The sequence below is a fragment of the Nyctereutes procyonoides genome, unplaced genomic scaffold (assembly GCF_905146905.1).
Source record: "Nyctereutes procyonoides isolate TBG_1078 unplaced genomic scaffold, NYPRO_anot_genome, whole genome shotgun sequence".
Classification (NCBI taxonomy): Eukaryota; Metazoa; Chordata; class Mammalia; order Carnivora; family Canidae; genus Nyctereutes; species Nyctereutes procyonoides.
In genome coordinates, this window is record NW_026575025.1 from 11,610,896 (window position 1) to 11,732,791 (window position 121,896).

General features: G+C 54.3%; 7 protein-coding genes across 29 annotated transcripts in view; all 7 read left to right on the plus strand.

The window, feature by feature from the left end:
* Positions 1-6,586, plus strand: part of EHD1 (EH domain containing 1) — a 20,417-nt gene extending 13,831 nt beyond the window's left edge. The window contains exons 3-5 of the mRNA XM_055314995.1: positions 1,199-1,611; positions 4,038-4,202; positions 4,591-6,586. Coding sequence (XP_055170970.1) covers positions 1,199-1,611; positions 4,038-4,202; positions 4,591-5,115 — 1,103 coding nt within the window. The 3' untranslated portion in view covers positions 5,116-6,586. The remainder of the gene's footprint in view (positions 1-1,198; positions 1,612-4,037; positions 4,203-4,590) is intronic.
* Positions 6,587-13,312: 6,726 nt separating this feature from the next.
* CDC42BPG (CDC42 binding protein kinase gamma) lies at positions 13,313-34,591 on the plus strand. Of its 3 annotated transcripts, none has more exons than XM_055311314.1 (37): positions 13,313-13,574; positions 16,139-16,230; positions 16,317-16,400; positions 16,794-16,889; positions 17,205-17,353; positions 17,856-17,949; positions 18,167-18,367; positions 18,487-18,735; positions 19,171-19,250; positions 20,235-20,332; positions 20,426-20,506; positions 20,793-20,881; positions 20,993-21,172; positions 21,462-21,554; positions 21,682-21,803; positions 21,885-21,957; positions 22,190-22,296; positions 22,387-22,501; positions 22,708-22,856; positions 22,934-23,022; positions 23,322-23,374; positions 23,461-23,559; positions 23,649-23,708; positions 23,990-24,095; positions 24,359-24,492; positions 24,578-24,717; positions 24,821-24,902; positions 25,668-25,884; positions 26,823-26,885; positions 27,007-27,606; positions 28,821-28,918; positions 29,003-29,087; positions 29,213-29,333; positions 29,484-29,601; positions 29,774-29,897; positions 30,018-30,103; positions 34,064-34,591. In XM_055311314.1, the coding sequence occupies exons 1-37, from the start codon at positions 13,415-13,417 to the stop codon at positions 34,076-34,078; spliced, it is 4,602 nt and encodes a 1,533-aa protein (XP_055167289.1). In that variant the 5' UTR covers positions 13,313-13,414; the 3' UTR covers positions 34,079-34,591. The 3 variants fall into 3 exon arrangements, with proteins under 3 accessions (XP_055167289.1, XP_055167271.1, XP_055167279.1); XM_055311296.1 differs by lacking the exon at positions 34,064-34,591 and adding an exon at positions 31,180-32,548; XM_055311304.1 differs by lacking the exon at positions 34,064-34,591 and adding an exon at positions 31,180-32,548 and having other exon boundaries at positions 23,464-23,559.
* Positions 34,592-42,025: 7,434 nt separating this feature from the next.
* On the plus strand, positions 42,026-48,336 carry MEN1 (menin 1). Of its 4 annotated transcripts, none has more exons than XM_055315171.1 (10): positions 42,026-42,115; positions 42,474-42,934; positions 43,846-44,054; positions 44,285-44,413; positions 44,702-44,742; positions 44,816-44,903; positions 45,553-45,689; positions 46,062-46,221; positions 46,659-46,823; positions 47,014-48,336. In XM_055315171.1, the coding sequence occupies exons 2-10, from the start codon at positions 42,490-42,492 to the stop codon at positions 47,494-47,496; spliced, it is 1,857 nt and encodes a 618-aa protein (XP_055171146.1). In that variant the 5' UTR covers positions 42,026-42,115; positions 42,474-42,489; the 3' UTR covers positions 47,497-48,336. The 4 variants fall into 4 exon arrangements, with proteins under 4 accessions (XP_055171146.1, XP_055171145.1, XP_055171148.1 ...); XM_055315170.1 differs by having other exon boundaries at positions 42,028-42,103; XM_055315173.1 differs by having other exon boundaries at positions 42,028-42,103; positions 46,062-46,197.
* Positions 48,337-48,651: 315 nt separating this feature from the next.
* Positions 48,652-61,935, plus strand: MAP4K2 (mitogen-activated protein kinase kinase kinase kinase 2). 3 transcript variants are annotated; one of them, XM_055314945.1, is made up of 32 exons: positions 48,652-48,836; positions 48,959-49,016; positions 49,217-49,307; positions 49,399-49,463; positions 49,747-49,802; positions 50,164-50,211; positions 50,298-50,340; positions 50,737-50,809; positions 50,891-51,022; positions 51,103-51,165; positions 51,537-51,618; positions 51,718-51,825; positions 52,817-52,895; positions 53,319-53,377; positions 54,120-54,163; positions 54,290-54,328; positions 54,426-54,459; positions 54,565-54,670; positions 54,751-54,839; positions 54,920-54,961; positions 55,058-55,142; positions 55,253-55,332; positions 55,421-55,481; positions 55,560-55,677; positions 59,413-59,471; positions 59,563-59,666; positions 59,766-59,943; positions 60,593-60,661; positions 60,796-60,882; positions 61,096-61,166; positions 61,266-61,321; positions 61,428-61,935. In XM_055314945.1, the coding sequence occupies exons 1-32, from the start codon at positions 48,741-48,743 to the stop codon at positions 61,513-61,515; spliced, it is 2,463 nt and encodes an 820-aa protein (XP_055170920.1). In that variant the 5' UTR covers positions 48,652-48,740; the 3' UTR covers positions 61,516-61,935. The 3 variants fall into 3 exon arrangements, with proteins under 3 accessions (XP_055170920.1, XP_055170921.1, XP_055170922.1); XM_055314946.1 differs by having other exon boundaries at positions 54,775-54,839; XM_055314947.1 differs by lacking the exon at positions 48,652-48,836 and having other exon boundaries at positions 49,159-49,307.
* A 12,360-nt stretch (positions 61,936-74,295) lies between these two features.
* Positions 74,296-88,308, plus strand: SF1 (splicing factor 1). Of its 12 annotated transcripts, none has more exons than XM_055310234.1 (14): positions 74,296-75,021; positions 76,326-76,454; positions 79,151-79,226; positions 82,271-82,423; positions 82,631-82,720; positions 83,060-83,243; positions 83,337-83,452; positions 83,568-83,675; positions 84,582-84,762; positions 85,025-85,298; positions 85,624-85,683; positions 85,797-85,976; positions 86,735-86,939; positions 87,374-88,308. In XM_055310234.1, the coding sequence occupies exons 1-14, from the start codon at positions 74,631-74,633 to the stop codon at positions 87,501-87,503; spliced, it is 2,277 nt and encodes a 758-aa protein (XP_055166209.1). In that variant the 5' UTR covers positions 74,296-74,630; the 3' UTR covers positions 87,504-88,308. The 12 variants fall into 12 exon arrangements, with proteins under 12 accessions (XP_055166209.1, XP_055166251.1, XP_055166226.1 ...); XM_055310276.1 differs by having other exon boundaries at positions 74,296-74,661; positions 85,025-85,302; XM_055310251.1 differs by having other exon boundaries at positions 74,296-74,661.
* A 4,505-nt stretch (positions 88,309-92,813) lies between these two features.
* On the plus strand, positions 92,814-105,259 carry PYGM (glycogen phosphorylase, muscle associated). Its single transcript, XM_055310315.1, is given in 21 exon segments — positions 92,814-93,177; positions 94,210-94,311; positions 94,420-94,498; positions 94,586-94,689; positions 95,055-95,186; positions 96,638-96,749; positions 96,839-96,921; positions 97,476-97,619; positions 97,959-98,051; positions 98,289-98,435; positions 98,595-98,758; positions 99,080-99,194; positions 99,739-99,840; positions 100,172-100,319; positions 100,626-100,684; positions 100,810-100,951; positions 101,402-101,609; positions 104,303-104,437; positions 104,658-104,724; positions 104,840-104,924; positions 104,927-105,259. Coding segments are annotated over 21 exon segments (2,526 nt in total). The 5' UTR covers positions 92,814-92,934; the 3' UTR covers positions 104,989-105,259.
* A 1,618-nt stretch (positions 105,260-106,877) lies between these two features.
* Positions 106,878-121,338, plus strand: RASGRP2 (RAS guanyl releasing protein 2). Of its 5 annotated transcripts, none has more exons than XM_055315065.1 (17): positions 106,878-106,958; positions 108,788-108,927; positions 109,594-109,696; positions 110,394-110,456; positions 110,783-110,914; positions 111,687-111,837; positions 112,028-112,201; positions 112,375-112,491; positions 113,584-113,865; positions 115,038-115,115; positions 115,346-115,468; positions 115,786-115,901; positions 119,041-119,182; positions 119,430-119,466; positions 119,857-120,027; positions 121,006-121,070; positions 121,246-121,338. In XM_055315065.1, the coding sequence occupies exons 2-16, from the start codon at positions 108,855-108,857 to the stop codon at positions 121,062-121,064; spliced, it is 1,821 nt and encodes a 606-aa protein (XP_055171040.1). In that variant the 5' UTR covers positions 106,878-106,958; positions 108,788-108,854; the 3' UTR covers positions 121,065-121,070; positions 121,246-121,338. The 5 variants fall into 5 exon arrangements, with proteins under 5 accessions (XP_055171040.1, XP_055171043.1, XP_055171042.1 ...); XM_055315068.1 differs by having other exon boundaries at positions 110,783-110,912; positions 112,028-112,119; XM_055315067.1 differs by lacking the exon at positions 106,878-106,958 and adding an exon at positions 108,223-108,571.
* Positions 121,339-121,896: the final 558 nt, after the last annotated feature.

The following is a 121,896-nucleotide window of genomic DNA, read 5'->3' on the forward strand; positions in this document are numbered from 1 at the left end:
TCTGTTATTAAAGGAAGAGCTCCAGTTAGCAGTCTCTGCTATAGTTGGCCACGTCCACTAAAAAGGGCTTCCAGAGGATGGTGGGAAACAGCATAGAAGCATTTAAGACCTAGAGAGGGGAAGTGGTGTGTCACACTTTGTAGGCTTGTCATAGGGCAGGGGCCAGCAAAGTTTCAGAAGGGTCAAAGTTAATATCTTTGGCCTGGGAGGCCTGTGGTGTGTGTCACAACAACTGGACTCTGCTATCGTAGACAAGAGCAGCTGAACAGAGGAGTGTGGCTCTGTTCCAATAAAACTAATTTATGGGGGCACCTGGGTGGCTCAGTGGTTGAGCATCTGCCTTTGGCTCGGGTTGTAGTCCTGGGATCGAGTCCCACATCCAGCTTCCTGCTCAGCAGGGGGCCTGCTTCTCCCTCTGCCTGTGTCTCTCATGAATAAATAAATAAAATCTTTAAAAAAAGAAAAAACACACACACAAAAAAAACAACTTATTTACAGAACAGGTGATGGGCCAGCTGCAGTTGGCCAGCCCCTGTTGTGGAGAATAAATGAGGTTCCTGGAGAATGGGAGCCCAGCACAAGCACCCCACGAGTAGCAGCTGCAGGTGTTATGGCTGTTCCTTACTGTCCTTGTCATGTAAGGACATCCAGCCAGCAGGTGGCAGACCCCAAGTCTCTGTCCTTCTCGCCACACGGTGCCGAGCCTCACTGCTGCGTTCTCCTCTTCACTCTTGACCTGGTCTGAGCTACTTTAGGGCTCAGACTTTGTGACAACTTTTATTTTTTCCTTTCTAAGATTTTATTTATTTGAGAGAGAGTGAGTGAGCACAGCGGGGGCAGGACCAGGGGATGGAACAAGCAGACTCCCCGCTCAGCAGGGAGCCCCATGTGGGGCTCCATCCCAGGACCCTGGGATCATGACCCAAGCCACAAGGCAGACACTCAACTGACTGAGCCACCCAGGTGCCCCTGGGCTTTGTGACTTCTTTTGCATTATTTATCTGTGGCACACCTCTCCTTGCCAGGTGCTGTATGTGCTAGGGTACCGAGTGGGCACAGAAACGGGAGCAGGAGGGTGCTGTGCTGGCCCCTTGAGTATGTGGTGGAAATTTAAATAAATAGCAACTTGAGTCCAGGAAGAGAACCATCAGAGCTGCCTGGCCATGGTGCCCCTGAGCTCACCCTGCTCTTCCCGTAGGTTACGACTTCGCAGCTGTCCTGGAGTGGTTTGCTGAGCGGGTTGACCGCATCATTCTGCTCTTTGACGCCCACAAGCTGGACATCTCTGACGAGTTCTCCGAGGTCATCAAGGCCCTCAAGAACCATGAGGACAAGATCCGCGTGGTGCTGAACAAAGCCGACCAGATTGAGACCCAGCAGCTGATGCGGGTCTACGGGGCTCTCATGTGGTCCCTGGGGAAGATCATCAACACCCCCGAGGTTGTCAGAGTATACATCGGCTCCTTCTGGTCCCACCCACTCCTCATCCCTGACAATCGCAAGCTCTTTGAGGCGGAGGAACAGGACCTCTTTAAAGACATCCAGTCGCTGCCCCGAAATGCTGCCCTCAGGAAGCTCAATGACCTGATCAAGCGGGCACGGCTGGCCAAGGTAGACTAGGAGTGGGGGGCTGGGCCCACTGCTGGGTGGGGCCCAAGGGGATCCAGGACTGGCACTTGGGGCTCTAGGATTGGTCTGCTTTGGCTTTTGGGGTGCCCAAGACCCATTCCCACAGCTACACCTGTGTGTGCTGTGTCTGAACGAGTCCTCTCTGCACCAATGGGTGTAGCCCTTGATTCTCAGCTGAGTCTTCTTGATGCACGCAGACATTCAGCGGGAAGGTAGCGCTGTGCCCAGGGGCAGCCTGAAAAGTGGGGTGCAGGCGGGGGTGCAACTCCAGTCCTCACCTCCCAGGCCTGTTGAGCCCTCAGCCTGTGCTGGGGACACAGTGGGGACTGACACACACAGTCTCTGCCCTTCCAGCACACATTGGTGGCAACGGGAAAGTGAACACGTAAAGAAAAACCAAGCTTGGTTTATTTGTCCTGTCATGGTATGCCATAGAAGCCGGCAACTGGCGGGCCTCAGGTGGGTGACGCTGCATAAGCCAGCACAGGAGGGAGCTAGTGGAGAGATGGGGCACAAGAACCCTGGGTGGCCTGTGCCCCCAAGGGTCTTGTAAACCATCTCCGCCCCTCTGTGAAAGCACAGGACCTGCTGGCACCTGCTGGGTGGCATCTGAATTGCTCAAGAGCTTGGAATCTTAGTGCCTGGCCAAGTACTGCGGTGAGACCCTGGTGTGGCTAGGGCTGGGAAAGAAGGTTGATGGCACCAGTGGGCCCCTCAGACACGAACATGTGCTCTGATCTAGCACCGTAGCACATCATAAGCCCACCTGGATAAGTCTGTAGGCCGCATCAGTGCACACATGAGAATCATGGATCCTTGGGCTCAGAGCTCAGCTTCAGCCCAGGCCCCATCAGTGATGGTTGTTAGCTGGGACCCTGTAACCCTGTGCATCACCACTTCGCTGATGAAATGGCCACAGAGGATGGGGGTATTTACACCTGCCTGTGGCTTGTGGAGGAGTAAGAACATGTTCTCTGGGTGTGAGGGCTTCGGCGAAGGCAGTCCGGGGAGGTCCAAAGAGGAGCCCCACAGGCCATGCTTCTGCTTCCAGGGAAACAGCCCTGGATGTAGCTCACAGCTTTTGAGAGTCTGCTGTAGGCCAGACATAGTGGTTCAGGTTCCCCGCACTATCTTGCGGTGTGAAGTCGAGTAGCATTTTGGTGCTCAGTCTTGAGTAAAAAGAACTGACCTTTCATCTTCTCCACACTGGTTACCCGGAGTGCTCAAGGACCATATTGGAGCATGCTAGAAGTGTAGGTTCCCTGCCCTACCCTCCACTACTAAACCATCTGCATTTGAACACCATCCCCTGGTAATCAGTATGCACAGTTCAGTTGCAGAATCCTGCTCTGGGGGATCCAGGGCTACACGGTTTCCCACATTCTCACTTCTGGAGCCTTCCCAGTGAGTGGAGCTGGTTTTAAGAAAGAAACCCATGAGGAAACCTGCATAACTGGCTCCTGGTCTTTCCCATTTCCAGGCTGCAGGGAAGGGCAGCTCTACTTTCTCTTTGAACAGCCTCCCATTGCCAGGGCCGCCTGTGCTCTCGTACAGCCTCCTTTGAGGACCGAACAAAGGATAGGCTCTTCAGCAACAGAAATGGTGTGTAGTTGCTGGGCCTGCATGCACACTGAGTCACCATGCCTGGAAAACCCCAGGGCCTCCGATCTCATCCCGCACCTGCGGTTTCCAGACTGTTTCCTTTTCCTGGAGTGAGTGGCTCTCTGTGCCAACTTGCACAGGCCCTTGATAGGCAGTGTGGTGACTGCCACTTTCTCACACAGCCCTGCTTACCTCGGGCAGTTCTCAGCCAGGCTCCCAGCCTGTGGCAGACAGGGTCAGGCCGGTGGAGGGGTTTTGATGGGGTAGAGCTTGGCAGCCTGGGAGAGGAGGGTGAGGCTGGCTCAGTGACCTGATCAAGGGCTGGCCGCAGCCCTTCACGCCTGGATGTTTCTCGGAAGGCGGAGGGATCTGAGGGCCCATGCCCTCGGAGGGTTTCCAGCGTCACTGGCCTGCTGTAGGGAAATGAAGGATGTGCCGCCCTCAGTTGGCAAACATCTAAGTAAGGTATTGAGCTTAGATAAACTTCAAAACATCTAGGAAAAGCTTTATGTGGTTTTCCTAATCCTTACTCATTCTGAGCCAGCAGGGTGATAAATGGAGCATAATATGGGCCGTATTGGAGTTTTGTGAACTTGACAGCAGCCACTGCTATGCGTGTGTGGGACATCGGGGCCCTACCTGGCTCTGGACAGTGTGCTCCACATCTCTGCTGCATGGAGGGGGAACTGGGGGTATGCCCAGCACCGCGGAAGACAAGAGCCCTGGATGGCTTCGGGCAGCCCCCAGTTTCTGGAGTGTCCTGGGAGCGCCTGACGACCTGACATCTGCCCTTTCCTGTCTTCTAGGTCCACGCCTACATCATCAGTTCCCTCAAGAAGGAGATGCCCAATGTCTTTGGTAAAGAGAGCAAAAAGAAGGAGCTGGTGAACAACTTGGGAGAGATCTATCAGAAGATAGAGCGGGAGCACCAGATCTCCCCCGGGGACTTCCCAAGCCTCCGCAAGATGCAGGTATGGCCATCCCGCACACCCTCCTTTGGGCGGGGCCTCCCCAATGGGAGCCCCTGAGTTAGTCAGCAGCACCCTACCCGAATGGAAGAAGGTGACACTGCAGAGGGGAATGCAGTGACTCACTCTAAGCAGTGGGGAAGGGGTGGGGCGCCTGGCCTTCCAGCAGATCCACCGCCACCCCCAAGCCCTTCGGGGAAGGTATTCTTGTCACCTCTACTTCACAGACTAGGAAGCCAAGGCCGAGGGAGAAGTTAGGTCACCTGAGTGGTTGGGTGGTTGGGCCTGTGACCTGGCACCAGTTCTTTTGCTTGGGAACCCCAGCTCCACCCACTCAGCCTGGAGTCCCCAAGGGACCTGACCGACCCATCCCCTCCCCTGCCTGCTACAGGAACTCCTGCAGACTCAGGACTTCAGCAAGTTCCAGGCCTTGAAGCCCAAGCTGCTAGACACAGTGGATGACATGCTGGCCAATGACATTGCCCGGCTGATGGTGATGGTTCGCCAGGAGGAGTCCTTGATGCCCTCCCAGGCTGTGAAGGGCGGTGCCTTCGACGGCACCATGAACGGGCCCTTTGGGCACGGCTACGGCGAAGGGGCCGGCGAGGGCATTGATGACGTAGAATGGGTAGTGGGTAAGGACAAGCCCACCTACGACGAGATCTTCTACACACTATCGCCTGTCAATGGTAAGATCACGGGCGCCAATGCCAAAAAGGAGATGGTGAAATCCAAGCTGCCCAACACGGTACTGGGGAAGATCTGGAAGCTGGCCGACGTGGACAAGGATGGGCTGCTGGATGATGAGGAGTTTGCCCTAGCCAACCACCTCATCAAAGTCAAGCTAGAGGGCCATGAGCTGCCTGCCGACCTGCCCCCACACCTGATCCCCCCCTCCAAGCGGAGGCATGAGTGAGCGTAGCACCCCCGCCCAGCAGGGCTGCTGTGGGGAGGGGAAGGGCCATAAAGACTGAGCCATGATTCTGCAGCTCTTGCAAAGAAAAACCACCATCTTTCTTTTCAGGCTGTTCCTGGGCCCAGCAGGGAGGCGGGTAATAGTCGTATGTGAATGATGGAATTTTGTGCACAAGAACTATGGATATTTTTAATATATAACGTTAGAGGCAGTATTCTTTCGTGCCTCCTCCGTCTGACAGCCCCATGCACACGAGCCCCTGTCCTGCCCTGTTCTCCTCTGCTGTACAGCAGCGCCTCCCATGGCTCACTGACCTCCCTATCCTGGCAGCTGCGGGGGCCCCAGGGCCCTGTGTAGACAGGAACCCCAGGATTCCAGTTCATTTCTGAATTTGACTGCTACTTTGCTGGGCCAGTGGCTCCTGCCCTGTCCAGCTCTGCCCTCTCCCCCTGCTCCTGGATTGACTTGGTTCTGGTGCCTTCTTCCCTTGCCCTGCCATGCACAGGCCTTGCTCTTTGTTCCTATCCACCCCCCGCCCCCAGCTTGACTACCCCAACTACCTTTATGAGGTCCAGGGGATGAGCAGGGATGCGAGAACATTTCCCAGAAAAACATAAGCTAGCTGTGTTCTGTAAAGTGACACCTTCCGTACTTGATGGAATTTTCAGTAACTGCCCAACCACTTGTTCAGAAGCTGTGATTTCTGTCTCCTTTCCCACAGTCCAGCTAGGGGCAGCTCCACCCAGGGGCCATTGGATGTGCAGAGTACACCATTGGGAACCCCAGAGTTTGTGTTTCCTGGTTTTCCCTTTCACTTTCCCGGAACATTCTGGTTTGCCTCCTCCCCCCACCTTGGCTGGGTGGTGGGCCCTCACGGACCTGGCAGGCTCGGTGCTCCAACCTAGGCCTAGTGTCCAGACAGCAGAGACCAGGGACAGCCCAACCCCTTCCCCCCTCCTGTGACCATTCATTTCCCATGGAAGCTCTGTCCTCCCTCCTCCCATCAAGCAAAGGAGGGCAGCGTATGTCTTGGATCTCCTGAAAATGACCTCCTTCCAGGCTGAGCATCCAGGCTGCCTCGTCAGCTTTGCTGTGGCCAGGTTGTCCCAGCACACCCAGAGGGCCTGGATGCACTTGCTGGTTCCTCCCGGGCCCCTGGTGGGGGAGCAAGCTTCGCACCAGGCACTCCCAGGGTAGGTCTCAGGGACTTCTCCATCTGACCCCTTCTGGCCCCCACCGAGCCCTTCAGTGCTGCTCTCTGGGCCTCCACTGGGTCTGACTCCCTGGCACTGGCCTCTGTACCTGCAGCTGGCTTTGGCCCACCACTGTGCAGCGTTAGGCGAGGATGGAGGCAGCCTCCTGGTCGGGAAGTCACTGCAAGGTGCTGTGGCTCATCTGCACTTGGCTTTGGGAAGAAAGGGCAACTGAAGACAACTTTCTTTCTTGCATTAAAAAAAAAAAGTTTAATTGTGCCAAAGCTGGCTTTTGGTGCTTAGTTGTGTCTTCCAGGGCCTGCACCACACAGTGCCTACTGGGACGCTGGCGGAGCATCTGGAGTGCCAAGATGCCAGCAGAGACAGATTGGCAGGCCCGCAGGGGGGTGAGGGCTAGTCCTTACCCGCCATGCTCAGCCCAGCAGCAGCTGCTGCCTCCTATTAAAGTGAGGCCTGCGGTGGGGCTGACACACACACACTCCCATCCCCCACCCCGTCTTTGCTTAGGAGCGGGCTGAGCGGGAGTATTTTATTTGTGGGGGGAGATTGAGGTAGAGAAATCAGGAGAACTTCTGGTGACTGAGGATGAGGCTGGTCCCCCAGGGTCTTGGGAAGAAGGTACTCTCTGCCTTCTGTGACCTTCACAGCTTCTCCAACCTGGGCCCCTCCCCGGCCTCAGACATGGGGACGTCATGGGGCCCTCGGCACTGGGAGGGGTCCAGTAGACAAGGGTTTATTGTGTGTGTTCCCTGCTAGCCCCAGGGTGGCTTGGAGACAGTGCGGCAGGCCCTCTGAAGACAGACCAAGCGGACATACCAGCGACAACAATTATGAAAATTATGAAGGGTGGGGCCAGCCGGTGCCAGATAGGGGGCCTGTTGGTACCAGCGGAGGGAGGGGTGAACACTTGAGGTGCAGTCAGGGTAGAGACTGTTCCAGGCCGGCACATTTGTGATGGTAGGCAGGACGCACACAAGTGCCCACAGGTTTTCAGGGCCAGGTCATGTGCCACAGCTCATGTGACAAGCGTCCGGTCTGCTGGCCAGTAGCTGAGCTAGTGGGGGGTTCACCAGCCTTCCCGTTACCACTCAGAAGGTTTGTCTTGACCATTGAGACCTAGAGGTCACTTTTTCCCCATTTCACAGCTGGGAACCAGAGACTCCACAGAACTGGGAAAGCCAGTGAGACGTGACACTCAAACCCAATCCACCTGACTCAAGCATGAGCTCTTGCAAGTAGCCTTATTTTATTTTACGATTTCTTTGAAAGAGAGAACGAGAGAGAGAGAGCATGCACATGAGCCAGGGAGAGAAGCAGAGGGAGAGGAAGAAGGAGAAGCAGATTCCCCACTGAGCAGGGAGCCCACTGGGCTCAATCCCAGGACCCTGGGATCATGATCTGAGCTGACTGAGCCACCCAGGCACCCCTGCAAGTAGCCTTTAAAAAGGAAAAGCGAGGGATCCCTGGGTGGCTCAGTGGTTTAGCGCCTGCCTTTGGCCCAGGGCGCAATCCTGGAGTCCCAGGATCGAGTCCCACATTGGGCTCCCGGCATGGAGCCTGCTTCTCCCTCCTCCTGTGTCTCTGCCTCTTTCTCTCTTTCTCATAAATAAATAAATAAATAGATAAATAAATCTTTAAAAAAGAAAAGAAAAGCTTGCAGCTCTCTGTGCCCCAAAGTCTGCTCTGAAGACTCAGATTTGAGAACCCCACACTGAAGGTCCAGTGCAGTCACTCCAGCCGAGGGCCTTCAAGACATGGGGCAGCCCTCCGTTTCCAGGGGTCACCCAAGAGGTGGAGTGCACTTGTTTCAAGCTGTTAGGGAATAAACAGAACTTTATTTATTTATTTTTTTTATGATAGTCACACAGAGAGAGAGAGAGAGAGAGAGAGAGGCAGAGACACACAGGCAGAGAGAGAAGCAGGCTCCATGCACTGGGAGCCCGACGTGGGATTTGATCCCGGGTCTCCAGGATCGCGCGCCCTGGGCCAAAGGCAGGCGCCAAACCGCTGCGCCACCCAGGGATCCCTAAACAGAACTTTAAAACAGTTCTTCCAGAATGTGGGTGAGAGGCGCTGCTGGCTGGCTCTGCCCTTTGCAGGCTCTCCAAGGGCCTGCATTCAGCACGGGGTGCTTCCCCAGGAATTGGCTGTGCCTCTAAAGCTTGAGGGAGAGGCCCTCAGCAGGTGTCTGCCCCCTGCTGCTTCAGAGCTCAGGTCCCCGGTCTGGGTCTGTGTTTTACAGTTGGGGGCGGTGAGGGGCTGCTCTTCTCCCAGGCTGAGGTTTAGGCATGGCCACTCTCCTGAGGACCAGTCCCTCATCCCTTCCCCCTCCCCCACTCCAGGATCCTGGGCAGAAGACCTCCCCTTTAGAGATTAGTCTGCAACACAGGGGGGCTGTTGCCACCCAGTCCCCACAGCTCCTGGAATAAGATGCATCTGGGGTCGTCATCTACCCACATGGCACCTCAGAGTCCAGCACCCAGGAGGCACTGGGGCCTACCCACTGACTAGGCCCCACTCAGCAGTTCTGTTTTATATATTGACATCCTGTGAGAACACCTCAGAATGAACATTCCTCCTAGGCTTAGTAAACAAAAAAGTAAACCATGAATCCAACCCAGTGTCCTGTTCTTATCTCAAGTGGGCTGGTCTTAGGATTTGCCCAAAGCCACCAGGTTGTGATAGGATTAGGACACCAAGCCACCACTCCTGCCCCTCCTCATTCAAAACACCACAGCTGAGAAAGTGCACAGAAGGCAGGCCTTAGGCCAGACAGGCAGGAGTTAGAATCCCAGCTCTGCCACTTGCTGGGACTCTGCCCCTCCCTCCTGGAGACTGTTTCCTCATGCATTAGATGCAGTGACCCCAGCTTCACAGAGGCTGGGCCCCTGGGGTGCCCAGCTTGAGTGGCCCATGTGGTGGGCCAGAGGGGCTGGTAAGTCTTGGCGCAGGAAGCCCAGCACCCCACCCCACCCAGAACAAAGCAGGCAGGACCCACCCTTCCCTGAAGCAGCTCGCAGACTGGGTGGCGCCCATGGGCCAGAGGGGTGGTGGCCAAGGGGGGGCTTAGAGCCTGGCTTCCTGTGCACCCAGAGGGATTGATAATTATAAAACCATGTGGAGTTGCAGCCGCTGTGGAGTGTGGGAGCCCCTATAGTGTTTTGGAGCAGCCCAGAGAAGGTTTTTGGAAGAAAAACCAGGATGATGAAATCACCATATGTCCGTCCATTTGGAGCTTTGGACTTTTCAAAGGACACACCCCTGGTGTGCTAGGGAGGGCGGAGGATTGAGTATGTGGGGCTGCCAAGACTAGCTTGGGGAGTGGGGACCCTTAACCCCACCATCTCTACCAGCACTTCCCCAAAAAGCCATCCCAGTGGACACTGAAATAAACTCGAGTGCCTGAGCAGCACGACATAGCTTTTATGTGAGCTCTGTACCACCCCCACCTGCCCCCCTCAACCACACACTCTTCTAGGCAGATGGGCTCCAGCAGCCATTGGTGGCCATTCTGGGTTCCATTTGCCTCTCACACCTGAGCTGGATATTTCTCCCTTGTGCACAAAGACTGGCCCAGAGAGAGGAAGTGACTTGCCCAAGGCCACATGTGTGCGTGGTTAAGAGTAGGCAGGGCTGGATGACGCCGCAGCCAGCCTCATCTTTCCCTGGCTCTCTGGGGCAGGAGTAGGTTACGACTTATGGTGTGGCCAAGGGCAAGGGCAGTCTGCCACTCTAGTTAGCCTGCAAGACCATCTGCTGAGAGCAGCTTCCAGGGCAGCTCCAGGAGGGGTCATCCTCAGTCACTGGAGCTGAATCTTACTTTTGCTTCACTGGGGTGGGGGGTGGGGGCACAGACCAGGCTGGGGAGGCAGGAGACCCTGGAGACTGTCTTGCTTCTGGTCCCCTCGCAGACCCGGAGGACTATGTTCAGGGGTGGGAGAAGCTGGGTTCCCTATCACTTACTTGGGGCCCCCTTATCTGGGCTAGCTTCTCCCTCACCCCCCCCCCCCACCGCTAGGCCTGGGTCTCACCATCTAAAGGCCCTTGGCAGAAGGTCTATGTCAAGTCCACCGCAGTTTGGCCTTTCCTCGCCCCTGTCCTCAGCATCTGAGCACAACACGCTGCCCTCCTGAGCTGCCAAGCACTGGCCGAAGCCCGCAGCCTAGGTTAGGAGGCAAAGCTGGCACCACTCACCTCCCATCTCCTCTGCCTCAAGGTATTAATCCTTTTTGTTGTTGTTGTTAAAGATTTTATTTATTCATGAGAGACATAGAGACAGAGTCAGAGACACAGGCAGAGGGAGAAGCAGGCTCCATGCAGGGAGCCCGACATAGGACTCGAGTCTGGGACTCCAGGATCAGGTCCTGGGCTGCAGGCAGCGCTAAACCGCTGAGCCACCCGGGGCTGCCCTCAAGGTATTAATCTGTCAAGGGAGGGTAATAATACGTCCTGAAAATAACATATCCGCAGTCACTTTGAAATGCCAAGAAGCATCATAGGAATATTTGTAAGGTGTTATCCAGGTGATCTGCTCCCTGCAAGGCTGGGTGAGAGATAGTGCCGGGCACCTCAATACCAAAGGGACTCAGAGGGGGAGGGAGAGGTTATGAGCAGAGAAGCTGCCCCTGCACCCAGGAGGGCCTCCTACAAGCAGTGACTGAGAAGGTAGTGGGGGTCTCCTGCTCAGACTCACCTGCTGAGCACCCACTGAGCTGGGCCAAGATCCTCGCCCCACACAGGGCTCTGTGGGGCAAGGACTCTGTGGCCCTGGCAGTCTGGCTCATACAAGCTCAGAGAACAGATCTACTGCGGTGAAGCAGCACCACATGCAAGAACTTTCTGCTGCCAGGGCTGGAGGACAGGCTGCTTGTGAAGGCTGGAGCAGTTCAGGCACAGATGGAGTCCCGAGAGGCTTTCTGACCTTGGAGCCACAGTGGAGTGGGCAGGGTGCCCAACCGCCTTTTACAGGCAAGGAAACTGAGGCTTGGAACAAGAATGTGACAAAAACGAACACAGGACCAAACAGAATCAAGTATGGGATGGGATGGGGAGTGCTGTGCACCAGTCCCAGCTCTGTGCAAGCAGACCTCGGCGGCGGGACTCAATCCTTGTTGCCTGTGACTCAGTTTCCTCTCTGCTGTCCTATGTGGGGTTGGAGTCTTTTTTTTTTTTTTTTTAAGATTTTTAATTGTTTAAAGTGATTTCTATACCCTGGGGCTTGAACTTAAAACACTAAGATCGAAAGTCCCATGCTCTAGGATTGAGCCAGCTAGGTGCCCCTATTGTGACAGCTTTTATAGGGAGCCCCAGTAAAAGGCAGGAATTCCAGGCATTCAGGTCCAGGCGCCCCCGTGGGCATGGTCTTCAGGGCTAGAGGACAGCCTTGTCTGAGAACAGCACTCAGAGAGGCTAGGGACTTGCCAGAGGCTGCACCTGCAGTGATCCAGGACCCAGGGGCCTCACTGGTTGGCCCGTGACTGCTGACCCCTGGGGGCCGTGGTGGGCCGGGCGGGGAATCAGGCTGTCCAAGAGGGGCCGCGGGGAATAGAATAGTCCATCTCCCCATCCAGGACACCTTCCCTCCGTTCCTTAGGAGATGGCACTTGGGCTCCTCCGGGGCACCTGGCCCTCCTCTGGTCTCTGGCGCCCCCCTGTGGCCGTTGGTGGGGGGCTCTCCCTGCGGGGTCCACCCGGCCCTGCCCCAGGAGCAGGACCTAGAATGCTTCAGGTAAGAGTGCACCAACCGGCCGGACTCCTGCCCCCACGCCTGGCCAGCAGTGAGTGAGCCGGCCTGACTCCGTTTCCCCATTTCGCAGACGGCGGGCACAGGGAAGCCACAGGGCATGTCTCAGAGGACGGCAAACGGGAAACCTGATAGAAGGCCCCCTGTGTGCTGCCAGGGAGGCTCAGCCCAGCTCCAGACACCCAGAGCGCCTCCTCCCTGAACGCTGGCAACGACCCTGTCTGGGCTCAAGGAGGTCCCCGTCAGAGCGGGCAGGCAAATCCTCAAAGAGATCTTTTAATGGAAGAATTTGTTGTCTAAAGCCACTAAAATGCCCCACCCTTCGTTCCCTCCTCTTGGACCGACGCACGGCCCCATGGCGTCCGGGCCAGCCCAGCTGCAGACAGCTGGGCAGAAATCAGAAATGCCACTGGACAGACTCAGTCCCTCCCCGCTCCTACCTCGTCCAGCCCAGCTCCCACCTCTCTCTGGCCCTCCTGTTCCAGGCCGGCCGCAGGCCTTGCTCCCGCCTAGGCTTGAGGAGCCTGTGGGGAGTTCCAGCCGGCCCCACTCCGAGTGGGGCTAGTTGCGGGGCCTCCTCAGCCTCAGCCTCCCCATTCCCCTTCGTCCTCCTCAAGCCTCGGTGTGTCCATCTGCCAAATGGGTGAAATCATCCCTGCCTCACCTACCTGTCTCCCAGGTCGGCAGTAACGATACAAACAAAATGAAATCAGAAACTAGCGAGTTACCCCCCGCCCCGCCCCCGCTCAGGGGTGGGAGGTTTGCCAAGCGCTGCGGGATCCCGGGGAGGGGACTACAACTCCCATCCGGCTCCGGGGCCGCGGGCGTCTCCAGGCCCCTCTCCCAGAGCGGAGGGAGAGGCTGTCGCTGTCCCAGGGGGCGAGGGAAGCGCTCCTGCCGCCGGCATCCCCTACCTAGCTTCGGGGCCGGCGACGGGCCCGGTGAGGCTGGCCCTGGGGCCGCGCGGGGATCTAGGCAGCCTTCCCGGCCCCCACGGGAGACCCCCTAGCCCAGCCCCGCCGAGAGCTTACTCTTTGGGGTCCGCCCTCCCCACTTCCTGGCCGAGGGTTGGCCGGGTTCCCGCGCGCCTCCGCCCTCCCACCTTCACCTCCAGTCCATTGGCCAGCGCTCACCTGCCCGTCCGTCGAGGGGCGGGGCAGAGGGCGGGGCGCGGCGCCCAGGTGTGGGCGCGCAGGCTGCGAGGGAGGAAGGTGACAGCGGGGAGGGCGGGAGGGGCGGGGGGAGGACTCGCGGACGACCCGCGGACAGACGGACGGACGGACGGGCCGACGGGCGGGCATGCGGACGGCGCGGCTCTAGCCCGGGCGCTCCGGCCTCAGCCATGGAGCGGCGGCTGCGCGCACTGGAGCGGCTGGCGCGGGGCGAGGCCGGCGGTGGCCCCGGGCTCGACGGCCTCCTGGATCTGCTGCTGGGGCTGCACCACGAGCTCAGCAGCGCCCCCCTCCGGCGGGAGCGCAACGTGGCGCAGTTCCTGAGCTGGGGTGAGTGGCCTGGGCGGGACCGAGGTGGGGTGGCCCCGGGGGACCCTGTGCCGGGACTCTCCCCGCACACCCCGCGCCCTCAGATTCTCCCGCCGGGAGCGGCACCCCCGCGGGCTGGCCTGACACGTTACTGGACCCCTTGGGCCCTCTCAGCTGCACACCTTACCCTCCCTTAGACTCACAACACGCTCCTTACTACTCAGACCCTGGCGCGTGTGCGTCGCTCACAACTTACACAGACACACACAAACTTGGCCCCAAGTATAGACCTCGGACTCAGGTACGTAATGCGTGTGCTACGGGGTCACGTCAGAGAGTCCTCACTCACACTCATACCTCCTGACCCTGGAGAACAGTCACACATGCAGACCTCCATGTGTCTCATGCACTGACACACATGCTTTCTCTGGCTCCCACATACCACACGGACACACTGAGGTACTCACAGCTCAAGGAGAGACCCAGGGAGCCCCACACTTCACCCCAAACACCATCCGGACCACCTTGGCTATTACATGCTTGCCTACTTCTACTCACAGATCCATAGGGATTGCACACCTACACACATTCCCACATGCACACTTCCATCTCTCGGCATCTCTCACACCCCAAACTGGACACAGAAACCAACCTCAGCCCCTTTCCCTCTGCAAGTCACCGGCCAGGCTTCCTGAGGTCTATTCCCCAGCGACAGGGAGGGGGGCCTGGCTGGAGGAGGGTCTGTACCCCTTCCTGGTTGACTCATCTGAGTCACCGGAAGTGGCTGACCTGGAGTAACCCTCCACCCAGTGTGGGCACCGGCACCAGCCCCAGGCCTCCCTGGTTATGCCTGGCCAGGCCAAGGGGGAGGGCTGAGGGGCCTGGCCAGGAGGAAGGGGTGAGGCTGGTGTTTGCCCGGTGGGTGACCAGCGTTCCCGGCACACCTTAGCTCTGAGCAGGCCCAAGGCCTGGCCTGGCATGGTTGGGGGCCTGTAAGACATTCTAGTGAGCTGGCCCCCAGCCCAGGCCCGTCCTCCAGAGTGAGTGCAGCTAGGAAGCCCCTACCTCTGGTGCCTGCCACTCTCCCTGGGACTTCACCTTATTCATGTGTATCTGATTGTGTTGTCATCACCTGCTGTGATGCCTACGCACCTGTGTGTGTGTGTGTGTGTGTGTGTGTCTGTGTGCGCACACACATGTGCTTCTCCCTGCCTGCCTCTGGCGTCTCTGCCTGAGACCCCGGCATGGGGGCTTGTCTGTTGACATCTCCCAAGGTAACTGGCAGGGTGGTGACTCACTCTGCTCCCGCTCCGACTTGTCCCTGCTCCTGCCCAGAGCCCCCATCCCCTGCGGCAAGGCAAGAGGACTGGGCAGCCTGTCCTGGGGACCTTGATCCTCCTGAACATGGACTCCAGGTTTTGGCTCCTGTCTGGCTGATAGGTAGCCACCCTGGCCTCAGTTCCCCCTTGGAGGCCTGTGGCTCCTCCTCTCCAGCTGCACACACAGACCTGGGAAAGAGACAATTAATTTCTGTAATGAGGTTTCCACACCACCCCTGCTGCAGGGGTTCTCCCTGATAAACCTGTGGAGCAGCTCCCTGTCCTGCCCACAGACCCGCCCAGCTGGCAGGGAGTTACCTGGGGGAAACTGAGGCAGGGGGCCAAACTGCAGCTGCCCCCAGCCCCCACCAGGCACTCTTGCCTCCCTAAGCCTCCAGACCCCACTTCCCTCTCCGGGCCTGGAAAGGGTCCGAGAGTGGCTGGAGATGCCCCTCAAGGGAGTCTCAGGACTGGGAGAGGAGGAAGTTCTTGCCCAGATAAAGGCCAAGTCCGGATGGGAGGCAGTGCCTAGAGTTGTAGGGTTGGTCAGGCCTGCAGGACATCTTGAGCGCTCACTCCCTCAGGTGCCAGCGTCAGGGGCCAAGGAAAGGTTTTTTGGCTCTGTTTTTGAGTCTTGTGAGAACATGGGCAGAGCTATTTATGCCTCCAGACCCAGAAGGCCCCACACGGGAAAAGCCTATCCTCCCAGAGCAAGCCCTGCAGAACCATCTGACCTCTCCTCCAGGGCTGCCCCAGGCCTCACTCCCAGCCAGATACCTCTGGGCCTGCAGGCTCCGGAGAGGAGGGCTCACAGCTCCCAGTGGCAGGGAAGCCTCTCTGGGGACAAGGAATGTTGCCCGTCCAGTTTCCCAAGACAGGCCCAGGCCTGGTCCTGCCAGGCGCCAAGAACTGTGAGCTGAGGGTGGGAACGGTATCCCCTTCCTCCCCAGGGTGACCTGGTCAGCCAGGTTCAACCCCACCCAGGCTGGGAAGGACTACAAGTTCCATCAGCTCCTGGGATGGAGACTGCCTACCTAGCATCTGTGGACAGGGGTCCAGGGAACCATGGATTCCAGGAGGTCTCGGGGCCAGGTGGTCAGCAAAGCCTGGACCCCACCTTCCATGCTTCCTACTCACAACTGAGGGGGTTGTGGCCCCTCCCAGTCCTGGCCTCATGGGGGTCGCAGCTCCTGCTTTCCCCAGGTAAGAGAGAGAGCTGGGACCCTCCCTGCAGGTGCCCTGAGCCCCACTCTGTGTTCCCCTCAGCTAGCCCCTTCATAGCGAAGGTCAAAGAGCTGAGGCTACAGAGAGAGGACTTCGAGATCTTGAAGGTGATCGGCCGAGGGGCATTTGGGGAGGTGAGCAAAAGGCAAAGGCCTGGGGTAGATGGGAAAGGGGGTTCGCACCCAGGCAGAGCTGACCCCTATGCTCCCCATGGCCTCAGGTTGCCGTGGTGAGGCAAAGGGACAGTGGGCAGATTTTTGCCATGAAGATGCTGCACAAGTGGGAGATGCTGAAGAGGGCCGAGGTCAGTTTGGGGTCGGCTGGGACTTTGGCAACCTACGAATGGGTGGGGGTGTGGGGCAGGGTGAGGGTGCTGCCTGTGGGGAAATCAGGGCATGCTGGGGAAGGGGCAGGCATGGCTGCTGAGCCGGCAACCATGTTCAGTTCAGGTTGGCTGAACTGCCAACCTCCCCCATTGCTTTCCCACGATAGGCCTTTCTTAGAAGCTAGCCTAGTTCCCATTTTCCTTAGAACTCTGAGGCCTGGAGCCATAAAGCACAGGCCCACCTGTGCCTGGCCCACACAGGCAACCTTGACCAGAGCTTCTAGACTTATTCTTCCTCTGTCCCCTGAGCTAGCAAGGAGAGTTTCCAGGGCTCTGATCCCATCCTTCCCCCTGCTCCCCAACCTGCTGCAGACTGCCTGTTTCCGGGAGGAGCGGGATGTTCTGGTGAAGGGGGACAGCCGCTGGGTGACTGCTCTGCATTATGCCTTCCAAGACGAGGAGTTCCTGGTGAGGATACTCAGCAAAGCTGGAGGGTGTACCCTAGGGACAAAGGAGAAGGCCCTTGGGGGCCAGAGGTGCTGGGTCCAAGGAGAGAGAGACCCCCACTCTGGGCACCGAGAGGCACCAGCTGCTGGGCCTGGAGGCCCTGCCTGAACTCTGGCTGGTGGCTGGCTACCCTAGAGCTGCTGGGAGACACTCTTGCCTTCCCAGAACCCCTCAGGACCATGGGGAGGCAGGCAGGAGGCAGGGCCCCAGGACAGGTGCCCCTCACCCTCCCCATCTGATCTTTGCCCCACCTCTCCCCCATCCACCACCACCCAGTACCTGGTGATGGACTACTATGCCGGTGGGGACCTCCTCACTCTGTTGAGCCGCTTTGAGGACCGCCTCCCACCGGAGCTGGCCCAGTTCTACCTGGCTGAGATGGTGCTGGCCATCCACTCTTTGCACCAGCTGGGTTACGTCCACAGGTAGGGCCCCCAAGGCCCCTGCTGCCCTGTCTAGCCCCTGCTAACTGCTCTGGGACAGCTGGCAGTTGCTGAGTGCTTACCACATGCCAAGCCCTAGACCGGGTGCTTTGTACACACAGTGTCTTTGAATTCTCACACCAAAACCTTTATGTGATGGGGGCTGCTCTTGTGCCCACTTTACAGGTGAGAGAGTCAGAGTTTAGCATAGGTAAGCACCTGGCTCAAGGTGACTCAGCTAGTGGTTTGCACCGGGTTAGTCTAACTCCTGCATCCCTCACTGCGTGCCCTGCTGCCTCCAGGGGTCATCCTTATGGGTCGCTTTTCTCAATCTAACCACCTTCCTTCTCAGGAGCCAGGAGGCCTCGCCACCAGCCTCCCTCCTGCATGCATGCACACACACACTGTATCTTGTGAACAGATAGTGAACGCTAGTGTGCATGTGTGCCTGAACTCACACCTACACATGCAGGTCAAGCCCCTCTCTTTCCCTGCGCTCCCTCAGGGACGTCAAGCCAGACAATGTCCTGCTGGACATGAATGGTCACATCCGCTTGGCTGACTTTGGTTCCTGCCTCCGTCTCAACAATAGTGGTATGGTAAGGCCCCAGGGTGAGGGCAGGGGACACCTGGCCTGGAGAGCTCCCAGGGGAAGGAAAGACTGGGTCTAGGCCCCAAGTGGGGTCACCAGGCCAGTTAAGCCTTAGGGAATGGGGGTGTCAGGGCCAGAGCCGGGGCTTTGGTGAAGGGGCATCAGGCCGAGCCAAGTCCAAGGCTGTCTTCATGGCATCTTCACCGCCAACACCACACCCCTAGGTGGATTCGTCAGTGGCAGTAGGGACACCAGACTACATCTCTCCGGAGATCCTGCAGGCCATGGAGGAGGGCAAGGGCCACTATGGTCCACAGTGTGACTGGTGGTCACTGGGAGTCTGTGCCTATGAGCTGCTCTTTGGGGAGACGCCCTTCTATGCTGAATCCTTGGTGGAAACCTACGGCAAGATCATGAACCATGAGGTCAGGCCACCAGCTCTGGGGTTCTGGGAGGACGGCAGGAGGCCTGACCCCATATGGTTGGTATACCCAAGGGGGTAAGATCCTGGACAGCCACCTGCACCCCTTCCCCTGGCCTACAGGACCACCTACAGTTTCCCTCGGATGTGCCTGACGTGCCAGCCACTGCCCAAGACCTGATCCGCCGGCTGCTGTGTCGCCAGGAGGAGCGTCTGGGCCGTGGAGGGCTGGACGACTTCCGGAACCACCCCTTCTTTGAAGGTGTGGACTGGGAGCGGCTGGCAACCAGCACGGCCCCCTACATCCCTGAGCTGCGCGGGCCCATGGACACTTCCAACTTCGATGTGGACGATGACACTCTCAACCAGCCGGTGAGCAGTGGGTTCCACTGCACTAGGAAAACTGCCTTGACCCTTGCTGGCCAAGGGAAACCAGAAGTTCTCCAGAGCAGTTGGTGGGTGGAGGATGAGGCCCTTGCTTTCCAGAAGCTCACGGGAATCATGGTTCACCTGGGCTGGTTCACCTCTACCGAGGTGGGTTGTAACAGGTGAAGGTCCTTGGACCCCAAGTGTTATCCTAGTAACCAGAAGTCTTATCAAGAGGAAGGCTCTCAGCGGCACCTGGAAGGCCATGACCATAAGGGCTCATGGGGACTGTGGTCCGTTTAGGTGGGGGCCGTGGCACCCTCCTAGGTTCCATCTGAGCAGGAGGTCAGCACTCCCAGTCCCAGGGATGTCTCCTGGGTCTTGAGCCTCAGCCTAGAGCCATGCCTGGGAGTCTTGACACTCCTTCCCCTCCTTCTGCAGGGGACCCTCCCACCACCTTCCCATGGGGCCTTCTCTGGCCACCACTTGCCATTCGTGGGCTTTACCTATACCTCCAGCAGGTGAGTCTAGTCATCACATACCTAGTGGGAGGCCAGGGGCTGCCTGGTCTGGTGGACACTGGGAATGCAGCCCACTGGGACCGTGGGAAAGGGGCTAAATGGCCATAAATGGCTAAATGACAGGGAGTGTGCTCTGAGCCCTCAGGAAGACAACTCTCACGTCCTCAAATTCTAGTGGAGCCATGCCTATGCCTCCTATGAGTCCCGTCCCAGCCTCTGGCCCTCAGAGTACCCTCCATAGCAGGCTCAGAGTGTTTTAGCCTCAGAACGAGAGGCCTACAGTTGGAAGGACCCCTCCAAGTCCTGGAGACGCACTTTATGCCTCTTTATGCCCATTTTACACTGGGTCAGATGATCTAGTTCATTCAAGGGGCTGGCCTGAGATCACGGTGAAGAGGTACTCTGTGGTACAAACAAATGTGTCTGACCTGCACTCTGAGTGCCACTGGGTGCCAGACATGGGGCCAGCTGGCCTAAATCACCATTTCCTCGTGGCAGTCCTTGAAAGAGGCCCTGTGAGGAAACTGAGGATCAGATATATTAGGTGACTATTCAAGGTCACACAGCCTATAAGGGCCAGGGTTGGGGCTTGAGCCTGGGTCTGGGATCTTGTGGGCAGTGCCTGGTCTGGTCTCTTTCTTCCGGCACAGAGCCCAGGGATGGACACAGAGCTGAGCTGGCTCACAGAGGGTGTTTCTTGGATGAATAAACGACTGGATGAAGGAAGATGGAAGGGCTCTGGGTGGGGTGGGTTTTTGTTTTTTTTTTTTTTAAGATTTATTTATTTACGATAGACACAGAGAGAGAGGGGCAGAGACACAGGAGGAGGGAGAAGCAGGCTCCACGCCTGGAGCCTGATGTGGGACTCGATCCCGGGTCTCCAGGATTGTGCCCTGGGGCAAAGGCAGGCACTAAACCGCTGAGCCACCCAGGGATCCCCGGGGTGGGTTTTTCTGCCAACCCATGTCACCCTGCTCTCCCCAGTCCAGGCCCTGAGAGCAGCTCTGACCAGTTGGCTGCCCTAGAGCAGAAGCTCCATTGTCTGGAACAGGAGAAGATGGAGCTGAGCCGGAAGCTCCAAGGTACAGGGGGACCCGCTGGGCTAGGGCAAGGGTGGGTCTGACTCAGGAGCTACTGCTGGACTGGCTACTCACCTACGAGTGCCCCCTCTGCAGAGGCCCTGCAGGTCTCCTCAGACTACTGGGAGCTGGAACGGCTACGGAAGGAAGTACAGACTCTACAGGGCAGGCTGTCAGGTACTCCGCCCCCCAACGCCACCCCATCTCTTTCCCCCATCCTCACCCTGGAGGTTGAGGTGCTTTCCTAGTACACACTGGAGTCCAGCCTGGATTCCAATCCTGCCCTTACTGTATACAAGGTGTGATCTTGGGGAAGTATTTTAAATTCTCTGAGCCTAAATGTAGAAAATAAGCCAAGGAGACCCACTTCCCAGGGTGTGGTGAGAGTTCTGTGAGATGCTGCATGTGGAATGTCAGGCTGAGGCTGTCAGTACATGTGGGCCTCAGTGACAATTCTTGGCAGAGACACCAAGGGATGGTGAGGCTGAGATGGACGGCAGCAGCCCAGGCCAGGACTGCAACCTATGGCAAGAGAGAGACCGACTTGTCCAGGTGAGAGCTCAGTGAGGTGGGTGAGTGGCCTGGGGCTCCATGCTAAGGAGGTCAATACCCTGACCCCAGGCCTTGCCCTCCACACCCCCTCGCTGACCCTCTCCCTGCCAGGAGCTGGCCGAGGCTCAGGCAGGGCTGCGGGCGCAGTCACAGGATCTGTGCAGAGCCCAGGAGCGGCAGGAGGAGCTGCTTCAGAGGCTGCAGGAGGCCCAGGAGAGAGAGGCAGCCACAGCCAGCCAGACCCAGGCCCTGAGCTCACAGCTGGAGGAAGCCCAGGATACCAGCAGAAAGGTGAGCGATGGGGGCGGGTAGGGCAGCAGCAGAACCCTGCCCCCTGTGAACCCCAGTGTGGCTGGAGGGAGCCCAAGGAGCTCAGGGCTGGGTGCTGGCAGCACCATGTGCCTTTGCACCCCCAATGGGGCTGGCTGAGGCCCAAGTGAGGGGATGTGTTTAGAGTGGGGCCAGCTGGAGGTTCACTGCCTACCTTCCTGCTAGGGCTGACAAGGCCCAACAGTCTGCAGCGGGGGAGCAGGTTGGGGTGGACAGGGTCAGCAGCGGCTGCCTCTGAACCTTGTTACAGTTGCAGGCCCAGGTGACCACACTTTGCCGGGAGGTGACACAGCTCCAGAGACAGTGGGAGCGAAGTCTTGAGAAGGAATCTTTCCGAGTCAAGGTAGCAAGGTCTTAACCCTCTTCCGAATAGCACTCCCTTTGGCCTGACCTACTCAGGCCTGGTCCCTAGGGTGGGGTGGGCCATGGCCTCTCAGGCCCCTGCCCTGACCCCTCTCCATGTCCTCAAGACCATCCACATGGCCTCTGAGACCAATGGCACGGGGTTGCCTGAGGGTGGGCCGCAGGAAGCACAGCTGAGGAAGGAGGTAGCTGCCCTTCGCATGCAGCTGGAGGCAGCCCACAGCCATGGGTGAGTCGGGCAGCCCGGGTAGGTAGGGGACGGGAGGGGGGGTCTGAGCTGGGAGTCATTGAGTCATCCGCTCTTCCCCAGGCTGAGTGGGAAGGAGGAGGCTCTCTGCTGGCTCCAGGAAGAGAACCGACGGCTGAGCCTGGAGCAGGAGCGGGTGAGCATGGCAGATGGAGGGCACAGAACCGGTGGGGGCGGTGGGGACAGAGGAGGGGAGCTGGCAGGGTGAGTGGTCCATGCTGCTGGGGTCCCAGAGCAGGCTGTCTCCCAGCCCTGTAGGACCCACAGCCGGCAGGCAAGTGATGGTGAGTAAACAAGGGTGGATGTGGATTGGGCTCGGGGGTGCTGGGGTCCCTGAGGCCTGACCCATCTTCCTCCCTGGCCCCCAGCTGGTGGAAGAGCTGGAGCGGGAGCAGCAGAGCAAGCAGCAGCTGGAGGGCGAGCGGCGAGAGACGGAGAGCAACTGGGAAGCCCAGATCGCTGACATCCTTACCTGGTGGGGGCCGAGGGGCTAGTGGGGAGGGGCTGGCCCCAGGCAAGGTGGCTGAAAGCCCAGGCCATGACCCTGAGCCCCCTTCCCAATCAGGGTGAACGATGAGAAGGTCTCAAGAGGCTACCTGCAGGCCCTGGCCACCAAGATGGCCGAGGAGCTGGAGTCTATACGGAACGTGGGCACCCAGACACTCCCTGCCCGACCACTTGTGAGCCCCAGAAATACCCTGGGGGGAAGGGGTAACACTCAGCAGGTGGGGACACTGAGCTCTGGGAAGATCAGGGACTTGCTTGAGCTCACAACACATCAGTGGTCTATCTAGGGCTTTGAGTCCGGCAGTACACTCTGGTGGGCAGGACCTCTGAAGCAGCCAGGCCCAGGGATGTCTTACGTGGGTATCCCCCTGGCCACCAGGACCACCAGTGGAAGGCCCGGCGGCTGCAGAAGATGGAGGCCTCAGCCAGGCTGGAGTTGCAATCGGCCTTAGAGGCCGAGATCCGGGCCAAGCAGAGCCTGCAGGAGCAGCTGACACACATGCAAGAGGCCCAGCTGCAGGCCGAGAGGTGAGAGTGGAGGAGGCCCTGCATGGGGGCTCGGGACCCACGCAGTGGCCTCTGACAAGCCCTCACCCCACTCTTAGCCGTTTGCAGGAGGCCCAGAAGCAGAGCCAGGGCCTGCAGCAGGAGCTGGCTGCATTGCGGGAGGAGCTGGCGGCCCGTGGGCCAGGGGGTAGGTGCTCGTTGGCGTGCCTGTCCCTGAGCAAGGCCCCCACTTGAGCCTCACGGGGACTGGGCCGGGGAGGGGCATGACAGCCCTGCAGTGCTCTGGAGACAAGATCTGGTTCCAGACTCGGCTGCTTTACCCCACCATCCGTTACCCAACACTTACCGAGCACCTGCTGTATGTGTACCCACCACAGCCTGCAGTCACTGCTCCATTTTCCTGCTGGCCCCAGTTCCTCAGGAATGAGTGTTGGGGCTGGGCTAGGGCCACCCCCACCCCGAGTGACCTTTGCTTTCTGTCTGCAGACGCTAAGTCCTCAAACTCCCTGATTCCCTTCCGGTCCCTCTGGAGCTCAGAGGTGAGAACTGTGCGCAGGAGCTGGTTGGGAGGCATCCTCCGGTGAAGCTCAGGGGCCTTGATTCCCCCCCTCATCTCACTCCCCAGAAGGATTCCAGCAAAGACCCTGGCATCTCAGGAGAGGACCTGAGGCCCAGTGTGGAGCCAGAGCTGAGGCCAGAGGGCCGCCGCAGCCTGCGCCTGGGGGTGAGGAGGCGGGAGTCCCGCTTTTGGAGGGCTGGGCCACCCACCACCCGCCGGGCCCTCCTCACCTGTTTGCTTGCCTTCCCCTGCAGGCTGTGTTCCCCAGAGTGCCTGCGGCTCCCACCGCCCCAGCAGAAGGACCCCCTGCAAAGGTCAGCACCCAGAGGGCTGGAGCGGGGTAGGGGCACCAGGCCATCTTGCCGGGTCTCCAAGGACCTGCTTGGGTCCCTCCGCGAGCATCATGGCTGGCCGACTACACTGGGGACGGCGGCAGTGAGTTTGAGTGCTGTGACAGACTCATTGCGGCTGGGTTCACACTGCCCCAGGCTCATTCCCTGATCCCATCAGACATCTCAGGGTGGCCTCGGGGGTGGGACACAGGGCCCCAGGAGGCCGTGGTCAGGCGTGGGTAATGCGTGTCCTGCCTCCCCAGCCTGGCTCACACGCGCTGCGGCCCCGGAGCTTCCCGTCCCCTACCAAGTGCCTCCTCTGCACCTCGCTGATGCTGGGCCTGGGCCGCCAGGGCCTGGGCTGTGATGGTGAGACCCCACACCCCACCCCCGACACCCGCATGCCCACCTCCTGTCCCCAGGTAGAGAGAATGAGACTGCTCTGATCCTGACCCATCCTGGTTTTCCCCTTAGTCCACCCCTCATTCCCGATGCTCCATTTAGTTTGTTTTTTTTCTCACTTGACTGGGGAATTGGTGACAGCTGGAGGTGCCACCACAGCCTCAAGAGTCCTGGTTCTGGGCTGTCCCCACCCAGCCTCACACCGCCTGCTTCTCCTGCTTCCCCCACAGCCTGTGGCTACTTCTGTCACTCCGCCTGCGTCCCCCAAGCCCCGCCCTGTCCCGTGCCCCCTGACCACCTCCGCACTGCCCTGGGTGTACACCCCGAAACAGGCACAGGCACTGCCTACGAGGGCTTCCTGTCGGTGAGCTGGGGCTGGCTGGGGAGGGGGAGGCAGCGGGGGCCATCTCAGAGCCTGGCGGGCCCTCCCATGCCTGCCTTCCCCCCAGGTGCCCCGGCCCTCAGGCGTGCGGCGCGGCTGGCAGCGGGTGTTTGCTGCCCTCAGCGACTCTCGCCTGCTGCTGTTTGACGCCCCAGACCCACGACTCAGCCCAGCCAGTGGGGCATTCCTGCAGGCACTGGATCTAAGGTGGGTGCCAGGGAGGGGCAGGGGCAAAGGGGTGCGGCAGTGGGGGGGTGAGGGGGCGGCCAGAGGCAATGTGGTCTCTGACCAGCCCCATGGACCTCCCCAGGGACCCCCAATTCTCAGCCACCCCTGTCCTGGCCTCAGATGTTATTCACGCCCAGACCAGGGACCTGCCACGCATCTTTAGGGTGAGCACCAGGGCAGGTGGGCTGGGCCACCGTCGGCCTCCATGTGGCCCTGCTCCAGCCACTCTTCTCTGTCTCCTTTCCCATGGCTGCCCTCCTTACCCGCACCCTGGCCCCCCTGTCCCCCATTGCCTCCACAGGGACGGCTTCGGTAGCCTCCACTCCACAGCCGCGGTACACTTTCTGTTTGTGAAGCTGTGTCCTGCTAGTCTTGGGGCCTCCTGTGGCTTCCCATCACCCTCGGGGCGCTCCTGCCCATGGCCTTGAGGCCTCACATGTCTGACCCTGCCAGCCTCCCCAGAATTCCTCTGGAGCCTCTCCCTGCTATGAACATACGTCCCCTTTCCCAGCTCTGAAAGTGCCCTGTAACCATGGATCCTGCACATCCTGTTTCCTCTGCTGGGCCCAGACCACACCCCAAGCGTTTCCCCACCCTGGACCATTCCTGGTTCTTCCACTCATCCCCTGGGCTCCAGCAGAAATGTCTCTTCTCCTGAGAGGTCATCTTTCATTCCTGGCCTGGGTTAGGGGCCCTGCTGCATGTGCCCACGATGCCCTGTCCCTCCCCTACTCAAGCACCGGTTCAGGGCTCTAGACTTACTGGTGTGCTCGTCTAACCACCCTGCCTGGTGAACCACCTGCTGCTGTAAGACAGCTTCTAGCACTGCACCTGGCCACTCACGTTGGTGCTAAGAGGCATCAGTGGGTGGGGAGAGGGGATGGCCAGCCCTCAACCCACAGCCCTCTCACCTGGGTCCCTGCCCACAGGTGACAGCCTCCCAGCTGATGGTCCCCCCCGCTGTGTGCACTGTGCTGCTGCTGGCAGAGAGCGAGGCCGAGCGGGAGCGCTGGCTGCAGGTGCTGGGCGAGCTGCAGAGGCTGCTGCTGGACTCACGGCCAAGGCCCCGTCCTGTGTACACCCTGAAGGAAGCCTATGACAACGGGCTGCCCCTGCTGCCCCACGCGCTCTGCGCTGCCATCATCGGTGAGCTACATGTTGAGGGGCATTGCCCCAGGCAGGCTCTGGGGAGGACTGCCCAGTGACCACTGCCCAGTCTCTATAGCCATGAGCTGTGGTCTCCACATTACATATGTGACCCTACCCTGGGTATGGGTGTGCGGCAGCCTTTGCTGGGGGGGCGGGGGCTTGGCTTCTGCCACTCCATTTCTCTGTGCCCCGGTTTCTGCTTTTGCTCAAATAATCTTAAGTGAGTGAAAAGAGCAAAGGCTTTAGGAAGAGACAAATGAGGGTTCCAGGCCTGGCTCTCTTACCAGCAGCAGGGTGATCACGGGGGAGCCTGGACGCAGCTGAGCCTCACATGACCTCCTGTGGGGCAACTGTGTTCATCCTAGAGCCTGGAGCTCGGCGGGACCTTCATGACAGCTGGGGGAGAAGTGAGGGAGTGGTGCTTCCTGGCTTCTCCGGGCAGCTGCCGGGGCCTTGAGCCAGCCCCTGCCCTGGAGAGCTGGGACTTCCCCTGGCATGCAGAGTGGGAGCTCCTGGAGAGCCTATGTGGCTCCTCCAAGTCCCCTGTGTCAGTCAGGAGCTGGGGGGGACAAGGGCATTGAGCAGGGACTGCTGTGAATGTACTCTCAGCCTGCACAGCAGCAAGCAGCGCTGTGAAAAGGACCCATTGTCCCCACTTTGCATAAAGAAAACCAAGGCTCTGAGAGGTGACAGGTCTTACCCCAAACCCCACAACTTGGGGTAGGGGCTCTCACCCAGCCCCCTGCCCTTGTGGGCCTTCCCTCCAGTACAGTCAGCCCAGACTTTGAGAGAGAAGGGTCCAGTGATGCAGGGACAGTGGGATTGCCATCCCCACATCCTCAGGAGAAACTGAAGCTCAGGAAGGACAGGCAGGCTGTCTCATCTCCGGCTGTCAGATGGGCTGTCTGACCCAATCCTCTCCCTCCCTCTACTAGACCAGGAACGGCTTGCTCTGGGCACCGAGGAGGGGCTATTTGTGATCCACCTGCATAGCAATGGTATGTGCCAGGCTGGGCCGCCAGGGTGGATCCAGGTGGGGGTCAGCCCCAGAGGACAGAGGATGGGCATGGGGCTGTTCTTCACCCACCTACTGGTGACTCTTCTTTGCCAACCCCGAAGACATCTTCCAGGTCGGCGAGTGCCGGCGGGTACAGCGGCTGGCTGTGAGCCCCATGGCAGGCCTTCTGGTCGTACTGTGTGGCCGTGGCCCCAGCGTGCGCCTCTTCGCCCTGGCCAAGCTGGAGAGTGCGGAGGTGGTGGGTGCCAAGATCCCCGAGTCTCGAGGCTGCCAGGCGCTGGCAGCCGGGCGCATCCTGCAGGCCCGCACCCCTGTGCTCTGTGTAGCTGTCAAGCGCCAGGTGCTCTGCTACCAGCTTGGCCCAGGCCCAGGGCCCTGGCAGCGCCGCATCCGTGAGCTACAGGCACCCGCACCTGTGCAGAGCCTGGGGCTGCTGGGGGACCGGCTGTGCGTGGGAGCCGCCGGTGCCTTTGCCCTCTACCCACTGCTCAATGAGGCTGCGCCCTTACCGCTGGGGGCCAGTCTGGTGCCTGAGGAGCTGCCACCATCCCGTGGGGGCCTGGGCGAGGCTCTGGGCGCTGTGGAGCTCAGCCTCAGTGAGTTCTTGCTACTCTTCACCACTGCGGGGGTCTATGTGGACAGCGCCGGCCGCAAGTCTCGAGTCCATGAGTTGCTGTGGCCAGCAGTGCCCACAGGCTGGGGTAAGGCCTGTGGAGGGTCCTCCTGCCTGACCATACCCTGCTTTGCCCTAGGTGGGGTGCACCAGATTTTCCTCTCCCATGCCTCTGCTTATGCTCTTCCCCCTGCCTAAACTCTTCTTGTACCTGGCAAACTCTTAAACAGGTCCTGCCCCAATGCCAGGGCAGGGCCTGGAGCTGGTAGGCTCTCCATAAATGACCACCATGATTTCTGTCATAGTCATTACTGCTTTCATGCTCCCTGCCCTGCCTTCCCCCATCACTGGCCCTTTGTTCCTTTTTGCTCCCCATCTCTGTGTGCAGACCTCTGCCCTACTGCTCTTCGCACTTTCTTGTAATGACTGGTTTGGTACACCGGGGGCCTATGAGGGGCTGGAGCTGGGTGCAGGATGTGATGGTTTCTTTATCACATCCTGCACCCAGTCCAGGGAAGCACACCTTCAGGGCTATGAATGTTTGGAGGAATGAATGAGTGAGTCAATGAATGAATTAATGAATCAATGAACGAGCAAACAAGGCAGTGGAAGCATCCAGCACATTCACATGTAACTGTGAGATGGTGCTCGGGCTAGAAGACGGGGACAGACTCCCTTCATAAGCAGTGGCTCTTCTGGGTTTGGGCCTGGGAGTTGGGTGTAGCGTAGCACAGGCTTAGCCTGTAGGAGTTGGAATCAGACTGCCCTGGGCTAATTCCCAGCTCTCTCCCACCACTGCGTGACCTTGGCCATTACTTAGTTCTGGGGTTCCATTCTGTCATCTATAAGTTAGGGATCATAATAATACTACCTGCCCAGAGCTGTTTGAGAAGTCAAGGAGAGGGCAGCCCTGGTGGCTCAGCGGCTTAGCGCCGCCTTCAGCCCAGGGCTGATCCTGTAGTGCCGGATGGAGTCCCAGCCCGCTTCTCCCACTGCTTGTGTCTCTGCCTCTCTCTCTCTATGTCTCTTGTGAATAAATAAATAAATACAATCTTAAAAAAAGAGAGAGAGAGAAGTCAAGGAGAAAAAAGTTAGCCAAGTGGTTGGAACTATGCCTGGCATGCCACTGAGTGAGTGCTCCATGGACTGTAATCTCTGATTGGTTTGGACGGTGGGTGGGACAACCTGAAGTCTTCAGAAGGACCTTGGGTTGGGCAGGAAGTCACTGTGCCACAGCCGAGGACAAGCCCACAGAGGTGCGGGTCTTGCCAGGGCAGCACAGCACAGTCTCCTGCCCTGCAGGTTATGCAGCCCCCTACCTGACAGTATTCAGCGAGAATTCTATCGATGTGTTTGACGTAAGGAAAACAGAATGGGTCCAGACGGTGCCACTCAAGAAGGTGAGGGTCGTCCCCCGCCAGGCCCCTGGCCCTGGCCTCGGTGCAGTTGGGTAGCACGGCTGACCTCTGTGCCTGCTGCCTCAGGTGCGACCCCTAAACCCGGAGGGCTCCCTGTTCCTCTTTGGCACGGAGAAGGTCCGCCTGACCTACCTCAGGAACCGGCTGGCAGGTGAGGAAGCGCGTGTGCATGAGAGTACGGAGAGTGTGCGGTCACGTGTGGCTGTGACCCTGAGCTCCAGCGGACGGGGGCACTGGGGCTTGTGAGCACCGTCCGGCTCTCTGCTTCTTCCACAGAGAAGGACGAGTTCGACATCCCCGACCTCACTGACAACAGCCGGCGCCAGCTGTTCCGCACCAAGAGCAAGCGCCACTTCTCCTTCCGCGTGTCGGAGGAGCAGCGGCAACAGCGGCGCAGGTGCGCGTGCGCGATGCGGCCGCTGGGCGGGGCCTCCCACGCTTGGGGGCGGGGCGACGTGCAGGCCAGTCCGGGGGGCGGGCCCGTTTCGGGGGAGGGCCGGGGAAGCGTCCCTTTCGCCGCCGCCCCCAGTACTCCCTCTGCCCGCAGGGAGATGCTGAAGGACCCCTTTGTGCGCTCCAAGCTCATCTCACCGCCCACCAACTTCAACCACTTGGTGCACGTGGGCCCCACGGACGGGAAGCCCGGCGCCAGGACCCAGCCCCCGGTGAGTTCCCGAAGCCAATCACAAGCCTCCCTGGTGGGGCTCAGCCAATCACCGGCCCCTCCGACGCGCTGGAGCCAATTGCAGCCCTCTGCTTACCTCGGGGCCTGGGGCCTCAGCACCCCAGGCTGGCGCGCCCCCTGGTCCCAGCCCTGCCGCACTGTCCCCCCAACAGGCTCCGGAAGGGAAGGGCCGAGGTAGCCGCGGCTCTGGCCCTCAGCGTCCCCACAGCTTCTCGGAGGCCTCGCGGCGCCCAGCCTCCGTGGGCAGCGACGGGCTCGCTGGTGACGCGGACGCCAGTAAGGACAACCCCTCCGCTTCCCCTGCCTCCACAGCCCTCCCCCAAATTTCCACCCCTTTGGACACCTGATTTGTGACCTTGGGTTTCTGTTCCCTCTCTCATCCTGCCCCTGGCTCAGGGAAGAGGAAGCCTTGGACATCTCTGTCCAGCGAGTCTGTGTCTTGCCCCCAGGGATCTCTGAGCCCGGCAGACTCCCTGATACAGGTGAGCTGGTGGGGCTGTTCCCCCTCCTATAAAAGGACAGGTAGTTCTGTTCTTGCTAGGCCTTGTGCTGGGACCTGAGGCTAGAGAACAAGCTGAGCCCATCCCTCCCGGGATCCTAAGAGAAAGACTCGCCCCACAGTGGGCCCCAACAGAGGCCTGGAGGCAGGTTGGCCCAGGTGGGCATTTTGGCTCGGACTGCTCCAGGATTGTGGCCCTGGTTGAGATGTCGAGCCCCTCTGAGCTTATTTCACCTATAAAATGAGGTTACTGTTTGATATTATTATTATGTAAGTGATAACCAGATGAGGTGATGATTGCTTCAGCAGGGTACCTGGCACATGGGGAGAATGCCACAGAAGGGGAACTCTTTAGAGGCCCGGCCTGAGGTGGAAGGATCAGGGGAGGGAGCAGTCCACTCTGGGAGGGGACCTAAGAGGAGCTGGGAAGGCTCCCATTCACCCTCTGGCCACTTCTCCACTGCCACCCCCACTTTAGCCACATCAGGCTGCTGGGAGCCCTGGAACTTGCCATTTTCTTTCACACCTTCAGGTTCTTGCGCCTGCCCTCCGTCCTCCGTCCCGTGTCCCCCACCCCCACCCCCACCCCGTGTCGTCCCCCACCCCTGCTTGGAATCCTCTCCTTAACATCCAGGCCACCTTCAAGGCTTTGCGCTAATAGCACTTTTTCCAAAGATCACCTAAGTGCCTGGCAGCCACCAGCTTCTTTAGGGCCCACGCCCTGCTCCCTCCACCCCTCCTTGTCAGTCCTTATGTGCTAGGGTTTTCCTTGGATACCAGTCCTCCTCCCTCAACTCTGGGCTCCCTTATAGTGAAGGTCAAGTTTGTTTTCTGCCTGGAGTAAACCATGTTTGTTGATAGATGAAGAATAGAGTAAATGAACAAACGGATTTTGATTTGGGCTCCAGAGTTAATTAAAGTTGGAGTTGCCAGGGTTCTTCTGTAGGCCCACCCCCACTTCACATCTGGCCCCCTCTGAGGGCCCGGATGCAGCAGGTGATGGGTCCTGGGGAGGCCTCTGGGAGGCACTGGGAGTCTTTCCTTCTGTTTCCCCTCCAGGTGTCAGAACGGCCCCGGAGCCTCCCTCCAGCCCCTGAATCAGAGGGCTCCCTTTGACACTCTTTGGCAGGGGCCACCCTGATCCCAGGACCAAGAGACAGGAATGAACAAAGAGCTTGAGGAATGCCATGCTCCGGCTGGCCCGGGATGTGTGGAAATTTGGACTCAGGGAGGCCCTGTGTTGGAGGCGACTCAGAAGCTGGTCTGGGTACCCAGGCCCTGGGGGACCTTGACTCCCAGCCCTCATCCTGCCTTTGTTCTCTGCTTTCACCCCCTATCTGTGCTAGCTACTGGGAACACAGTGGCCCCCTTTCTGCTCTGGGGGCCCATCTGCCCTGGAGTCCAGGGGCAATCGTGCCAAAGCTCTCCTTTCCAGTGCCAAGCTTCAGAAAGCCTGCAAGCAAGAGTTAGGCTGAGGGATAGAGAAGGACGGAGGCCCTGGGAGCAACCTGGGGTCTTGGCCATGGACTGTCTAGCTCTTAGGTGGGGCCAAGTTGGGGCATATCGCTGTCTCTGCTTGGGGTCAAGGTAGGAAAGACAGTCTGATCCAAAGGAAAGGAGGGTGGGGCTTCTGGCTGGTTCAGTCACTAGAGCATGTGACTCTTGAGTTCAAGCCCCATGTTGGGTGTAGAAATTACTTTAAAAATTAGAAGGATTTTTAAAAAAATAGATGAATTTTTTATTTTTTTTTAAAGAGGAGAGACAAGGAGCAGGGAGGATGTAGGTGAAGGAGGGTGTAGGTGAAGGAAGTGAGGGGGGAAGGGAAAGGAAAGGAAGTGGAAGAGGCAGTGTTAGTGACTGGCAGGAAGGGAGAGGCACCCAGAGGAGGAGACAGATAAAGGAGGAGCTCTGAAGAGGAGCCAAGAGGAGCCAAGGAGCAGAGAGCTGAGGGGAGCCAGAGGAGCACACTACTGAGAGGGGCCTTTCTCTGTGATCAGGAACAGAGAGGGGCCCTGTGAACCAACTGACATTGCATCTAATCCACCCAGGGGGGAGGTAATTCCTGGACAGGGACAGGATGGGGAGGGTATTTATAAAGGCTACTTGGTAGGAGATGGACCCTGATGGGGGCCTGCTGGAGGGTCTCCAGGCACACCCTGGCCCTTGCCAGAAAAGGGGTGGTCCTTTCTCTCAAACCTTCAACCATCTGTGTATTAGGGAGCAATAGGGGGCATTTTATTATTGATCATAGTCATAATAATGACTAATATAATAATTGTTATTATATTGCTATTTTTATTAAACTTCCCTCTACTGATAAGTTGGGGGCAAAATAAGTATTTATCTCTTCAAACACCATATTCCCGGGAGGGATTGACCTGATGCTCTGTGAGGCAGTGAGAAACCAATAAAGACAACTTTTTCAGCTGCTGGCCTCCCTGCTTGGATCTGTCCTCCTGGGGTTCAGAAAACTGGAGTAACAGAGATGGAGGGGGAATGGATGTCTGGGACAATTGTCTTCCCTGCACTTTCGGGAATCAGAGTACACACACAAATGGGGGTAGCAAGGACAGTTCGATAGCAAAAGGACAGTTTACAGAAGTATGGGCAGTGTTCATGGTGGCTACCAAGGAGTGGCAGCACTTTTGAGCCCCAGCAGTGTGGGAAGCTGTTACCACCACCAGGCCACACAGCAGGAAGATACCAGGGTGTCACCTGACAGGAGCTGTGTCTCTCCATAGAACTTGGCTGTGGTTGAGCAGAAAGGTGGCAGCCAGCCCAGGGAATAAATTCCTCATACCTCACTCTACTCCCTCCCTCCATCTCCTGCCTCCCAAGCAGCAGCCAGAGGACTTTAGAGCTTGGTTACTGCAGCTAGTGGAGCGCAGCCTTGGGGGTACTGAGCTGCGGGGAGAGGGGCAGAGGGAGAGAGTTGGAGCTCCAGGTTAGAGCAAGGTGGGAGGGGAAGGGCAGGGCAGGGCATGCCAAGGGTAGCCAGCCCACTCTTGCCCCACCCAGGCTGGGAGGTGTGGGAGGCCAGAGGAGGCCTGGGAAGGCTTCTGTTCTGAGCTCAAGGGTCCCCGACTGAGGGACACCTGGGTGGCTCAGTGGTTGAGTGTCTGCCTTTGGCTCAGGGCGTGATCCCGGGGTCCTGGGCTTGAATTCCACATCAGGCTCCCCACAGGGAGCCTGCTTCTCTCTCTGCCTGTGTCTCTGCCTCTCTCTGTGTGTCTCATGAATAAATAAATAAAATCTTAAAAAAAAGGGTCCCTGACTGAGCAGGACACAGGCCTGATGTGCATGAAGAAGAAGGGTACAGCCTATGCATGCCCTGGGATCAAGGCAGGCCTGGGGAACTGATGGCTATGCTCTGAGACTAGAGCCAGCCCTAAACTGAGGAAAGTACCAAGACAAGGCCGTAGTGTCACATCTGGTTGGGGATGGAAGGGTGTCCAGGGAATTCCAGCCCTAAGAGCCCAACAAATTCAGAGGCATCTCTTAAGAATAAGAAGTCCTGGGCAGCCCAGGTGGCTCAGCGGTTAGCGCTGCCTTCAGCCCAGGGTTCCTGGAGTCCCGGGATTGAGTTCCGCATCGGGCCCCCTGCATGAGCCTGCTTCTATCTCTGCCTCTCTCTGTGTGTCTCTCATGAATAAATAAATAAAACCTTTAAAAAAAAAAAGATTCTGTCTCTCTCCCTCTGCCCCTCTCCCCCACTCATATTCTCTCTATATATTAAATAAATAAATAAATAAATAAATAAATCTTTTAAAAAAGAAAAAGGAGCCACCAGAAGTCACTTTTAGTGTCTCAGATTTAACATTGATAGAAGAATACCATCTAATGACAATCTGTTATTGGGTATACTGTGATCCCCCAAATTCATATGTTTAAGTCCTAACCCAGCCCTCTCCCACAATACCTCACACCCTTCCTTTCCAACTAGGGCCCAGCAGAATGACTCCCACAAAGAAGGGTGGTGAGAAGAAGAAGGGCCGTTCTGCCATCAACAAGGTAGTGAGTGACCAGAGAATACACCATCAACATTCACAAGCGTATCCATGGAGTGGGTTTCAAGAAGTGTGCCCCTTAGGCACGCAAAGAGATTCGGAAATTTGCCATGAAGGACACAGGAACTCCAGATGTGTGCATCGACACCAGGCTCTACAAAGCTGTCTGGGCCAAAGAAATACGGAATGTTCCATACCATATCCGTGTGCGGTTGTCCAGAAAATGTAACAAGGATGAAGATTCACCAAACTCTACACACTGGTTACTTACATACCTGTCACCACTTTAAAAAATCTACAGACTGTTAATGTGGATGAGAACTAATCGCTGACTGTCAAATCAAGGTATAAAACTGCAAAAAAAAAAAAAAAAAAAAGTCCTAACCCCAAATACCTCAGTAAGTGACCTTACTAGGAAAGAGCCATTGCAGATGTAGTTCATTAAAATGAGTTCATTAAGGGGAGCCCTAGTCCAATATGACTGGTTCCTTTAAAAAGGAGGAAACTTGGGGCGCCTGGGTGGCTCAGCAGTTGAACATCTGCCTTTGGAACCAGGGCATAATCCTGGAGTCCCAGAATTGAGTCCCGAGTCGGGCTCCCTGCATGGAGCCTGCTTCTCCCTCTGCCTGTGTTTCTGCCTCTCTCTATCTCTCATGAATAAATAAATAAAATATTTTTTAAAATAAAAATAAATAAGTAAAAAGGGGAAACTTGGGGACACCTGGCTGGTTCAGTCAGTAGAACAGGTGATTCTTGATCTTGGGGTAATGACTTCAAGCCCCACGCTGGTGTTAGAGTTTACTTAAAAACAATTTTATCTTTTTTTTTTTAAGATTCTATTTATTTATTTGAGAGAGTATGAGCAGGGGGAGGGGCAGAGGGCCAAGTAGACTCCATGTTGAGCTTGGAACTCAATGCAGGGCTGGATCCCAGGACCCTGAGATTACAACATGAGCCGAAGTCAGATGGTTAACCAACTGAGCCACCCAGCCACCCCATCCCCCAATATTTTTTAAATTAAAAACGGGGAAACTTGGACACAGACACACATACAGGGAGGAGGCCATGTGAAGGTGAAGCTGCAGGCAGAAATCAGGGTGATGCTTCTACAAACCAGGACCACCACCGATTGCCAGCAAACCCCCTGCAGTTGAGGAAAGGTCTGGACCAGATTCTACCTCATGGCCTCGGAGGGAATCAGCCCTGCCAACACTCTGACCTCAGCCTTCCAAACTCCAGATGGGGAGACAAGGCATTTCTGTGCTTTCAGTTGTTTAAGTTGCCCAGTTGATGATACAGCTGTGTCAAAAATGCTCTTTATAGGGCAGCCCGGGTGGCTCAGTGGTTTAGCGCCACCTTTGGCCCTTCTGCCCAGGGCCTGATTCTGGAGACCCAGGATCGAGTCCCACGTCAGGCTCCCTGCATGGAGCCTGCTTTTCCCTCTGCCTGTGTCTCTGCCTCTCTCTCTCTCTCTCTGTTTCTCATGAATAAATAAATAAAAATATTAAAATTTTTAAAAAATGCTCTTTATAGCATTAAAAAAATAATCAAGTATCTAATTCTGGATCACATGTTGCATTTGGTGGTCCAGGCTCTCTCTAGTCTCCATTAACCCAGAACAATTTTCTTGGTCTTCCATTTTTTTGTTGCCTCCATGATATTAACATTTTTTTTAAGATTTTCTTTATTTATTCATGAGAGAGACAGACAGAGAGAGAGAGAGAGAGAGAGAGGCACAGACACAGGCAGAGGGAGAAGCAGGCTCCACGCAGGGAGCCCGATGTGGGACTCCATCTGGATCCAGGATCCAAGATCACACCCTGGGCCGAAGGCAGGCGCCAAACCGCTGAGCCACCCGGGCTGCCCTTAACATTTGTTTAAAAGTCCAGGCCAGTTATTTTGTAGAATGGCCTGCCATTTACATTTGTTCTGATGGTTTCCCCATTAAATTCATATTCAACTTTTTTGGTTTTGTTTGTTTGTTTAAGATTTTATTTATTTATTTGTTCATGAGAGACACAGAGAGGGAGAGGCAGAAACATAGGCAGAGGGAGAGGGAGAAGCAGGCACCATGTGGGGAGCCTGATGCGGACTCGATCCCGGGACCCCAGGATCATGCCCTGGGCCAAAGGCAGGTGCTAAACTGCTGAGCCACCCAGGGATCCCCTGCATTCAACTTTTTTGTCAAGAATATTATGTAGCGGGGATCCCTGGGTAGTGCAGCGGTTTGGCGCCTGCCTTTGGCTCAGGGCACGATCCTGGAGACCCGGGATCGAATCCCACGTTGGGCTCCCGGTGCATGGAGCCTGCTTCTCCCTCTGCCGGTGTCTCTGCCCCCCCCCTCTCTGTGTGACTATAATAAATAAATAAAAATTAAAAAAAAAAGAATATTATGTAGCTGGGGCACCTGGGGGGGGCTCAGTCGGTTAAGCATCTGCCTTCCGCCCAGGTCAGGATCCTGGGGTCCTGGGATGGAGCCCCTGCTTAGCAGGGAGTCTTCTTTCCCCCCTCCCTTTGCAACTCCCCCTCCCCTCCTCAAGCTCTTTCTTTCAAATAAATAAAGTCTTAAAAAAAAACAAAACAAAAACAAAACTATGTAGCTGATGCTATTTTAAATTAATTTTAATTACACATTTTTTTTTTTAAATTAGAGGGTGAATTCCGTGACTCTCTCTGCCCCGCCCCCCCCCAAGGTTAGTTCATGTCAATGTGTCGCCATATATGTCCATACATAGATACTGGTAGACATCAAGAGGGTCCACCTTACCCCAACCTCCTTGCTTCCATTAGTGGAAATCAAGTCAGAGCCTCAGGGCGCTTCCTACTCTCAGCAGGAAACCCTGCCTTTGGTATAGTCACATCACACTTGCCCCCCTCCCCACCTCACTCCTGCCTTAGGACCATCAGAACAAGTTCTGAGAGACTCAGGCCTCCTAGGTTCTCCAGAGCTCTGACCATCCCCTTTTCTGACCCCCATCTCCAAAATTAGCTCTTAATAGCTGTCTGGGTGCCCTCTGGGCTCATCTCATGGTCCATCTTCAGCAAACCACCCCCCCCTTCTGCAAATGGTCCTCAGCCCACTGCTCTGGCAGAAACCCTGAGGTCACTACTGCCCTCTGCCTTCTGTCACTAGGTCTGGAGGTCCGGTAGGCACTCTCCATGATTCTCATTGCTGCTTACAGACCCCTTCCTCCCTCCTTGCAAACACTCAAGTTGGCATGCACTCAAGTTATCAGGGTATGCTGCCCACTTTGTTTCTGACATCTCCCAACCCATGGATCGCTCCTTTCTTGACTATTCCAGCTCCTGGCTTGCTGTCACTCTTTTCCCTCCTACTCTGGTTTTAATTCTTAGAGACTTTGGTATAACATATAGATGATCCAGCATTGAGTCTCTCAGTTCCTTGGAACCACCCCTCCCTGACCGTGACCGTGTGTCTTCCATCCTGCCCGAGCCACACGTTCCTGTAGCCATACTGGGAAGAAGCTCCAGCCTACATGAGAGCCACCAAGTAGGCTATAAAGCCGTTGACAAGTGATTAGCCTGAAACAAGATGTGCTGTGAGTATAAAACACATAGCAGATTCTAAAAACTTATGTGGAAATATAAATTTTCATTAATAATTTTTATATTGATGACAAGTTGAAATAACCTCTTGAATGTTATTAAAATTAATTTCAATTAAGTCTTCTACTTTTTTTAAAGATTTTATTTATTTATTCATGAGAGACACACACACACACACACACACAGAGAGAGAGAGAGAGAGAGAGAGGTGCAGAGACACAGGCAGAGGGGGAAGCAGGCTCCATGCAGGGAGCCCGACACGGGACTCAATCCCAGGTCTCCAGGATCATGCCCTGGGCCAAAGGCGGCGTTAAACCCCTGAGCCACTGGGGCTGCCCTCTACTTTTTTTTAGATTTATTTATTTATTCATTCATGTGAGACAGAGAGAGAGGCAGAGACATAGGCAGAGAGAGGCAGGCTCCCTATGGGGAGCCTGATGCTGGACTTGATCCTAGGACCCAGGATCACAACCCAAGGAAGGCAGATGCTCAACCACTGAGCCAGCCAGGCGTCCCAAGTCTTTTACTTTTTAATGTAGTTACTAGGGATTTTTAAATTATATATATAGCTCCTGTTACATTTCTACTGGAAGCACTGTGCTAGGTCTTTTCATTGCCAATAATGACAGGTCTCTCCCCACAACCTCAGTCCCAAGCATCCCTAACTGCAAGCATCTCTAACCAACACCCATATCTTTCCAGCTCTCTCTACCCCTTCAACTCCAATAAACTTTTGACTCCACTGGAACCAGAATCCATGGATTTTGCCACACTTTTGCTGTCCCTCATCCCTCATGTGTTCTTAATGTCCCTCCTCACACAGCATAAATTCCAGGTCAATCATTATAGTTACTCTTTTGCATAATGCATTTATTCATTCAGCACGTTTTTGCTGAACACCAGTTATATGCCAGACTCTATTCTAGGCACATGGGACACATCAATAAAACAGACACATATCCTGTCCTTGTGGAGCTTATATTTTGGTGGTAGGAGACAAACAATTAATAAATAAGTAAGTTATATTATATACTGGAATGGTGTTCTCAATTGGGGGTAATTTTGCCCCTCCCCCTGAGGGGGACATTTGGCAATGTCTAGAAACATTACTAGCTGTCACAATGAGGGAAGAAGTACTACTGGCACCTAGTGGGTAGAAGCCAGAGATGCTGCTAAACATCCTGCAATGCAGAGGGCAGTACCCAAATACAAAGAATTATTCAGCCCCAAATGCCAATGGCGCCATGGTTGAGAAACTCTGTTCTAGAAGGTGTTAGTAATTTGGTGTGTGTGTGGGGGGGTGGGGTGGAGTAGAGCAGAGTGGAGGGATTGAAGAGAAATTTGGTTGGAGAGTATGATATATATATGTTTTTAAGATTGTATTTATTTGAGAGAGAAAGAAAGAGAGCATGAGGTGGGAGGGGGGCAGAGGGACAAGCAGACTCCCTGCTGAGCACAGAGCTTAATTGCAGCAAGGGAGGGAGCTCAAGCCCAGGAACCTGAGATCAATCAAGAGCTGAGCCCAAATCAAGAGTCTAGATGTTTAACTGACTGAACCACCCAGACGCCCCAGAGAGTGTAATTTTAAGTAGGCAGTCAGGTCTGGGTCAGCCTCATTAAGAAGCTAACATTTGAGCAAAGGTGTGGAGGGAAAGAGACCACCAACTGGGTTTCCGGTTTCACTGAGAAAATTAAAGTACCCAGGGCAGGAGCCCACACATTCTTCCTTCTCTCCAATTACTTAGATGAACTGTTAGTGCTTCTAGTAAAGGCCACACCTGCCCCTCGGAACTCTCATTCCCTCCCCCCATTCAAGGCCATCCATGTGCAATCCTCTCCTCTGAAACACCACCACCACAGTCTCCTTTGACCCTCTCCTCACTCCCCAGCCACCATCTTATTTTTCCCCTGTCTTTGCTGCAAAGGTTCCTGAAAGAGCTCAGTATTAGCACTGTCTCCAATATCTTTCCTCTCATTTTTTTAAACTTTTATTTTTATTTTTTTAATTTTTATTTATTTATGATAGGCACACAGTGAGAGAGAGAGAGGCAGAGACACAGGCAGAGGGAGAAGCAGGCTCCATGCACCGGGAGCCTGACGTGGGATTCGATCCCGGGTCTCCAGGATCGCGCCCTGGGCCAAAGGCAGGCGCTAAACCGCTGCGCCACCCAGGGATCCCTCCTCTCATTTTTCTTAAGCCCGGGAACTTTAGGCTTTTGCTCCCAAACTGCTCTTAATGTGGTCACCAGGAATACCCACCGAAGCAAATCCAGTCTGTCCTTCGTGCTCAGTTTGCTGATCTATGAACAGCATCTGACATTCTCCGTCACACCTCTGCCTTGGTGCTGCATCATCTTCTGCACGAACGCTTGTCTGGTTTTCTTCCTATCTCTATAGCCAATCTCCTTTGCTGGTTCCTCCTGGCCTCCTTTTTTTTTTTTTTTTTTTTTAAGATGTTATTCATTTATTTGACAGAGAGAGCACACAAGCCAAGCAGGGAGAGCAGGAGAGGTAGAAGCAGGCTCCCTGCCAAGTGGGGAGCTGGATACAAGGTTTGATCCCCGGACCCCGGGATTGTGACCTGAGCTAAAGGCAGATGCTCAACCAACAGAGCCACCCAAGTGCCCCTGGTCTCCTGATCTCTACATGAAGTAGTATCCCAGGACTTTGTCATTGCTGATCTCATCCCCATGTACTCTTCACCCAGCTTCCCCTAATGTTAAATCTGACATAACCATGATATATTTATCAAACCTAACTGATGAAAACTATGAACAAAGCTACAGACTTTATTTGAATTTCACAAGTACGGTTCCCAGGTGCCCTGTTTTTTTTTTTTTTTTTTTAAGATTTTATTTACTTATTCATGAGAGACACACACACAGAGAAAGAGAGGCAGACGGAGAAGCAGGCTCCATGCAGGGAGCCTGACGTGGGACTCCATCTCGGGTCTCCAGGATCACGCCCTGGGCTGAAGGCGGCACTAAACCACTGAGCCACCTGGGCTGCCCTGACTGGTTTGGTTTTAAGACTAAAAGTCCTGTGACTCCTGGGTGGCTCAGCGGTTGAGTGTCTGCCTTTGGCTCTGGTCATAATCCCAGGGTCCTGGGGATGGAGTCCTGCATCAGGCTCCCTGTGGGGAGCCTAACGTCTCCCTCTGCCTATGTCTTTGCTTCTGTGTGTCTTTTATGAATAAATGAATAAAATCTTAAAAAAAAAAAAGACTAAAAGTACCCGTGCTTCTGGAGTCCCCTCAGTCCTGGGCAAACTAGGATGGTCAGTCACCCTATTGACCAGTGTTTCTATTAATCTTTTTCTGTCACAGGATTCAACCCAGAACACCATGTTGCATTTAGTTGCCCTGTCTTCTTACTCTTTTCTAATCTGCAACAGCTTCTGTCTTTCCTCCTCTTTTATGACCTTGACACTTTTGAAGAGTGCTGGTCAGGTATTTTGTAGAATGTCCCTTAGTTTCGGCTTGCCAGATCCTTCCTTTCTCATGATTAGACTAGGCTTATGGATTTTGGGGGAAAATACTCACAGAGGTGAAGAAGGGCAGAAATTTGATATGTTTTACTCACTGCTATATATCCAGTGCCTTAGGACTGAGTGCCTGGCTCACAGGCACCAAAAATCTGTTTGTTGAATGAATAAAGAAGGTGAATGGATGATTCTGTTGAAATTATTTATTATTGTTTTGAAGTTTTAAAATGTTCTTACTAAAAATACTATCTTATACATATTATTTGGAAGCTTTTTTCCCTCAACAATATGCTCTGAAGATCTACTTTAGGATGCATGGAACTGGCTACTTTACCCTTCATTTACGTGATTATAAATAACTATAATGGTTCTTTAGATTTTCCTCTTTACACAAATATTAAATTTTCTCAAGAGCGGAACTAGGGAAGAATTGCTAGATATACAGCAGACATATTTACATGTTGACGGATACTGATAAACATTCAGCTAACGTGGCTGAACGCACCCACAGTGCTCTGGCAGTGTTTGAAAGTACTCATTTTCCTCACATCTTGCTGACACACGTGACAACCGACGCGCAGTGACCGCCTTAGGAATGCCTGGTCACTCCTCGGACTACATCTCCCAGAATACACCGCGGTTCCACGGCCTACCTGGAGGGCGTGAAATGGAGTGACCAATCCCTGAGGATTCCAGGAAGGTGGTGCAGCCTCCACTCCTCACCTACCTCTGGAGAGCCCAGAGCAGCGAGACTACCATTCCCATCAGCTACCGCGGACTGTCCGGCCCAGCCACCATTTCAAGACTCGGCAGGGACTGTAGAGGGCCTGGGACTGCACTTCCCGGCAGGCCGTGCGGCCCAAGGGGCGGAACTCCATTTCCCAGCAGGCTGCAGGCGGCGGGCGCCGTGGTGCCTTGTGTGGGATGTAAGCGCGGAGGTGGGCGCGGGGGACCCAGGCCAGGAGTCTCCTTGGGATTTGGGGGGCTTGGCTTAGGGGCGCCTTCTGGACGGATTCCAGGTGCCCGGGGGTACGGTCGTAGAGGGGGGCGGGGCGGCCATGGAGGGTCCTCAGCCGGGCGCACCCCCTTCGGGGCCGCGGCTTCTGCGGTTGTGGGAAGCGAGGAGGCCCTTTACAGCTTCGGTTGAGGGGTCTCCTACAGAAGAGGGGGAACAGATGAGCGGAGGGTGGGCGGGGAAGCAAGAGAGTGTAGGGAATGGGGGTGAAGGACGTTAGCCGAGCCTGGGAGGGGGTCCCTGGTCGTGCCCGCCCGACCCTCCCTCCGGCTCCTCCGCAGGCCGAGGCCCGCCGCCATGGGGCTGAAGGCCGCCCAGAAGACGCTGTTCCCGCTGCGCTCTATCGACGACGTGGTGCGCCTGTTCGCTGCGGAGCTGGGCCGAGAGGAACCGGACCTGGTGCTTCTATCCTTGGTACTGGGCTTCGTGGAGCACTTCCTAGCTGTCAACCGCGTCATCCCCACCAATGTGCCCGAGCTCACCTTCCAGCCCAGCCCCGCGCCCGACCCACCTGGCGGGCTTACCTACTTCCCTGTGGCGGACCTATCCATCATTGCCGCGTTGTATGCTCGCTTCACCGCCCAGATCCGTGGCGCCGTGGACCTGTCTCTCTACCCGCGAGAGGGAGGTGTCTCCAGCCGAGAACTGGTGAAGAAGGTCTCCGATGTCATCTGGAACAGCCTCAGCCGTTCCTACTTCAAGGACCGGGCCCATATCCAATCCCTCTTCAGCTTCATCACAGGTTGGAGCCCGACAGGTGGCAAAGGGCGAGAATTCTGTTTCATCTGGGAACCTCGGCCCACCTTTTCACAACACTATATAGTTTGCAGAGCCCTTTAAGACCTGTAGGCCTTGCAAAGTGGGGGAGGTGTTACAACCCTATTTGCAGCTAGAGAAACTGAAGCTCAGAGAAGGGAAATGATGTGCCAAAGGCACAAAATGGCAGGGCTGGGACTGGACCCCAGTCACTTGGCTCTGCCTCCTCAGCATACCCATCTCTGCCATTGAACAGCTACAGGAGTCCCTCAGCCCAGTATGAGGCACAAAAGGCAGATGCAGATTTGGGGAACAAAGAGCCAAAATCTGGTGACATCTGAGACACTTAAAGTGAACAGATGAGGAAGGAGCCTCATGTCAAGGAGCTTAAGACTCAGGACTTGCAAAGAATGTTCTTCTTTGCTTCAAGCTCAGTTGATTGTCAGATCCTGGAGTGCCATGTTGAGAAGGAATCTGAGGCTGCTTCTGAACCTAGCAGGAAAAGAGTACAGAGATAAATTAGAAGTATCTACCAGTGGGTGTGTGAAGAAAGAGTGTTGGCCAGAGGGTCCTGTTTTTGCTGTCCCTGTTAAAACCTAATGGGCACCTTAAATCGTTGAATTCTAATATGGTTGCAGAGAAAGAGAAGGGATAGAGTCAAAGGCTGGGTGGAGTTGTAGAAGAGCCAAGAAGGTCTTTTGCTGGGGCACCTAAAGTGGGAGGGAGAGGCTTCGAACACATAGGAGGAAATGGCTTGAGAGTTGATGGGCTGGAGCATCTAAGGTTTGGGCACAGGCTCAGAGGCGAGGATGGAAGGGAGCATGACCCATCACCACCTGGCCCTTTCCCCCAGCTCGGAGCTCAGAGGACTCTCTTTCATTACCTTCCCTTCTGCAGGCACTAAACTGGACAGCTCTGGTGTGGCCTTTGCCGTGGTGGGGGCCTGCCAGGCTCTGGGCCTCCGAGATGTCCACCTGGCCCTGTCTGAGGACCATGCCTGGGTAGTGTTTGGGCCCAACGGAGAACAGACAGCTGAGGTCACTTGGCATGGCAAGGGCAACGAAGATCGCAGGGGCCAGACAGTCAACGCGGGTGTGGCTGAGCGGGTACTGCCCCCCCCCCTTGTCCACTTCACATTCTGCTTTCCTAGCCCAAGCCACCTCCCTTCTTCCTATCACCACCTCCAAGAAGAGGGAGTGTCCACTCCTATCTCCTATCCCTCCCCTCTTCCTATCACCATATTCCAAGAAGAGGGAGTATCCCTTTCCTGCCTGTCATTCCCTGGAGCAGGCACAGGTGAGCCATCATGAGACATCTGGTCTTGTCCTCTCCCAAGAGCTGGCTGTACCTGAAAGGATCATACATGCGCTGTGACCGAAAGATGGAGGTGGCATTTATGGTGTGTGCCATCAACCCTTCCATTGACCTGCACACTGACTCCCTGGAGCTGTTGCAGCTGCAGCAGGTGAGGAGACCTGTGGGACCCTGGGGGAGGGTGCTCACCCTTCCTGTGTTTCAGCTTCCCTTTTGGTACCATGGGTTAATCATTCTTGGCCTGGCCTTTCCCAGGTCTCTTGGGGGACTAGAACTAGGATGTGAAAGCACTTTGGGTCCCATAAGGGGCTGGTTCCCGAATTCTGGCCCCACCTACCTGGTGGGAGGTCCCTGCTGGTGCTGGACCTCACATCTACCTGGTAGGCTGAGCCCCTCCTCACTTTCCCCCAGCTTATATCTCTCTCCTTCCGCCCCCTAGAAGCTGCTCTGGCTGCTCTATGACCTGGGACATCTGGAAAGGTCAGTAGGGGGAAGTGACCAGGCTGGGCCTCAGGGGGCCAGTTGGCAGCCTGGACTCATGACCCTTTTGTAGGTACCCCATGGCACTGGGGAACCTGGCAGATCTGGAGGAACTGGAGCCCACCCCTAGCCGGCCAGACCCACTCACTCTCTACCACAAGGTGGGGACATCTCAGGAAGGTACAGAAGGGAGGCCTAACAGTGGCTGGGGTCCCCTTCTACCTGGGGACTGGGAGGGGGCAGGTGAGGAGAGAGGAACTTTATGTGTATTGGGGGTATTGCCCATCCATTTCCCATTTTGTATTTACTATGTGCATATTCAGTGCAGTCTGGGCTGTTTGGGGTGGTGTTCTGGGTTCCCTGGACTGAATTTGTCCCCTTCGCCTTGCTTTTTGTGCTGCCTCTTTATTGTCCTAGAGTATAACAGAGGTCAAATGTGGCTGGAGCACTGAGAAGGGGTTGTTAACTTCTTGGAGGTGGAAGGGGGTAGGAGGGACATTGGGCTGGGTTTAGAAGGCTTTGGTGTTTGTGTAGGAGTGTTTTGGAAAGCCTGGGAAATGGATGTACCCTGAGCTTGGAGGATGGCTCCCTTCCCTTTCATAGCCCTTGTTCTGTGGGAGTCCTTGCACTGTGGCCAGGCCTCAGCAGGCAGTCCTGTAGATTCTGGGGAGTGAGGCTAAAAGTGGTGGAGGTGAGATTGGAGGTGGGCTTTCTGGGATATTGCTGTGCCTTATGGGTGTGACCCAATGGGATTTGTGCCATCCACGGCAACTGGGGCTGCTCCCTGAGGTCCCTCTGCTCTATCCCCAGGGCATTGCCTCAGCCAAGACCTACTACCGGGATGAGCACATCTACCCCTACATGTACCTGGCTGGCTACCACTGTCGCAATCGCAATGTTCGAGAAGCCCTGCAGGCCTGGGCTGATACAGCTACTGTTATCCAGGAGTGAGGATCCCCCCGCTAGGGCCTTAGCCCGTCCTCTCTCCCCCACCCTATCTAATTTCCAACCACCCTCATCCAGGCATGAGGCCTGGGTCCCAAGCCCTATCCCCTTTCCATCCAGTCCAGGCAGCCAAGGCCACCATCACCCAGGAGGTTGGGACCCCTGATGAGGGCCTTGCACCTTTTCTGGCTCCCCTGTCCTCCCAGTTTCTAACCAACGACATCCAGCTGTAGAACCTGCACCCCCCACCCTGTGCCCTTCCTTTTCACCCTTGCTCAGACCCATCATTTCCAAGTGAAGAACCCAACCACTCACCAGGTCCCTGGGGGTCCCTGCCACAGCCAAGACCCCACAGTGCCCTACTGCTCTCACAGCTACAACTACTGCCGTGAAGATGAGGAGATCTACAAGGAGTTCTTTGAAGTAGCCAATGATGTCATCCCCAACTTGCTGAAGGAGGCAGCTAGCCTGCTGGAGGCTGGCGAGGAGCGGCCAGGGGAGCAGACCCAGGTGAACCCAGGTTCACCTTCCCCTGTGAGCAGAGCTCCCCGTCATTGGGCATAGAGACTGTTCCATGGGACTGGGACCTGCCCTGGGGAAGTTGTCCATGTGCAGAGAGCTACATTCTCTGCTGCAGTGGCTGGGGCTCTGGGCTGCCTTTGAAGGAGCTGAGGGTATTTCCAGGGTTTCTAGCCTATGCCTTCAAGTAAAGGGGGGAAGCCCACCTCTCTCATGGTCAGTGCTCCTCATTCAGTTGAAGGGTGGGATGTAGATAAGGGATGGGTTCTCCCTCCCCCAAGTCCTGGCTAAGGACTGGTTTTATAAAAGGGAAGAGGTTCTAAGAGATCTTTTCTCCTATGTTCATCTCTTTTGAAGCCAGGGCTCTTGCCTAGCCAAGAGGCCTGGCCTGTGCCCTGTGACAGGGGGTGCCTCAGAGGGTCTAACCTGTACTTTCCTTTCCCCATGCCCAGGGGGTGCAGAGCCAGGGTTCTGCCCTACAGGACCCAGAGTGCTTCGCCCACCTGCTGCGGTTCTATGATGGCATCTGCAAGTGGGAAGAAGGCAGCCCCACACCGGTGCTGCACGTGGGCTGGGCCACCTTCCTAGTGCAGTCCCTAGGCCGGTTTGAGGGACAGGTGAGGGGAAGCAGTGCAGGGCGGGTGGGGAGGTCAGAACCTTTGTGATCCTGAAGAGATTGGCTTGTCCCCTTTGGGTGCAGTTGAGACTGCGGCCCTGGGCCTCGATGGCCAAGGCTGTCCTGGGGTTCTAGCCCCCGGTCCTGCAGCCTCGGTCCTGCAGCCTCGTCCGTTTTTCCTCCCTGCCCAGGTACGGCAGAAGGTGCGCATCGTGAGCCGCGAGGCCGAGGCGGCCGAGGCCGAGGAGCTTTGGGGCGAGGAAGCCCGGGAAGGACGGCGGCGAGGCCCGCGGCGTGAGTCCAAGCCTGAGGAGCCGCCGCCACCTAAGAAGCCGGCGCTGGACAAAGGCCCTGGTGGAGGCCAAGGGACGATGTCGGGACCCCCTCGGAAGCCCCCAGGGACAGGCCCTGGCACTGCCCGAGGCCCTGAAGGAGGCAGCACAGCTCCGGCGCCAGCGCCCGCAGCGTCGCCACCACCAGAGGGTCCGGTGCTCACTTTCCAGAGCGAGAAGATGAAGGGCATGAAAGAGCTGCTGGTGGCCACCAAGATCAACTCGAGCGCCATCAAGCTGCAGCTCACCGCACAGTCGCAAGTGCAGATGAAGAAGCAGAAGGTGTCTACACCTAGCGACTACACGCTTTCCTTCCTCAAGCGCCAGCGCAAGGGCCTCTGAACTGCCTGTCAGCCCTTGCGGTGGGAGGAGGAGGGCACTCAATCGGATGGAGGCGCCACCCCAGTCACCCCAACTCCCCCACCCGCCCCTCTGAGCCCAAGCCCCGCCCCCGGGCCCAGGGCCCTACACCCCTCCTTCAGGCCCCACCCCCACCCGGAACCCTGGCTGCAAGTTGCTGGAGTACTTACTACTCCAGGGCTCTGCGGTTCCTTGAGATTTAGAGCCCATCCCCCAGAATCCCAGCTGGCCAATGGAAACCTCACTTTGAGCTCCATCATTAATCTTTAAAGGTCCAAGCACTGGAAACGCCCCACTTCAGAACCGAGGCTCTAACCTTGGGCCAGACCAGGTCTGCTCACCGTTGCTCCCGGCCCGCGGGTCTCAGGTTTTGCCCTACACCCAAAAAGCACAGGTCCTGCCTTCAACCCGGGAACCTGGGACTCCGCTCAGCCTCTAGGAGTACATTTCCACATTTAAGAATTCCATCCCTTGGGAACCCAAGCTCCCAAACCCCAAAGAACATAAGAAACTTTCAGAGTTTGGAAATCCTAGCTTCTTCCCCTCTCTGTCCCGCGAGTCTGGGACACGAAACGCAGTCTCTGGCCTGTGAATCCTGAGCCCTGCCCCCTTCCTGACCAAACTGGCCCCAGATCAGAGCAGACCTCTTTCCGACCCTCTGGGAACCTCCCCGAGGTCCAGCCCGTCTCAGGGGACTCTGGAGGAAATCTGCAGGGGTTTACGAGTGGGTGAGGGGAGCCTGATCTCTTCCTGTTTTGTACATAGATTTATTTTTCAGTTCCAAGGAAGATGAATACATTTTGTAAAAAAAAAAAAAAAAGCACACGTCCGTGTTTCATCGGGGAAATGGCGGGCGGGACGGAGGGGGTCGGCCCTCTGCCTCCTGGCCTTCGGGCTTCCCACCTGTAGGGCGCGGGGAACGGGTGTCTGGCTGAAGGGCCGCGGTCGGCTCGGCTCGGCTCGGCTCGGCCCCGCCGGGCCTCGGGGCTTCCCCTCCCCGCAGAGGGCCGGTCCCGCCGGCGCCTCCTCCCGGCCGGGCGGCGGGGCATCTCCTCCCGGCCCCGGCCCCGCCCCCGCGGCCTCCGCGCCACCCTCGCCGGCCCCCGCGGTCCTGCCCCGCCCCGCCCCGCCCCGCGCCGTCCCGCGCCGGCTCCGCGGCTCCGCGGCTCCGCGGCTCCGCAGCTCACGACCGCCCGCCCTCCCGCCGGCCCGCCCGGCGCCGGGCAATGGCGCTGCTGCGGGACGTGTCGCTGCAGGATCCGCGGGACCGCTTCGAGCTGCTGCAGCGCGTGGGGGCCGGGACCTATGGCGACGTCTACAAGGTGCGCCAGGCAGCCGCACGGGCGGGAGAGCGGCGGGGAGGGTACCGGCTCTGCGCCCTACGGCGGATCCAGCCCCAGCCCCGCCCCCTCCTCATCCCGCTTCACCTCCTCCGCCCCTGCAGGCCCGCGACACGGTCACTTCCGAACTGGCCGCGGTCAAGATAGTCAAGCTAGACCCAGGTGAGGGCCCGGGGCCAGGGCCGCTGCACTGGAGGGAGGGCAGAGCGCCAGGCGGGCGCTGAGAGTTGGCCCCCTGAGAGGCAGGCCCCAGGAGGTACTGCCACTTGGGAATATGTCTGGCCCAGATGTGCCCATTTTGCAGATGGGGGCACTGAGAGCAATCCTATGCGCCCCCCCCCATGATGCCCTGTGCTCCCCAGGGGACGACATCAGCTCCCTCCAGCAGGAAATCACCATACTGCGTGAGTGCCGTCACCCCAATGTGGTGGCCTACATTGGCAGCTACCTCAGGTGAGGCTGCTTTATCCCCTTGCCTACCCCCAGGCAGTCCCCTTGTGGCTCTGCCATGTGCCCACCCCAGTTCTGTGCCCCCCTCCCCCAGGAATGACCGCTTGTGGATCTGCATGGAGTTCTGCGGAGGGGGGTCCCTGCAGGAGATTTACCACGGTGAGGGCCAGAACTCCAGGCACCAGAGGGCCACAGCCTTTTTCCCAACCAGCCTTTCCCCAGCATGGGGCAGGAGAGGAGAGCTGGGGTCCTGGACTTGGGCCCTTTACTCCTTACTGGCTGTGTGACCTTGAAGAAATGGTGTCCTCCTCTGGGCCCTATCCCGGACTGTGCAGGGAGGGGATGTGGCCAACACCTCTTTCACATAGTAATGCCTGGGTGGCCTGGGAAGATCAGCATATCCTCCAGACTTCTGTGCCAGCCTTCACCCCTTCCATTACAGCCACTGGGCCCCTGGAGGAACGGCAGATCGCCTATGTCTGCCGAGAGGCACTGAAGGTAGCTGGGCCCTTGAGGTTGTTCATACCTGAAGTCCCCAGGAGCTGTGGGCAGGGAGCCCAGCTAGCCTGGCCAGTGTGCATGCGTGTGTGTGTGTGTGTGTGTGTGTGTGTGTGTGTGTGTTGGGGGGTGGGTGGAGTGCCTCAGGCAGAGCTGGCCTGAGGGGCTGTGGGTCCTAGGGGGGAAGGGGCCCCAGCCCTGTTGCCGGAAGCAGCACATTTCCCTCTTGGCTCAGTCACTTCCTGTTTGGGGAGAGGGGAGGAGGAAGCTGCTTGGGTGGGGGGCCCAGTGGCGAGAGGGGACTCAGGAAAGGGGGGATAGTCCTGGGTGGTTGCTTGCAGGAGCTCCTCTTTGTCTCCAGGGGCTGCACCACTTGCATTCTCAGGGGAAGATCCACAGAGACATCAAGGTAGGGGTCTGGCCAGGGGCATCACAGGAGGGAGGAGGAAGCTCTTGGGGGCACCAGACGGGATTCTCTTTCCTCCATTCCCACAGGGAGCCAATCTTCTCCTCACTCTCCAGGGAGATGTCAAGCTGGGTCAGTACCCCGGGAACACAATCAGGGTGAGGGTTCTGTGGGAGCTCTTGGAGTCTTAGAGTCTATATTCAAGTGTGGGGTGTCCTTGGGCAAGTCACTTTACCACTTAACCCTCAGTTTCCCCACTGAGAAAGTGGATCCTTCCCTGCTAGAAGTTTGACATGGTTGGGTCTGTATGGAGTCTAACGTGGCACTGTGCACTTGGTCAGGGATAGAAGGTGGTTGACCCCTCTCAGAGGGGAACCTTGCCTTGCCTTAGCTTGGACCTGTGGCAGTTGTGGCTGAACCTGGGCTGCCTACTCTCTCAACCCTACAGGTGCATTCTGAGCCTCAGCTCTGAGGTGATTGGGGAGTGGTAGCCAGAGGGCGGGTGGGAATAGCTCTTTCTCCCCACAGCTGACTTTGGGGTGTCAGGCGAGCTGACGGCGTCCGTGGCTAAGAGGAGGTCTTTCATTGGGACTCCATACTGGTGAGGCTGTACAGGCCTTGGGCTCAGGGGGGGCAGCACAGGTAGGGCATCTGGCCATCCCATCTGTGACCCTGCCTCTAGGATGGCCCCAGAGGTGGCTGCTGTGGAGCGCAAAGGAGGCTACAATGAATTGTGTGACGTCTGGGCCCTGGGCATCACCGCCATCGAGCTGGGCGAGCTGCAGCCCCCTCTATTCCATCTGCACCCCATGAGGTCTGCCCAACACTTCTTTGCCCCTTGCCTGACCTCCAGGGCCCTGCTGACCTTCTCCCCTGACCTCATGCTCTCCACAGGGCCCTGATGCTCATGTCGAAGAGTAGCTTCCAGCCGCCCAGGCTGAGAGACAAGACTCGTTGGTGAGGGCCTACATCCCCTGCTGGGGCCTCCTTCCCAGCAGTCTCTGCGGGGGCGGAGAACCTTCTGCCAATTCCCAGGGCGCGCCTGAGGAGCCCTGCTCGTTCAGTTTTTGCGAACCATCTGTGGGAGGGGCCCAAGCCCTGCTCCTGGGCCTGGGGATTCAGGGTAGGCCGGGAGGAAGGGCTGATGGTTAATGATGGAGGTGCTGCCCTGTCACCACAATATTGCTTTCACCAGCTGCCCTTGGCCTCAGTCTGGTTCCTGGGAGCAGACTCCCTCCTCTGGAATGGGGTAGGGGACAGCTGGCAGGATGCCCTACATGTATTCTAACCTGGGTCTGGGGGGCGGGGGGGCTTTTTATACCCACTAGGACCCAGAATTTCCACCATTTCCTCAAGCTAGCCTTGACCAAGAACCCCAAGAAGAGGCCCACAGCAGAGAAGCTTCTGCAGGTGGGAGATGGGAGCAGGGCAGGAGCCTAAATTCTTGAAGTTAGAGGCCTGGGGGCCAGGAGGCCAGGAAGCAACCTGTGCACCCCCTCAATTCTCTAGCACCCGTTCACAACCCAGCACCTCCCTCGGGCTCTTCTCACACAGCTGTTAGACAAAGCCAATGACCCCCACCTGGGAACCCTCTCCCCAGAGGACTGTGACCTAGAGGTAAGTGAGGGGAGCTAAGGAATGGATCTTGACCTCACCAGGTGGTAAGGAATGCAGAAGTGATACAGGTTAGATTCCTTTATTTTTTTTTAAGATTTTTTTTTAAGACTTTATTTATTTATTCATGAAAGACACAGACAGAGGCAGAGATACAGGCAGAGAGAGAAGCAGGCTCCCTGTTGGGGAACCTGATGTGGGCCTTGATCCCAGGAACCTGGGATCACGCTGAGCCAAAGGCAGATGCTCAACCACTGAGCCACCTAGGCACTCCTTTTTTAAAAGGCTTGCTTTATTTATTTATTTATTTATTTATTTATTTATTTATTTATTTATTTATTTTTGAGGCAGAGAGAGAGCATAAGTGGGGAGGAGGGGCAGAGAGAGAGGGAGTAGCAGGCAGATGCTCAACCGCTGAGCCACCTAGGCACTCCTTTTTTAAAAGGCTTGCTTTATTTATTTATTTATTTATTTATTTATTTATTTATTTATTTTGAGGCAGAGAGAGCATAAGTGGGGAGGAGGGGCAGAGAGAGAGGGAGTAGCAGGTACCCTGCTGAGTAGGGAGTCTGATGTGGGGCTGGATCCCAGGACCCGGAGATTGTGATCTGAGCCAAAGGCAGACACTTAACCTACTGAGCCACCCAGGTGCCCCCAGATCAGGTTCCTTAGTAACTTGAATATTTCCAGCACTGGGAGTTTTTCTCCAGACAAGCCCACCCATTAGAAATCTTCCCTGGGCCCATCTTGCCCTCAGTACCCCCCGCTTGATAAACTGCCCTTAGCTCAGGCTGCCCTAACCCTAGCTTAGCTATCTTTTGGTTTCTGTGTGATCTTTGGCTGGTTTTCTCATCTTCTAAAGGAGGGTGCCGCTTAATCTTATAATCTCGGAGGGTTGTGAAAACAAAACACATCCGTGTGTATAAAGCACTTCTGTCATACCTGGCTGGCAGTGAGTGCTGGATGTGTGTCAACCATTTGTGTTCCTTCCTAGACTTACGACATATTTCCAGACACCATTCACTCCCGGGGTCAGCACGGCCCAGCCGAAAGGACCCCCTCGGAGATCCAGTGTGAGTCGGCTTGGGAGTCTACATGTGTGTTTATGTATTTGGTGTGTGTGTGGGTTGTGTGTGTGTGGATTTAGTGTGGGAACTGTGTGTAGATTTGGTTGAGAGTTGTGTGTGTGGATTTGGGGGCTGTGTGTCTGAATCTAGTGGAGGGCTATGTGTATGGGTCTGGTAGGGGAGCCGTGTATAGATCCGGTGGGGCTTGCTGTGGTGGGGATCTGGTGGGAGCCTGTGTGGGGATCTGGTGGGTGGCTGTGGTGGAGGCTGTGTGTGTCTGAATCTGGTGGGGGAGTTGTGTGTGGGGATCTGGTGGGAAGCTGTATGTGTGTGCATGAATCTGGTGGAGCACTGTGTGGAGGCATTTGTGTGAGTATGAGGGTCAATCAGGAGCCCACCTTGCTAACTCGCGTACCCCGGGCCCCTCAGTTCACCAGGTGAAATTTGGTGCCCCACGCAGGAAGGAAACAGACCCACTAAATGAGCCGGTGAGGGGGCTGGTGGTGTGGGAGGATGGTGTGTGGGGGCAGCCGAGGGAGCTGTTTTGGAGGTCGAGTGCCTCAGATCGCTGAAGCTGCAGCAGCTGGGCCCTGAGGCCTAGGAAAGCCATGTGGGTGGGCTTGTCCCCCACCCCCCCCCCGGAACATGGGGCGGGAGGCTCCTTCCTAGGCACAGTGACCACACCTTTCTAGAAAGTAGGCCTGTACAGGCACGAGCCCACCCCCACCCTAGCATGGTTCTCTGCCCATTCTGCGTCTGCACCCAGCCGTCGCACCCACCAGCTCTGGCTCTGGCTGCTACTCTGTCCTCTTCTCTCACCGATCTCCTGTCCTCCTCTTTCATAGTTTCCTTGCCTCTCCTTGTTTCTCGCTCACAATTTTCTTGGCTCTTACCACGTCATTTTCCATCTGTCTGTCTTCTCTCCCACAGTCTCTTTTTTAAAGATTTTATTTTAAAAATAAATAGTAAATAAAATAAAGATTTTATTTATTTATTCATGAGAGATACACAGAGAGAGGCAGAGACACAGGCAGAGAGAGAAGCAGGCTCCATGCAGGGAGCCCAACGCAGGACTCAATCCCGGGTCTCCAGGATCACACCCTGGGCTGAAGGCGGTACTAATCCGCTGAGCCACCAGGGCTGCTCTCCCACAGTTTCTTGATCACCCTCTCATGTTGCTTCTCTTCCCTCTGCTTCTCTTTTGGTTGTTCTGACTTGGTTTCCCCTCAGTGGGAGGAGGAGTGGACACTGCTGGGAAAGGAGGAGCTGAGTGGGTGAGCAAGAGAGAGGGAGGCTCCAGGGGAGGTGTGAGGAGGAGGGAGGCTTCAGGGAAGGGGCGGAGGAGGGAGAGGGAGGCTCCAGGGGAGGGGTGGGGGCTTATCTCATCCCCTCCTGCCCAGGAGCCTGCTACAGTCGGTTGAGGAGGCCCTAGAGGAAAGGTGAGAAGCTGGGCCTGAAACAGGGGTGGGGAGATAGCTGGACCTGGGGCCTGGTCAAATTTCACAGCTCATGTCCCTCTGGTTTGTCCCCCCTCAGGAGCCTGACCATCCGGCCAGCCTTGGAACTCCAGGTATGGAGTGGGGAAGCAGGGCCCCTGTAGAGGTGCAGCTGGGAGTGGGGCCAGGTCACGGAGCCTTGCTGACAGTGGGGCTCAGTCCCCTGACTTTCCTGCCAGGAGCTGGACTCCCCAGGCGACACCACAGGAACCATCAAGCGGACCCCATTCTTGGGGCCAGCCCCCCCTGAGCCTCCAGTGGAAGACCCTCTATCCAGCCCCCTGGGTGAGCCCAGGCTTAGGGGAGTGGGAGGCAGGCTCGGGGTGGGGCTAGAGCTGGAACTCATAGCGGGTCTGTGCCTGCAGAAACCTCACCTCCACCTCTCCCAGGCCCTGCCAACCCCCCTCTGCTCCCCACTGCCTGGGCTACCATGAAGCACAAAGAGGATCCAGAGGTGAGGGGAGACCACAGAGGGGCTGGGACGATGGGACACTGGGGGTGCTACCTTGGCCCTGACTTCTCCCTCCCTTGCAGAGATCATCCTGCCACGGGCTCCCCCCAACCCCCAAGGTGCACGTAAGTGTTTCTTCTGCAGCCCTGCCACTCTGCTGCCTCATCGCCTGCCACCCTCTGGTGCCTGCCTTCTTCACTGGCCTCTTGCCTTCTCCTCAGATGGGTGCCTGCTTCTCCAAGGTCTTCAATGGTTGCCCCCTGCGGATCCATGCTGCTGTCACCTGGATTCACCCTGTCACCCGGGGTAGGCCGGGGCAGGGAAGAAGCAGGAGCCTGGGAATCCACAGCTTGGGCTGGGGATGGGGTGGGATGGGGGGGTATGACTGACCTCTGACCCTGTACCCACACCCCCAGACCAGTTCCTGGTGGTGGGGGCCGAGGAAGGCATCTACACCCTCAACCTGCATGAACTGCATGAGGATACACTGGAGAAGGTGAGGCCTGGCAGGCGTTGCAGGGCAGAGGGCCCAGGGGGGCATGGAGTGCTGACTCCCTGTCCATCTATCATTCCATGGCCTCTAGCTGATTTCACCCCGCTGCACCTGGCTCTACTGTGTGAATAATGTGCTGCTGTCACTCTCAGGTATGGGTCCGGGCAGGCGGGAGGCCAGGGCCACACCCTCCGACCATCACTCTCTGAGCCCCTCTCCCTCCCTGGCAGGGAAATCCACACACATCTGGGCCCATGACCTTCCAGGCCTGTTTGAGCAGCGAAGACTTCAGCAACAGGTTCCCCTCTCCATCCCCACCAACCGCCTCACGCAGCGCATCATTCCCAGGTCAGGGACCCAGGGGAGCCTGGCCAGGCCCCCGGGCAGCGGGTGGGAAGGGGGGAGGCAGAGGAGCAGGGCCAGGGTTGGACTATGGCCTCCGTGTGCCTGGGCTTGGATCTCGGATGTCCCTTGGCCTCTCTGAGTCCAGTCTCCTCATCTGTGAGTCATGTTGGCAGTACCCGCCCCCGGCCCATTGCGAACCGAAGGGACCGAGTGAGGCAGTTGTGGTTATTGGGGGACGGGGCACACATTTACTGAGCATTTGCTGTAGGCCTGGTCATAAGCTAGGCTTGTAGACAGCAGATCAAATGTGTCCTTGACAGTCAGTACCTGGCCCCAAAGTGAGCCAGAGGGAGAGCTGAGAGGGGTGCAGAGGCCTCTGGGAGGCTGGCTGCATAACTGCATGGAGCTGGAAAGTGCATGGTGGGCTTCCAGGCAGGTGAATTTGGGAACAGCATTCCAGGCAGGGGAAGAGCACCAGTGAATTCTTGTGGGTGATCTGAGGAGTTGGAAGGCTGTTTGGCCTGAGGGAGGAGGGTGGAGAAGCCTGAGGGAAAGATGCATGACTGGCAGAGCCCTTCCTTTGATGCCAGGTCCAGGACCTGGGTTTTTGTTCAACTGGCAGCAGCACCGTGAGCATTTTAGGAGGATCACTCTATATGTCACTCGGGACTCTCCTTGTTGCAGGTGAAGCAAGTCATTGACTTAAGTACAAAAGGGAATTTAGTGGTTCATGTAACTGTGAGTTCAGGGGTAGAGTTAGCTTCCGGCCAAGCTGGATCCAGGCTTAAATGGCTTCATCAGGACTCTCCTGCAGTTCTTGGCTCTGCTTTCCTCTATCACTTTCATTCTCAGGTAGGCTTTCCTGTCCAGTGATGGATGCCCATAGTTCCAGGCCAGCATTCCATTAGCTAACAGCCCTGCAGTACTAGAACTTCCATGTCTGAGTAATTCCCACAGAGTCTGGGGGCCAGTTGTCATCGATATAGCTTAGGTCCCTGCCCACTTCTGAGCCTGTCCCTGTGGCCACAGCATGAAGAGCTTGGGCTGGGGGGCATGGGGGCCAGGCCTGGGTTACATGCCTTTTCTTAGAGCTGGGGGTCGAGAAAGTGGGGCTTGTCTCGTCTAGACAGATAAAGACTAGAGGCTGGCTGTGCTGAGAGTGGTAGCAATGACAGGGAGGCTGGTGAGAGGGCACCCAGGAAAGAGGTCGGTGGAGTGACCTGAGGCTGTGGGGGTCAGGCTCCCAGGTGGTGAAAGCTGGATGGCCTTGGGCCAGATTCAGGAAGCAGGGTTGACAGGGTCTGGGGCCCCGACTAGAGTGAGCAGGAGGGAGGATGAAGGGACTAGGAGGCCTCAGGGATGTAGATTATGTCGTGTGTTTGATGAGATGTCCAGGAAGATGTCCGAGGTAGAGTCCCTTGTTCAGTCATCTAGAGAGTATCTACTCAGTACTTAGTACATGTCTGGGGGCTCTGTGAACTAAAAAAGTCCTCGTGTTCTCCAGACATTCTTGTCACAAGAGGCAGGCAACAACCAACCAACATAGAAAAGGTATTCCGTGGTGATGCACCCAGGGGAAAGTGATACAGGAAGAATCAGGAAGGATCTTGCTGAGACCATGCCATTTGAGTTAAGAGTTAGAGCAGGCCTTGTTGATATCTGGGGGGAAAGCATCCCAGGGGGTGGGGGCAGGCAGCTAGTGCAAAGGCCCTGGGGCAGGAAAAGGCTTGGCCTATTTGAGGAACAGCAGGAAGACTGGTGCAGCCAAATGGATGGAGTACAGGGAAGATGATCTGGGGGGCCTTGTAGCCACAGTGAGGCCTTTGGCTTTGACTCAGAGCCGCCTGAGGGCCACTGCAGAAGAGTGACGTGGACTGAGGTCTTCATGGGATCCCTCCAGCTGCTGTGTTGAGAATAGACTGAAGGAGTGAGGGGAAAGCAGGAAAGCCTGTTAGGAGGCTCTTGTAATCATCAGGTGGGAGGTGACTGGCATGGGCCAGAGTAGCAGTGAAGGAACTGAAAAGCAGCTGAATTCAGATTTTCTTTTGCAAGTTGAGTCAGCAGGATTTCCTGATAGTTGGTGGATGGAAGAGAAGGAGGAGTGAAGGATGACTCCGGGGTTTTTGGCTGGGGAAGCAGGAAGGATAGGGCTGTCATTAGGTGTGGGTGGAGCAGAATTCAGTGTTGTCACATTGAGTTTGAGATCTGTCTGCTGTGAGCTGGAGGAGGCTGAATTCGAGGAGAGGTCTGGGCTGTGGGCCTAAAGGTTGCCCTGTCCAGGTGGCTGGTGGGAGCTGGTAGGGATGGTGGAGAGGTCAGGCTATGTGGCTACCCTGGCGGTGGGGGGCGGGGGGCTGGGGGTTCAGTCCCTTCCTGCAGTGGGCTCACTTCACCTACCACATCTGGAGCCCTGTGGCCCTGGGGCTTCTTCCTGAGCTCAATCCCCAAGCAAACCTCTGCTCTGTCCCAGGACCTGCAGGAAACAGGCCCGCCTGAGCCCCAGCGAGTCACTGGGAGCTTTGGGTGTGTGTTTGGAAAACCACAGAGTCACGATGTCCACTTCAGACATAAAAAGTAGAGAGCCAGAATTGTTTGGAATAAAAAAAAAAAAGCAGATACAAAAATATCTGCCTCTGTCCCATTCAAAGGCCAGTTGGGAAAGAGAATGGCCAAAGCAAAGGGAGAGAGAAGAAAAGAGAAGACGGGGTAAAGAAAAAGGGGCACAGGCTGCCTCGGTGGGGCCCACATCCCAGCAGAGGGCCCACACAGCCAAGGGTGCTGGGAGGAGGTGGCAGGCCTTCAGACGTGTAACCCTGTTCCCCAGAGGAAGAAACAGGCTCAGAGGGTCCCCTGAGGGCTTGGGGACAGCTAGTAACCAAAGCAAGGACTCCACTTTTCCCCTGCCACCAAGGCAAAGCCAGCCATCCGCCAGCCCCCTGTGGTGTCGCTGTAGCCCAGGCAGTAGAGGGCAGGCCTTTCGTTCATTTGTGGTTTTCTTGCAAGTCTTTTTTTTTTTTTTTAAAGATTTATTATTTATTTATGATAGAGAGAAAGAGAGGCAGAGATACAGGAGGAGGGAGAAGCAGGCTCCATGCCAGGAGCCTGACACGGGACTCGATCCCGGGACTCCAGGATCGCGCCCTGGGTCAAAGGCAGGCGCCAAACCGCTGAGCCACCCAGGGATCCCCTTCTTGCAAGTCTTAATCTTTTTGGGCCTACCCGGCAGGGCTGGCCCTCAGCTCCTGCACCTTCTATGCTCTTGTTTCCTCATTCATGTCTGCTTTTATACCTTGCCTCTGCCTTTTTAAAGAGGATTTTCACTGACCAGAAGTAGGTGGGGAGGTAATAATTCAGAATGGGAAAAGCCAGTCCTTCATGAGTGGATGCAGCGTGCCAGGCTCTGTGCAAGGCCTTCTCACTACGAGTTCGGTGCCATCGTTACCCCCATTCTACAGATGAGGAAGTTGAGGCAGGAGGTGATTAAGTGAATTGCTCAAAGTTGCACAGTTAAAGGTGCTTCTGCGACCAAAGCCCTGGACTGTAGGCGGCAGATGTGGGTGCTGGTGTTGTGAGACCTGCATCGGATCTCGTGCCATGCACAGCTAAGCTGCTCGGCCTCTCGGAGCCTCAGTTTCTCCCCTATGAGGCAGGGAAGGTGATAGTGCCTATCTCAGGGCTCTGTGGGGCCTTGACCGTGGCTGGCACCCATGACACATACCCCGGTCGTCACCTCCACAGGCGCTTTGCCTTGTCCACCAAGATTCCAGACACCAAAGGCTGCCTGCAGTGTCGTGTGGGTAAGAGCCGGGCTGGGGCGGGAGTGGCAGGGGAGGGCTTGGGTCAAAGGGTCACAGGGTCACAAGCATGACCCGCCTGCCTCTGTTGCAGTGCGGAACCCCTACACTGGCAGCACCTTCCTACTGGCCGCCCTGCCTGCCAGCCTGCTCCTGCTACAGTGGTACGAGCCTCTCCAGAAGTTCCTGCTGCTGAAGGTGCGGGGCAGGCAGGGAGGGGGTACAGGCTGAGGCCTGGGTGGTGGCAATGGGCCCGCAGGGGAGAGATGGAGACCTGAGCACCCCTGCTGCCCCCAGAATTTCTCCAGCCCCTTGCCCAGCCCAGCAGGGATGCTGGAGCCACTGGTGCTGGATGGGAAGGAGTTACCGCAGGTGTGTGTGGGGGCTGAGGGCCCCGAGGGGCCTGGCTGCCGAGTTCTCTTCCACATCCTGCCCCTGGAGGCCGGTTTGACGCCTGATGTCCTCATACCACCTGGTGAGCTAGAGGGGTGTGTGTGTGTGTGTGTGTGTCAGAGAGTAGCTCTGGTGGCTAGGGATTGTGTTCCCCACAGCTTGGAGCTCCCAGCCTCCCCTCTGCCAGGCTTCTGTAAAAGGTTTCATTAGACCACAGGGCTCAGCAGCTAAGAAAAACCTAACTGACGCCGTAGGGGGCCACAGGGACAGAACCAAATGGGCAAGGTGGAAGCGAGAAACCTTCATTCTGAGCAAGCAAGCAGGACACTGGGTTGGGACAGCTCAGGGGAGCACAGTGAGTGGCCAGGGGCCTCAATGCAGGCTTTCATTCTTAATACGACAGCCCTGCAAGGTCGGCATTGTCATGCCTGTGTTACAAACGAGGGAACTAAGGCTCAGAGATTTGTGGTTATGCTGTGATGGAGTCACACAGGGTACTTCTCCAGGCTCCAGAGACCCCGCCCTCCCACAGTTCCCTGGGTCTCACCTTGCCACCCTGAGCCTCAGGCCCCAGCTGGGTGGGGGTGGGGGTGGGGATGACTTCAGTCCGACTGCTGTGGGGTTGAAATGTGCTTGTGGGGACAGCTGACTATAGCCATATCCCGTGTCTTTGTGGGGCCAGAGTGGGGCTGGTGACTCAGCCAAGCCATGTCCCCCTTGTCTGCCTGCAGAGGGGCTCCCGGGCACAGCCCACCAGGTGATCCAGGTGGACAGGGACACAGTCCTGGTCTGCTTTGACCGTGAGTGTCCCTGAGGTCATGGCTGGGGGCGGTAGAAGGGGTGAGGGGAAGGTGAGGGAAGCCATGTGAATGTGGGTCTGCCTCCCCAGAAGGGAAGGACCCCATTCCCACCCACCAGCCCTCTCCCTGTACAGGCTGCGTGAGGATCGTCAACCTGCTGGGCGAGCCCACGGCCATTCTAGCACCCCTGCTGACTTTTGACTTCCCCATCGAGACTGTGGGTGAGTGAGCCAGATGGTGATGGGGTGGGAACATCCCCAGGCTAGAGCATGTGATATTGCCTAGGGGCCTAGGGCTGCACTGGGACAAGGAGGCAGGTGCCACAGCTGTGGTCTATGAGGACCTTGGTGGCCCAGACCTGGGCCCAGGGGGTGGCAGGGGAGCCAGCATCCTCAGGGCAGGTGTAGGGCTCATGGCAGCCTGATTGCTCCTAGTGTGTCTGCAAGACAGCGTGCTGGCCTTCTGGAGCCATGGAATGCAAGGCCGTAGCCTGGACACCAACGAGGTAAGTGGAACCCAGGAACCTGGCTGCCCCTGACCTGGTTGTCTCCACCTCTTAGGGGAGGGCCCATTGGGGTGACCTCAGTACCCCTTTTATTCCCAGGTGACCCAGGAGATCACAGATGAGACAAGGATCTTCCGAGTGCTTGGGGCCCACAGGTAGGATGGGGTGGCCCAGCCTCCCTTTCAGATGCCCCTGAGGCTATACAGATGTGCCCACAGGCCTTCCCTGCCTTACTCACCTCTGGTTCTCTCTCCTCTCCAGAGATATCATCCTTGAGAGCATTCCCACTGACAACCCTGGGGCTCACAGCAACCTGTACATTCTAACAGGCCACCAGAGCAGTTACTGAGAGGGCCAGGTCTGGCCAGTGGCATCCCCTCACCCTGCCCCCAGGCCTTAGCTGCCTTCTCTTTTAGGCAAAAGGGCCCCTCCCAGGTCAGAGGAGCCCAGGCTCTGCTGGTCTGAAGGGCAGAAATAATCCTGAGAAGAGTTTTGGGGCTGCAGAGGAGAGGAGAGCCGACCCCAGACCTCCCAGGCCCCGCAAAACTGGACCAGAGGAAGCTGCTGTCACCTCCCCCTCCCCTGTGGGCAGCCCAGGCCCTGTGGCAAGCGCCCCGGGCAGGGTGGGAGCAGGCCCAGGCAATCCATTCCATTTTGTTCCACATGTCCTTTCCATTCTTCCAGCCAAGAGCCTGCCCCTGCACCCTGCCCTGGGGAACATGGTATTTAAGAGAGAAACTATATTGGTATTAAAGCTGGTTTGATTTTACTCCACTGATCCCTCTTTGTTGGGGATGGGGGGTTGTGGAGCTGAGCCCACTGTCTCGTCTCCCTCCTCCTTCCCTCCCTCCCTCCTGCACATCTTAATGTGGCACCAGGTGCTCTGCATGCCCTGTGGAAGGGTGGGTGGGCCATCAGTGTTCTGGTGGCTCTAATGGGGGAGCCAGCTGGAGGTGAGGGGGAGGCTTGTCGGGGGCACTGTCTACCGGGCATCCAGGGCCCAGGAAGGGCCAGCCACTGGCTGCTCTACCTTGTGCCAGCGAGGCTTCGGTCTCGGGACACAGCCTGCTATGACCTGTATTCCCTGCCCAAGCCTGGGGCTGCCTCCCTGCCTCCCAGCTGCTGTCTAGGTATCCATGTGCTCCATCAGGCCAAGACCACAGATTATGGGCCCCATCATCAGGCTAGAGTCTGGGAAGATTAGTCTGTGTCCATTTAGCAGGTATTCCAGATAGGCTCCTCAGTGCCAGACCCTGGGCTCACAAAGGGGTCAGTACCAGATGTGGACCAGCCCTCAGTGAAGGGAGCATCTTTGCTAGAGCCTGCATCTCAAAGGGGCTGCCTGTCTGCCCATGGCTGACCTTGTGCTTTGCATGGTCATTCTTGCACTTTTCCCTTGGTGGTCTCCGTATCCTCAGGCCAGGGTGCCCCCTTCCATCCCCTGCATGGCTCCAGGCACTGACCAGCCTGCTCTTGACCAGAGTCTTTGGGCAGGTGAGGCCAAAGAGGCAGGATGGCCTTAAATGAGAGGTCAGGTGCACACACAGGACCACGACTGCATAGGGTGGGAAGGCCCTGCCTGGGTCTGGGGGAAGAGCTTAATTAAGCAAAGGCCCACTGGTCAGTTCTCTAATGCAGCCTAATTATCTTTCTTCTGATCTTCAAGGCAAGTGTTTGAATTAAGAATTTCTTTCCACCAGATGGGGAGCTGGTATTTGATAAATGGATGCAAATGGGTGGGTGGGTGGTGGGTAATGGAAGCCTATGTTAAAAGCCTGCAGCAGCCCAGTCCCTAGCACCTGCCAGGGGCCCCAGGCCTCCGCAGGTTGTTATATTGTCCTCTGCCCTCCCACAGAACCCTGACTGCTCTGACTTCTAGGGTTTTTTGGCTGAAATAGATTGCCAGACAGGGAAGGAGACAGAGCTTCTGTGCATCAGCACTCATGCTTGAGTTCTCTTTGAGACCTGAAGGAGGGTGACCTGCACCTCCCAAGATCTGAAAGTCTGCATGTGCCCAGAGAACAGGTGATGGACCAAATGGTGGCATGATGGGGATGTTTGTTCCCTAACTTCCCGTTTTCCAGATTTCTGGTGGAGATGGAGGACTAAGTTGAAGAGTGCTGGAGCTGGGGAGGTAAGCTCCCACTCTACAGAGGCCCCTGACACTGGCCCTAGGTGCCTGGGGAGAGTGGCCCTTCCACTCTCAGAGCAGCGAGAGAGCAGCCGGTGGCAAAGAGCGCCACCTTGTGGCCTATTTGCCACAAGGAGGCTTTGGGGAGTGAAGAGGGTAACAAGCTAATAAAGTCGGGGGTCAGGGCAAAGCAAGGGCTTCTTTTTTTTAAAAGATTTTATTTATTTATGCATGAGAGACACAGAGAGAGAGAGAGAGAGGCAGAGACACAGGTAGAGGGAGAAGCAGGTTCCATGCAGGGAGCCTGACGTGGGACTCAATCCCAGGTCTCCAGGATCACACCCCCGGCTGCAGGCGGTGCTAAACCGCTGTGCCACCTGGGCTGCCCAAAGCAAGGGCTTCTGATAAAATATTCACTGGCATCGCAGGCTGGCCATAAGCCAAAGAAAGGCCAGGCTGCTGGCAGTTTGTGCTGAAAAGACAAAGTGTTACTTTATTTATGTACTTTTAAATACGTGTTCAGTGTCCCTGGCATGCCATTAAAAAAAAAAAAATAGATACAATGAAAAGTCTCCTACCTAGTTCTCAGTTACTGAACCCTTCTGAAAGTATCTAAGCAGTTCCATATGATTTATTCTTCTTTTTATATGAATAGTAACATATTCCATACACTGTTCTCCTCTTTGCATCTTTCAGAGCTAGTGGTGTTCTGTTGTATGGCTTTCCCACAACTCCTGTCCATTCACAGTAATTAGTTCCCTACTGATGTAAATTAGTTTCTATTGCTTTAATACTAAGAGCGACACTGCAATAAATATCCTTGTGCAATAATTATACCAATGGCACTATACACATTCTAGTGTCCTGCAGGATGAACTCCTGGTAGTGGCATTGCTGGGTCAGAGTGGCCTGTGTTTGTTCTTGCAATAGCTGCTGTCAAATGGCCCTCCCTGTGTGTAACCTCTGAGGGCAGCTCAGCCTCTTTAAGCCATTCTGTGGGTAAGTGGAAGAGGCATGGGTGCCTCAGGACGTTTGGGTAACTGGCTTGTAGCCCAAGAGAGAGTCATGGGCCAAGATGACAACCAAAGTGTGGACTTCAGCATGGCGAGGGCCTGGCCATCTGTGGCAGGGCCAGTGCCTGGTCACTGCCTGGTGCACAACAGGCCCTCAGTCATGCTTTCAGAATGAAGGAATGGGCACAAGGTGGTTCTGGGGTGGGCCAGCTTGCTCATTTGTGTTTTCCCGATAGAGCAAATCCTAAATTGGCCAGCAGGGCCTTTGGGAGAATTGAAAATACCATAATACACAAAATGCAACAACAGAGATGAACCTCCGAGATAGAGCACTAAACTAAAACAGCAAATCACATGAAACTACACAGATGTCAAAACCTCAGAAACGAGCAAAATCTAAAAATAATCTCTCAAAAAATAAAACCCTATAATGACTTAGAAAACAAAAGGCCAAGGTAATTTTTCCTAGATTATGAAATCAGTGTTGTGAGTAGGACAATGGGTGAATCCCTCTCTATTGTGTTTTTTTTTTTTAAGATTTATTTATTCATGAGAGACACACAGAGAGAGAGGCAGAAATACAGGCCGAGGGAGAAGCAGGCCCCATGCAGGGAGCCTGATGTGGGATGATCCGGAGTTTCCAGGATCATGCCCCTGGCCTAAGGCGGCGCTAAATCGCTCAGCCACCGGGGCTGCCCATCTCTATTGTTTCTTAAAACAGTTCTGTTGAGGGGCATCTGCCTGGCTCAGTCTGAAAAGCACACAACTCTTGATCTTGGGGTCATGAGTTCAAGCTTCATATTGGGTATAAAGCTTACTTAAACTTCAAAAAAAAAATAACAGCCTGGGGCACCTGGCTGGCTCAGTCAGAAGGATATGCAACTCTTGATTTCAGGGTTGTGAGTTTGGGTGTAGAGACTACTTAAAATCTTAAAGGGGCACCTGGGTGGCACAGTCAGTTAAGCATCTGACCCTTGGTTTTGGCTCAGGTTGTGATCTCCAAGTTGTGACATCAAGCTCTGCAAACAGCAGAGAGTCACCTTGAGATTCTCTCTCTCCTTCTGCCCCTCCCCACTGTGCTCTCTCTCTCTCTCATTGAAATAAATCTTTAAAAAAATAAAATCTGAAAAAAACAGAGGGAAAAAAAAAAAAACAAGGGAAACTGGCATCCAATATACCACATATATTGAAAATGTACTATCTGGTGATGACAGATGTATGCACCTGGGAAACCACCACCACCCCTGTTTCCCTTTCCCCTTTGTAATCATACCCTCCTCCTCGTAGTAACCACTGAGCTGCTTTTTTTTTTTTTAAGATTTTTTTTATTTATTCATGAAAGACACACAGAGAAAGAGAGAGGGAGGGACACAGGCAGAGGGAGAAGCAGGCTCCATGCAGGGAACCCGACGTGGGACTCGACCCCTGGTCTCCAGGATCACGCCCTGGGCCAAAGGCAGGCGCCAAACTGCTGAACCACCCAGGGATCCCCACTGAGTTGCTTTCCATCACTACAGATGAATTTGCATTTTTCAGAATTTATATGAATAGAATCGTATAGTACGCACTCCTTTTTTCTCTGCCTCTTTCACTAAGCAGATGATGAGATTCACCTGTTGTTACATGTGTTCATAGCTATTCTTTTTCATTGCCAAGTACTACTGGATTTTATAGATGTACCATAGTTATTTGAGTGGCTAAAATTATTTTTTTAAACATTTTATTTATTCATGAGATACAGAGGGAGAGACATAGGCAGTTTGGCTAGTCACCTGTTGGACATTGGGCTATTTCCAGTTTTGGACTATTACAAATAAAACTGCTATAAACATTCATGTTTATGTCTGTGTACATATAGCTTTCATTTTTCTTGGATAAATATTTTGGAGTACAAGGGCTGGATCATGTGGTGAGTATTGAACTTTTTAAGAAACTGCCAAATTGTTTTCCAAAGTGGTTGTACCATTTGACATACCCACCATCCAGGTAGGAGAGTTCTAACTCCACTTCCTCAGCAACACCAGGTATGGTCAGTCTTGGTTAATTTTAGCCACTCAGGGACACCTGGGTGGCTCAGTGGTTAAGCGTCTGCCTTCGACTCAGGTTGTGATCCTGGGGTCCTAGGATTGAGCCATGTATCAGGCTCCCCACAGGGAGTCTGCTTCTTCCTCTGCCTATGTCTCTGCCTCTCTCTCTAATGAATAAATAAATTCTTAAAAAAATAATTTTAGCCACTCAGATGTATAATCTCATGGTGGTTTTAATCTGCATTTCATTCATGACTGATGTTAAGTTCCTGTGCTTATTTACCATCTACACAACTTCTTTGGAAGAGAGTCTGTTCAGGGGCATCTGGCTAGCTCCGTCAGTGGAGCATGTGACTCTTGATCTTAGGTTTCAGTTTGAGTTTGAGCCCCACGTTGGGTGTAGAGGTTAAAATCTTTTTAAAAAAAGAAAATAAATACTCTGTTCAAATCTTTGGCTCCTTTTTAAAAAATAAGATGGCCTTCTTGTTGAGTTTTGAGAGTTTGGATACAAGTCTTTTATTAGATATATGATTTGCACATAACTCTTTATACTATGATTTCTAATCTGTCCCTAAGTTACAAATTCCACTATTTCCCTGCTAGTTCAAATTACCTTTGGGACTCCTGGGTGGCTCAGCAGTTTAGTGCCTGCCTTTGGCCTGGGGTGTGATCCTGGAGTCCCGGGATCGAGTCCCATGTTGGGCTCCCCGCATGGAGCCTGCTTCTCCCTCTGCCTGTCTCTGCCTCTCACTGTGACACTCACAGATGTGTCTCTCATGGATAAATAAATAAAATCTTAAAAACAAAAAACAAATTACTTAAAATAATGGGAGGTGGTAGGGATGCCTGGGTGGCTCAGAAGTTGAACATCTGCCTTTGGCTCAAGGGCATGATCCCAAGGTCCCAGGATTGAGTTCTGCATTGGGCTTCCTGCATGGAGTCTGCTTCTCCCTCTGCCTACGTCTCTGCCTATGTCTCTGCCTCTCACTGTGTCTTTCATGAATAAATAAATAATATATTTTTAAAAAGATAACGGGAGGTGGTAAATAAGCAATTTTTCAGGAAAAACAAAATTATGAAAAGTTCTTGATGCACAACAGATGCCTCATTCCATGGTAGATACTATTCCTAATTCAAGTAATGGAATCACAGGGGGAGCTCTCCAAAGGGCAGACACAGGTAAACAGCCATGGACTAGCCCTTCTACAGTGTCAGCTAGTGACATACTACCGATCAATCTTGCCAGGGGTTGGGGTTTCTGAACCACCAGATGTAGAGGGTTTTGTTGTTGTTGTTGTTGTTGTTTTAAAGATCTTATTTGTTCATGAGAGACACACAGAGAGAGGCAGAGACACAGGCAGAGGGAAAAGCAGGCTCCCTGTGGGGAGCCCGATGTGGGACTCAATCCCAGGACCCTGGGATCATGAGATGCTCAACCACTGAGCCACCCAGGCATCCCCAGATATAGAGTTAAAACACGGAAAATGCCAAAGATTAGTAAGAAGGGCTGGAACTTCCTACTGTTTACATTCCAACACCAATTCTCTGACACCAACTGGGTGTCCTACAATCTGATTCAATTCTGACATGAACTACCCTGAGTTGGTGAAGACCTTGCAGGTTAAGGAATTCAGCCAGAAGTCCTGGGTCTCCAGGTAACCCACACCTCTGTCAAACCCAGCTGCAAATTCAGGATTTCCACAACTCCCTTCAAGTTCATTAATTTGCCAGAATGACACACAGAACTCAGGAAAGCACTAAATTAATGATTACTGTTTTCTTATAGAGAATTCAAATGAATCACTAGATGATGAAATGCAGGAAGGTCTGGAAGGGTCCTGAGCCCAGGAGCTTATGTCCCTGTGGAGTCCGGGTGTGTACCACCCTCCTGTCACATCAATATGCTCACCAACCCAGCACCTCTCCAAACTTCATTGTTCATAGTTTTATTATAGGTTTTTAAAGACTTTATTTAGTTATGGGAGGCACAGAGAGAGAGAGAGACAGACAGACAGACAAGAGACTTAGAGGGAGAAGCAGGCTCCCTGCGGAAAATCTGACATGGGACTTGATCCCAGGACCTCAGGATAACATCCTGAGCCAAAGGCAAATGCTCAACCACTAAGCCACCCAGGCGTCCCTGTTTAGAGTTTTTCCTTCTTTTCTTAATAAAGAACTACAGGGGACAGCCCCGGTGGCCCAGCGATTTAGCATCACCTTCAGCCCCGGGTGTGATCCTGGAGACCCAGGATCGAGTCCCACGTCAGGCTCCCTGCATGAAGCCTGCTTCTCCTTCTGCCTGTGTCTCTGCCTCTCTCTGTGAGTCTGTCATGAATAAATAAATAAAATCTTTTTAAAAAACTACATTTTATTTATTCATGAGAGACACACAGAAAGAGAGGAAGAGACATAGGCAGTGGGAGGAGAAGCAGGCTCCATGCAAGGAGCCCGATGCAGGACTCGATCCTGGGACTCTGGGATCACGCCAGATGATCTGGGATCAAGGCAGATGCTCAACCACTGAGCCACCCAAACATCCCATTTAGAGATTTATTTTTTTTTCAAAAGATTATTTATTTATTCATGAGAGACACAGAGAGAGAGAGGCAGAGACAGAAGCAGGCTCCATGCAGGGAGCCTGATGTGGGACTCGATCCTGGGTCTCCAGGACCACACCCAGGGCCGAAGGCAGCGCTAAACTGCTGAGCCACCCGGGCTGCCCCCGTTTAGAGTTTCTTTTTTTTTTTTAAAGATCTTATTTATTCGGGATCCCTGGATGGTGCAGCGGTTTAGCGCCTGCCTTTGGCCCAGGGCACGATCCTGGAGACCCCGGATCGAATGCCATGTCGGGCTCCTGGTGCATGGAGTCTGCTTCTCTCTCTGCCTGTGTCTCTGCCTCTCTCTCTCTCTCTGTGTGTGTGTGTGACTATCATAAAATAAATAAAAATTTAAAAAAAGATTTATTTATTCATGAGAGACACAGAGAGAGAGAGGCAGAGACACAGGCAGAGGGAGAAGCAGGCTCCATGCGGGGAGCCCGATGCAGGACTCGATCCTGGGACTCCAGGATCACACCCTGGGCCGAAGGCAGGCACTCAACCACTGAGCTACCCAGGGATCCCCCCGTTTAGAGTTTTAAATTGAGGTTTTATTAATAGTATGATTGATTAAATCATTGACCACGTGATTGAATGCAATCTCCAGCACCTTTCCCCCTTCTCAGAGGTGAGGATGAAAGTTGGATGGTTTTTCTGATCAGTGAGCATCCTGAAGTGATCCCAGGGCTCTCACAGCTGGAAATAAGTCACCTGGTAGTTTAAACTCAGGTATGGTCCAAAGGGGCTTGTTATGAATAAGGAAGGACACTCTTTATCACTCAGGAAAGCCCAAGGGGTTTTGAAGCTCTGTGCCAGGATCTTGGGACAAAGACAAGATACGTGATTTTTTATTGTGCTGCAACCTTATAGAAAGTGAAGAGGCATCTGTGTCTGAAATCTGTGTAGTTCTTGCCACTGCAGCTCAAGAGGTATCCTATTCAAATCAGAAGTGCTCTCTGATCTCATTCAATCAGCACAGTACCCTGTAGGAGTAGCATCAATGTCTGTACTCTGCAGACAAACTGAGGCATGGAGAAATTAAATTACTTCCCTAGTTGCCAACTGGTGGATGGCTGGCCTGGGTCTGTAAGGCTCTAACTTGCCTCAAAACTTGTAAGAATTAGCCTGATGGTCCTCAACCAGAAAGTGGCATGAACTGCATTCCAACCCATGCCAGGAGTCTTAGACCAGTAGACTATAGTGGTAGACTGTGTGACCTTGGGGTAGTTGATTTAACTTCTCTGTGCCTCTGTATTCTCATCCATAAATTCAAGATAGTAACCATCTCTGAAGGTGGTTGTGAAGGTGAAATGAACTACTCTATGTAAAAAGCCCAGAACAGAGCCTGGAGTGGCAAATACCCAAACTCCTAGCTCTTAAGTTTGTCCTTGAAACACTTTTAAATATTGATTACAGGGGTGCCTGGGTGGCTCAGTCAGTTAAGTGTCTGCCTTTGGCTCAGGTCATGATCCCAGGGTCCTGGGACAGAGCCCCCACATTGGGCTCCCTGCTCAGCAGGGAGTCTGCTTCTTCCTCACCCTCTGCCCTTCTCACCCCTGCTCATGATCTCTCTCTCTCTCTCTCTCAAATGAATAAAATATATTTTTTAAAGATTTTATTTATTCGTGAGAGACACTGATAGAGAGGCAGAGACACAGGCAGAGGGAGAAGCAGGCTTCATGTGGGGAGCCCGATGTGGGACTCGATCCCGGGTCTCCAGGATCAAGCCTGGGCTGAAGGCAGGCACCCAACTGCTGAGCCACCCTCAAATGAATAAAATCTTAAAAATAAGTTGATCACATACTTGACCATAAATAAAATTATACTTTTAAAAAAGGGGATTTTCTTTATTTGAGGGGAGCAGGGGCAAAAGGAGAGGGAAAATCTCCAGCAGACTCCCTGCTGAATGCAGAGCCTAATGTGGGGCTCAATCCCACCACTTGAGCCAAAATCCATAGTTGGCCACTTAACTGACTGGGCCACCCAGGCACCTCCCAAATTATACTTTTTTGAAGAGTAGAGATGTTAAAGGCCATTATTCTATTCTTTTTTTTTTAAAGGATTTTAAAATTTATTTATTCATGAAAGACACAGAGAGGCAAAGACATAGGCAGAGGGAGAAGAAGGTTTCCTGTGGGGAGCCCAAAGCCGGACTCAATCCCAGGACCTGGGGACCACGCTCTGAGCCAAAGGCAGATGCTCAACCACTGACCACTCAGGCATCCCTAAAAGGCCATATTCTGCAAAAATAGAAATTAATAAAGACAACCAAAATATTTTAACTTGCAATTAAAAAATACTCTCCTAAAAATCCCGGATAAAAGAAGAAATGCATCTGAAATGACTAGAAAGTGGTGAGAAGGACTGTTCCATCAGAGGGCAGACAGAGCTGTAGACTTGACTGGGGTCAGTACAGTAGTACCATTATTATGTTAATAGTACATCCCTAAGTATCCAGCTAGCTGAGCCAGTACAGCATGTTAGTTGTAGTTTCAAGCCTCAAGATGGGCATGGAGATTGCTTTAAAAAATACAATCTTGGGATCCCTGGGTGGCGCAGCGGTTTAGTGCCTGCCTTTGGCCCAGGGCACGATCCTGGAGACCTGAGATCAAATCCCATGTCGGGCTCCCGGTGCATGGAGCCTGCTTCTCCCTCTGCCTATGTCTCTGCCTCTCTCTCTGTGTGTGACTATCATAAATAAAAATAAAAATTAAAAAAATACAATCTTTTAAAATATAATACATAATGGGACGCCTGGGTGGCTCAGTGGTTGAGCATCTAACTTTGGCTCAGGTCATGATCCTGGGATTGAGTCCTGTGTTGGGATTCCCTGCGGGTAGCCTGCTTCTCCCTCTGCCTATGTCTCTGCCTCTCTCTGTGTCTCTCATGTATAAATAAATGAAGTCTTTTAAAATAAAATACAAATTTTAAAGATTTTATTTATTGGTGGGAGAGGGAGAGGGAGCATGTGTGCAGGAGTGGAGGGAGGGGCAGAGGGAGAGGGATGCCCCGGCTGAGAAGGGAGCCTGACAAGGGGATCCAATCTCAGGATCCTGGGATCATGACCTGAGCTGAAGGCAGATGCTTAACTGACTCAGCACCCAGGTGCCCCAAAGCACATTTTAAAAATATGTTGAGTTCTTAAAATGTATGGAACAATTTCCAGGTAACCTGTTTCCCTTTCCAATGTCTTCACTAAAAACATGTAGTGAATACCCTTCAGTAGCTTTCTCTATCCTTCAAATGCAGGCATGAACATGCACAGATATATAGAGAGTTTTACAAAAACAATTATCACATAATATGTATTTCTAGGCTTTTCGTATTAAATAACAGCACAGAAGCCCCTCTAAATCATTTGGTATGGATTTTTAAATTTTTATTATTTTTTTAATATTTATTTATTTATTCATGATAGACATAGACACAGGCAGAGGGAGAAGCAGGCTCCATGCCGGGAGCCTGAGATGGGACTCCATCCCAGGACTCCAGGATTGTGCCCTGGGCCAAAGGCAGGTGCTAAACTGCTGAGCCACCCGGGGATCCCGATATGGATTTTTTTAAAAAAGATCTTATTTATTTACTCATGAGAGACAGAGAGAGGCACAGACACAGGGATAAACAGGTGCCAGAGAGCCCGACGTGGGACTCGATCCTGGGTCTCCAGGATCACACCCTAGGCTGAAAGCAGTGCTACACCGCTGAGCCACCCGGGCTGCCCTGCCCTGGTATGGATTAACTGACTTTCAGGTCTGCCTAAAAAAAAAAAAAAAAAAAAAAAAAGCTGCCTAATAATCTAGGTTAGGGATTCCAGTTTGTTGAACCCTTTGCTTATTAATGGAAACTCACTGTTTCCAGACTCTTCACTCTTACAGTACTGTGGTAAATGAAGTAGAAGACTATGAACACATTACATTATATAATCACATGCTGTGCTGTGGGGCAGATTCCCAGATGTGGGACTGATACTTTGAAAGTGCTTATTTTTAATTTTTCTTGAAAGGGGTACAATTTTAATAGACAACAGAACGGTTTCCAAAAAAAAAAAAAAAAAAAAGAAATTGAGTAATGTTAGCACATTTGTTGTTTGCTATTTTGATGGTTAGATTCCTCATCACCTTAATTTGCATTTTCCTGCAGGGGGGCAGTGGTGCCTTTTCATGTTTTTTTTGCGGTTTGAATTTGCTCTTCTGAAATTTGTCTATTCACAGTCTTTGCTCATTTTCTATTGTTTTTGTCTTTTTTTCTAATTATTTTTTAAGATTTCTTTGCATATTAGCCCTTTATCATGTGTGGCAAGTATATCTTCCTAATGTTTTATTATCTGTTGGCTTTTATCCTACAGTTTTAATTTCTTTAGTGATCAAGTATATATTTACTAGACTGAGTTTCTTGTTTTCCTTAAGTCTCCACCTCTAGATAACCCTGTTGGTCTCCTATATTGTATTTTAGGTCTGTTTTATTGTTTAAGATCCTGTACCATTTGTTAGCTGAATCTTTACTGAATCTATTTACACATGGGGAATCTATTTCTAGTCTATTTTGTCGCGCTCATGTCTTTCCTTCAACAAATCACATTGTTTCATTACAGTGTCTTGCACACTATTCCGAAAAGCGAGTTCCTCCTCAACCTCGTTTACAGGTTTTCCCACTATTCTCATAATTATAGGACTTTAAGATGATGTAATCGACCCCCAACCTAGTTGATTCTATGGAAATACAATGTATTTGCAAATTAATTTTGAAATTGAATTATTGTTTTCTGCCTAAGATGATGTGTTCTTCCATAGGCTCAGTATCGCTTTGATCCTTCAAATAGACTATTTTATAGTAGTTTTTTTTTTTTTTTTTAAAGAAAACAGGAAGTCCCTTTTTACCTGCGGCGCGTCAACGGTTCCGGTTTACGGTCGCGCGCCAGCCCCTCCCCCGTCCCTCGGTTCCGGGTTACTATGGGAATCGAGAATTAACGTCACTAAGGGCTTCCGCGCCGGACCAAGGAGTCGACCATGAAGCGAAGGTCGGAGAGGCAGCCTTGCCCCATCTACGCATGCGCTCTCCTGCTCCACTCCTCCCCGGCCGTAAATCTCGTTCTGCCGGGGTACCGCCGCGACCTCTCGCTTAATCCCAGAGAAACTGCTCCCCGGGGGAGGAGTAGAAAAAGAACCGGACAAGCGACAGCCAATCCCATGACACTACGACGCAACCGAGAATTGACTCAATCAACTTCAACCAATGAGGAAGACCCTGCCCCCTACGTCACAGAGTTTGCCCCACCCTATTCCCCTCCTTTCTGGACTCCGAGCTCAGTTCGCGCAGTAACAAATGAAGTGCGCGCTGCGACACCTCCCAGCTCGCCAGACTCGGCCGCCATTTCTTCCCCCTGGCCTAACGGTCCGGCCAATCCCAGCGTGCATCGAGAGGGGCTAAGGCTCCGCCAATCGGAGGCCGCCGATTCGACCCCTTGCCTGGGCTCGGCCCAATCCAGGACTCGGACCCGTCGCCCCCGGACCGCCCCCGCGGCGCCCTCTCTCCTCCCTCTTTGTGCGTCTCGCGCCGCCGCCGCCCGCCGCGTGAGAGGACGGGCTCCGCGCGCTCCGCGGCAGCGCAGTCGGGTCCCCTCCCCCCGGAAGGTTCGCGAAGAAGCCGCCGCCACCACCGCCTAAAAGGAGCCGCCGGTGCCGGTCCCCGGGGGCGCCATGGCGACCGGAGCGAACGCCACGCCGCTGGGTAAGCTGGGCCCCCCCGGCCTCCCCCCCGTTTCCGGGCCCAAAGGGGGCTTCGAGCCGGGGCCACCGCCTGCTCCCGGGCCTGGGGCGGGGCTGCTGGTGCCCGGGCAGCCGCCGCCCCCGCCCGTGGGCTCGGTGGGAGCCCTGACCGCGGCCTTCCCCTTCGCGGCGCTGCCGCCGCCGCCACCGCCGCCGCCCCCGCCTCCCCAGCAGCCGCCGCCGCCGCCGCCCTCCCCGGGCTCCTCGTACCCGCCGCCGCAGCCTCCCCCTCCGCCGGCGCTCTACCAGCGCGTGTCGCCGCCGCAGCCACCCCAGCCGCCCCATCAGGACCAGCAGCCGGGCCCGGCCGGCGGCGGAGGAGGTGAGTCGGGCCGAGAGAGCGCGAGAGGCGTCGCGCGGACGGGCCCGGCCGCCTGAGGGGCGCGCGGCGGCGGCGACGGCGGCTGCACGCGGCAGGGGCGCGCGCGCGCACGGGGAGGCCCCGGGCGGAGGCGCCAAGGGGCGCGCGGCCCGGTTCTCGGGCCCCGAGTGCGCACGCGCACTGGAAGGGGTGGGGGGTGGAGCGCGGAGGTGTTGTGCGCAGGCGCAGTATGGCTGCCGGGCTTTGTGGCCCGATAATAAATGGAAAGGGGGGGGGGGAGTCTGTGTTGCTCTCTACACCCTGGTAGAGGAGAGGGGTGTCGAGAGTGGGTTGAATTGGTGGACGGGTTGAGGGATGTGCGTGTCGGGAGGGCGTGAAAGGGTCAATTGATGACGTGGAGCACCTTCCTGATTCTAGAGAAGTCCAAAAGGTAGGAAAGCGAGAGTAATTTATCTTTCTGTGCAAAGTTTTTACTGCAGTGAAAGGAAGAGCTCGAAAATCCTCAGTGGTGTGGTTGACCCGGTGCACTTTTGGAGGAAGGAATATTTTCCTAATCTCCATTCATTTATCTTAGAGAAGTCTGATATGTCTCCCCTTAGTTGTTGGGGCTTTCCAAGTAGAAGTAGAACTGACTTGTGTGTACCAGATGTGTAGAAAGTTTATGCTTCTGTTTTGGAGGAGGAGTATTTGGCTGCTGTTGGATAGCTTGTATTTTGTTGAACTTTTGATACCTCTTAGGAGTTCTGATGTTAAGTGTCTAAATTAGCCAGGAAAACTGAATGCTTATCTTGACTAAACTTCTGAAGAAAAAAGTGAGCTTTTTGAAGAATTGGGCTTTTTCACTTAGTAAATTGTAAGTTTGGTTGTGTTCTGGTTCCTTTAGAAAGGTGGCTGGTGGGGTTTGGAGGTGGGAAGAACCAACAGTTTTCTCAGCATACTTTACCACATCTGATTATTCAGTATATTTTGTCTCCCCTGGGGTTTTTAAAACATTTGTGGTTGATGTTGCATATCTAAAACTGTAGGGATTAAGATTTGTTAGCTTGTTTACATACTAAACGTTTTTTTGACACGTTATAAATATGAAATATGTTTTTGGACCCAGAGCCAGGTATCTTTGTGGCGGCTGTGTGTATCTGATTTCTTGGGTGTGTCTTCCATTTTTTGCCATTTACGTTTTAGGTCAAGTTCTCAGTTTCCCAGTCTGCCAAGGTTGTATGTAGTATTATAAGTATCGTGAACTGCCTGTTGGTAGTTAGTTTGTTGGTTTATATTTGTATTTGATGGGTTTTCTCTGCCTTTAGACTTCCCAAGTAAGAAGCGGAAGAGGAGCCGCTGGAACCAAGATACAATGGAACAGAAGACAGTGATTCCAGGAATGCCTACAGTCATCCCCCCTGGACTTACTCGGGAACAAGAAAGAGCTTATATAGGTAAATACACGTTCTGCACCCAAATATGTTTTCAGATTGTTATGACTTATTCTGAGCAGCGTTTTATGTGTCCTAAATTTGAGACCTCTTAAAGTCTTGTTCTTTTGAGATGAGGTATGGTCAGGTGTACTTTTATGACTTTGACATAATCCATCAGTTTTTGCTCTGTAAGTCCTGCATTTGAAGCTCCTTGTTTCGGTCTGTTTGTAATAGCAGTGTTCTCCATGAGTGCCAGGAAGGTAGAGGGACCCATTTAGGAGTGAGGGTAGTCCCCAGTCCAGTACCCCACCCTACCCTTTTCAGCTGCTGTTCATTGCCCGTTGGTGAGGTGAGTGTCTTCTGCCTCTCTGGACACGGCCCCAAGTGGAGAACACTGCAGGTATTATAAACTAAGTACCTTTTTCACAGCATGGCCTTTCACCATTTCATATTCTTCCCTCCCCTTCAAATGTGGTCTTTTACTTTTTATAGGTACTTTCTGAAAAACTCAGTTTAATCAAAGAGTGGTCCTGAAAGTGTTGGCAGTATACATCCCTTTTTACGATTTTGTTGAATTTAACCTTTCCTTCAGCATCTTTTCTGGTTTGGTCTTTGGAGAGCTGCCTTAAAACGAGGGCTCTTTTACTATTTATTATCAAAGAATTCTGCTGGGAAAGGGGTACTACTTGGATATGGCACGAGGTGATAGGGTAAAAAAGATCTTAACTGTTGGGAAATTTCAAGACAATAATTACAGTAATTGTCCACAATGTAAATGAAGTTAACCTCAAAATTACCTTTTTTTTAAATGCAAGGTTTTTCATGCGAGTTTCACCTTTATTCATGTATCTGCAGCTGTCTCCAAAAAGTTCACTTGATAAGCATTTCCTACTAACCAAATAAACATCCTCTTTGGAGTAAATTAGGGCAAAGGCCGCCTAGGCCTGGGAGGCTGTAGCCTTCACAGATAAAAAGCTTCAAGGCTGGCATGTGTTATTCTTGAGGATCATAATCTCTTACATTTTTTAACTGCTGAGAGTTTTGAGGTGTTGGAATTGTTTATCTGGTTTTCACAATACTAATATTTCTTCTTTCCCCACTGTTCCAATTTACTCCTATCCACCTCCTTGTCTCATTAGATTGGCCTGGGTCTTTACAACCTTTTGGAAATGTCCCTAGTGGAATGGCATCCTAAGAACACAAGCAGGCTTAGAAAATGGGAAAAACAAACTTACTCTCTACATCTCCAATTATCTTCCTGTGCAGGGAGTTAATGCACTGAGCCCTACAGGCTGTTTAGAGCTATAATCAAAAGTGGATAGAGCCAAAACAGAGGCAAGTATAGATCTCAGCTGTTTCTCACATCAGACCCCACACACCCTTATAGTTAGGAGGGCTGCCTGCTCCTGTGAAGGTGACTTTCACCTTGAGTTCTTTAGCTTAATACTTGAGTCACAAATTTTCTGGCGTAGAAGAGCTTAGGGATCCACGTATCTTAATTCATCTTCTGTTTGTCATGGTACACATTGCTTTGTACAATGACCCCAATATCTTCTCTTGATATGAATGTGGATTTTTAGTTCTTTGGAGTTGGAATGGATATGTGGTATAGCCTATGGGATGTATTTAAAATTAAAAGGATATCTTGGGTTAGACATGCATTAATCCTGTTGTGGAGCCAACTCAACTTCAACACAACCCAATAAGACTTGTCCTTATTAGGGATGCTTGCTCACAACTCTCAGATGCTGCAAAGGTAAGAAACAGAAACAGGTGGTTCTTCAGCACGCTGAAGACCGTGATCTGGCTCTACAGTTCCCATTATCTTGAGAAATCACCCGGGTAACATTTCCCTGAAATCATTGAACTTTTGTGAAACCCTCCTCTCTTTTTCACATACAGCCTCATTTTGTCAAGCTTGGTCTGAGGGCCACACACATCTCCTTGATCCACATTTTCTATTTCTACACCCCTACTTTGACTCCCCTCATGAGGAGCAAGTCTGAGCACAGACTTTAACATCTCATGGTTACTGGTTTATTAAGGTATATGGATTGTCACATAAGATTTGAATAAAAGCAACAGATATTGGGAGTCCTTCTTAGTATGGATCTGGTTGTACAGAAAAAGTATGTATAATAAACTTTACGAGGTGTTGAATTGTTGTTAAATGTCATGTGTTTAAGAAATTTGAACCTGGTATCAGTGAAAATGATCTATGTTCAACTGGTATTTTTCCTTGTCCCATGTTAATTGGGTTTCATTTTGGGCTATGCTTAACATTTAATGAAGAAAAATAAACTCTCAAGAGTCTTGCCCTCAAAGTAATTTGGTTGGGAACAGGGTATTGGTGATAACATATATGGTTTGTGCGGGTGCCAATTGTTTAGCAAGCCTTGGAGGGGAAGGGAGAGGTGAAAGACCTAATAATTGCTTTGATGTTAGCCTTAGTGAACAGTCTATACCGCTAACCCCTCTTCCAACAAACTGTTTGCTTCCTTAAGTGATAACCATTTTGAAGTGAAAAATACCTATAGATGTAAATGGACTCCTGCCGATAGGTGGTTGGGGGTTTTTGCCTCAATGTGTTCACTGATCAGTCGTCCCTTTCAAAGTCTCCGAGTTCTTCATGCTTGTTATTGAGATTTGAGATGTTTTTTGGTAACATTGTCTTTTTTCCATCCTTTTTTTTTCTTTCCTAACCTGGTTTCTTCCAGTGCAACTGCAGATAGAAGACCTGACTCGTAAACTGCGCACAGGAGACCTGGGCATCCCCCCTAACCCTGAGGACAGGTTGGGAAACAGTTTTAACCAGCTGACAGTAACGCTTTTTACCTTTTTCTCAATACGTTTTACTGGTGGCAACATATTGTGTCATTTCAATGAAATCCTAGTAAGACGACTGATAAATACTCTGACCATTCTGGGGCATAGGGTTTAATTAGCAATCTATATGGTCAGTCGTCAGTTAGAAAATTGGAATGGAACTTAATTACTAGCAGAATAAAAAGTTACAGGAAAATGGACACCTGGTTTTCAATTGGTAAGCATGTAGATTTTAACCTGATTTACCCACCCGTAGGGACAGTGAAGTGGCCCGTTAACCACCCTTTTCAGTAACTGCTTTGGTTGAAAGCTGAGGGTGTAGAGCTTTTCTCACAGGTACACGGTGCAGGGATTCAGAATATTTTTGAGCATCACTGAATTTGAGCAGACCAGAAACTGAATCTGGTTAGCTCATTGCTCCAGTCTTCCTGCTCATGGTTTTGAGATGGTTTTAAAATAGATGAGATTTCTAACCAGCTTCCTTCACTGCCAGTGAATTTTCCACCTTGGCCATTGCCTTGGGGGTATTGGGAGGGGCCAGAATATTCTCACCTGTTTTGGGAAGGCTAGTAACCAACTCTAAATCACCTTTATTTTTTAAAGAGTGTGGTCTTCAAACAGCTGTGGTCACGTCCTTTCCGTTTATAATTTCTCTCACCTTTGAAAAGTAAAAAGTGAGAGAAATGAACTTTTTAATCAGGAATTTTATTGGCTGGTTGAACTTGAACAGCTAAAATCCAGTCCATTTAATAGGAGGGCAACATGCTTCCCTCGCATAGAATTGCTCGTAGTGCATGCAGCATTGTTGAAAACACTTCACTTTAAAAAGTAGTGTTTTGGGCTTTTATTACCCAATTAATGGCTCGTTAAATCAGGAAGATGATATAATGGTTTTAGAAGCCACTCACATCTTTCTGCTATCTTTTGCCAGGGAACAAATTTCTCCAAATGGGTTTTTTAATTTTAATGAATTTATCATTTTTTTATCCTGTAGTTTTTGTTTGGAGGGGTTGTGTTGTGTTTTATTTATTTATTTATTTATTTATTTATTTATTTATTTATTTATTTATTTATTTTTAAAAGATTTGCATTATAGGTTGTAGACCACAACTGTTTAGTACTTTTTTGGCCTTTTTCCCTTTAATAATATGTCTAACAGGTTACCAGGCAATTCCTCAAAAGGTTGAATTTTTAACAAACCTTTGCATCCTGGAAAAATGGGATTAGAGTTTAGTTGATTTATATGATGCCTATTCGGAGTGAAGAAGTTGGGCCAGTCTAACCTCTAGAATAGTAGCTTTTGCCTTCCACATCCACAATTTGGGAAGAGGTTAAACGGTTGTGAGGCTTTTAAATGACCAATTTGGTACTGGTAAACCTTGTTTTGTTGATCAGTCAGAAATGCTAATTCTAGATAGCTATGGGTGGGAGTTAGAAATGTCAAGTACATTAGAAGTAAAACCAGAGCAGTTTTTTTTCCTCCCTTGTATTCAGTTTGAAAGAGGGCCTAATGCCTGATTGGTCTTGCTTTTGAGCCCAGGTTGGAGGGAACTGCATGAGTTTCTTACCTTATTTAAGGTTATTTCCTAAGAAGGTGTATTCTTAATATTAAGCCACTATGTTATTTTGATGTTAAGTTGCACAGTAAAAAATGTTTTTTAAAATCTTTGTAGAGTTAAATGTATAAAATGATAGTCTAATGAGCTGGGGTATGTTGCTTTTGTTCACTATTACTGGATTGTTTTAACAGTTTATATATAAATGCTAGAAACGGAGGTGTCATTTAGCCGTCATTAGCCATGAACAAAGCTGACCTTTTATTCCATCGTGTGTGTAACGTGGTATGACATGGTTCCCTTTAGGCTGAAGACAGTGGGAGCAGCCGAGTTCAGTCCTTGCTCTCCAACTAGGCAAGGTTCTCTCAACTAAACCAAGGGTATAGGAGTCTTGACTACTTTCAGGATGTTTTTTTAATAACCTGATCCACATGGTCTCTTCCCTTCTTGCAGCTGCTACTAAATTTTCATTCAGAATATCAAGCTATGGTCCTTTTTGTAATCTCAACTCAGAATTCTAGGAGTGTAACTTCTCTTTTTTTTTTTTTTTTTTTTTTTATTACCGCAAATCCAGCTGTGGTAAACTGACCATTTTATCATTACTATTTTTTTACTTGTAGCAACAGCATTTTACTCCTTAAAAAAAATGAGAGAGAGAAAATCTGCTTTCTGGACTTGTAAACTCTGGTGGAGAATCCTAGGTTTTCCCCTTGCCGTTTGCAGGTCCAGACCCTAGACAAGTACTTGACCAAATCTGCATTTGCAGCCTCTAGCAGAAGCTGCTTTAGCACGTTAACGTTTTTCTCTACCCAGACTCCCCAACCTCGAACAGCCAGAAAACAGGTTGACTCCTGGGCCTTGGACACAGCCAGCCAGGCCATTGAAGGAAAAGCAGAGACGAAGCCTTGAACCATCTCTCTCCATTGTGGGGCCAAGTAGCTGCAGCAGCCTTGAGTCCCAGTTGCATTGGGTTAAAAGAGCTTATACTTACTATGTGGCAGGGGTCCAGACACTCTTCCTGATAGGGCACGAGCTCTGCAAGAGTTCACATTTTACCTAAACTTGGGGTTTCCGTGGTTTATAAAGTTGGAATACTGTACGGTTTTTTAAAATGAAAAATCCGTATCTGGCAAGAAGACTCCAGAGGATGATACTGTCCTTGCCATTTACAACCCAAAGATTTTCCCCAGAAGGACAGACTTTTTTTCTTCTCGACACTTAGAAGCAAAACCTTTTTTTTTTCTCCCTTTCTCACACACACCCCAGTCCCCCTAATGCTAAGCCAGCTTTCATCTCCCTATTCCACACGATCTTGAATAGCACACGTTACGGTCGGTTCCTCCGAAGAGTGTTGTGTTAGGGTCTGAGAGGCAGAGGGGCTGGGAAGACTAATTTTAGCCCGTGTGGGATGAGAAAAGTGAAGGCAAAGCATTAACGGTGATCTGTTTCCCACAGGTCCCCTTCCCCTGAGCCCATCTACAATAGCGAGGGGAAGCGGCTTAACACCCGCGAGTTCCGCACCCGCAAAAAGCTTGAAGAGGAGCGGCACAACCTCATCACGGAAATGGTTGCCCTCAACCCTGATTTTAAGCCACCTGCAGATTACAAGTAAGCAGAGGGACTGGGTTGTCCAGGGCATGGACATGTGCAGATCACATGTGATTTGGGAGAACTATCTTGGTACTAATGTCACACCTCTTATCCTCAGATCATGTATAATTAATACATGGTACCTAGGTTCATTCTAGAAGAGCTGTGGGTTATTTGTGTCCTCTCTCAGAAACATGCAGAGTCTAGGAGTCTTTTCTTTTTTAGACCTCCAGCAACACGGGTGAGCGATAAAGTCATGATTCCACAAGATGAGTATCCTGAAATCAACTTTGTGGGGCTGCTGATTGGGCCCAGGTGAGTAACTGCTCCCCACTTGGGATAATTTCTAAGAACCTATGAGACGTATCTGCCTTAGGCCCAGTTGGGTGCTGGTGGCATTGATGGCTTACCTTCCTGGTCTTTGGTGGGAGTTCATGCCTTTCTGTGAGAAAATCTCTTCAACCACATTTTACTGCAGAGAATCAGATCTTGAGGATTGGTGTGGCTGACCTTAACTTAGAGATCATGGAGCTCTTGGTGGAAAAATCCCAACTCTGTGCACTCAGGTTTCCAGCCAGCGTGCTCAGCCCACTCTGTCCCCTGTGGCCTGTGAACTTGCCTGTCTAGTACAACTCTGTTTTCTGCCTCTGACAGAGGGAACACCTTGAAGAACATAGAGAAAGAGTGTAATGCCAAGATCATGATCCGAGGAAAGGGGTCTGTCAAAGAAGGGAAAGTTGGCCGCAAAGATGGCCAGATGCTGCCTGGAGAAGATGAGCCGCTTCATGCCCTGGTTACTGCTAACACCATGGAGAATGTGAAGAAAGCTGTGGAACAGGTAAGGCAGCCAGAAAGGAAGCCTCTTGCCAGAAAATCTAGTGGTGGCTCCAGCGCTTTATGTAACTGTAATTGCCTATTGCATCTCCACCAGATAAGAAACATTCTGAAGCAGGGTATTGAGACCCCTGAGGACCAAAATGATCTACGGAAGATGCAGCTTCGGGAGTTGGCTCGTTTAAATGGGACCCTTCGGGAAGATGATAACAGGTGTGTGATCAGTTTAGAGGGGAAAGTATGTACAAATCTGAAGAACCTATGGAAGTAGGGAATTTGGTTATAACTCTTGAGATGACCTTGCCTCCTCCCTCTCCGCCCCCCACAGGATCTTGAGACCCTGGCAGAGCTCAGAGACACGCAGCATTACCAATACCACAGTGTGTACCAAGTGTGGAGGGGCTGGCCACATTGCATCTGATTGCAAATTCCAAAGGTGAGGGGGCTGGGGTTGTGTTTTCTTTGTAGCTCATAGTGTTTGAGATATTTCTTGAGCACCTGGTTGGTTGCTGTTAAGCTTTGGACCTGAGAGAGCCTTCATTTCTGTGAATGTGGTCTATAATGGTGTGATGTTAAAACTCAGGATGATGAGAAGCAGCTTATGTAGAACACCTGACCTGTATTTTGCAAGTCCTTTTGAGTTCAGAAAAATTAGAAATTTCCATTCTAGGTATAAATGTTTTTACTATAGCTTAGTATTAACTGCCTTTTGCTGCTTAGGATTGGTTTCAAAAGACTAAGCCATCTGGATTTTTGACCAGTTTTGAACCAGCACTTGATAGCAACATTTTTCTGCTTTTTTTTCCTTCCCCCAAACTGGGAATGTAGGATTTGATGAAAGTTTGTTCTTTGGAAGAGCCTGTGCTTCCTGGCCCATGTGGCTGGCTGGTTGCTCAGAGTCTTCTCTGTTGTGGCAGAAATCCACATGGCATCCCAGATGCAGAGCTGGGCACAGAACTGAGGACTTGAGACTATTTCGAGGAATGGGTAGAAAGGATGATGGAATTCCTCAAAATTCTGTCAGTTCCTTAGGATAAAACTTTTTCTTGGGATGCCTGGGTGGCTCAGCAGTTTAGTGCCTGCCTTCGGCCCAGGACATGATTCTGGAGTCCTGGGATCGGGTCCCATATTGGGCTCCCTGCATGGAGCGTGCTTCTCCCTCTGCCTGTGTCCCTCCCTCTCTCTTTTTCTGTGTGTCTTTCATGAATAAATAAGTAGAATCTTTTAAAAGAAAAAAAACTTTTTCTTAATGAGAGGTGGTTTTTTTTTTTTCCCTTCTCTTTTTCTCCCTCCCCCTCCCTCTCTCCCATTCTCCCCCCCCCCCTTCCCATCCCACCTTCAGGCCTGGTGACCCCCAGTCAGCTCAGGATAAAGCACGGATGGATAAAGAATATCTGTCCCTTATGGCTGAACTGGGCGAAGCGCCGGTGCCAGCATCTGTGGGTTCCACATCTGGGCCCGCCACCACACCCCTGGCCAGTGCACCTCGGCCTGCTGCTCCTGCCAACAACCCACCTCCACCGGTGAGTTTCAGTTGCTTATTCTTGTGGTCTGGCTCCCCATCCTCTTCCTCAGAGATAGGGGGCTCTGGCCAGGTGGTTTGGGAAGAGCGCATTGACAGACATGGCTGGCAACATTGTTCTTCCGGATGCCAGGATGTTTGGGGATCTTTCCCTTTGGGAAGATCCTGTTCTTATGTGTGTTTTGGTCTTGGCATAGCCGAAAGAACAGTGTTGCCACCAGGGGGCGTGGGCAGGGACATTGACGGGAAATGCTCTCACATAGTCTCTCATGTCCACTACCCAGAGCCGCCCACCGTGGATGAATTCTGGCCCTTCAGAGAGTCGGCCCTACCATGGCATGCATGGAGGTGGTCCTGGTGGGCCTGGAGGTGGCCCCCACAGCTTCCCACACCCATTACCCAGCCTGACAGGTGGGCATGGTGGACATCCCATGCAGCACAACCCTAACGGACCCCCACCCCCTTGGATGCAGCCACCACCACCACCGATGAACCAGGGCCCACACCCACCTGGGCATCATGGCCCTCCTCCAATGGGTAAGTAAGTGTCAGACCAGAAACCTTTGGGCTTTGGGATAAGCACGGGTGACATCAGGTTCCTGCGAACCAGAGGCAGCTCCCAAAGTGGCTGGGTATTTCACCAGGTCTCGTGCCATGGCTAGGGCTCTAGAAGGAGCAAGACTTCATCCTGGTTCAGGAAGTGGCTACTGTGTGGGGTAGAAACAGGCTTGCTTCTTAAAGGCAAGGTTCCAGAATAAGGGTAGTGGTTACAAGCTGTGTGACCGAATAAACTATCGGTGGGGGCATCTTCCTCTGCCAGTTCAAATGTCCTGCTAAGTCCCTGCTCTTTCCTTCCATCAAGATCAGTACCTGGGAAGTACGCCTGTGGGCTCTGGGGTCTATCGCCTGCATCAAGGAAAAGGTAATGCAGCCTGTCATCTGCTCACTCTCGGGTATGCCCTGGGTCTGGGAGTGGGGTCTCTGTCCCAGGTCCATCTCCTTTGAGACCTCACCCTTGCCTCTACCCACCTGCAGGTATGATGCCACCGCCGCCTATGGGCATGATGCCGCCGCCGCCGCCGCCTCCCAGTGGGCAGCCCCCGCCCCCTCCCTCTGGTCCTCTTCCCCCATGGCAGCAGCAGCAGCAGCAGCCTCCGCCACCCCCTCCGCCCAGCAGCAGTATGGCTTCCAGTACCCCCTTGCCATGGCAGCAAAGTGAGTGGAATATTTTGGGCTTGTGGGGGTGGGTGGGATGAAGAGGTGGGGCTGAGAGGAGCAAGAGAACCTCACAGCTCACAGAAGCAGGCAGACACCCAGGGAGGAGACTCTGCTCTCTGTTGGGGGTGTAAGTGGAAAAAGGGCCTCATGGCCCCTGGGGGTCTTGAGGAAGAGAGCTGATGTTTGGCGTGGTTGTGTCTGGGGAGTGGTTTTGGGGGACCTGGAGGGAACATGCCATTGTGGGTAGGGTGCCAGAAATCCAGGCTCGCGCAGGCTGGGCACTTTGAGCTGCCGGCTGCCCCGCGCCTGTGTGGAAGGCCAGGTGGGGAGGGTGCTTGCATGCTGTGGAGAGGGGATGTGACTGGGGCCTGAGAGACTGCAGGCATGGGACCGGGGTGCGGGCAGAGTAGCTGTGGCCTTGAGGTTGAATGTGCCGTTCGGTGGTGGCGGCGGATGGGCGGAGGGATGTCAGAGCCGGTTCTTGTGTCTGGTACCTTCCCCTCAGCCCTTCTAGGGGCATTGGTGACAAAGGGCTTACTCTGTTAAGCCCAGAGACCTCGAGGCTGACCCCAGGGTAGTCCTGCCCACCCCTCCACTCCCCATCACCAGGACAGCCCCGCCCGCCCGCCCCCCACCACCGTACCGCATGCCAAGCAAGGAGCAGGCGCCCCTCGCCCCCCCATCCCAAGGCAGCAGCCGCAGAGAGCCGCGGTGTGCCCCCGCGCGTGTGACCTTGGGCTTCTTTACCACCCCAGATACGACGACTACCACCACGAGCGCTGGCACAGGGTCCATCCCGCCATGGCAACAGCAGCAGGCGGCTGCCGCAGCTTCTCCAGGAGCCCCTCAGATGCAAGGCAACCCCACTATGGTGCCCCTGCCCCCCGGGGTCCAGCCGCCTCTGCCGCCCGGGGCCCCTCCCCCTCCGCCGCCTCCGCCGCCTGGTTCCGCCGGCATGATGTATGCCCCGCCCCCTCCTCCTCCGCCTCCCATGGACCCTTCTAACTTTGTCACCATGATGGGCATGGGGGTGGCGGGCATGCCGCCCTTCGGGATGCCTCCAGCTCCCCCACCGCCTCCACCACAGAACTAGACTCGTTTTTTTAAGAAAATATATATTATATAGAGAGAGCATTGGTCTCGTTTAAACACACGCCGAACCTCACCATATGGAGCCAGACATTGGGATGCACGCATGTGATTTGTGTGCACGCATGTGTGTGTGTGCACGCACCGGGCTGGGCCAAGCGACTGAGGACTCGCTTGGGAATGGGCAGGTGGTAGTAGGGGCGCCAGCTTGGGCTCTCCTGGCGCCCCGTAGCATCGAGTGTCTTCTTTGTCTTCTTTCTCTCCTCACCCAACTCCCTTTGCCTCTCCCCAAACCGGGCCGCCAGGATCCCTCCCCGCGGCGGCGATGGCCCGAGCCATGAGAGTGAGGACTTTCCGCGCCCATTGGTGACCCTTCCAGGCAGACAGCCTCAGCAGCGCCCCTGGTGGACAGGATGGTTCGGCAAAGCAGCCTGAGTTATTTTTGTGGACGGAATCGGAACACGCTGGCTCCATATCGTGAAATTTTTATTAATTTTTTCTTTTTCTTTGTTATTTCCTTATCTCTTCCTTTCTTCAGACTCCGTCCAAGGAGATGCTCTTCCCCGATCTTCTGCTGCAATTAGATTCCTTTCCTTTTTCTCCATTCCTTGTTCTTCTTTTCCCAAGGAAAGGAGGGAGCAAATGGTTTTAGGTGCAAGCTTTGGCCATTAATGTCAGGCTATGTGGGAGGGGGATTCCTAAGATATTCAAGGTTGCCATGAACACCCCAGAGGATTTATTTTATTTTATTTTATTTTTTTTTTTGGTAGTGTGACATTTTGTCTTTGCCACCTGTAGAGTAGTGGGTTAATTTCCAGGTCCAGGGCCATCACCCATCCTGACACTCCTGCTAGCAGTAGGTGGGCCCACCTGAGCCACCTTGGCCTTGTCTGCTACCCTGGTGAGTCCTTTCCATGCTCCCTGAGCACCTGAGCTGCCTCAGATTCCATTTGTTCCTCTCCTTCCTGGAAGGTTTCTTTTTAAATTTTATTTTAATCCCAAACATCTCAATGTTTTGCAGTGTCTAGGGGTTTGAGCCCCTTGTTTTTCATTCTACTTCTTTTTTTCTCTCCTTTCCTCTTCATGGAGTGATTATGTTGACAATAATGTATAATGCGCGTTCTCTTCACTGGTTTATCTGCAGAAATTTCTCTGGGCTTTTTTTTTTTTCGGTGTATGATTCAACACTGCGTTAAAGGGGGATGTTCCATTGAATAAAAGAGCAGTGTGGTTTTCTGGGTCTGTTTCTTCATTTTCTTTTCTCATCAAATCCCCTGTACCCCTAGCAGCTCCAAAGTTACCTCACTTGCCTGCATTCAGCACCTGGCCCCAGTCATCCTGTTCTCTCTGGGGAACCCCTGGGACAGGTTAAGGAGCCTCCTGTCTGCGTCCCTGTGTGTGGCAGCTGAGTGTGTGGGTGGTCCCATGTCTCCCCCTTGTTTACTGGTTATAGTGGAGAACCAGGTTCTTCACCACTCTCACCCCTGCCTCCATCACCCCTTGATCCTTGGTCCCCATTATTTTGAAGGCCTTTCCCTGGGGCTTGGACCTCCACATTTGCTGAGCTCCAGTTGTGCTCTGCCTGGAAACTGCCACCTGTCTAAGGCTCTGGGCCTAGGGAGGCATCGGCACTAAAGGTCAAGCCAACTAATCCTGCCTGTGAGGCACAGAGCAGCTAAAATTAAAACCGCCAAGTGGCTTTTTCTTTCTCTGTTGGTGACTTGCAGCCTGCCAGCACCGCAGGCTTGGGGGGGGGGGGGGGCAAAAAAGTGCCCTGTCTTGTGCTTTGTAAGCACTTCTTTGCTAAGGGTCTCAGGCCATTTTGTTCTATCACCTCTGGGGCAGTGGAGAGGCCTTTTGTGGCACCAGGAATTTCCATGTCAGGGCTCCACAAAGTATGAGGTCCTTACCCAGCTGTTGCTGTCCTGCTCCGTCCCTGGGGGGGAGCTGCATCAAGCCTGCTCTTTCCTGACCGCCTCTGCTTTTTTGGGGGAGGTTCAAGGGGACAGCAAGCGCCTGCCACCCCGAGCACCTGGCAAGTGGGGACAACTCGAGCCTGGGCTGCTTTCCACCGTCAAGTTGGGTCTGACCACCACTTTCTCTGGAGCAGACCCCAGTTGTGTGGGCCCTGCCGGGTTGTCAATACATTTCTGCTACAGGCAGGTGGGTTAATGGAGCCTCAGAAGCAAGGCAAGTTCAGTGGGTTTTCCTAACCAAGCCCCAAACTTCAGTTGACTAAAAAGAATGATCTTTTTCTCTTTGTCCTTAACTGACAGAATGGGAGCAGGGCCCAGGGCCTAGCAACCCTCTGACCTTGGCTTCACCTCATTGCTTCCCCCACAAGCTTGGTTTCCCTGGTGGGCTCATTGGGCGGTTAATTAGCTCTTTGAAGCTCTGGAAGAGGCAAAGTGGCGCTATGTGGGTTTTAGAAATAAAATCAATAAATGACTTAACCACAGCCCAGCTATCTCCTGCCTCTCTCCCCTGGGGCCAGCTCCATTCCTATGCAAGCTCTCTCCCTGCTCCCTGCCATCAGCTTTTGTTAAAGGTTTTGGAGGGTAACAAAGTGGCTAACTAAGGCAACCTTCTCAGGCCTTTCTCTAAGGAGCTTCAGACCCTGAAATGGAAGAGAGAGGAAGGTTTGGCCCTCAAGTGCAGGGAGCACCTGCCTTTGTGGCAAAGTGGGGGAGAGATGAGAAAGACTTCCCCAGCCACCTTGAGACTGTGGAGGAAGAGACCTTTGCTCAACTCTATCTGTCCATCTTCTGCTGTAGCACTGGCTCCCTCCCTGCCCCAGCTTGGTGAAAGGAATACCAGCTGGGAAAGGTCAGTGTTAGGGCTTCGGAGAAACCCAAGATTGGTCCAGAGAAGAAGGCAGAATTTCTGGTTAGAAACCCAGTCAGACATAAACAACCTTGAGTCGCTCAAGTTAGTCAAGTGCTTCCAGGGTTCAAGATTGATCTGCATACGCAGCACGGGGGAGTGAGGGCTTGGAGAGGACATGAGAACACAAGGAGTGAGTCATTTTGAACCTTTAGGGTCTCATCCTGGGCTCAGGCTTGCAAAATAAAAGGAGGGGGCCCAGGGTGGTGTCACCCCCAGAAAAAGCCTAGAAACTTCTAGTTGGGGGGCACACAACAAAACCAACGAGACCCATAAGAAAGATCGTGGGAGAAATCTGAAGTAATTCTGGGCACCTGGTGGGCTCAGTAGGGAAAGAGACGACCTCAGGGTCGTGAGTTCAAGCACCGTGTTGGGCATGGAACCTATTTTTTAAAAAGTAATTTTTTGGGACGCCTGGGTGGCTCAGTGGTTGAGCGTCTGCCTTCGGCTCAGGGTGTGATCTTCGGATCCCGGATTAGGTCCTGCATCGGGCTCCCTGCATGGAGCTTGCTTCTCCCTCTGCCTATGTCTCTGCCTGTCTCTCGTGAATAAATAAATAAATCTTTAAGAAAAAAAAAGTGATTTCTCTTTCCTAGTAGAAACGGGACAAGTCCCAGCTGAGCAGGTGTCTGGAGCACAGAAGAAGGGCAGGCACCATCGCTGAGGCACAGGAAGAGGGCTGTCAGAGCGGGCCAGCTGGAAGAGGATCAGATGATTTGGGGAGCAGGTTGGATAATTTGGGAATGATTTGGGAACAGGTTCTTAGTGCCAGGAAAATAAACTTACAAGCAATTAGGGGTCAGTGCAGAGAAGGTTTGTGTAGCCAGAGTGCTGCCACAACTGGGGTGTGAGGTGACAGCACAGAAATGGGCCACTTTGTCCAGAGATCACTGCACCAAGGAGCCTTCTGAGCTCTACTCAGCAGCCCCAGATGCTAGCCGAGCCCAGAGACCCGGTTCTTGGAGGGTGGGTGACCCTTGTAGGCCTGTGGGGGGAGCCTGGGGATGGGAGCTCCGGAGAGACTAGGGAGCCACCAGGCACTCTATTGAAATAGAGCACGTAGAAGACTAAAAGAAACTGGAAAATACAGAGAAATTTAAGAAAGTTTCTGTATGCTCACTGCATCCGTGCAGGCACATTTGGGTGTTTTCCTGATCTTTGTTCTCACTTGGAAGCATGGCAGCTGTGGGAGATAACAGTAATGCGGGGGTGGGGTGGGGTGGGGCAGGGGGCAGGCAGGAGAGAGCAGCCCTCTGGAAGACTCAGAGTTTAGACCCTACATTAAACTCGTAACTCCAGGGCTGGGTCTACTGTGGCTCAGAATGTCCTCGAAGACAGCTAGGCCTTCCCCAAACCAGGCTCTCGGTAGCATCCTGCGGCTGTCCAGGCCTCTCTGACCTGCTTCCTTGGCCCTCAGACCAGAACACCCAGTTCTCTCCACCAGCCCACTGCCCTGGGAAGCCCAGGCACCCTTTGAAATAGCATAAAGCCCTGGGCCCCCTTTGCTCAAAGAACAAAGCAGGATCCAAAGTCGGCCTCCCTAAGAGTAGGAGGCAGCAGCTGGAGGAGGAAGGAATTTATATTCTATGAGAGTGTAAATTGGAGGAAGGAATTCACAGCTCAGAAAAGTAAACCAACCAGCTGAAGGTCACACAGCAAATCAGTGCTGGGGGCCAGGGCACGAGCAGTGGATTGGTGACAGAGCCTCTAAAGGGAGGTCCCGTAGTTGCTAGGCCACGAAGACTGAGTGGTGTCAGGTTCCGGCTGCAGAGGCTCCCATTTTCTAGGTGAGGTCACGCTGTGGACCCAGGCCCACTGAATCTCTGTCTGGTATGTGGGCCTGGGTGGGAGGAGCGAGTGGAAGGAGGTCTCTAGTCACCTGGCAGCTGTGTCAAAGGGAGATCTCACGCCACTGACAAATATGAGTTGGTGGGGGATGCTTCAGTTTATTCTGCCACCGTGGGCACAGTACTACAGTTCCCAGAGGCCCCTGCTCTAGGCTAGCAGCCCCTAGCCAAAGCTGGCCCGTAATCTGACTACCATCCCTCTCAAAGGTCACTTCAGAACTCCCTGAAGGACAACAACAGAGGGGACCAGAGTGGCTCAGCTTGGGTGGAGGTGGGGTGGGAGCAGCGACCTGCCTCAAGCGACCTCCTCCATCCCACCCCCTGGAACCCAGAGTCCTGGTCCCCCTTCTCTGACATCAGGGTCCTTTGCTAGCTACATCTGTTCAGGGCACCCTCACAGCTCCTGGCCCTTCAGCCTGCATGGGGGTGTCCTGACCCCTGTTGCCACCACATAAGCCTGTGACCTCCAGACCTGGGCACAGACACCCCTCCCTCCCCACCCCCATGTCAGGCTCTACCACGGAAGCCTGACCAGAGGTCTTCCAGCTTGTGGGCAAATGTCTAAAACAGAAGCCAAGCTGCTCTGACGAAGGCTGAGCCTCCGGACACCTGTCCTCCCGACAGCCCTCCCTAGCTTCTGCAGGAGCGCTGACCGGCCCAAAATCTGGCCCCACCCCTTCATCCTTGAGCCAGGAGAAGGGCCCAGATCAGAGCAAGGGCTCAGCCAAGGCCCAGCCCGCCAGCTCCAGTCCAGCCCTAGGCCTCTCAGGCAGCGCTGCTGTGTTTCATCTCTGACTCTGCGAAAGGCCGAGGCGGGCACAGAAGACCCCAGCATGCGGGTGATGGAAGTGGGTCAGCGCAGGGCTGTGAATGAGCCAGGCCAGGCCTGCTCTCCCTGCCCCTCTCCCCTCTCCTCCCCTGGCCACTAAAATAGCTCACTAAGCAGCCAGGCCAAGACCCTCCCCTTGCAGGGGGGAGGCGGAGCAAGCTGCCCAGAGCCAGGCTTTAAAACCCCCAGGGCTGCCGGGGAGCTCCACTCCCTGGCAGGAGGCACTGCCTTGGGCACCCCGTCCACCCATCCATCCACCCATCTGTCCGTCTGTCTGTCCGTGCCTCCAGCCTGCCCTCCTGCAGCCATGTCCCGGCCACTGTCAGACCAGGAGAAGAGAAAGCAGATCAGTGTGCGTGGCCTAGCAGGTGTGGAGAATGTGACGGAGCTCAAGAAGAACTTCAACCGACACCTGCATTTCACACTCGTCAAAGACCGCAATGTGGCCACACCAAGAGACTACTACTTTGCTCTGGCCCACACTGTTCGTGACCACCTCGTGGGCCGCTGGATCCGCACGCAGCAGCACTACTACGAAAAGGACCCCAAGGTGCTGCTTGGAGTGTCCTGGGTGGGAAAGGGGTCAGGATAGGGGGGTCCCCAAGAGGCCCAGATTGTAAGTGGCAGCCCTTTGTAGGGTCAGGGTTTTCTGCGGGCAAAATCAAGGGTTCCTTCCAGGGACGGAGGTTGGAGGAACAAGGGCACCAAGTGTTGTTGGTGCCAAGACGACCCAGGTAGAGAAACCTGGGGTGGGGGCAGGTGTGTGTGTTGGGGGCTCAGATCAGGTGGGCTGGTTGCAAAGGCTTGGTGCCCATTCAGGAAGTGGAGGGGCTTCTGGTGGTTGGGAAGACCCCCGGGCCTGGGTTGGACCTGAAGTGGAAGGACGGGTCATCAAATGTGCATGCGGTGTGTCTGTGCCACCAGTGGTGCTGGACAGCTGGGGTAGGGGTATCAAGTGTCTGTTGGGGTCATGGTAAATGTCAGCAACCTGACACTCTCGGGCAGGGGGGAGGGGCCAGCAAGTGGGCCAGGGAGGGGACCTGGGAAATGGGGAGACCAGGTACCTTCAGCATCCCGGATTCTGGTATCTCTCTGCCCCTTCTTGGGGCTGAGGCTGGAGGACCAAGGGGAACTAACTGGGCACTGCAAGAACAGGAGGTGGCCAACTCTCCCCGTGACTCATGGTGACCTTGAGCAAATGACTGATTCCCCTGCACCTCAGGCTTTGCCCTCTGGGGGAGTACTTGGAGGTGCTTCTCTGGGTCCTGACTCCCCCATGGACTGCCGGGAGGCTTATGTGCAATGGCAGGGGTTTTCAACTCTCCTAAGCACCCCAGTCCCCAAGGTAGATATGGGAGCCCCATTTTGCAAATGAGGACATTGAGGCTCAGAGAAGAAAAGCGATGTATCTAAAGTCAGAGGCAATGCTAGACCAGAACCTTCCCGATGGTTCCAGAAGCCTGTGATGAGGAGAAAACAAATGGAGACAGGGCTGGCAGGAGTGGGACAGGAGGTGTGAGAGGCCTGGCTAAATGCTGCTAGGCAGCCCTGACTCCTGCCCTGCACCTGTCTCTCTGGGCAGAGAATCTACTATCTGTCTCTGGAGTTCTACATGGGACGGACACTACAAAACACTATGGTGAACCTGGCCTTGGAGAATGCCTGTGACGAGGCCACCTACCAGGTGCGGAGGGGGACGGGAGTGGGGGTGAGAGCGGGGTGAGCCTGAGTAATTGGGGGATACACCTGCTGGCCTTTGGCCTTGACCACTGCCACCCCCTGCCCCCTCCAGCTGGGCCTGGACATGGAGGAGCTGGAGGAGATTGAGGAGGATGCAGGGCTGGGCAACGGGGGCCTGGGTCGGCTGGCCGGTAAGTGTGCAGGGTGGCAGGGGTGGGGTGGGCAGAAGGGTTCCTTCTTGCCAGGCTCCTGACACCCACCTCTCTGGAAACCCCTAGCATGCTTTCTGGACTCCATGGCAACACTGGGCCTGGCTGCCTATGGCTACGGGATCCGCTATGAGTTTGGGATTTTTAACCAGAAGATCTGCGGGGGCTGGCAGGTGAGCAGCCTTGGGCCCTGGTCTGGTGGGGACCCAGGCCTGATGGAGAGAAAACCCATTGGATCATCCATCTATGGATAGATCCAGAACCAGCCTCAGCTTTGACAGAAAGCATCTTTGTCCCTTCCCCCTGACCCCAAAGACTTCTGGTCACTCTTGGAATGGGTGGTCCATGCCTGAGGAACTTCTCAGGCTCCCATGACACACACCCTGTCCCATCAGATATCCCACCAGGCCAGGGGCCCACCCCAGGGCTCTAATTTGCACTCTATAGAGGGCACACTAGGGCTACTGCTCCTGCCCTACCCATTGCCCCTCTGGATCTGACGTTGCCTTCCTTTCTCCCCAACCTGCTTTGGGCTCAGATGGAGGAGGCTGATGACTGGCTTCGCTACGGAAACCCCTGGGAGAAGGCCCGACCTGAGTTCATGCTGCCTGTGCACTTCTATGGCCGAGTAGAACACACCAGCCAGGGGGCCAAGTGGGTGGACACACAGGTGAGGGAGTGGGGGCAGCTCCCAGTGAAAGGGTAGTGGGGAGGAGACTCTGGAAGAAAACAAGGAGATACAGAGAAAGAGCCTGGGGGCTACTGGACCCGGTGCTCTTTCCAATGGAGGACACTGAGGCTCAGAGAGGTTAAGTGATCTACTCGAGGTCAAACAGCTGGAGCTAGGAGAGGCTGGAGACAGGGTCATAGAGGACCCAGGCCAAGCACAGAGCCCAGGAGGAGGAGAGAGTCTCTAGCCTGCCCCCAGTGCCCTTCCCCTGGCCTGGCTCCTTTCCACCTCACAAGACTCTTCCAAGAATAATCACAGTGACTAGACTCCCCAGCACATCTAAACTGGCAGCTCGATGGGAAACAAAGCAACAGCCCAGAAAGATGGACAGGGAGAAAATGAGCACCATGAGAGAGGAATTGACTTGTTCAAGGTCACACAAGTTAGAGGGAGCCTAAAGCCAAACCAGGTGTCTGAATCCCAGCTCCATGAGTTATTTCAGCTGTGGCTGGAGGTCATGAACCTCCAGGTGACTGCACAGAAATCTCTTGGCTTTCAGACTCGGGCATTTGTTCTGCTATCTTCCGTGATAAGATTCAGCAGGGGCTCTGGCGGCCCACCTAGCTCTCTGCTCTTGGGCCAGTCCCTTCCCTCCTTGAACTGCAGCTTCCACTCTGTTCCAAGTACAGGCTCAGTTACTTAGTGCTGGGAAGGAAGGGTGCTGCCCCTGGGGGGCATGGATGTGCCCCCTGCCCTGTAGTGACAGGAACTGTCGGCAGCAGTTATTGAAGTTTGCCAATTGCGGGAGGTGGGGCCAGCATTAGTCATTGCTAATTAACCCCCTGGTCAACCAGGCAGAAGAAGCCCTTCGGACAAACTTGACATCTGTGTCCCCTTTAGCTGGGCCCCAGGCTCCCCCCAGCCCTCTCAGGAGCCCACAGCGTCCTCTATGTTGTGCCCAGGCCAGGTGGGCCTGCTCATCACCATCACTACAGGGTGACCACCAGCAGAGCTCCCCCTCTGTTCCTCACAAGCAGCCAGGCAAGGTGGGGTGGGCGGTGTGGGGAGTTCTGGTGGGGGATCCTCTCTATGATGAGGTCCAGAGACGTTGAGAGGTTTGCTCATGGTCACCCAGAGTTGGCACTAAAAGCTGAGGCAGGAGGATGCCTGGGTAGCTCAGCAGTTTAGAGCCTGCCTTCTGCCCAGAGCGTAATCCCAGGGTCCTGGGATCAAGTCCCATGTCAGACTCCCTGCGTGGGAGGCTCTCTGCCTGTGTCTCTGCCTCTCTCTGTATGTCTTTCATGAATAAATAAATAAAATCTTAAAAAAAAAATACGGGGCAGGGAGTTGGCAGGGCACAGGGACAAAGGCTGGGATTCAGCTCTCAGGGTGCCACGGGGTCATGGGGCAGACACCCAGCTCCTAACAGCACACTGGACGTCCCCCCACAGGTGGTGCTGGCCATGCCTTATGATACCCCTGTGCCTGGCTATCGCAACAACGTCGTCAACACCATGCGCCTGTGGTCGGCCAAGGCCCCCAATGACTTCAACCTCAAGGACTGTGAGTCCAGCCCTGGCCACTGGCAGCCCCACACTCCCTGGCCTGCACTCAAGTCCAAGCCTGACACTGGCCCCACTTTCCCCCCTTAGTCAATGTCGGTGGCTACATCCAAGCTGTGCTGGACCGGAACCTGGCTGAGAACATCTCGCGTGTCCTGTACCCCAATGACAACGTATGTTGTCACCTCCTGGGCTGGGAACAGGAAGCCTGAGAGCCTGGGAGAGGGCAGAGGACCGGGAGGGATGGTCTCTGGTACCTAGTCACACCATGTGCACTAAGATGCACTAAGTCACACCACAGTTTTTTTTTTTTTTAAGTTTGTTTATTTATTTATTTTGGTAATCTCTACACCCAGAGTGGGGCTCGAACTCATGACCCAGAGATTAAGAGTCATGTGCTTTTCCAACTGAGCCAGTCAGGTGCCCCGCACCCAGGATATATGGTTGGCTCCTTTGTGTCCTGTTTTTCCTCTGAGTTCTTTAAGAGGATGCCTAAGTCCTGGGGACAGCAAGTTAGGGCAGGGCGCTTTGGAGGAGCTGTTGTTCCCTGGCAGTGCTGACAGTACCCCTGGTCCTTGTATGCCCCCTTCCTAACACTATCCCCCGCTGCTACTTCTTGGTGGGGGAAAGACCCTGGGCAAAAGTCTCCTGGCCATACCCGCAGCAGCATTAGGCCACCCCTACCACCACCTTGACTTGCTCAGCCTTGCGTTGAACTATTTCCCAGTTCTTTGAGGGGAAAGAGCTGCGTCTGAAGCAGGAGTACTTTGTGGTGGCCGCCACCCTCCAAGACATCATCCGCCGCTTCAAGTCTTCCAAGTTTGGCTGCCGTGACCCTGTGCGCACAAGCTTTGATGCCTTTCCAGATAAGGTACCAAGGTCCTGGGAGGGTCCCTCTCTACACCTCCCAGGATGTGTGGCATCGCCTCTCCCCTCCAGTCTCAGCTCACCCCACTCACTCTATAAATGAGGAGGTAGAGGCTGGAGGCTGGTGGTGTGTGAGGGTGACCTGCTCAGAAGCCTCAATCAATGGGCACATACCCTGGGAACGTCACCCTCGTCCTGTCCACAACTCCTCCAATGAGGCCTACTACCCTTGGCTGAGCCCTAGAACCACATGGGCCCTTGGAGGGGGCTCCAAAGGGTCAGAGGACAGTGATCACAGCCGTAGTTTGGATCCCAGACTGATTCCCAGCCCCACTCTCCACAGGTGGCCATCCAGCTCAATGATACCCACCCGTCCTTGGCCATCCCTGAGCTGATGAGGATCTTGGTCGACCTGGAGCGGCTGGACTGGGACAAGGTGGGCTTCAGGACCCCTCCACCCCCACTTGACCCTCTCTGTCTCAGGGTTCCCTTCCTAGTCTGGGAAGCAGAAGTATGTGAGTGCAGCCGCCATGGAACAGACAGCAGTGCGAGGCCCAGGGGGCGAGTGTCCTAGAACCCAGGGATGGGGCCCAGGCTCTGGGCTACACACCATGTATGGAGAGCCATCTGAGTTAGGCCTGGGGGTTCCTGACTCCCCAACCCTGCCTATCAGGCCTGGGATGTGACGGTCAGGACCTGCGCCTACACCAACCACACCGTCCTGCCCGAGGCCCTAGAGCGCTGGCCGGTGCATCTTATTGAGACGCTGCTGCCCCGACACCTCCAGATCATCTATGAGATCAACCAGCGCTTCCTTAACGTGAGTGAGGGAGGCAGGCCTGGGCTGGGGGCTGGGGGAGTGCTGCGGAAGGCAGGTGCAGCACGCATCCTGGGACTCAATGGGCAGGGCTCTGGGGGCATGGGGCTGGGGACCTGGGTTCCTGAGTCCGCGCCTGAGCTCTGGGCTCTCCCTACACAGCGGGTGGCAGCTGCTTTCCCAGGGGATGTAGACCGGCTGCGGCGCATGTCGCTGGTGGAAGAGGGCGCGGTGAAGCGCATCAACATGGCTCACCTGTGCATTGCGGGCTCACATGCTGTCAACGGCGTGGCTCGAATCCACTCAGAGATCCTCAAGAAAACCACGTGAGCCCTCTCCCTCCCGCTGGCTCCTCCCCTGATGACCCCGCTCCTCCCGCTGGCCCCGCCCCCGCCCTGCCTCCGCTACCAGCCGGCGGAGGGTCCTCACTACCTGGCCCCCAGCTGGCCCTTCCTACAGGTAGGACAGCATTTATAAGTGTCATGGCCCAGATGTCCAGGACAGTCTTGTCCCCAGATGACCCCTTCTCACCTACAGCCACCCCCTCACCTCCGGGGCCCCTCTCTGCAAGAAACCAGAGCGGGGCCTCCGGGACTAGGTGTTCCTTCCGCAGGGATGAGTAGTGACTCTCCAACCTAATCCTGCAGCTTTAAGGACTTCTACGAGCTGGAGCCTCATAAATTCCAGAATAAGACCAACGGCATCACCCCTCGTCGCTGGCTAGTTCTGTGTAACCCTGGACTGGCAGAAGTCATTGCTGAGGTGAGAGGTCACTCACTGTATGGCCAGTAGGTGTCAACATGGGTCACTAGTGAGATCAGCAGTGTAAGGACATATAGGTGGGTTATTGTAGGGGGCCCCCCCAGGAGGGCTGAAATCCATCCTGCACTGCATTCCCCAAGCCTTGCATGTGCCTGGAGGAGGGGAACCATTTTCTCGTATGCATGAGGATGCTCTGTGGGCTTGTGGAGGCCAACCAGGTGGGAATTCACAGTCCAATGGAGAGGGTCACCAACAGGTCACATCTGAAGTGAGACTGGCAAGGGGCACGGATTGTGAGCAGGGCCTCAAGGTCATTGCATGTCTGAGGAGAAGGCCAGGAGAAAGGCCCCTGGGGTCAGGGAGGGCCAGCCATCAGAGTCCCAGGTCTGAAGGGAAAATGCAGTGCCCTGCACACACTGCATCCCTGCTTGGAGGCTGGAAAAGGAGCGGCTGTCTGCAGGGACTGGGCTTGGCTGAGATGGAAAGGGACCCCTCCAGGAGGGAGAACCAAAGCACAGGCTTGACTGTGAGCCATCTCCCACAGCGCATTGGGGAGGACTATATCTCAGACCTGGACCAGCTGCGCAAACTACTCTCCTTCGTGGATGATGAAGCCTTTATCCGGGATGTGGCCAAAGTGAAGCAGGTAGGCAGTGCTATGACCTGGGACACTTGTGCCAGGGTGGGAAGGAGTGGGCCAGAGGTGCTGGGTGCCCGGGTCGGGAATGGCCAAGGGAGCTTGGCTCTCCCGCAGCCTTAGGCCCCTGGTGGAAGTTGCCTGGAGTCCATGGTGAGAGGACATCATTTGACTCCACTGGAAGAGTGCTAACATTGATTAGCAATGTCTGCTCTGGGCCCAGCGTGGAGAAAGGTGGCAAGTGAGCCTCCCGTCGTCTACCTTTTTGGGCAAGAAATGGCACTGTAGGATTCCTGAGGCTAAGTCCTGTTGGTGAGCTCTTCCCCATCCCCACCTTCAGGAAAACAAGTTAAAGTTCGCTGCCTACCTAGAGAGGGAATACAAAGTCCACATCAACCCCAACTCACTCTTCGACATCCAGGTGAAGCGAATTCATGAATATAAACGCCAGCTCCTCAACTGCCTCCACGTCATCACCCTGTACAATCGTGAGTGGCGGGGTTTCACTCTGGCTCTCAGGGCTCCCCTCTGTACACCTGTTGGTGTACTACATACTTCCAATTCAATGTCTCTCTTTTGGCTTTGGGCCAACTCTTGAGACATAGATTATCTCCATTTCATAGACGGGCAAATGGAGGCTCAGAGAGGGGGAAATGAGAGATTGGAGGTTACATAGCCAGTGGTTGTCCAAATCAGGTCTACTATCTCTCAGCCAGGGCCCTGGCTGGATGCATGCTGTCAGGAGGTATTGCCAAGAGGGAAAACCTGGCCCACTGTTCTGTGTTTCTCCACAGGCATCAAGCAGGAACCCAATAGGTTTTTCGTGCCCCGAACTGTGATGATTGGAGGGAAGGTGAGAAGTCGGGCCACAGACTGTGGCTCTGGTCCTTTGGCATCCAGGTTGAGGGTGGCCTGGCTGGGTTGCAGGATAGGGGGCAGGACGCCGGGTGCAGCTGACCCCAGACTGTGCCCCCACAGGCTGCCCCTGGATACCACATGGCCAAGATGATCATCAAACTCATCACAGCCATTGGGGATGTGGTTAACCACGACCCAGTGGTAGGAGACCGCCTCCGTGTGATCTTCCTGGAGAACTACCGAGTCTCGCTGGCAGAGAAAGGTGGGGTGCCACCAGAGGGAGGCTCTGAGGAGTTCAGCCAGGAAGGAATATCTGTCACCTGTTCCTTAGCATACTGGCACTTGGAAGAAAAAGCTGGGAGAGGACAATCCTCAAATAACAAGGATGTCCCCCTCTGATGGTGTAATTTCAGGCAGTACAGAATGAAATTAGAGAGAAGACTGAAATTAGTGGGAAGATTTGCCCTTCAAATCACACACACACAGTGGGGTGGAGGTGGGGAAAGAGTCCAGGTTAGATCTCAGGTGTTCAAGATCATTAAGCAGTTGAGGGAGGCTGGTGGTGAGATGGAGATTCAGTTGGTTACTTCTGGAGGGTGAGGGTGGAGGGGGCTCTGAATCTTGCTATACTATGGCCAGCCTAACTCCACAGTCCCTAGCTGGGGTGGGACTGTACCCGGAACTGAGCTTGTACCCTGTGGCTGCCCCACAGTGATCCCAGCTGCTGACCTCTCCGAGCAGATCTCCACAGCAGGCACCGAGGCCTCAGGCACTGGCAACATGAAGTTCATGCTCAATGGAGCTCTGACCATTGGCACCATGGACGGAGCCAATGTAGAGATGGCAGAGGAGGCAGGAGAAGAAAACTTCTTCATCTTCGGCATGCGGGTAGAGGACGTGGAAAAGCTTGACCAGAGAGGGTATGGGGGTCAAGGGCTCCAAAGTTCACAGTCCATGGGCAGGAGGCCCTGAGGTGTGGCTACTAGAGGGTAGGGCTCCCTGGAAAGGCTGGCCCAGGCTGCACAGCGTGTTAGTTTTGGCCACGAGGATTCTGGAGAACTTGGGAGGAGGGACTTATAACACAGAAGGCTAGTGGCAGGGGAAAAGAAGACACTTGGAACTGAAGGAAAAAGAAGAAATTATATCAATTCTAGGACATATTATTTCTGGCATTTCTGGAAGTAATAATAAATTCTTAGGTCCCTGGCAGCTGTGGCAAAAAGAGAACTAGGAGTACAGTAAGAACAGCTGTGCTTATGGTCAGACGTGCAGTTCTTCAAAGTACATATTTTCCTGGCATTACATTTTTTTCATTAAGATTTTATTATTTATTCGTGAGAGACACACAGAGAAAGAGGCAGAGACACAGGCAGAGGGAGAAGCAGGCTCCATGCAGGGAGCCTGATGGGGGACTCGATCCCAGGACTCCAGGATCATGCCCTGGGCCAAAGGCAGATGCTCAACCGCTGAGCCCCCCCAAGCATCCCAATATTTTTTTAAAAATAATTTTCCGCCTTGCTTGTAGTTCTCTTTTTTTAAAAAAGATTTTTCATTTATTTATTCATGAGAGACAGACAGACAGAGAGACAGAGAGAGAGAGGCAGAGACACAGGCAGAGGGAGAAGCAGGCTCCATGCAGGGAGTGTGACGTGGGACTTAATCCTGGATCTCTAGGATCTTATCCTGGGCTGAAGGTGGTGCTAAACCGCTGAGCCACCCAGGCTGCCCCATCCCAATATTTCTTAAAATTTATTTTAAAATATATTTTTTCCTTCTCATGAAAGCAATACATGCTCCCTAATTAGAAAAATACAAAATCCCAAATAACAAAATAAGTCATTCATAATCTCATCACCCATTTTTAAAGCCACAGCCCTTTTTCTACAAATTAATGTGCGTGTGTACATGTGTACATATATAAAAGTTGGGAATAATGCACATACAATTTTGAGGTCTTAACACAACTTTGGATCCTGATGTCATTAAATGGCCTTTAAAATATTTAACGTTTGTATAGGGTTTATCGTAATGGACATACTATAACTTATTTAAGCAGTTCCCTGGTGTTGGACCTTATGGTTGATTTCTGCTGTTTGTCAGTGTAAATATCACTGTGATGACCATCCTTTTATATCTACGTCCACATCTTTATTTCCTTTAGTTGATTATTAGAGGGGATATTTCCGAGCCCCAAAAAGTATGAGTTTTTTTTTTTTTTAGCATGAGTTCTTAAGGCTCTTGATGCATGTTGCCAAATGCTTTCCAGAAAGTTGGTACCAGTTTACACTCCCACCTACTGCTTCTGAGAGCTGGCATTAAATATTGAAAGGAAATCCTCCTGTTGGGCTTGACTAGGAAGTTCAGACTTTGTCCTTTGGACAAGAGGGAGATAGGACATGTTTTGAGCAAGATCCAGCATGTTCAGAAGCAGGCTCCAGAAGGAGAGTCTGGGCTGCAAGGTGGAGACTGGACTATGTGTGTGTGTGTGTGGGGGGGTACAGGTGGGGGCCCAGGGTAGGGGCTGATACCAGAACGCAAAGAGAGTGGCCTGAGTGTCAGTGCTGGGGATGGGGGTCATGGATGTTCTCTGCCTCTCTGCCCCTTCCTGTCCATGAATCTGACCAACTGCACCCACTCCTTGACCTGGGTGGCCAGATGGAAGTGGGGAGGAAAGAAAAGAGATGAGACTGGCCTTGGGGAGGGCTTTGAACCCTGAGGGGTGACTTAGGGGTACTTGCACTGGCTCAGAAAGTGGCACCCAGGGGGCAAGCTGGCACCGGGCCAGCAATAAGTGCGGTTGGACAGTGAGTTTAAGGAGCTTCCTGGAGGATTGGTCTGTTGGTTCCTCCTGGGCCTGAAGGCAGATGGACTTGGGAGAGGGAATGGGAAAAGCCATTCAGGAAGGAAACACACCAGTTGGAAGAGGTGGTGGCATGTGAGAGGAAGAGCACTTGGTCTAGGGCCTTGGCTCTGCTGCTTCCCTTTCTTCCTCTCCAGGCCTCAAGCACATAAGGGGAATGAAAAGCTGAGCAGGGAGGGGATGCCTGAGTGGCTCAGGGGCTGAGCACCTGCCTTTGGCACAGGGTGTGATCCTGGGTTCCTGGGTTCTAGTCCCACACTGGGCTCCTTGCATGGAGCCTGCTTCTCCGTCTGCCTGGGTCTCTGCCTCTCTCTCTCTGTGTGTGTGTGTGTCTCTCATGAATAAGTAAATAAAATCTTAAAAAAAAAAAAAGCTGAGCAGAAAAGGGAAGCAGCCTCTGGGGAAGGACCTCCCGAGGGGTTGTGGCCCCTCCAGGGAGGGCAGCAGCCCGCTGGGCCTGACTTTTAAAATTTTTTTATTTTTAAAGATTTTAGTTATTCATTCATGAGAGACACACACACAGAAGCAGAGACATAGGCAGAGGGAGAAGCAGACTCCCTGTGGGGAGCTTGATGTGGGACTCCATTCCAGGACTCCAGGGTCACAACCTGAGCCAAAGGCAGATGCTCAACCACTGAGCCACCAGGTGCCCTGAGCCTGGCTTTTGACCCTGGGACTTCGGATTTCTCTGATTTTCTCTGGAGAAGGAGCCAGGAAGTCCTTTTCATGGTGCGGACCCCTCTTCCCCCACAGGTACAATGCCCAGGAGTACTATGACCGAATTCCTGAGCTCCGGCAGATCATTGAGCAGCTGAGCAGTGGCTTCTTCTCCCCCAAACAGCCAGACTTGTTCAAGGACATTGTCAACATGCTCATGCATCATGACCGGTGAGCTGTCCGGCCAGGGAACTGTGCAGGTGGGACTGCTGGGCTGAACTGGGCTCAGGTGCTGCATGGGGAGACTGGGCAGGGGTCCTGGGCATTTGGGGCCAGGCTCCTTTGGAAGCATGGAAGCAGCTTCAGTCTCCTGGCTCCCAGAAGACCACCAGGACAGGACGGGCTCGGCCCTTGACCTTATGGAGCCTCCTCCCTCTCTATTCATCTCCAGGTTTAAAGTGTTTGCAGATTATGAAGAATACATTAAATGCCAGGAGAAAGTCAGTGCCTTGTACAAGGTGAGGCGTCCCGGGCCAGGGGTTGGCAAGGGTCTAGTGGTCCTGGCTGGGATGTGGTGGAAGGTGCAGATCCCACTGGCAGAATGAACCCAGAGCTCTCTTTTGGCCTGTTTAGAACCCAAGAGAGTGGACGAGGATGGTGATCCGGAACATAGCCACTTCAGGCAAGTTCTCCAGCGACAGAACCATTGCCCAGTATGCCGGGAGATCTGGGGCATAGAGCCTTCACGCAAGCGCCTGCCAGCCCCGGATGAGGCCATCTGAGCCTCCAGACCAGACCCCAAACTAACCTCTGAGTTTGTTTGCAATCCCTTGTGCCAGCCCAGCGCCTCATCCACAGCGGGGTACTGGAGTTCCATCTCTCAGCCTCTCCCTGGAACCCCCCACTTCCCCCCCAGCCTCAAGATCCCAGTGTCCAGCGTGACTAAGGACACTGCTCCCATCCTGCCCTCTGGCTCCCCGCTCCCTCCTATTTATGGGTCTGACCAGCTGCACCCACTCCCCAATAAATTGATTCTCCTTGGGAGCCTCCTTACTCTTCTGTTGGGAAATATTTTTAGGTCTGGGCAGGCACAACAGCAGCTGCGCAGTCACCGCGCCTTACCCACCCCCGCCCCCACCCCCACCCCCACCCCCACCCGCAGGTGCGTCCCCTCTGAAGGAGGGGGCAGCCCACAGGGGCGGGGCCCGAGATTCTCCAGCCTCCTTTCGGGCGTCACCCTCCACGCCTCTCTTCCCAGAGCTGTGTCCATACTAGGTCAGCGGCCTGCCAGGCTGGCCGAGGGCGGAGCGTCCTCCTGGGTGGGGCCCACCAGGGCTGGGAGCTGGAACTTGGGCAGAGGCCTCCTGGGCTACAGAGGATCCACGCGGTCCCGGGCTGGACTTGGGAGGGGGAGGAGCCTGTGGGTGGTTGGCGCCTTCTTGGCTCCGCCCTTAGCCCCGCCCCACTGCGGCGTTTAAGGGTCTCTAAGCAGGTGGCTACGCTAGGTCTAAAGTGGTGCGGGGGGGGGGGGTTAGGGCGGTGGACACTCACAGTCTAAGCTAGGCCTGAATTGCCCTCCCCCTCACTTTAGGGAAACTGAGGACCAGAAAGGGCCTGTTTCTATGCTTCATATCACGAAGATTGAGGTGTGGGGGAGGTCCTGCTTCCCTAGCCCTAAGGCAAGAAGGGACAAGCCTCGAAAGGCACGTTTGAGGCCCGTGGTTTCATAGTGAGTGTATTTGAACATAAACGGCCGGAAATGGTTACCGGCTCCCCTAGGCTTGGCTTGTGGGGACCCCAACTGCCTGTGGCTGCCCCTCCCAAGTTCCTCCCCGCAGGAGGTGGGGGGGCTCTCACGCGGGTCTCCAGTCTCCAAGCTGCGCCGAACGCACCCCAGCTTGCAGCTGCCCCTTCCCATTTGGTCCCGTGGCGAGCCAGGCTTCCGGGGCCCGACCCTCGTGTGTGAACCGGAGCCCCCCGCCCCCATCCCCAGACATAGAGGCCCCGTTTTCAGGTCGCCGCGTTTTCTTTCCTACCTCCCACAGGCCCCTGTCCTCGAAATGTTCCTAGCCCCTCCTCCAGGCTATCCCTAGGACCCGCTGCCCCTACGCCCCCCCGCCCCCCCCCCGCCTCATCTCTACCAGGTTATGCCCCTCGCAGCCCGCAGGAAGACGCTCGGGCCCGGGTCCGGCTAGCCCCGTGGGAACGGCTTGTCTCGAAAACAGGAACCAGGGCCGGGGGCTGGGCGGGGCGCCCCTTCCCCACCGCAGTCCGCTTCCTGCCCCTCCCGGCTTCCTCTCCCCAATACCAGGCAGGGCGGGGGGCAGAGGGGAGTCCGGGTGGAGGGGGAGAGGGCTCTCGGTTTAGTTGCCTCCCTCCAAGTCCCGCGAGGCCTGACCTCCGCTCGCCCACCCTCTGCGCGGCGGGTGGCGCAGCCCCAGCCCGCGGCCCCGGCCTCCCGCGCGGCGCGGCAGGGGACGGGTTAAACTGCTGCAGGGACCGCCGCGTGCGGGGCGACGGGGAGCCCCGGGTGGGGGAGGCGCAGCCGGCTGTGCGGAGCCCCGCGCAGGGGCGGGGAGGGGAGGGGAGGGGAGGGGAGGGGGCGGCCGCGGCGCGGGGGCGGGGCAGCGGGAAGCGGGGCGGCGGCGCGGAGAGCGGGAGGGAGCCGCAGCCGCAGCAAGGCCGGCGGGCGGGAGCGCACAGAGGTGGCGCGGCCCGGCCGGGTGCGGGATCCGTGCCGCGGGTCCCAAGAGTGAGTGAGCGAGAGCGGGCGGGGCGCCGGGCAGAAGAGGGCCCGGCCCCTACGGGCGCCCCCTACCCCCTGGGCAGCGCAGGCGGGCTGGGGGCGGCGGGAAGGTTGGTGGGTGCGGAGTCTGCGGCCGGGGTCCGGGGTGGGAGGGGAGAGCCGGAGCGCCCTGGACAACCCGCGGGAGGGGGCGGCAGCCGCGGGGCATCCCGCTCTCCCCAGCCACGTTTCAGCGGGACCTTCTTCCACGGACCCCCCCCATTTGACAGATGAGAAAATTGAGGCTCCGAGAGGCCAAGTGACTCTCAAGGTCACACAGCGAGGCAGCGGCAGAGCTAGACGGGTTGGCTCTGGGTGGTTCCTAGGAAAAGTCCTCCAGAGAACTCAGTAGGGGGGCCCACCTCCAGCCCAGGGGAGTTTGTGTAGGGGCGGGGTACCTTTTTGTGGGGCCAGGCTCTGCCAGCGTCGGAGGATGAGGGGTGTCAGGGCGTTGCGGCTGCAGAGCTTGTCCTGGACTGCGGATGAAGGGGGGGGGGTGCAGCGGAATGGGCGTGTGTGCGCACCCATGGGGGTGTGTGCATGTGTGGGAGTGTACATACGTGTAGGTGCACTGTCTTGTGTGCGCGCACGTGTGCGATTCCAGCGCCTCTGTGGGTGCGGAACTACAGTCTGGCTCGAGTGGGCTGCACGTCCGGGACCTGGTCCCATCAACGGGTTTGCATTTTGGGCTAGAAGGCTGGGTATGTGTGCCCCAGGGTTCCTTCCTGCAGGTGTGCGGGGTGTGAGTGCCATTGTATGTATCTGACGGAGGACCGGAGGCAAGTGCCTGAGGCTCGTGTGTGTGAATGTGTGGGGTGGTGTCTTACGCCCTAATGTGGGCCCCTGGCCTCGGGTATAGAATGAGTGTGTGTCCCTAGCGTGGGTGCGTAAGACCCTGCCAGTGACTAGAGTTGCCTGCATTCTCCACCCCTCATGGCGCTAGCGCCCCCTTCTGGGCACCCTACTCCGTGTGCTCCGAATGTGGCCGGCCCCTGTGCACTCACAGTTCGGCTGTGCAGTACGGAGCCTGGGTCAGGAACGCCGGCTGGGGAGGAAGATGGTCTGAAGGGCTGAGCCAGGACCCCCGGGGCCTTCACTGAGGAGGTGGCTCGGGAGCGCGCGGTTCCCAGGCTCAGGCATCCAGCTGACGCGTCTCGGCCGCAGCGGGCTCCCCCCACCCCGCCCCCCACCCCGCCCCAGGAATGTTCTGCACTTCAGCTCGCCTCCCCAAGGGCAGGCCCCTGGGGGCTGCCACAGCCCCGCCTCTCCTCCCCGGGAGCCCGGGAGGGGGCGATGCGGGCAGGACGCCTGGGTTCCTCCCTCCCTCCCATCCCAGGGAGAAATTCCTCCGAGGTCCCCTCAGGCTCTGGGTTCCCAAAATAACCCTGCGGGGGAAGGGAGGCTGTGGAGGGAGGGAAGCGGGAGGGGCGCGGAGCCGAGCCGCGGGGTGCTGCAGGTGCCTCGGGGGAGAGGACGCGAGGAGAACAGGGCCTACGCGGGGCTGGGGCACAAACCAGTCCCCGGAGTCCCGGCTCGCCCAGATCCCCGGGGAGCCCCTCCGCCTTCCCGCGCCTCCGAGGGTGAGCCGGAAGCCTCTCGGCGGGTCGGTTTCCTAACTGGTGGGTTGCACCATCCCGGGCCGGACCGTTTAACCCCGGGAGTGGCCGCGGCGGCCGACTCCGCCCCTGCCCAGCAGGGGGCGTGCCCGCCCCGCCCGGGGCCCGCCCGCCCGGGGCCTCGCCCCCCGCCCCCCGCCGGCACCTCCGCAGACTCCCTCTTGGCCTCTCCCGGGACAGGGGTCCGGTCCGAGCCCCGCGGGAGGCCCAGAGTGCAGCGTGACCTAGCCCACCCGCGCCGGCGGCCATGGCGGGCGCTCTAGATCTGGACAAGGGCTGCACGGTGGAGGAGCTGCTCCGCGGCTGCATCGAAGCCTTCGGTGAGTGTGGTACGGGAGGGCACCCTCAGCCTGAGCCCAGCCCCGAGCCTGGGGCGGGGCCCCTGCCTCCCACGACGGACCCTCGGCCTAGACCCACGCAGTTCCGCACCCTGCCACCTTTTTAACGAAAGCCTGCTCTTCATCACAGGGTGGAGGGAGATCCACGCGCTTCAGACAGATAGAATGTTTCCCTTCCCTAGTATGCTGGCGTTGAAGGGAGGGAGGGGTCCCCAGACTCTGGCACACGAGGAGCATTATCTGTCTTCCCGGAGGATCCGGAGGAACTCTCTATCTCTGGCCTGGGAGCTGTTTCCGGCTGATGGGGGGCGGCTTCTCTGGTGAAGGGGTGCCCCTTCCCCCAAGCACTCAGGAAATGACCTCTGGATTCCTGACCCCAGGGAACCCAGACTTCTTCCGCCCCAGCTGGTTCCCCTCGGGGACGATGGGCCGGATCGGATGCTCCCCCTCTCCGGTTCTTCTTCGGATCCTGCCTCATCCCTCTCCCTCCCTACCTTTTCTCTCTAATCTGCCTCTTGGTTTCAGAGTCCTGGGAAAGCAGGTGATGGGCGGGGGGGCCAGAGATCCAGCGGGCCCTGGGGTAGGCTTGAGGGACCCCAGCTACGGGCCGAAGGGCCAACGCGCTTCTCTCTGACCCCTCGGAGTTAGATGACTCCGGGAAGGTGCGGGACCCGCAGCTGGTGCGTATGTTTCTCATGATGCACCCTTGGTACATCCCTTCCTCTCAGCTGGCGGCAAAGCTGCTCCACATATATCCTTCCCGGGCCTCACCACGGTCCTGCAGTCCCAGTCCATGAGGGAGCGTGGCTGCCCAGCCCAGGCCAAGATTGGGCTTCGCTCCTAGAGCGTGGGCCGCTCCTCCGTCCTCGAGCTCGGGCAGCCTTTCTAGGCGGCCTAGGCTCCACCCCTTTCCTCCTCCCGACTCAGGCCTCGCCCCTTCCCGCCCCCTCCCCACCTGGGCTTTGCTCTTCTGCTCCCTACAGTATAAGACCTGTCCCTACTCCCAGCCCAGGTCCCTCCTCCCGCCTCTCTCTCAGAACCCAGGCCATGCTTTCACCCACCCCCAGAACCTAGCCCCCTCCTCAAGTTCACCCCACATCCCTGCCTTCAGCCCTTTTCCGACCGGCTGGTCCCAGATCCCACCCCCAGCATTTCTCCTAGGTCGGGGCTCAGTCCTCAGCCTCCCTCCAGAATTCTAGACCCTTCCCCTGCTTCCCTTTCTAGAATTAGTCTCCATTCTTTTTTTTTTTTTAATTTTATTTATTTATTCATGAGAGACAGAGAGGGAGGCAGAGACATAGGCAGAGGGAGAAGCAGGCTCCATGCAGGGAGCCTGATGCCAGACTGGATCCCAGGACTCCAAGATCACGGGCGGAAGGCAGGTGCTCAACCACTGAGCCACCCAGGCATCCCAGTCTCCATTCTTTATTTCCTTAACTCTCCTTCACCTATCAACAATCCCGGAAGGATAACTCCAATTCGCTGCAGGTGAAAACGTGCCACCTGGTCAGGTGAGTCTTCCTTTTGGGGCTCTGTCTCCTCCTCTTGCTCCCTTTGCTCAGGCCTCAGACTGGCCTGAAGGAGAGGAAAGGGACTGTTCTGGGAGTTGCTCATGTGGGTTTGAGCCCCGGCTCTGTCCATGGTGGGCCTGCTGCTGCAGGGCGGGCCTTCCTGGTCTGGGCCTGGGTATTCTAATCTGCCCAGTGGGTGTGGGGAAGGAATGAGACAGCAAGTGGGGGGACCACAGTTTGGGGTTCTTTCCCCCTCCCTGGGGAGCTCCAGACCCCCGGAGATGGTGGGGGAAGGGCTGCCTTGGGTGATAATGAGTTTCCAGCAGGTACTGGATCTCAGCATTCCCAGCAGAGTTTGACTTGAACCCTGAGCTCGCTGAGCAGATCAAGGAGCTGAAGGCTCTGCTAGACCAAGAAGGGAACCGGCGCCACAGCAGCCTCATTGACATCGAGAGCGTGTGCGTGGGGGCAAGCTTGAGAGCTGGGGAGGGCCCTTGGCATCCCACACCATCTGTGCTTAATAAATGTTTATTGAGTTGAATGTGTAAGGGTCATGTCACTGTCTTGCTTAAAAACCTCTGGCTCCCTGTCACCTTCACAATGTCTAGGCTGAGGATTAAGGCCTCTGATGGTCTCTGGCCAGTTTTCCTGTCTCATCTTCTATAGCCCCCTCCCATCCCAAGCACTTCATCCTGCAGCTACACCACTGGTCTGCTCACCTATCTCCAGTCTTGCATCCCTTCCCACCATGGTGCTCTGCTCAGCTCGGTCCCCTTACCTGCCTCTCTGTGTTGTAAAGACTCTGCTCAAGTGTCTGTGGGCTCACAGGTCTTCCAGGGCAGAATTTGTCATTCCCTCCTGTGTCCCACCCATGGCACTTGGTGCAGACGCCATCAAAAGACCTGTATCCGTGCCATGCTGTTTTGTGATTGTTTCTGTGTCTGTCTTCCCCAGTAGATTGTGAGCTCCTCAAGGGCAGGAAATGTGTCTTGCTCATCTCTCTACCCCCAGCACCTAGCACAGTGCTGAGTGCCTGACCAGGGGGAGATAGCGGGAGTTGCTGGGGGAGATAGTGGGAGTTGCTAGGGACGGGTGCATCGGTGTCTGGCACAGTACCTCAGACTGTGTGGGTCCTCAGTCAGCTTGCGTGGTGTGTCTGCGTGAGTGTGGGGGCCCTAAGGGATGGGGTATCTCCAGCAAAGGGCTCATTGCCCTTGCCTCACTTCCCAGCCCCACCTACAAGTGGAAGCGGCAGGTGACCCAGCGGAACCCCGTAGGACAGAAAAAACGAAAGATGTCCCTATTGTTCGACCACCTGGAGCCCTTGGAACTAGCAGAGCATCTCACCTACTTAGAGTATCGCTCCTTCTGCAAGATCCTGGTGCGGCCCAAGGGCCTTTGGTCCAGGGTGGAGTTTGGGCTGGGGGGGTATTGGTCCTAGGAGGAACAGGGTTAGGGTATGGGGTGGGTTGGGGGGTTTCAGGGTAACCAATGAAGGGCAGCTGGAGGGTGAGGAGTGGCCATCTGTGGGGGGAGGGGCCTGCAGGGGCTGAGGCCTCTCCTGCCCCCAGTTTCAGGACTATCACAGTTTTGTGACTCATGGCTGCACCGTGGACAACCCTGTCCTGGAGAGATTCATCTCCCTCTTCAACAGTGTCTCACAGTGGGTGCAGCTTATGATTCTCAGCAAGCCCACTGCCCCTCAGCGTGCCCTGGTCATCACGCACTTTGTCCACGTGGCAGAGGTGCTTTCCCCTCCCTCTTCCCCAAGCACCCTGGTGGGGGAGGGGGTTGTGGGGCAGTAGGGTGAGGCCCTCCTTTCCACTCACCCACTGCCTCCTCTCCGGAAAAGCCGGGCCAAATCCTGGGCCCGTTCAATGACTCACTGCCTTCCCCCTCCTCATTTGCACCCCCACAGAAGCTGCTTCACTTGCAGAACTTCAACACTCTGATGGCCGTGGTCGGAGGCCTGAGCCACAGCTCCATCTCCCGCCTCAAGGAGACTCACAGTCATGTTAGCTCTGAGACCATTAAGGTGCCTGGGATAGTGGGGCTCATGGTGTGGTGGTGGTCAGGGGAAGAACCTCATCAAGCCCTGGGCCCAGCTTCCCAGGTCCGGCCTCCCTGAGAACTCCTGGTAGTTTTGGGGGCTGTGCACTCCTGCCCCCATTTGACAGATATGGAAACTGAGGCTCAGAGGGGTTCAGTGCTTTTCACAGGTTACACAGAGTGGCAGAGTAGGGGCTCACAGGGCTGCCTGACCCCAAAGTTTGTGCTTTTCTCCTCCTTTTACTCATTTTTTTAAACATATTGGGTGATGTATGTATAGAGATGTATATAAAGCATATGTAGAGATTAAAGAAAAGTTATAAAGAAAACGCTTGTGTAACTACCACCCAGGTCTGAGAAATAGAACATTGCCAGCCCCCGAAGCTCCCAGCACCTTAGAGCATAACTCCCTCCCCATCAGAGGTAACCAATGCTATGACTTTCGTAATGATGACGGCCTTGCTCTTCTTTATAGCTTTACCACTTACGTATGAATCTCAAAGCAATATGGGATTTTTGTCGCCTGTTTTTGGATCTTCTATGAATGGAATTCTGTTGTATGTTATTTTATGTCTTGCTTCTTTCAGTTTTACGTTCTGTTACTTAGAGCAGTTGTTCATTCAGTTCTGTTGCCGTATAATATTTTATTCTAAGTCTACCGCAATGGATATAGCTACTCTACCATTGAACATCTGGAGGTCTTCCCAGTTTAGGCTGTTACAATCGACAGAGCTAGAAACATTCTTCTGGATCTTTGTTGTGTGCTGCTTGCCTTCCTGAGCCTCAGTTTCTTTTCCTGTTAAATGTTGATGATATTCCATGCCTCAGCCTGGTGTAGAGGTGTGGTCCTTGGCAGTGGGTGTTCCCTTGAGCTCATGACCCCTGAACTCTGACCCCTGGGGCTAAGGGAGACAGTACAGTGCTGGGGGACAGTGAGGGAAGATTTTCAACCTTTCACCCATCCCTGACTCTGACTCCTCATCCTCTCCTATGTTTCCAGGGCTGCGGGGGAAGGGCAGTTGAGCCAGTGATGTGTGTATATGTGTGTGACCCTCTGCCTTTTGCCTCCCCTCCCCAGCTCTGGGAAGGTCTGACAGAACTAGTGACGGCCACGAGCAACTATGGCAACTACCGGCGCCGGCTGGCAGCCTGTGTGGGTTTCCGCTTTCCTATCCTGGGTGTACACCTCAAGGACCTGGTGGCTCTGCAGCTGGCACTGCCTGACTGGCTGGACCCTGCCCGGACCCGACTTAATGGGGCCAAGATGAAGCAGCTCTTCAGCATCCTGGAGGAGCTGGCCATGGTGACCAGCCTTCGGCCACCAGTGCAGGCCAACCCTGATCTGCTGAGCCTACTCACGGTGAGGGGTTGGGAGCAGGGATGCTGGGGGGCCGGGCACCAGGGCGGACAACCATACCTGGTTTTAGATTTATGCAAGGCTGTGGATTTGGTCTTGAGTTCTAGGTTCTGATCAAGGAACTGAGATCCAGCCTGAGCTCCAGGGTTTGGAGTGGACTCCGAGATGAGTTCCAGGCTCCAAATGGGGCTATGGACTAAGGTCTGATTTTGAGGCTGGTATGTGGGCTTTTCGTGCTGAGCTTGAAGCTGGGCCTGGGTCCTGGGTTGAGTTCCTGGGAATGGGTTATATTGAAGGCTTAGGGTCCAGCTCTGGGTTCTGGATGCAGGGTGTTTTTTTTTTTTTTTTTCCTTTTTCTTTTTTTTTTATTTTTTATTTTATGCAGGGTGGTTTCTAAATATGGTCTTTTTTTTTTAAGATTTTATTTATTTATTCATGAGGATGCAGAGATATAGGCAGAGGGAGAAGCAGGCTTCCTGCAGGGAGCCTGATGTGAGACTCTACCCCAGGACCCCGGGATCACGATCTGAGCCAAAGGCAGATGCTCAACCACTGAGCCACCCAGGCATCCCTCTAAACATGGTCTTGAGCTCTTAGAAAAGGCCTGGGATTGGTCTTGGACTTGGTTTGGGGGTCTAGGATGAGAGTTAGGTTCTAGTCGATCTGGACTAGGTTCTAGACATAGAGCAGAGGCTTGAGTTTTGGGTCTAGTGTGGATTCTTAGTTGTTTCCAGGCTCTGGGCTGGGATCGGGATTGAAATCTGAGTGGGATTCTGGATGCTGGGTTGGGTTCTAGGTTGGGGCTTAATCTCAGAGCTCTTGGCTATGTTCTGACCTAGATTCTTGGCTGGATTCTTGGCAGTGCATTGTGCTCCAGGTTTGGGCCAAGGTGTGGGTGCTGGTTCTTGTGCTAGGCTGGCGTGTGGTTGCTGGCTCAATCTCTTGACACTGAGATCATGACTGGAGGTGAAATCCAGGCTGCACACTTAACTGATGGAGCCACTCAGGCGCCCTTCTAGGGTGTTTTCTAAGCTGGCCTTTGTCCTGAGTTTAGCATCTGGACTGGGTTCCAGGCTGAGTTGTGACCTCTAGGTGGACCTATGACCCTGGGCTCTGGACAGTGGGCTCCTGAGGACAGCAGGGGCAGTGGGTATGATCAGACCTGTGTGTCCCAGGTATCTCTGGATCAGTATCAGACAGAGGATGAACTCTACCAGCTGTCCCTGCAGCGGGAGCCACGCTCCAAGTCCTCGGTGAGATAAGGAATCCCTGCTTCCTAACTCTGCCTAATGTCTTCCTCCCCTACTTCTGCCCTTCCTGAAAATCCCAGAATGGGAGGGTAAGCAGAGCTCTCAGAGGCTACCTCACCTCTCTAGCTTGTTGGGCAGGCAGGCTCCCTTCTCCCCATGGCCTCCCCGCTCCTCTCCCCTGGACTCTGGCCTCCCTCCCTCTGACTCTCACTCAGTCCTGATCATCCCTGTAGCCAACCAGCCCCACAAGCTGCACCCCACCTCCCCGGCCCCCAGTGCTGGATGAGTGGACGTCAGCTGCCAAACCCAAGCTGGACCAGGCACTCCTGGTGGAACACATCGAGAAGATGGTGGAGGTAAGACTGTGGTAGCCAGCTTTGGCCCCTGAGCAGTTGGGAGACAGGTCGGTAGTGGTCAGTGAAGAGTGGTTTTGCCAGGCCACTACCCCCGGATTGATACCAGTGCCATGTTCAAGGGCCAGCGCTCCCTCCCAGAAGGCAAGGGGCATAGCCAGTGGGTGGGGTTGGGGGTAGGGGCATGAAAGAGGGAGATAAAGTGGGAGATGGAGAGCCACTCACGTCTGAGACACCCTTCCTGACATGGACTGAGAACGTGGGCAGGACAGGGCTGTGCCTGTTTTATTTTGCCTCGTGTGTCCCTCTGTGTGCTCCAGTCTGTGTTCCGGAACTTTGACGTCGATGGGGATGGCCACATCTCACAGGAAGAGTTCCAGATCATCCGTGGGAACTTCCCTTACCTCAGCGCCTTTGGGGACCTCGACCAGAACCAGTGAGGAGAGCTGGGGGCTGGGGGAGTGGGAAGGCAGGCTCACTTCCCCTCCATGTCAGCTTCCTCCTGTGCAAGATGAGGCCACTAAACCAGATGATCTCGGCAGAGGAAGCTACCAATGTGGGGAGGGGCTCTCATCTCAGGGGAGAGGCTGCCGGCTGTGGAGGCACAGGGTTACCCCACTTGTTCAGATGGGGGGGCTCCACCTGAAGCTTGCAAAGACTGGCCTGGGGACAGAAGTGCTGCTTTACTTGTGGAGCTCATAGCTGGCAAAAAGTGTGGGCAAGTTCAATTCCTGGGTAGCCTGTTTTAATGAATAGAAAAGAAAGGCCTGTAATTAGCAGCACCCACGTACTTATCAACAATTCACATATTGACAATTTGGACAAACAGCTGGTTCCCTGAAGTAGGTTGGACATGTCCCCCACAACCATGTTTCATATCCTTGTTTTGCTGAACTCTAGTCAAAATTTATAGTCCGACTCGGGTCAAGTTATATTTTAATGTTACTCATATTTCAAAAATCTGTTTGTTTTTTTTCATATTGCAAAACTCCGTGGTGAAAAAGAAATCCAGGTAGTAAAATAGATTTATAGTGAACAAAGCCCATGAAGTAAGAAGTGAAAGTTCCCTTTTTCCTCTCCGATCTTTCCTATCAGGAGAGGTTATATTATCTTTAGCAACATGTTAGCAGTGTTACTGGCTTGGCAACACTGTATCCTTCCAGTCTTTTTTTTTTTTTTTTTTTTTTTCCTCCAAGCATGTACAAGTTGATTTTGTTTGTCTGGGTCTGTTCCATGGACAGACAGGAGTATCCTATACATCTGGCTCTGCCCATGGTGCTGGTTGTAGTTGCTTTGTTTCTGCTTCTAAGAACTGAGACCGAGTTCTAGGTTAGGTCCCTGGGTTGGTGGGTGGATTTTTTTCCCAGGTCCCATTTTCAGTAAGGGGTCAGCCCTTGGAGACCTTGGATATAGCTTCACGCAGGGGTTTCAGCCTTAACTCTCCACCTTCTGCATGCCCCAAGCCTCATGCCCAGCTCATCTGGGTATCAAAACCCAGCACCTGGCTCACTGTGGGGTGGGGGGACCAGCACCCCCCCTCCAAGGGCAGCCGCAGATTCTGCTCCTCACTCCCTGTCTCAGCTTGAAGCTTGCTCTTTGTTTCTGTAACCCGGGGATTACCATTTCTTTCTCGAAAACTCACCTGTGCATTTAAAGCAAATCTGGATGTATTTTAACTAGGATCTATGTATTTGTAGCAGTAGGGTTTTCAGGTTTTTGTGTCATTGTTGTTTTTTAATCACTGTCTCGGTAGAACTGCACATCTGTTTTTTGCTTTTGTTTTTGTTTCCCACTTAACCCTTTACCATGGACAGCTTTCCATGCTGCTTCATGCAGAACGACCTCATTCTTTAGAATGGTTGCAGTGGATCCCACTATGTAGCTGGGCCTTCATTTGCCTCACTATTCTCCTGCTGATGGACATGTAGACTGTTCCCAGTTTTTCTCTATTAATATACGCCATGCTGCTGTGAACATCTTTGTACCAATGCACTCAGGCCACTATTTCTGTAGGAGAAATTCCTAGAAGTGGGATAATTGGATCAAAAGATATGCACATTCTAAATTAGGAGAGAGACTGCCAAAGTGACCTCAGGCAAGGTTGTGCTGGCTTGCACCCCCATCAGCAGTGAACAAGTGCCCATTTCCCAACTTCCTTGCCAACAGTGGACGGTATAATAAGCTTTACAATTTTGTCAGTCTAATTGGCAAATGGTGTCTTGGTTAAATTTGAATCTCTTCAATACTAGTGGGGGTAGGATATCTTTTCATATGTTTATTGGCCTCTTATATTTCTTCTGTGGACTGCCTGTTCATATTCTTTGTCCATTATTCCACTGGATTTGTTGGTCTTTTTCTCATCGAATTTCAGAATCTCTGTTAATGGATATTAACCCTTTGCTGTTGAACGTGTTCGCAAATATTTTCTCCCAGTCTGTCATTTATGTTGTCTTTTGCCACATAAAATTTTTTAAAAATGTCGTGTGCTCAGTATGTCAGTCTTTTCCTTTATGGCTTCTCCAGTGTGTGTTATGTGTAGAAAGACCCTCATCTCCTGGAAATTACAAAGATATTCTCTTACACCTTTTCAGATACTTTGATAATTTTATCTTTTTTACATTAGCGTTCTCAGTTCAGTGAGGAATCTAGGGTGATATTTTTTTGTAAATGGCCAGTGGGCCCCCAATGCCCTATTGAACTGAAGGATCACCTGGATCACGTCATGGACCCCCACATATAATGGGCAGGAACTTCCAACAATGACCAGCCCTGACAGAAATAGTTCCTGGTGGCCCAGGACCTGTTAATGACACAGACACTATTGTAAATGCTTCATATCCACTGCCTCACTTAATCCTTGCAAAAACTCCCTGAGGCACAGGGATTATCACAATCTGCATTTGTAGAAGAAGAAACTGAGGCACAGGGACATTAACTACCCCAAAGGTCACACAGGAAGTAGCAGACCAGAACTTGAACTGTGGTCTGTATCCAGAGCATGTGGTCACTCTTTCCCTAAAATGTGTTGATGGGTGAGAAAAGGGTTCTGTGGGAAGCCCTGGATTATGTGGGGAACCCTGAGCGCAGGTGTCTTTCTGGCATTCACTCACATGACAGTGAGACCCAGGCGGCTTTTTCGAATCTTGCCTGGTCCTGGAGCTCATCAGAAGTCTCTTAATTCTCAGGGCTCCCAACTGGTGTTCCAAAGAGCTCACTTTGGAAAACAAAATGGGAAAGTGCACAGCCCTTTTAGTTAGTATCCACGCCAAGTGTGTAAAGTGGGCAGGACAGGAATTCTGATCGCCATTTTTGTGGTGAGGAAAGCCAGGGAGAGTGACTTACCCAAGACCTCACAAGTAGTCAGTATCGGCCCCCACTCACCCCCTCCAAGCATCTGCCTTGGGCTGCCTTGGGCTAGCGTTCTCTCTCCTGCACCAGGAGTTCAAAATCAGGAGTGGGGTGAGGATCTTTTATTTGGTAGGGAGGTTCCCAGTGGGATGGATTAGGCCGGTGGATTAGGTGGGTGGTCCCCGGGGGAGGGGGCCCCCCCTGAGGCGCTCCCCCTCCCCCGACAGGGATGGCTGCATCAGCAGGGAGGAGATGGTCTCTTACTTCCTGCGCTCCAGCTCGGTGCTGGGCGGCCGCATGGGCTTCGTGCACAACTTCCACGAGAGCAGCTCCCTGCGCCCGGTCGCCTGCCGCCACTGCAAGGCCCTGGTGAGCCCCCGCCCCAGCCACGCCCCTCCGGCCCCGGCCCCCGGCCCCGCCCCCGCCGAGCCTGCTTAGCTGTGGCCGACCTCCCTAATTCCGCCTGCGTCTCCTCTCGGGGTGCTGCGCCTACCTAGCCAGCTCCGGGGGGGCCCGAAAGCACCAGGGTCAGTCCCAGCCCCTGCCCTTGAGAAGGAAGACGTAGTCATTAGCCCTAAAGACCTCTTCCCCAGCACGGCCCTCTCCTCTATTTCAGATCCTGGGCATCTACAAGCAGGGCCTCAAATGCCGAGGTGAGCAGGGCTGGTGGGCTGAATTTGGGGGGAAGAGTTACTCTCTGGGTAGGGACCCTTTTTTGTGTGTGTGTGGGGGGGCAATTGCGGAACAGCGAAGTACCTTGCAGCCAGAGAGGCACGATGATTATATTGAAGTGGGGGGGTAGCCTTCAGGTGGCCTTTTATTTTGGTGAGCCAGCGGCCCAGGAACAGAGAACTCTGGAGAGGGCTTGGCCCTGCGGGCAGGATGAAGAGAGCACTGTGGAAAGAGATTCTTATTTTGGTGGTGGTGGTGGGGGGGGGTGGCTGCTCAGGAGCAGAAGATACTGGGGAGAGGGGCCTGCTAGAGAACCAGGTGGAGGGTGTTCTGACCAACGCCTGGCCGGCCTCCCCATCTGCCTCCCCCAGCCTGCGGTGTGAACTGCCACAAACAGTGTAAAGACCGTCTGTCGGTTGAATGCCGGCGCCGGGCACAGAGTGTGAGTCTGGAGGGGTCTGCACCCTCACCCTCACCCACCCATCACCGGGCCTTCAGCTTCTCCCTGCCCCGCCCAGGTAGGCGAGGCTCCCGGCCTCCAGGTAAGAGGGGATCTCATTGTGTATTGGCCTGTGAGGGGAGGGAGGCAGGGCCATCCTGGCAAAGTATTAACTTATCCAGGAGGGAAACCATTCCAGAGTTTGTAATTCTATTATTTTGGTGGGGGCGGTACAAAAAGGTTGAACAGGTAAGGGGGCCAGAGGGTGGCTTAGGAACCCTTGTTCTTCTGAAGCTGAGAGAGGCTAATACAGAAAGAAGAGTAAAAATGAAAGGCTTCAAGAGTCTAATCATAGGAGCACCTGGCTGGCTCAGTCAATAGAGCCCGTGACTCTTGATCTCAGCATAACAAGTTCAAGCCCGATGCTGGGCATAAAGCTTACTTAAAAAAAAAAAAAAAGAAAAGAAAAAAAAAAGAAAAAAGATTCCAGTCACACTCTTACTTTGTGAAGGGGATTGACATTAGATTGAAGAGGGAATCATGTCAGCCATTTGCTTGCATTTCCCTTTTTGGCTGCTCTGGACACCATTCTGAGAAAAGTCCCTTGCCCTGAAGATCTTTGGTGGGTCTCTTGGGGTCTCTGGTGGTTTTAGGTCAGTTTGCTGAATGATAATTCCCCCAATGATTATTTTGCTGAGAACAGTCTGAGGAACCACATTAAACTGGGGTCTAAGGCAGTTGACCACAACTGTTTGGATTGGCATAAGTCCTCAAAAATAGAAAAGATGAAACCATTTGCATTGAGCCTTCCAGAAGTGCTGGGGTCTAAGACATGAAACACACAAAACTGACATTTTAAGCAAACTGCACTGACAAATCGATGGTGGTGAAAAAAGTTGTAGCAGAATGAAAACTTGGAAAAAGAGCCTCAAAAATGGGGCCAGTTGGTCATTCAGTGAATTGATTTTTGGTGGATGGGTCTGCTTAGGGATGGGGTGGGGTGCCTCCTGTGAGTGGGGGAAGGGCTGCTGAAGGCACAGGGACCCTGGAGTGACCTCCACCCCCACCTGCTTCCCTGCAGAGATCCGAGAAGAGGAGGTGCAAGCAGTGGAGGACGGTGTATTCGACATCCACTTGTAATGGATGGTGAGTCCTCCCTCCACAGCCTGTGCCACTTTGGGCTTGGGGTATGGGGGAGGAGGCAGTGGGAGGATCAGGGAAACAGGCCCTCTGTCCAAATGGCCCAGGCCAGGTGGACTCCTACTTTTTGGGGGAGGATCTTCCTTACAATCTTTGGTTGTTGTTGTTTTTTCCTTCTCAGTTGTGACTGGATCAAGCACTCCTATCTGCCTTGGAGAAAAGACTTGGACCAGAGCAGGAAGCCTGGGGTGCTGGGGCAGCAGGCTGGGGCCGGGGGGTGGGGTGTGAGGGTGGCATGTAGCTGGAGGTTGGGCCAGGGCTGGCGTCCCTAAGGTTGTACAGACTCTTGTGAATATTTGTATTTTCCAGATGGAATAAAAAGGCCCGTGTAATTAACCTAGACTGGCAGATCCTAGAATCTTCATGGGGGGGAGGCAGGGTGGGGGCGGGGAACTGCAATCATAGGGACTAGAGTGTTGGAGTCTAGAACTTTGTAGTCAGAGAATCTTGGGAGATCTGGAATCTCATGTATTGGGACTAGAATTGGGGGGTAGAACTTTAGAAGCAAAAAACCTTGGAACATAACAATTTGGGGAACTGGTGGTCGTGTATAACCACAGCATTCAGCCTATAGCTGAAATTCCTTTACTTGACAGGTGACCTCTCAGCCCCTGCTTGAATACTTCCAGCAATGGGGACCTCACTGCAGAGAACCATGGGGGAGAGAGGGCAGCCCAGAGTGTCTGCGGGTAGGGGAGAGATGGGGGCGGGGCCTCAGGCAGCCCAGGCCCCAGGAGCCCCTGCTGGGCTTGCAGGCCTTAGGGTGGGGGCT

Excerpts from the sequence above, each read along its gene's own strand:
- CDC42BPG (XM_055311296.1), top strand. The coding sequence starts at position 13,415 with ATGGAGCGGCGGCTGCGCGCACTGGAGCGGCTGGCGCGGGGCGAGGCC. Across the intron at positions 24,096-24,358 it reads CCAGGGCCTGGGCTGTGATG|CCTGTGGCTACTTCTGTCAC; the intron begins GTGAGACCCCAC and ends CTTCCCCCACAG. Across the intron at positions 29,602-29,773 it reads GCGCCAGGACCCAGCCCCCG|GCTCCGGAAGGGAAGGGCCG; the intron begins GTGAGTTCCCGA and ends TCCCCCCAACAG.
- MEN1 (XM_055315170.1), top strand. Across the intron at positions 45,690-46,061 it reads ACAGCTACTGTTATCCAGGA|CTACAACTACTGCCGTGAAG; the intron begins GTGAGGATCCCC and ends CTGCTCTCACAG. Across the intron at positions 46,222-46,658 it reads ACCCAGGTTCACCTTCCCCT|GGGGTGCAGAGCCAGGGTTC; the intron begins GTGAGCAGAGCT and ends CCCCATGCCCAG.
- MAP4K2 (XM_055314945.1), top strand. The coding sequence starts at position 48,741 with ATGGCGCTGCTGCGGGACGTGTCGCTGCAGGATCCGCGGGACCGCTTC. Across the intron at positions 49,017-49,216 it reads GATAGTCAAGCTAGACCCAG|GGGACGACATCAGCTCCCTC; the intron begins GTGAGGGCCCGG and ends TGTGCTCCCCAG. Across the intron at positions 51,826-52,816 it reads CAGAGGACTGTGACCTAGAG|ACTTACGACATATTTCCAGA; the intron begins GTAAGTGAGGGG and ends GTTCCTTCCTAG.
- SF1 (XM_055310228.1), top strand. The coding sequence starts at position 74,631 with ATGGCGACCGGAGCGAACGCCACGCCGCTGGGTAAGCTGGGCCCCCCC. Across the intron at positions 76,455-79,150 it reads ACAAGAAAGAGCTTATATAG|TGCAACTGCAGATAGAAGAC; the intron begins GTAAATACACGT and ends GGTTTCTTCCAG. Across the intron at positions 83,676-84,581 it reads TCTGATTGCAAATTCCAAAG|GCCTGGTGACCCCCAGTCAG; the intron begins GTGAGGGGGCTG and ends TCCCACCTTCAG.
- RASGRP2 (XM_055315065.1), top strand. The coding sequence starts at position 108,855 with ATGGCGGGCGCTCTAGATCTGGACAAGGGCTGCACGGTGGAGGAGCTG. Across the intron at positions 115,116-115,345 it reads AGCCACGCTCCAAGTCCTCG|CCAACCAGCCCCACAAGCTG; the intron begins GTGAGATAAGGA and ends TCATCCCTGTAG. Across the intron at positions 115,469-115,785 it reads ACATCGAGAAGATGGTGGAG|TCTGTGTTCCGGAACTTTGA; the intron begins GTAAGACTGTGG and ends TGTGTGCTCCAG.